This window comes from Ammodytes marinus, assembly GCF_949987685.1.
Source record: "Ammodytes marinus genome assembly, chromosome: 8".
NCBI classification, from domain to species: Eukaryota; Metazoa; Chordata; class Actinopteri; order Uranoscopiformes; family Ammodytidae; genus Ammodytes; species Ammodytes marinus.
This window is the reverse complement of record NC_137212.1, coordinates 10,696,781-10,818,676: the sequence shown is the minus strand read 5'-3', so window position 1 is coordinate 10,818,676 and position 121,896 is coordinate 10,696,781. Positions and strand designations below refer to the sequence as shown.

At 40.1% G+C, this 121,896-nt stretch overlaps 7 protein-coding genes and 1 pseudogene across 10 annotated transcripts in view; 2 read left to right on the top strand and 6 right to left on the bottom strand.

Moving 5' to 3' along the window:
• Positions 1 to 343: 343 nt before the first annotated feature.
• LOC307254683 (N-acetyllactosaminide beta-1,3-N-acetylglucosaminyltransferase 3-like) lies at positions 344 to 1,955 on the top strand. Its single transcript, XM_080033160.1, has one exon. It carries the CDS (start codon positions 455 to 457, stop codon positions 1,463 to 1,465), a length of 1,011 nt encoding a protein of 336 aa, XP_079889286.1. The 5' UTR covers positions 344 to 454; the 3' UTR covers positions 1,466 to 1,955.
• Positions 1,956 to 11,102: 9,147 nt separating this feature from the next.
• On the bottom strand, positions 11,103 to 20,318 carry LOC307254839 (alanine aminotransferase 2-like). 2 transcript variants are annotated; one of them, XM_080033357.1, is made up of 11 exons: positions 20,208 to 20,318; positions 17,978 to 18,067; positions 17,761 to 17,869; positions 17,527 to 17,663; positions 14,836 to 15,079; positions 14,680 to 14,759; positions 14,444 to 14,580; positions 14,056 to 14,227; positions 12,600 to 12,755; positions 11,834 to 11,946; positions 11,103 to 11,306 (listed from the first exon to the last, which is right to left on the bottom strand). In XM_080033357.1, the coding sequence occupies exons 1-11, from the start codon at positions 20,304 to 20,306 to the stop codon at positions 11,216 to 11,218; spliced, it is 1,428 nt and encodes a 475-aa protein (XP_079889483.1). In that variant the 5' UTR covers positions 20,307 to 20,318; the 3' UTR covers positions 11,103 to 11,215. The 2 variants fall into 2 exon arrangements, with proteins under 2 accessions (XP_079889483.1, XP_079889484.1); XM_080033358.1 differs by lacking the exon at positions 12,600 to 12,755.
• Positions 20,319 to 22,255: 1,937 nt separating this feature from the next.
• Positions 22,256 to 25,293, bottom strand: LOC307253991 (alanine aminotransferase 2-like; annotated as a pseudogene). The gene is made up of 7 exons (XR_013845608.1): positions 25,034 to 25,293; positions 24,766 to 24,845; positions 24,523 to 24,659; positions 23,435 to 23,609; positions 23,151 to 23,306; positions 22,456 to 22,568; positions 22,256 to 22,367 (listed from the first exon to the last, which is right to left on the bottom strand). The product of XR_013845608.1 is annotated as an alanine aminotransferase 2-like (transcript).
• Positions 25,294 to 30,280: 4,987 nt separating this feature from the next.
• Positions 30,281 to 47,369, top strand: LOC307253990 (low-density lipoprotein receptor-like; the record flags this gene model as incomplete). Its single annotated transcript, XM_080032214.1, is given in 15 exon segments — positions 30,281 to 30,299; positions 31,034 to 31,168; positions 32,150 to 32,448; positions 33,660 to 33,744; positions 35,150 to 35,269; positions 35,861 to 35,986; positions 37,092 to 37,263; positions 37,984 to 38,058; positions 38,060 to 38,191; positions 38,606 to 38,724; positions 38,994 to 39,133; positions 44,971 to 45,112; positions 45,328 to 45,471; positions 46,621 to 46,781; positions 46,996 to 47,369. Coding segments are annotated over 15 exon segments (1,905 nt in total). The 3' UTR covers positions 47,032 to 47,369.
• Positions 47,370 to 65,982: 18,613 nt separating this feature from the next.
• Positions 65,983 to 71,865, bottom strand: LOC307254503 (N-acetyllactosaminide beta-1,3-N-acetylglucosaminyltransferase 3-like). Its single transcript, XM_080032909.1, has 2 exons — positions 71,755 to 71,865; positions 65,983 to 71,128 (listed from the first exon to the last, which is right to left on the bottom strand). Exon 2 carries the CDS (start codon positions 71,122 to 71,124, stop codon positions 69,955 to 69,957), a length of 1,170 nt encoding a protein of 389 aa, XP_079889035.1. The 5' UTR covers positions 71,125 to 71,128; positions 71,755 to 71,865; the 3' UTR covers positions 65,983 to 69,954.
• Positions 71,866 to 75,870: 4,005 nt separating this feature from the next.
• LOC307253989 (alanine aminotransferase 2-like) lies at positions 75,871 to 80,905 on the bottom strand (the record flags this gene model as incomplete). The annotated part of the gene is made up of 11 exons (XM_080032213.1): positions 75,871 to 75,982; positions 76,071 to 76,183; positions 76,766 to 76,921; positions 77,050 to 77,224; positions 78,143 to 78,279; positions 78,386 to 78,465; positions 78,654 to 78,897; positions 79,533 to 79,666; positions 79,763 to 79,871; positions 79,967 to 80,056; positions 80,834 to 80,905. The coding sequence occupies 11 exons, from the start codon at positions 80,903 to 80,905 to the stop codon at positions 75,871 to 75,873; spliced, it is 1,422 nt and encodes a 473-aa protein (XP_079888339.1).
• Positions 80,906 to 81,233: 328 nt separating this feature from the next.
• On the bottom strand, positions 81,234 to 108,571 carry LOC307254522 (1-phosphatidylinositol 4,5-bisphosphate phosphodiesterase gamma-1-like). Of its 2 annotated transcripts, none has more exons than XM_080032937.1 (32): positions 107,373 to 108,571; positions 99,764 to 99,913; positions 98,952 to 99,045; positions 97,812 to 97,859; positions 96,372 to 96,456; positions 96,180 to 96,260; positions 95,469 to 95,503; positions 94,860 to 94,932; positions 94,671 to 94,766; positions 94,473 to 94,591; positions 94,197 to 94,282; positions 93,873 to 93,993; positions 93,486 to 93,654; positions 92,622 to 92,741; positions 92,397 to 92,513; positions 92,090 to 92,274; positions 91,678 to 91,878; positions 91,441 to 91,560; positions 90,954 to 91,137; positions 90,471 to 90,548; positions 89,735 to 89,838; positions 89,212 to 89,308; positions 89,048 to 89,138; positions 88,667 to 88,833; positions 88,388 to 88,484; positions 88,068 to 88,292; positions 87,661 to 87,806; positions 87,444 to 87,558; positions 85,259 to 85,420; positions 85,018 to 85,106; positions 84,392 to 84,576; positions 81,234 to 83,308 (listed from the first exon to the last, which is right to left on the bottom strand). In XM_080032937.1, exons 1-32 carry the CDS (start codon positions 107,668 to 107,670, stop codon positions 83,248 to 83,250), a joined length of 3,999 nt encoding a protein of 1,332 aa, XP_079889063.1. In that variant the 5' UTR covers positions 107,671 to 108,571; the 3' UTR covers positions 81,234 to 83,247. The 2 variants fall into 2 exon arrangements, with proteins under 2 accessions (XP_079889063.1, XP_079889064.1); XM_080032938.1 differs by having other exon boundaries at positions 92,400 to 92,513.
• A 4,694-nt stretch (positions 108,572 to 113,265) lies between these two features.
• The window catches only part of naprt (nicotinate phosphoribosyltransferase), a 10,329-nt gene continuing 1,698 nt past the window's right edge, over positions 113,266 to 121,896 (bottom strand). The window contains exons 2-13 of the mRNA XM_080032939.1: positions 120,947 to 121,074; positions 120,782 to 120,864; positions 120,002 to 120,132; positions 117,801 to 117,916; positions 117,056 to 117,252; positions 116,481 to 116,621; positions 116,248 to 116,332; positions 116,060 to 116,140; positions 115,312 to 115,414; positions 114,513 to 114,670; positions 113,914 to 114,021; positions 113,266 to 113,795 (exon numbers count right to left, since the gene is read on the bottom strand). Coding sequence (XP_079889065.1) covers positions 113,709 to 113,795; positions 113,914 to 114,021; positions 114,513 to 114,670; positions 115,312 to 115,414; positions 116,060 to 116,140; positions 116,248 to 116,332; positions 116,481 to 116,621; positions 117,056 to 117,252; positions 117,801 to 117,916; positions 120,002 to 120,132; positions 120,782 to 120,864; positions 120,947 to 121,074 — 1,418 coding nt within the window. The 3' untranslated portion in view covers positions 113,266 to 113,708. The remainder of the gene's footprint in view (positions 113,796 to 113,913; positions 114,022 to 114,512; positions 114,671 to 115,311; positions 115,415 to 116,059; positions 116,141 to 116,247; positions 116,333 to 116,480; positions 116,622 to 117,055; positions 117,253 to 117,800; positions 117,917 to 120,001; positions 120,133 to 120,781; positions 120,865 to 120,946; positions 121,075 to 121,896) is intronic.

The following is a 121,896-nucleotide window of genomic DNA, read 5'->3' as shown; positions in this document are numbered from 1 at the left end:
AGAGCTTTGAATGGAAAACCCATTGCTTTGTTTGACTATTTCATTTAAATGTAGAAGATTGGTTTTGAAACCATTCCATATAGGCTAAGTTGAAATGTAGTTCATTTTAATAAGGGTTGAAAGGATTATTTGAACTGCTCCAAACTAAACACCAACAACCCATAATACCACATCATCTTATCATGTATGTTTCTTCACCAGCAGTTGTATGTATCTGAGATTTTTTTTAAATAATTAATACTTTTTTAAAAATAATTAATAATAATGATAATAATAATTATTATTATGAAAATAATTGTTTTGTTTTTGTCTCTGCAGAGTTTCAAGGAGGAGAAACATCAACTCTTTCTTGGTGGTGATAACTCTTGGTCTGTTGGTGCTCCATCTCTTTAAAGAATATTTTGGCCATAAAACTTTCCCGCCCGCAATAACTGTCAACGATGCTAACAGTCAAATGATTAACCAAACCACCACTAAGAACTCCTATGTATACTCCTGGCCAAGATGTGAACAAAACGTATCTGCTGCTAATGTCACAGGCTTCAGCTCTCTTCCTCAGCACATTCAAGACTTTCTCTACCATAAACACTGTCGCCATTTCCCCATGCTACTGGACCTTCCCGACAAATGTGGAGGAGCTGATAAGTCAGCAGAAGTCTTCCTACTGCTGGTCATTAAAAGTTCCCCAGGGAACTATGACCGCCGAGAGGTGCTGCGCACAACCTGGGCCAAAGAGAGGCTTCATAACGGTGTGTGGATCAGAAGGATCTTCATCTCAGGAACCACAGGTTCTGGTTTTGAGAAAGAGAGATCGAACGAATTACTTGAGGTGGAGCAACGTGAGTACAACGACATCCTCCAATGGGACTTTAAGGACACATTGTACAACCTCACCATGAAGCAGATTCTCTTCCTGGAATGGATGGAAAGAAACTGTCCGAACGCTCGCTTCCTGCTAAACGGTGACGATGACGTCTTTGCCCACACAGACAACATGGTGGAGTATCTCCAAAACCTCAAAGATAATGATGGAAGCAAGCACCTTTTTACTGGCCACCTGATCCAGTGGGTGGGGCCTATCAGAGATAAAGGGAGCAAGTATTATATCCCTGTTCAGGTTCATGAATCAAACTCGTACCCTCCCTACTGTGGTGGTGGGGGCTTCCTCTTGTCTGGCTATTCAGCTATGGTCACATACAACATGTCCCAGTCCATTACCATTCTCCCCATTGACGATGTTTACATAGGAATGTGTATGGCCAAAGCAGAACTTGGTCCTATACACCATATGGGAGTTATGACGGCAGGACTGCATGTTCCCTCCAAAAAACTGGATGGCTACGATCCATGCTTTTATAAAGACGTTTTACTGGTGCACAGATTTCTTTCAGCTGATCTGTATCTTATGTGGCACAGAGTACATGACCCCAATCTGCAATGTGGGGAAAGCAGCACCAAACTGTAACATACAGGTGGCGACAGAGCTTGTTGACACTTTGTTTCCTGTACCTGCTCTTAGGTTGAGAGTTCAGGTATGACTTTCTTGTTTTTTGAAAGTGCTCTGCATCAGGCTTTGGCTAGATCCAATGGATCTTTGCTTCTTATTCTTGTTCAACCAAAAACAGTAGGGATAATCAGCTTTACCTGACATGTTTGTTTACCTCAGGGTTTCTTAAGACTAAAGATTTTACATTAATGTAAAAATAATGTATGTTTTGGTTCCAGAGAGAGACAGAAAGAGAGAGAAAGAGAGTGAATAAAAAGAACAAAATAAATCTAATTGAGAAATAAGCTGTGACACTGCTTACAGAAAAAGGTTTGTAAACTTTTCAAGTAAAAAGACGTAGACTGGCCTCCACCTCAAGATGTAATTGGTCCAGAAGCTGTGGATGAATTTCTTTTGTTGGTGTAATGTAATTTCATGAGGGATGGGCTTAATGGAATGACGTGAATAAATATACATTAATCAAATAATGAATTCATTACAGTTTTTTTTATCACTAACCCACAGTGGGCACAACTGTAGCTCAATGTGCAAAACTCTAACTACAGTCTGCACTACCAACACTCACTGGAGCTGAACAGTTCACTTCACCTGCAAAATAGGCTCAGTGCAGCAAACACTATAAAGCGTCATTGAGATAACACACACTGTCACTCAGAACACACTCAGAGTATATACACTAGCATCAAACCCAATACACAAATTACAAACTTTTAATCTTTACAGTTTTGAATAATTTTAGTTACTTCACACAAATAACGTTATATTTTCTTTGAGGAAAAAGTGAAATTAGTTCACATGAAATTGTTTATTTTATAACATACCAGTTATGTTTAGGTAAACAAAAATAAATGAAAATCAGAAGTTTGCTACAATAGATACATCTTTTTATTTTATATTTTATTGATGACATTTCCAAATGTATTTATCTGTGTTAATATTCTATAATTGTAATACAGAAATCAATTCCTGTAATGCTGTCATTTACTGTAAAGGTTGCAACTCTTACGTTTTTGTTTGCTGGAAAATACGTATTACAGATGCAACTTTAGATCTTGCAGATTGTGTTGCACCCTCAACCCTGCCTCTCTCAATGAGAGACCATGATTCACAACAGGGTCTATCAGTGTTGCCCTTACTGTATTTCATCAGAAATTACAGTTCAATGTATTCTTACAGTTTTTTTTGATTGCTAAACCACAGTGGGCACAACTGGAGCGACATGTGCAAAACTATAACAACAGTATGCAGAGCAGCGGTTCATTCGGGCCAAACTCTAGCTCGTTTTTCATTGATTAAACACAATTTTCAAAACTCTACACACCTATCTCATGGCTTAACCACAACCTGCACATCACTGTGGATTTCCAGCACTTTTTTTCAAACGCTAACACACTACTGCCACAACTGTAAACCACACATTCAAAACAGAATGAATGCCTAGTGCATTTCAAACACTGCAGATTGCAATTTCAACTGAAACAATAAGAAGGTGTCTTGTTTTAGACTTGTTAGTGAACATATAGGGGAGAACGGGGTAATCTGAGCCACTTTTTACATTTTCTCCCCTCTAAGCAAGCTAAAAAGATTTATCACTCAAATTTACACATTTCCAATGTGCCCATTTCTCAGGATGTTTCCTAGAAATGGGCATTAGCAGAATTTTTTCAAGACAAAGGGCAGTGAAAATATGATTGTTTTAAAAAAAGTTGTCATGTGGCTCACTTTACCCCAGCTGTGGGGTAAACTGATCCACTTACTTTTTCCACTCTGAAACTACCATAACAACACATATTGTAACAGTAAGAATCCTGAAAGCTAGCCACACATTCCATAACTAATGTCAGACTAGTAAAAGAATGATGGGGTTTGGTCAATTAAGCAAAGCAAATTTACTAAACACTTGAAAGTAACTCTGAACAAAATCAAATTCAACATACTATAATTCAAATGGTTTTAATAAGATTCAAATGAAAGATAGAACCAGTTAGATTAGAACACAGTCTGGGGGTCAGAAGACAGGACCCTTAGAGCCAGCTAGTGTCTGGGGGTCAAAGCATAGGAAAATCAGAGCCAGCGAGAACAGCCTGGGACTCAGAACACAGGAGAAGACCCAATTGGATTATAACATCAGCCTGTCATACTCTACAACAAGGCCTACTCTACATTCTAGCCCTGAAGGTTACAGGGAAAGATGAGAAGGTGCTCTTTCCGTGTGGTTGCCCTGGGTCGTCTTCCTGGTGTATTTCCTTGGCATGATGGCTTTTCTACAATGTGTATGACATTAAAATAAAACATATGTCATGTAATATTACATTAAAATATATTTAAGACTAAACTTAACTTGTGCCTCATGGTGGGGGAAAGTGAGACAGTGGCTCACTCTCCCCCACAGCATTTGGCTCACTTTCCCCCACCACCACAATTTCAGAAAAAACTACCTCTCTTAGCATTTCAGGCTAATCTTCAGTTATCAGCATCACATGGTTTCATATGTTGGTAGTTCATCAACACGTATGATAGAAGTTTTTCTACGTGAATACATTTGCTTTGGCACAACAGATGATTAAGTTGACAGCAAGAACATTTACTTTTACATGCAAAATACCAAAAAACATGCTTTCCACAGCACCATGAGGTCCTCTCTTTCAGCGCCATGGGGAAATGAGAGGGGCTTGAAAACATATATCTCACATGACCACAAATGTTTTCCGTTGCCTAGATACAGGGGGTGGCTCACATTACCCGATGCCTCAGATTCCCCCATTCTCCCCTACAGTATAAAGGGAAAGCTCAACAATATATATTTTTTTTGTAAATGGACCAATGAAGACAGGAGGGAGAAGAGTGGCAGTGAGAATGTGGATGTGTGGAGGAAGACAGAGCTGTAATGTCTGATGAAATACAGTAAGGCTACACTGAAGTTGCATCTGTAATAATCTTAGAGTTGCATCCTTACAGTAAATGACAACATTACAGGAATTGATTTCTGTATTACAATTATAGAATATTTACACAGATAAATATTAAATTTGGAAATGTTTTCAATAAAATATACAAAATGTGTATCTATTGAAGCAAACTTCTGATTTTAATTTCTTTTCGTTTTCCTAAAAAAACATGTGAAAGAATTTCACCCTTTCATCAAACTGTTCAGCTCCAGTGACTGTTGGTAGTGCAGACTAGAGTTTTGCACATTGAGCTACAGTTGTGCCCACTGTGGTTTAGCAATCGAAAAAATCCACACATCCACACTTCCTTTATCCATTTCCAAAAAAAAAGTATTTTTGAGCTTTCCCTATACTGTATATACAGTATGTTCACTAACAAGCCTAAAACAAGAAACCTTCTTAGCATTTCAGTTGAAATTGCAATCAGCAGTGTTTGAAATGTAGGGGGTTTTTATCGACCTAAAGAAGGCTTTCGACACAATTGACCATGGTTTACTCTTAAAGAAAATGGAAAGATATGGTGTAAGAGGCATTGCTCACAACTGGCTTAAAAGTTACCTTGACGATAGAGATCAGTATGTACATATGTATAATGTCGACTCTGACTTGCAAAAAGTAACGCATGGGGTCCCACAAGGCTCTTTGCTGGGCCCTAAACTATTTATTATGTACATTAAAGAGGACCTATGATACTTTTGGACTTTTATGACCTATAAACGTTGTTATAATGATTTATAGTCATGTTTAACCATACTAGAGTATCAAATAATTACGTACATGCATTTCGACGTATTCCCTGCTGACCGTCTGGGGTGGCTATGCAGAGCACTAAAAACTATGGCAGCCGGTCGAGCCGAACTTGTTCAAATTTCCGGGTTTTCTCTGTCACGCTCGGGTCGTTTCTGTCAAGTTTCCATGTATGGTAATGCTGCCGCTCAGGCAAGCTCCGGCTGCATGCCCCCACCTTCCTGGAAATTTCCCTCTGCTGGAAGGAAGGTAACCAATCACAACGGAGTGGGGTTTGCAGCAGGGGGGGAGGGGCGGAGAAGCTCAAAGCAGTGTGTAGAGAGAGACTGCTGTGCTCGCTAGGGTAAGAGCCTGAGGAAGAGTGTCCCGAAAATCTACATAGTTTTTTGTGATGTGATTCGTGCCAGGTTGCTCTATAGCAGTTTTTAACAAGAAATTAAGACCAGAAAAGTAGTATAATAGGATCTCTTTAATGATTTATGTGATATCTCGAAATTACTAAAGTGTGTTTTGTTTGCTGATGACACCAGTTTGTACTGCTCTGGAAAAGACATAGAGCAGCTCCTGAATGCAGTGGAAAACAAATGAACAATTCTAAAGAAGTGGTTTGACATTAATAAGCTGTCTTTGAACCTAAAAAAAACAAAATTTATTATCTTTGGCAATAAGAAAATTAACAAACAGTCTAAACTCAAGATCAATGATGTTGAAATTGAGCGTGTCAATGAAAATACATTTTTGGGAACCATAATTGATCATAAACTTAAAGCTCACATATTATGCACTTTGCTGTCAATTTTATATGGTCTAAGTAGTCCCTAATACTTATTTTTTTAGATGTTTGCTGAAAAACCCGTTCAGATAATTTATTGTAGCAAGCCTCTATACCCTGATTGTCCTCTGGTCTCAGGATGACCTATATTTGTGCGATCTGGCTGGCCCCTCCCACCTCTCTGCCGGGCTTTCTTTATATGTCCATGGGGCTCTCCCACCGTCTCTGCCGTGCTCTCGCGATACTAGAGAGACACTGCGTGACTGCGAACACAGTGTTTACCCGGCCAGAGCTAAGCCATACTTTGAACAGTTTGACATGACCTGACATGATTAAAACCAGTGAAAACAGTAGCTTCAAAGTTTGATTTCTACAGGAATATCTTCCCATCCTTTGTCATGTTAAAAACGAGTCATTTTCAGACTGCTGTGGGGAATATAAACAGTGTGTTATGAGCAAAACTTGGTGCTACAACCGAAGCTACATGGGCGATAACGCTAAAAATAAGACTCAGACGATAAAATAAACTAAAAATACCACTAAAATCAGCGAAAAAAATATCTTCAAAGTTGACTTCCACACTATTAAGTTCCAATCCTTTGTCCTGTTAAAAACGAGGCATTTCCAGACTGGTGTGGGTAATAGAATTATGTTTTTATGAGCAAAAGCTGAATGCTTGTCTCGAAGCTAGCTCGGAAGCTACCGGCTAAAAATACCACACAAATCAGTGAAAAAAATATCTTCAAATTTGACTTCCACACTATTAAGTTCCAATCCTTTGTCCTGTTAAAAACGAGGCATTTCCAGACTGGTGTGGGTAATAGAATTATGTTTTTATGAGCAAAAGCTGAATGCTTGTCCCAAAGCTAAATAGCTATACACCAGTCAGGCAAAAATACCAATACAAACATTTCTTTCAGTTTCACTGTTTGAAAAAAACCCACAAGTAGCTTCCTATCCGTTGTGTTATTAAAAACGAGGCATAGACTGCTGTGGTTAAGATAAATTAGTGGAGTATGAGCAAAAGCATTCTGTGTTGGTGTATGTAACATTCAGGCTGTAGGCTACTATGGGCATCTTGTCGCTTAGCGGGGAAAGCAACATGGCTGTCGCTCGGAAATTTTTCTAGAGGATCTCGGGGCCGTGGACCAATAAGAAATGGGGGGGTGGGGTTATCATAGACTACTGCACGGTGGACATTTCTGGTTACTAATGTGGGGGGTAAGCATGGACATATAAAGAAAATATGGGGATGTGGCTGTGCAGTTTATGACGTCATAAACCGTGAGAATTATGAACGGAGTATATTGGGGGGGGGGGGGGGGGGGGTTTCAGAAAGGGGGAGAGTGAGAAAAGGAGAGATTGTTATTTTTTTTGATATTTTGGCAGTCTCTAGGCACACCGTGGACCCATGGATATGTTGGAACACATTTAAAAAGTGCATTTAGCATAATATGTGACCTTTAACTGGAAACCACAGATAAATAATATAAAATCAAAAATATCAAAAACCACTGCAATATTGTATAAAATGAAAAATGTTTTAAATCAGAACTCACTATATATCATATTGCTCCCTCATTCTTCCTTACTTTACTTACTGTGTTGAGGTATGGGGTAACGCATATAAAACAAACATCAACCAAATTTTCTTAATGCAAAAAAAGCCATAAGAATTGTAAATCATGCTAACTATTATGCAACAACAAATCCTCTTTTCATTAAACTCCACGCCTTGAAATTAGAAGATCTAGCTGTCCTCAGAACGGCAGTTGTAATGTACAAGGCACATCACAGAGCACTTCTGCACTGCATCCAGGAGCTGTTTGGGGCTAAAGAGGTTCATTACAAATTAAGAGGTTCACATATGTTTAAAAGTACAAGGGCAAGAACAAACACCAAAAGCAGGTGCATTTCCGTTAAAGGTATCAACCTATGGAACCAATTAGACTGCGAACTAAAAACGTGCAGCTCTACTAAAAAAAATAATAATAATTCAAAACCAAGATAATATATAAAACATTATTATGACATCAATACTAGGAGCAATACCAATATTGCTGCTGTGAATCTGACAGCTGTGTACATGCTTTTTTATGTATGGAGGAAACGTCTATATATACTTATATTTTTAATTTTAATTTATCCCTTTTTTTTGCTTCCTTTTGTTTTTGTTTATTTGTTGTTGTTTTTCTTTTCTTCTTCTTCTTCTTTTTTATCAATAACTCTAAACGTAATAATACTAACTAACTATAATCAAACTAACTGTGGAAATCAATACAAGGAAATGTATTGCACTCGCATATAGAGGGAGCCCACAGTAAAATGTTGATATATATTTATATGGTAACACTGTGCACTATGAAATATGGAATAGAATCTATGGAAAGTATATAGTAATGCATAAGTATAATCAGTGGCGTGCACAGACATTTTGGGGGGCAGGTGCTCAGTGCAAAAAAAAAAGGGCACAATATATTCTATCGATGAATGACCAAATAATTTTAAGGGTACTTGTACAAAATCCCCCCCTGGCCTAATTACTTTTAATACCCGGCCACACATACAGTGTTTCTCAAAGGAATTTGGGAGACTGTGTTTGGACCCTGGACCTTCTAGGGGGGTCCGGGGGAATTTTCCCCCGGAAGAAAAATGTTAACCTTTTAAAGTAAAATTCATCAATCTGGTGCACTTTGAGAAGAAAGCTAAGGCTAAATCACCTGTGTCAATGTGGGCTATTCAGTACTATTTTCTGGAATAATTTGGAGACACAGAATTACCAAAAAGCAGAAAGAAAATATTTACATGTTACAGCTTCGGATTTTTTAAAATAATCCCTTATCCCGAATTCTCTCTTTGAAGTCTTCGTTAGGCCCCTGATCTCCGTACTAATAATATCCTATTAAGGTAAATACAAGATTACTGCAAGTCTTGTAACATAGAAATAACTTATGGTTGGGACAACATAATATAATTAGCTTATATAGCTGCATGACTGATTTAGTCCCACCAACCCACTTTGCGTAGTTAAAATAAGATGTGTGGACAGCTAAAGATATTTCAATAACATTTGAGGAACAGTTCAACATTGAAATCTGAGCTTTAAAATGCCCTGAACAGTTAACATGACTCTGGTCTTGACTCTGACCTTTCATCTTCATCTTCCTCCTTGCTGCTGGTGGATGCTTTCATCCAGAAGAGCAGAGAGCTGCTCCCCTGTGCTGCCTGCTGTAGATCCCTTTCTTTTTCCTTTTTTAATCTCTCCTTTCTAGGCATTATACTGCAATTTGTAAATAAAAAGAGACCAACCAACCATATGAATAAGACTGCTTGGTTACATTACAACAAGGCACAAGGCTACTTTTTCTGCAGGCAATTGGGAATTGGGAATTGCCTGTTTGTCATTTAGCAAATAAATTACTGCAAGTGAAGTGTTAATTATATAGCCTAAAGTAAACCTAAACAACACTAAATATTCAGCATACTGATAGATTCACATGCTGTACCAATGACAAACTCCGCCGACATTAGTTGTGTTCATCACGTCATATCTATTTTTTTTTTGGGCTAGCTTGTTAAGCAGGACAGTCGGCTAATTTATGCTCAGCTGTGTGGCGCTGGATGATAGAGGCTACTTTATAACAGAGACAAATAAATGCAAGTTATAGCTTGGCAACTGAGGCTTAGGGGGCAAACAATACACTCTTGACTCCATAATGTATGTGTTACCTCGCTGGTGGGGCAGGGCAGGCCGGGGAGTAGGTGTGTGTGTGTGCAGTAGCTGTGAACTGCTGCGGCAACGCGCCTCCGTTTGTGTCCACTCTGCACGTTCACGTTGACAAAGGAAGTGTGTGCGGAGGAGGAGGGGGGCATATTTATTGGGGCATTATTGTCAAAGTTTTTAATCGTTGAGCATTTATAGATGATAATTTCGGCATGGGCCACATACACTGTAAAAAAAAAAAAAGAACTTTCAGATTTTTATTTTTATTTTTTTCAAAAGGGCACTTGATTGGGCCAGGGGAAAAGGGCAGGTGCTTCAGCACCACTTCAGGTCTACCTGTGCACGCCACTGAGTATAATCAAACTATAACTGTGAAATTCATTATAATAACTTAATTACAACTAAACTATAAGTTGCATTGTTTTATATTTTTAGGCTATTGCTTTTTTTTTTGTTTTGCTTTTTTTCAAATATTATATTGTATTATGTTATAGTATATTATATTGCATTGTATTGTATTATGTTATATTATATTATAGTATAGTATAGTATATTGTGTTGAATTGTATTATATTGTATTGATTGTATTATGTTTGTGTTATGTTGTATTGTATTGTATTGTATTATGTTATGTTATGTTATATTTTGTTTTTGTGATACATTGTACATTTTATAGCAGTATGTAAAGAGGGTAGGCATAATAAGCCTCGGCTTCGTCCTATAACCTTTTTCGGCCATTGATGCTTTTAAGGAAATTTGTTTATCTTGTTTGTGTTGTGTCTTGTGGTCATGGACCGAAAATAAAAAATAATTACTACTGCTACTACTAAATGTACTAGGCTGATATCCATTCTGTTTTGAATGTGTGGTTTACAGTTGTGAAATCAGTGTGTTAGCATTTAAACCAAGTGCTAGAAATCCACAGTGTTGTGCAGGCTGTGGTTAGGCCATGAGATAAGTGTGTAGAGTTTTGAAATTTGTGTTTAAGCAATGAAAAACGAGATAGAGTTTGGTCCACATGAACCGCTGCTGTGCATAGTGTTGTTAGAGTTTGCACATGTCGCTCCAGTTGGGCCCACAGTGGTTTAGTGATCGAAAAAAACTGTAATTCATAGACATACACATTTTTCTTCCATTTCTTCTTTGAACCATTTTGAAAGTTTTTAGTGTTACAATGAATTGAGCCCAACACTGCGACTCAACTAATTTATTCTCATTTATATAGAATATTTCTGACACCAAGTCATTATAAAATAAAAATAATTATAAAAAAAAGTTTTTCACTTCAGGCTTTTTGAGATTCCCCCACTAATTTGGGCCCTGGGAAGTCAGTAACACTTTTCGCCCAACTGCTATGCACATGTTTACAGGATCAACATATAAAGGATTAATTTTATTGACAGAATTAGTTTAGAACATTTGCAGTAAAAAGAAAGAAGAAAAACAAACACTGTTAAAGAGAAAACCATGTTATTGTTGGTATTTTTCCAGAAACTCTGGGTCCTTGACAATTTCTCTCAGGGAAAAGTGTCTAGAAGGCGCTGGTTGAAAGAACAAAGCTGTGTCAAGACCTCATCCAGGGTGGCAGGAGGAGCCAAAACACACAGCCTGCGAGGGAAATGAAACACAGCATTTACATGTACATATGTCTGCACCTGAGCTTTTAGACAAATTACCTGACACTTTACTTTGCTTTTGTGATGCTTTGCTTTTGTGATGTGCTAAATAGTGGTCAACAGGTATATTACACATTGACTCGTGCTCAGGCAGGAGCTGAGGGGACTCATAGTACACAAACATGAAATGAATAACGCCTTTAAGATAAAAAGTACTAAACAATATCTTTATTTGGCAAGAATTTGGTCCTGTGCAGAGGAATTACAGTAATACTATAAAAATAGCATTATCTTCATTAATGGTTTCGTTTGCTGTTACAGGTCATTTGTGATCATCAGAGGAAATATTTGACTGTTCAGACATATTTAAAAACATAGGTGGTTTGAGTTTGCACAAAAATTTCCAAAAATGGCCATTTTTACCCCAAACATCCCCCTTTTCAGAAATGTCCCGTATTTTCAATAATGTCCTCGCTGAACTTCTAAAACTCAACTCACACATCCAGCGTTGTTTCTTACCTGACGTGATAGTTTTGATCCTCTTGTCCATTCTCACAGCCGGCTCCCAAACATAGACCTTCCTCTTCCACTAACCTCTGACAGTAGAGCACATCTGCCTCCACACCCAGCCCCTGAAATCAATGCCAGCAGCTCTAATCAGTTGTGGATACCTCAACTGTGACCTAAGGGCCAACCCTAACCTTAACAACAGTCAGCAAATTGTTTAAAAATAAGGACTGAAAAAAAGACGAAATCATTTTGATTTCTAACCAATACATAATTAATTTACCATATAATGGAGTTTAACTTGAAAAATAATAATTGAGTGCCTTTATTACCTGATCACAGTGTGTGTGTGTGTGTGTGTGTGTGTGTGTGTGTGTGTGTGTGTGTGTGTGTGTGTGTGTGTGTGAATAAATATGTTGTTGACCTCATTAAAAACACATACTATATTCACATTTATAGCTGAGGATTTGGACCTATGGACGAAAAATAAAATTGTTTTTTTTAAGATATTTTTTGGCATTTTTTATGCTTTATTGATAGTGAGAAGAGACAGAGGTGAAATGGGGCAGAGAGGGGAGTGACTAAGCTAAGGGCTTAGTTGGTATGTGTTTTTCTTAATTGGCTGCAACTGAAGATATGCACTTTTTCCTTTTGGTTTATAACCATTTTTGATTAAAACAACATGAGAAAATAATAATAGCAAAAAATGAAACCCTAACTCTAGTAGAACCTCGGGACTTCAGGTCCAATTGAGATTTTTTCTCCACAATTTTCTGACCTTCGCTTCCTCTATCATCTGAGTTGGTAAATGCAGACATGGATAAAGAAAGATCCCTGCCGCTCCTGGTTGACAGCTCATGCCTGGTACATTGTTCAGGAACTCACAAGCACGCAGGGCATTGTGGGACAGAGTAGTCAGAGTGTGACGAATCTCCTTTTGATTGAGAACAAAGGACAAACAAGTATACCACTTTACTGTAAAAACTTGTAAAAAATATATATCTTATGCAGGCCTTTTGGAATAACCATATGACTGAGCAGCTTTTGTTGTTGTTGTTGTTGTTATTTTTGTTCAAACTGAAACAGTGCGAAATGTTAAGTACATTGCAAGGTTAGATATGTGAATATGATTATTATTTTTTAACTTTCCTAAAAAATATATTTTTTTTACATTGATTAATTAACTGATCATGATTTGAGAAAAAATAAGTTCACATTTTGCTATGACGGTTGTTTCTTCCAGTAGTTTTAGGTTAGTGCAACTTTAAGTAATGTTGCTATTTTTCAGACAATCATTTAAGTTCTGTAACTTTAAGATACTGCCATCAGATTTCTTTTTCTTTTTTAAATTTTTTTTTACAACAGTTATAACATTATGGAATCAAAAATGTGTCAAAACTATAACTTATAAGCATGTGAAGAAAAAAAGCACAAGTATGGTTCAGAATTCAACATCAAAATACAATGTATTAGAATTATTCTACAAAGAGAATTTTATTGTCTTCCAGCAAAAAGGTTGGACTATTCTATTTATTAGTTTAATTGAATTGTTATTAATTGTAAATGTTAAGGATTTGATTCAAAATACAAACAATAATAGACAACAATGGATTAAGTATGTCAGATATATATATATATATATATATATATATATATATATATATATATATATATATATATACACTCAACAAAAATATAAACGCAACACTTTTGTTTTTGCTCCCATTTTTCATGAGATGGACTTAAAGATCTAAAATTCATTCCAGATACACAATATTACCATTTCTCTCAAACATTTTTCACAAATCTGTCTAAATGTGTGATAGTGAGCACTTCTGCTTTGCGTTTATATTTTTGTTGAGTGTATATATATTTAATGTATTGGAAGTTGAACAATTTATGGGAAAGTAGTAAAAAAAAACATCTTGAGCAAAAATTCCCCCCCAAATCTTTTATTCCAAACCATTATATATATAGTATATATTTCCAAATATGTCAAAATAAATCATTATTAATACAGTAACAAAATCTGGTTAACCGTTTTTCAATTATCCTCCTGACTCTTTTAAAGCTGTAATCTTGAACTTTTGAGTTACGCTGTTGTTTAAAATGGCCGTAAATGTAATTGTAGGCGCTTCTGGACCAGAGTTTCTTTCAAAGCTGACCATTATTGACTATATTAAGTCAGTAGACAATGACAATCGCCCAGGCCCACCAACTGATAAGTAGTTTACCTGTGAGTATGTTTCATAGGAAGGATCTCCCAGTGTGGGTGGATTAACCATGACATCCAAAGCGAGCTGTGGTAGAATCGTAGGGCTGGACGTGGCCTGTAATTGTTTTAAATGCTGAAACACTGCTGGATCCATGTTGATTACCTCCATGTATCCTCCTCTCAGACCACATCTAAACACAAGTTGAGCGCAGAGTACAATGAGTCGAGCACACAGTGTCTGTTTGTGTTATAGCTTGGTATATCTTTTTTACCTTACGAAAAGGTACAAGATATGTAATTATCTTTCATGTTTGTGTGAGCTCAGTGCTTTCAAAGCCAGATAAATTGTAAGTTCAGCTTCATAAAATGTGTCATTATAGGGCAGCAATAGCTCATGTGATACTCACTCTCCCATGCAGGGGCTGGATATAGAGTGGAAGGAGACCAACTCCACTGTCTCTGAGAAGCTTTTGTCCATCTCAAACAGGACTTTCTTATAGGAAATAAACTCTCTGTCCCCTCCATACACGCTGTCCTGGTAGACCTGGATGGTGCAAGACAACACTTAAAATATATTTTTGATTTGAAAATTGATGAGAGCAAATGTCATTGAGATGTCCCTTTACTTATAGCTTGTACTAACCTCTTCAGCCAAAAGGACGAGGCCTTCGGTCGCAGCAAAACAAATCACTTCCTTCATTGTCTTCCTGTCTTGCACATGACCTGAGGAGAAATAAAAGTGGATAAGAAGATGAGCAAATGTAGTGACTGCATGTTTTTATTTATTTATTTATTTTACCTGTGGGGTTTCCTGGATTGCTTATATAAATGGCCATGGGCTCACAGCGCCCCCTGGCACTGTTCAAAGCTCGGTGCAGCTCGTCCAGGTCTACAGCCCAGCCGCGGTCCTCCTTCAGTTGGTACGGCACCAGCGTCAGCCCGGACATATCCAGCAGTGGGGGAAGCGTGTGTGGGCAGGGCATCGGGGTCAACACACCTCTCTGAGTCTTTCCCTCCACATCGGCCATCAGATTGAAAACCATCTTAACATATATACATATATATGTATGTGAGGTCACACTCAGAAAGGTGTGACCTCACATATACAGGTCCTTCTCATATAATTAGCATATTGTGATAAAATTGATTATTTTCCATAATGTAATGATAATAATTGAACTTTCATATATTTTAGATTCATTGCACACCAACTGAAATATTTCAGGTCTTTTGTTGTTTTAATACTGATGATTTTGGCATACAGCTCATGAAAACCCCAAATTCCTATCTAAAAAAATTAGCATATCATGAAAAGGTACTCTAAACGAGCTCTTAACCTAATCATCTGTATCAACTAATTAACTCTAAACACCTGCAAAAGATTCCTGAGGCTTTTAAAAACTCCCAGCCTGGTTCATTACTCAAAACCGCAATCATGGGTCAGACTGCCGACCTGACTGCTGTCCAGAAGGCCATCATTGACACCCTCAAGCAAGAGGGTAAGACACAGAAAGACATTTCTGAGCGAATAGGCTGTTCCCAGAGTGCTGTATCAAGGCACCTCAGTGGGAAGTCTGTGGGAAGGAAAAAGTATGGCAGAAAACGCTGCACAACCAGAAGAGGTGACCGGACCCTGAGGAGGATTGTGGAGAAGGGCCGATTCCAGACCTTGGGGGACCTGCGGAAGCAGTGGACTGAGTCTGGAGTAGAAACATCCAGAGCCACCGTGCACAGGCGTGTGCAGGAAATGGGCTACAGGTGTCGCATTCCCCAGGTCAAGCCACTTTTGAACCAGAAACAGCGGCAGAATCGCCTGACCTGGGCTACAGAGAAGCAGCACTGGACTGTTGCTCAGTGGTCCAAAGTACTTTTTTCGGATGAAAGCAAATTTTGCATGTCATTCGGAAATCAAGGTGCCAGAGTCTGGAGGAAGACTGGGGAGAAGGAAATGCCAAAATGCCTGAAGTCCAGTGTCAAGTACCCACAGTCAGTGATGGTCTGGGGTGCCATGTCAGCTGCTGGTGTTGGTCCACTGTGTTTTATCAGAGGCAGGGTCAATGCAGCTAGCTATCAGGAGATTTTGGAGCACTTCATGCTTCCATCTGCTGAAAAGCTTTATGGAGATGAAGATTTAATTTTTCAACAAGACCTGGCACCTGCTCACAGTGCCAAAACCACTGGTAAATGGTTTACTGACCATGGTATTACTGTGCTCAATTGGCCTGCCAACTCTCCTGACCTGAACCCCATAGAGAATCTGTGGGATATTGTGAAGAGGAAGTTGAGAGACACCAGACCCAACACTGTGGATGAGCTTAAGGCCGCTATCGAAGCATCCTGGGCCTCCATAACACCTCAGCAGTGCCACAGGCTGATTGCCTCCATGCCACGCCGCATTGAAGCAGTTATTTCTGCGAAAGGATTCCCGACCAAGTATTGAGTGCATAACTGAACATAATTATTTGAAGGTTGACTTTTTTTGTATTAAAAACACTTTTCTTTTATTGGTCGGATGAAATATGCTAATTTTTTGAGATAGGGATTTTTGGTTTTTCTTTACTTTTTTGCCAAAATCATCAATATTAAAACAATAAAAGGCTTGAACTACTTCAGTTGTGTGTAATGAATCTAAAATATATGAAAGTCTAATGTTTATCAGTACATTACAGAAAATATTGAACTTTATCACAATATGCTAATTATATGAGAAGGACCTGTATAGACACAGGATAGTATTGACGTTCCCGTTCACATGGGAAGAAAAATAAAAACACACACTTCATGCAAAGCGCAGCGTGAACCTGTTGTCACTGTGCGGGAGACGCTCCCCTCTCCTTCATCTGATCACTGAACATATCAGCATGTTTGTGCGTCTCTATCAAATGTAATATAGGCCTATTCGCTCGGGGCTCCCGGTCAAACGACAACTAATCTTCCTAACAATGGCGACAACAACACTTTCCCATAATGTGAAGCTGACAGCGGTTTTATTAAAAAAGAAAAGAAAGAAAAGGCACAGTGCTTCCTGCAATTGGGTCGGATCGAGTCCGGCCGAATTCACACCACAAACAAACTGCAGCAGAATGCGTTTGGAAGCGCACCGAGACCAGCTCTTCAAGTGAGTCTCGGAACGCTTGTTTGCTCCGCCCCAGAGTGTGATTGCTGTATTCACACCTACCTGCAAGATGCGCACCAAAGGCGGAAGTGCACCTGAGTTCGTTTCAACCGATCTAAACACGGCAGGTGTGAATACACCCTAACGGCCTCTACCTCTTGAGCGCGTCGCCTTCCGTTACTGCTGCCTCTCTCACGCTTTTTTCGGCCACACATGGAACGTCTCAGCAGCTGCAGCTGCTGCAGCGCTGCTTCTAAAGGCCCTATCTTTTGGGACAGGATGTGTGTGGAGGCCGTACATGTTGCTGTGATTTAAGTTGGTTAGATGATGTTCATTCATAAAGGATAATTACTGTACACCTAATAATGCTCCTACCTCCAACGTCTTCTGGGATCCACTACTGAAGATGATGTTTTCTGAGTGTGACTTCACTCCACCATCTCGCCCCGTGATGAACTCAGCAATGCTTTTGATGACATGAGGTATACCATAGGGGGTTGCAGAGTACGAACCTGTCAATTACAAGAGGTGCCAGTCAAATGGATTATAGGATTTATATATTAAGCCAAATGTTTCCAAATGTGTGAAAAAGGAAAAATTCATTCTAACCCACACTCCCTCCAAGACAGGCCCCCAGAAGCTCCCGTGCCCTCTGCCTGACGTCCAGGGGAAGGCTGTTTTCTTTGATGATCTCAGGGTACAGGCATGCTGCCAAGACCTGAGAAAACCACAGGGTCAGTATGTACCTTTCACATTGTTCACAGGGGCGCAGAAATACAGTAAAGCAGATAGATAAACACACAAACACTAAATATACAACACCAACCTGGCGAACAAATGAGATGGGGGCCATTTCTGCCCTGTGGGGATCGTTTGAGCTGAGATCAATCACCCTCTTGAATGGTTTAAGCGTTCCCTGAGAAAAAACACAGTCTGGGTTACAGTCTTGTTTTATATGATTCCTACAGAGCCTCTGGTTTCAATGATAGTCTGAAAAGGTTTTTCTTCTATTGTATAAATTAGTTCCGGTTAGGTTTGGTTCCACAGTGTAGTTCTGCGAGTGCACTGCTAGAAGTCCCCAAGGCTGACACACTGCGATCAAGTAATCTAGGGTTCCCACGGTAAAACCTGGCCATTTCCACCACTGATCATGGCAGCATCAACTTCAATCACAATACTGGAGACTATAGTTCAAATGCTCCAAGTGAACCTCCTCATTATATCGTCCTCTCATGTCTTCTCTCTTTCATCATCTCCAAAAATACATTGAAAGTGTCTGCATTTTGAAGATTTCTTTCCAGCTGACTTTTTATCACATTGTCTGACCATATGTCTGATCCTCACCCATGTGCTACACAGTTTTTGCTTTTTTCCCCTCTCCTGTTTGTAGGCTTATCCCATCTCTCTACCCTAAAACCTCTTAGCTGTCCTGCAGTCTGACACACCTTTCTGCATTTCATATCTAGTCCAACTGCATTTCACATGTAGTCCAACTAACAAGTGTTCTTAAAAGTGTTACAAAGTACTTCAACAAAGGAAAACAAAACCAAACCAGTTTCCTATAAGAAAACAAGTAGACAAAGGCTAAGCACAGACGTTATATAAACAGGAAAATATAGTATATAAGATAAAAGAATAAATAACAAAAAAAGATAATATATCAAAATGTATTGAATAAATACAAATTTTACAAATAAAAAGTTTTAAGAAGCAAATAAAAAGTTTTAAGAAACAATTTAAAATAATCTATGGATTTATGACATATATGAGTAAGTGATATGAACTCAGATCACCTTTTTCACTCGCACTGACCTCGGGATAACCAGCAGGGCTCCATCTGCAGATCTTGATTGTCAAATTGGTTATAAGCGTTCAAATTAAGCAATAAAATGTTGAATTATTTTTAAAAGTAAATGGGAGCTAGTGTAGGGTGGCATGCACAGGGAGAATGTGCTCATGCATCTTTGTGTTGGTAAGTCAAGCAGCAGCATTTCTGACCAACTGGAGATGATGGAGGGAGCCCTTGCTGATAGCCCTGGATACCCGAGTAAAGTATTTTACAGTAACCGAGATGAGAAAAGATAAAGCATGTAAAACTTTATGGAGATCAACAGTTGTTTAAATGTTCTGATTTTGAAGATTATCGCAATCTGGTAAAAACAAGATTTAGCAACATTTTTTGATGCTTTTCGAGAAACCTCGATATGCTCCCCGATAGAAACCAATATATTATGGCATGTAAACACCTGATCCACCCTTTGATCATCCTTTGATACATAACATAGTGGCTGAGATGTTGAGCAATCCAGACCCACGTGCTTTCAGATCATCAGAAATCTAAATACTTTAGTGATATTGTAAACAGAGATATGAATTACCGGGTTTTGTATGTTCCATGTTAAAACAAGGATAGGCCCACTAGTGCACATGCAAACTCAAAGAGTGACTGTGCCAGTTCTAACCTGCTGGTCCTAGCGATTATTTTTTTAAATTGTAGAATTGGTTCTTTTATTCGAGTATAGGACCTGAATAGGATGGGTGGTAGGATGGCCTAGAGGAAAAGGTGGCCGACCAGTAACCATGAGGTCGCTGGTTCGATCCCCGGCACCGGACAGGAGGGTGTTAGTTGTAAAACTAGCAGAGGCTGGTATTGCGTCTACGGTGCCCACCATCTCTACCATTGTGTCCTTGAGCAAGACACTTAACCCCAAAACTGCTCCAGGGGCGCTGTACTGCGGCTGACCCTGCGCTCTGACCCCCTCCGAAGTGTGGTAACTTGAGAGGGGATATGCGAAAAGACAAATTTCAATGTGCCTCGTGTACAACTGACAAATAAAGATAACTTAACTTAACTTAATACGTCTTCAGTCACTGCTAATAGCTTCAGAGAAACAGCTTCAGAACAATCTTTGTCATGAAGGATCATTTCTTTTATAGACCATCTCATAATAATCGGCAGTCATCTTGTCCTAATAACTCCTCCTTAACTCAAACAGTTATACAGAATCACATAAAGCTCAGATTAGTTCAGGTGTATTATTGCACCTGCGCCTCACCTGTTTGATCTCCTCTGTGATTCGTGCAGCCAGGGCCTGCAGACCGGATGGGGCTCTGATCCCCAGCACCCTGGAGTTCACTTTCTGCACACAACTCATCTCGGCCTTTCTTCTGTCAATCTGTTCTACTTTGAATCACACCAACGCATGACATTGGCTCTAAAACCTGCTTGACGAGTTTAGAAAACCTGTTTGCAGTGTTGTGATTTTTCTTGCCGGGAAACACTTTACAATGACGTAAAGAAAAATTGTAGTAGGGTAGAACGGGGTTAGTTGTCACACGGGTTGGTTGTCACATCCGTTATATCTCGGGACCAGAAGGCGCTGTCTCTGAAATGTTGGTATGGAAATGTCCAGAATTGGGATCAGAGATCAACTACATAGTCCTGTTTGGAGTAAGACAGCTGAATTTGAGGTGAGGACTTTTTGTGTTTTTCAAGTCAAATTGTAAATATTTAGGTCCTCAGTATTTTTCTTCTAGGCTTTTACACAGTGGGTTATAACAAATCACTTGTTACCCTTGAAAAGTGTGAAGGGAAAGCTATAGTTTAGATTGTTGTTGACTAGCTTAAGAGTTGTTAGATGGTTGCAAGCCTTGATGCTAGCAAGACATTCCAGTTGGGGTTGGTCATCTCATTCTCTTTGGGTTCGGTTGTCACATGTTATCCAAAGGCTATATATTCCAGTGTCGACAGAGGATCTTTTCCCAGAATCTTCACGTGAAAACACAAGGATACTGAGTGACTTGGAACTCTAGCAGTCATCCAGGATTCACTCTACTTCATATTTCATCTTTACTGAACCCCAGAGGCGGCGCTTTAAGCATGCTGGATGACCTATACCAACAAGATCACAAAGAATCCAAGCACCCACCCAAAAAAGAAAAGTATGTAGTAGGAAACACCAAAAAAAAACTTATGTAGTAGAGAACACTAAAAAAAACCTATATAGTATGTAACACACACACACAAAAACGTATGTAGTAAGTAACACAAACAACCTATGTAGTAGGTAACACACACAAAAAAACTTATGTAGATACTAAAATTGTTTTTTTTGTGTAAATTTGTGTAAATTTGTGTACCTTATTGTAAAGTGTTAGGCAGATAATTATCAAACATTCACTTGCAAACCTCATTACTACATCAGTTCAACTGCAGAATAGAATTCAGTTTTAGCCAACATCAAGGTGAAACTAATATAGTGAGCTAGGAACAGGATAGATAAAAAAAGTGAGCCGGGAATTAAATCTTCAAGGAAAAGGGGAGTTTCAAGGGTAGATAACATTCTACAACAAGTGGCTGAGCTCATCTACTGAACTCCTAGTGAACTATAGGCCTTAAAAGTAATGCTTCCATTAAAGCAGTTTGAAACTGAAATGTTTACACCAGAAAGAGTGATTTCGTAATGCTTAATCTATTAATCATTGAGGGTTCATGCCCGAAGGTTGAGTTTGTGCAGGTCTATTATTCACCTTCCGAACTTTGAAAAATCACATGCAATTGCTTGCACATTTTACAGAGCTTAAACTTTATGAAAACTGTCTATATGTCCCCAAGTTTTCTATTTCTATTTAATCAGCTATTTAATCTATGTTCACCAAAACATTACAATCTTGACAACTACCTGAACCCAACACATGTTGTGTTGTTGTTGCTGTGTTGCTGCAGCCCTTTGCCTTGCTGGTTGCTTGGTTTCAAATTTCAACCACATTCACATGAATTAAAATGCTGATGTAAGAAAACAGTGAAGTGGTCCCTTAATTTTTTTTCCAGAGCTGTGCATTTCTTTTTTGCACACGTTATGCCTAAATAGGAATGAATCTGTGAAGTACAACGGTTGTCGGGGAAGACAAACTGTGTAGCAGCTGACCTAAGTATTACCTAATCTGCAGGTTGAAACTTTAGAGACATGAATGTTTATTTAATCAACAGAAGTCATGGAACTCGTCTGACCTGATGGGCTTCTTCCCATTGTGGCAGTTGCATAAATGCTGCTCAACCAATCAACTTCAAAGCAATGTCCCTTTAATGCACAAACATTCTCTTCTAAGTATGATTGTTCCTATGAAGAAGAGGTTTGTCCAGGAGACGAAGGTGAAAGGACCCGAGGCGAATCAGGACCCCATCCAGGGTGTTAGGGGGAACAAGGATACATAGCCTAAGCGAAGAGAAAGAACACTCAGTGCAGTCTCTCTATTTTTAAGTACAAAGCAACCTATGAGAGATGTGGAAAACTTGTCTCTCACCTCAGACGGTGTTGGCCAGTTGTTTCACCGTGCTCACATCCTGCTCCTACAAACACACCTTCTTCTTCCAGCAGCATCTGACAATAGAGAACATCTGCCTCCATCTGTAACATCTGAAAACAGAGATGTGTAATATTTCAGTAATTTATTATTGATTTGACTGGCATGATTACTCGACCCATGTCCCTTCTGTCAACTGTTTGCATCTGGTAACAAACGTTTACACCTGTTCGTACTGTGACATGTGTTTTTAATGTAATGTTCACACCTTCTTATAACTTATGATTTACATCCGGACATATTGCATCTTAACTATTGGTCCAATGTGCTAGAACAACCCCATTCTTCCAGTTCTATTGAAAGTAAAGCAGTTCAAGTAAAGTGCATGAGCTGAAATGGAACAAAGATAAGCAGTAAACTTTGGGTAACCAAAAATGTAAAAAAATAATGTAAATTTTGTATATTTTTAAATATTTCCATATTACAGTATTATCTTATTTACATTTACTTTTTCTAAAGTCAATTTCATATAACCTTTACTTTATCTCTACAGGTCTTTTTGTTGTTGTTGTTGCACTATATCTATTTTGGTCTCAGATTCCTTGATTTGTGCGTGTCTCTTTTATACATTTTCTTTTCATTGTTTTTCTTGATGTGATATTGTTGGTTGGAAGGTTTTGGTGATATTTCCCCACCTCTGCCTGCTCTGTAATTTCAGTTGGTAAATGCACATGTGGATAAAGGCAGATTCCACCCATCGCTGGCTGACAGCTCATCCCTGGTAGATCATTCAGAAACTCCTGAACACGCCGAGCATTGTGGGACAAAGTGGCCCGAGTGAGAAGAACCTCCTTTAAAAAAGAAATCAAATAACAGCAGAGATATGACTTTTAGGTTAATACAACATTTGACGGGGACATGTACTGCCCAGACATTCTGATATACATGTGTCCAAAATAGCATGGCAGACGTTTGTGACCTGTGTGTAAGTATCGTAGGAGGCGTCTCCAGACTTGGGTGGGTTGACCATGATGTCCAGAGCGAGTTGTCCTGTCACTGGAGTGCTGATATAGGTATCCAGCAAGATGTCAATGAAATGCATCACCTCTGGGTCCATGTTAATCAACTCCATGTATCCTGCCCTTAGGCCACACCTGGAGCACAGATACAGATGTTTCAGGGTTACAGTCACATCTACTGGTTCAGGTTTGCTGTTGATTACACACACAAGCACACACAAACACTCTCGCACACACACACGCACGCACGCACGCACGCACAAACACACACACACACACACACACACACACACACACACACACACACACACACACACACACACACACACACACACACACACACACAGGTATATCTCATGTTGTGGGGACATTATTCATTTCCTGGAGACTTGCCCTAACCATAACCACTCCTTGCCTAACCCTTACCATAACCGTTACCCTAACCTTAACCTAAACCAAGGTCTACCCTTACCTTAAAGCAAGTCTTCAACCTAGAATGTCATGTTATTGTTGGGACTTCCATTTTGTCCCCAAAAGGAAGGTACAGTACGTCCCCATAATATCACTGTGTAAACAGAAAAATGTCCCCACAACATGAGGAATACACTCCCACATTCATAGGCTTTAGGCCACTACGAAAAGAAACAGATACAAAAAAATATTAAAAAAACAAGAGGAGAAAATAATAAATTCTTAAAATGCTGCCAAAATTAACACGGATGCAAGCTCACACAATGTTGTTGGATAAGTTCGAGGCTGTAGACATGAACATCGGGGAATCCAAATTTTCTAGATATCTTAGTGATGATAGTGGATTGATTAGCACTTGAAAATTGGCCCATTTTCCCCAAACCGATTTGACTACACATAAACCTACACTGTGCCCTACACTCTATAGTAGAGTGTAATGCTAAAACTGATAGTACTAATGATGGTGGCTGGTGAAGTGGAGGTACATTTTTTGGGGAAATGGAATAGGGTGGGGGATGTGTGTGCCCCCAAAACATTATAATTACAACCTTGGGTGAGTAAAAGATGCAAGACTCACTCTCCCATGCAGGGGCTGGATATAGAGTGGAAGGAGACCAATTCCACTGTCTCTGAGAAGCTTTTGTCCATCTCAAACAGGACTTTCTTATAGGAAATAAACTCTCTGTCCCCTCCATACACGCTGTCCTGGTAGACCTGGAGCACACAGGAAAGGAGTGGATCAATAATGAAAGAGTGTGAGAGCAAAAAGGCCCTCAGTTACTGAATCAAATCCTGATCTGGAGATATAGTTTGTGATCACCTCATCGACCAACAGTACGAGTCTCTCTGCTGCTGCAAACTCAATCACTTCCTCTATGGATTTCCTATCCTGCACATGACCTGAGGAGGACAAACAGCCGCATACAGCAAGTGATGACACCAGGGACTTTCCAACGGGTGACTATTACCTTTTGATACCATGGTTGTTTCTTCCTGTAGTCCGTCGGTAAAACCCATGTATGTTAAATATGTTGGTATGTAGGTTAATGTAATTACATGTTTTTTTAATTACTATTTTAATTTTTTACCTGTGGGGTTTCCTGGATTGCTTATATAAATGGCCATGGGCTCACAGCGCCCCCTGGCACTGTTCAAAGCTCGGTGCAGCTCGTCCAGGTCTACAGCCCAGCCGCTTCAGTTGGTACGGCACCAGCATCAGCCCGGACATATCCAGCAGTGGGGGAAGCGTGTGTGGGCAGGGCATTGGGGTCAACACGCCTCTCTGAGTCTTTCCCTCCACACCGGCCATCAGATGGAATATCACCTCAACACACAGAACGTAATCCATAATTTCACATTTTAAAACAATTATTCTAGTTCATTATAGCTTGCGTCCCATTTTGGGAAGTTTTGGACAATATTTCTACTTGATTACATTTTACACATTCAAATCTCAGTGATATTACTAAACACAAGCAGTTAGATGATCAGACAGGTTTTGTTATGAGGAAACTATGGTGAACAGTAAAAAACTGTCTTTTTCAAACATCCATCACAGTGTAGACTCATTTCCTGGTTCCTTATACAGTATTTGCTACCTATATGTCACAATTGTAAGGTAAATTATACAATCAAGTGTATTAGGCCTACTACCATTCACACTGACTTAAAGCATATATTCTTGTCTTTTGAAAAAAACATGTATTGTACATATTTGTATTGTACATTTCTATTTCTATTTTACATTTGCATTCTTTGTAATTTGTCCTATTTTGCATATTTTCACTGTTCTGCACCACAAACACCAACGCAAAAACCTTTGACTAAATAGATTTTGATTCTGCAAAAAATTACCCTTTCACGTCCATATGCCTGTAATACAATCATATGAAAAAGTTTGGGAACCCCTCTCAGCCGGCATTATAATTGACTCTGCTTTCACAAAAAAAATATAAAAGTGGTATGTCTTTAATTTACCAGGAACAGCTAAGTACTGGGATGTTTTCCAAACAAAGATTTTTTGAAAAGCAGTATTTGGTTGTATGAAATAAAATAAAATGTGAAAAACTGGCTGTGCAAAAATATGGGTACCCTTGTGGTTTTGTTGATTTTAATGCCTGTAACAGCATGTAAAACTGATGAATTTAAACACAAAGTTGGTTGGATTATGTTGTTAAGCCTTGAACCTCATAGAAATGTCTGATTAATCATGAGAAAATGTATGTTAGGTGCCTAAATGCAAGTTGCACTTCTCTTTGACTCTCTGCTGAAGTGAGACAGAATGGGATCATCACAACTGCTCCCAAAAGATCTGAAAAACAAAGATTATTCATTATCATGGTTTAGGGGAAGGCTACAAGAAGCTTTCCCAAAGGTTTCAATTGTCAATTTCTACTGTAAGGAACGTTGTCAGGGAATGGAAGGACACAGGCACAGTTGCAGTTAAACCCAGGTCTAGCAGACCAAGAAAAGTACAAGAGCGGCATATGCGGCGGATTGCGAGAATGGTTGCACACAACCCAAAGATCACCTCCAAAGACCTGCAAGAACATCTGGCCGCAGATTGTGTATCTGTACATGGTTCAACAATTCAGTGCAATTTGCACCATGTACCACGTATCAGATGTAGTATGTAGAATAGAAAAAAGAAAGAGTATGCGATTCGGAACGCAACCTGTCACTGCACATTGGCTGACTGGAGTCAGTGAGTGTCCGGCACCATGTGTGTTGCAGTTTAGCGCTGTCTGGTGGATGGGAGGATTAGCTGCGCTTTACTGACACCTGCTGCCTCAGTCTTTCCCTCCTCTTCTTCTCCACCAGCCTGGAGAAGACAAAACAAAAATAATTAATCTTTATTAAATGTTTATTTTTATGTGTCCATGTTTCACACATGGCCTCAGCAGGGCTGCCACTGAAGAGTATTGATAATCAGGCCCGGTTCTAGACAGTCAGATTAGGGTGGGCCTGTAGAAATTTTAGGTGCACACTGGGCAGAGAGACCGAAGATGCGAGCGCGCACAGAGCCGAAATTTTTTGCCCTTGTAAGATCTCTGCGTCTGATTTTTGGCACATTTACTGTGAATTGTGTAGAACACAATGTGCAAATAAACTTTGAGTGTTGCTGTGTGGGAGATTTGATTCTTGCATGTTTTTTTTCTCCAAAATGTTTAAGAATAACATATAATATACATTCAGGGCTGTACAGTGCGACAGTTTTGATCGCATTTGCTACTGAAATTGATCACGTGCGATGATGAATACAAATCCATTCGCACTCGTGCGACAGGTTGTGAGGAGAGGCTGTCTTTGAAACACAGAGGAGAGATGCACAACACTGCTTAGAGGGCTCTACATTAACACTGCGGGTAAATGAGTCTTAGGAAAGTAAGTTATTGAGTCCACCCTCCACTTTGGCTGGTTAAAGATATGTGTCCTGATCTGTGCTCGTGCAGCGATTCTAGGTATAAGAACGTCACCAACGGCAATTACCGGAAGGAGACGGCACATTACCGCAGTTAAGTTAGCGCGTGTACAAAGAACATTTCCTGTGTGCCTTCACATTAAAAGCCTGTTACTAGCCAAACGTGAGTTGACTTTTATTTTGAAGCCGGTAAGAACAGGAAGTTCGCGCTTTTTTCTAGCTTGAAAGGCAACTCCTTCAGCTGCAGCGAGCAGTCAACAGTAGCCTAGTCTATTTAAACAAAGTTTTAAATAAGCCACTGAAAAGCTACTCCCAACACATTCACAACAACCTATTTAATTTATCCTAAATTGTACCAATATGTATACTTATTTATTTAATAGGCTATGTTTAATGTTTTAAAGTTTGGTTTTAATTAACAGAAGGACATTATAATAATAATTCTGAATCAGCAAAAAATTGCAATTGGCAGGTTAGATAATTTTTTCTAAATTGCAATCAGTGCACCCCTATTAATTTTTCCATAATTATTACTGCACACACTAGGATATAATATTAATTGAGAATCTCAAATGAGACCAAGATGACATGCTCAAAGATAATTAGAGCGAAATGCAAGGGTTAAGGTTATGCAAGTTTTCGATCATACTTTATGTGCTATAATGAGGACATTCGTTGGCTGTATCCCATTACAGAGACCGCCTCCTTGGTAGGACGCGGTCTCGCGGTCTATGAAGGCTATAGCCTGTGAAGGCTGATTGGAAGGCCGAACGAGCGTTGTTAAACGGGACGGTCTCCGCAGGTCTCCGTTTACGAGCATTTCCGGTTTGCGTAACAAGCCGTTACCTTGCGTGACGACTCGCCGCTCCTGTGCTGCCTAGCAACCCTGATAGCTGCCAACGGAAACAGCCTTGTCAATGGAGGAAAAAAGAAAAAGAAGTTGCCTACCAGACGAAAAGAAAAAAAAGTACAAGAAAAAAAGAAAGGAAGAGAAAAGTTAAGAAGATGGAGCAACACGTTGCTGTTTTGTTATTTTTTATTTTATTGTATGCCGTCTCTGAAAAAAAAGCAATGAATCATGGGATATGTTGGGCTGCGAAGGATACATCTGATGCAGCCTTCAAAACCGTGAAACGAAGGCAGCCTTCGGAGACCGCAACCCCTGAATCGAGATACAGCCGTTGAGTATGGGACACCTTGGAGGGTTATTTCTTTTGATTGCAACTCTGAAGTGTTGCTGTGTTTGGGGTAAGATGTTTGAATTGTTTTTGCGTGGGGTTGTATTGAGAGAGCTGCTCGTTTTAAAACGTTATCAGAACACCGAGGAGCAGAGAGCCCCCGGTCGGTTTGAATGAAGTCTGTTTACCATGCAAACAGCAGCGAATTTGCTCTTTGACTTGTTTATGTTTTTCTTGCTTTACTGTTGGTTAACACATATATAGGCTAACGTTGCGGGAAGCTGAGTTGCATCAGATACATTGAATAATTATACTGAAATGACAGAAAACTAGAAAAATAAAAACACATGGATGTCATTTGACTCCTCCTCCTTTGCGGTTCATACTGAGCAAGGTGAATAATACACTTGCTTGAATTGAATATAGTAAAACAATAAACACCGCTTTGGTTTGATGGGAATGCATTTTGATTGTATGCAGTTTTCGTCGTTTTATGACATATAATATGCTGGGGAAAAGTTCGTTTGGTCCATTTATGGAAAAGTTGTATGCTTTATCAGACCTGCAAACTCATAGGAGGTGAAAAAGGTGACAAACACCCGTCCCTTCTAGGGGGATCGGGTGTTTTTCGCTGTCCAAACGATTGGCTATTGTTAAATATCATTCACACAACCAGAGTTCTCCACTATTGCCTCCAATGTCCAGCTGGGTGAAAATAATAGCCAGCTGAGATCCTGACCCTCCTAGGGAGGTCCGGGGGTATGCCCCCCCGGGAGATTTTTTTTAAACTTTTTAAAGTGAAATGCATGAATCTGGTGCACTTTGAGAGGGAAATTAAGAGGCTAGATCTGAGGAATTTTGTGTGAACAAATAATTTGGAGACACTGGGTCGGATGAATTAGAAGCTTCTTGGATTTTCCATTAAAATGTTAATTTAAAATAAAATATTATGCAGGGTCCTCTGGGTTGGGCTTGGTGCTCTTTTTCTTTTATGGGACATATTTCTCTGTAATATAATGAATACATTTAAATGCAGTGAGAGGAATGAAGCAGAAGAACTCTGTTGTCCAGCTATCTTTTTTTCCACAGATGAGGCTGAAATAGGTTATACAATGCATGGGCATCTGAGCCCCATTTCCAAATGTTTTTAAATAAACTCAATACACACTGGACGTGAACGTGACGTGATCAGTTAAACTTGGATTACCTCCCAGATGAACTGATTAAATTATTGGGCTATTAACTAGGCTATCTAGATCAAAACATTGTATTATTTTTTTTGTATGATATAATAATATGATGTTAATATCAAACACACAAACTAAAAAATAAAAATAAAAATAAATTGGGGGGGGGGGGGGGGGCTGTCGGTCGGCTCTGATTGTGAGCGCACTGCAGACACTTCATTTCTGCAATGTGCGCTCATTAAACTGTCAGCTTCACTAAAGAGTCCTGTGTGGGTCAACAGTGCAGTGCAAACTATGCAGCATAAAGTTATAACATTCGTCTACAACCGTGATGTTAAATCACCTTCACATAAAGTCTCCGCCCCAGCAAAGCAGCGAGTCGATCGCTGTGACGGTGAAAATCACCGGGACCCGGGAGACCCAGTGAGCGAGTGAGACGCCGCTCAGAAAAAACTCTGTGGTTTGATGGATGAAATCAGTCGGGGATATCCTGGTCTACGGGAACGGCTTCCGCGATCTTTTTCTATGTCTCGAGTCTAACAGAGAGCCATGTCGGCAAACGGACAGCGTGACTAAATACAGTGAGCTGCGTCCCTCCGTATAGTTTCTGTTTCAGTAGGCTGTTACATTAACCTCTGAAGCATTGACAGTGTTTAATCAAAGCCTCTAATTTTTTATTATCAAAAGGGTTTTGATTGAGACTTTTAGCCAATTCTAAAGTCTGAACACAGCGGCAGCAGTGATGCTTGTGCCCGATCTTAACGCTGATTGGACAATACTCATGACGTCTACCAAAGATGTTTTATTGCCAAGATAACGATATTCCCTTGTCTCACACTACGGTAACTCGCCCACACAGTCCAGTCTGGGAAGCGCTGGCTGACTTCTCTGGCAGCTGCCGCTACCCCCCCCCCCTCCCAAAAACAAAAACTCTTCGGATCTATACGATTCACGTGGGTCATATATTTTGATTCTAAACGGCGATTTTCGCCGAAAAGCGACGAGTTTGCAGGTATGTTTATGTCATCAAATGACATAGCATAGTGTAGTTTACAAAATAACTCTGACAAAAAACTGAGAAGATGAAAGTTTTGCTGTAAGAATTTTTATTTTTAAATAATTAGCTTGTTTGGCATATGCTATGTGTTTAAATAGAATAATCAGTGTTCACAATAATCTATAGTATCCCCCCATCCCTATTGATGACATGATAGTATTTAGTCCTCTATTATGATTTTGACTTGTCATCTCACCTCACTGACATTATGCACAATGATTGTAAACTGTCTGCATTTGTTTCAGGTGCTGCAGGTCACTCTCTGCCCGCCTGCCACGAGCCGCTGGAGTTCAGGTGTGGCGACGGCTCATGCATCCCAAGACTGAGTGTGTGCGATGGACACACACACTGTGAGGACGGATCAGATGAACACCGCTGTGGTGAGTGCAGTGTGTAGACAGCAGGATCCCCATCCCAAACGATACACATGCACGCTGGCTTTAGGCTTTCTTTTGGGCAACATACACCTCTAAAACAGTGCACTATATCCACATACAAAGCCAAATCCATGCTGGCTGTGGCTTTAACAACACATTGGATGTCAACGGGTTCAGTTAATAACTGTGTTTAATACCTATGCCCGTTTACTTACACTTGTTGTTCAACATACAATCAGCTGATTATAACTGGCTTTAAAAGCAAAGTTATTTTTATTCCACCTTTTTTTGCACTGGTAAATGTGAAACTTCCTAACAAAGCCTTGATTTGATTAAACTAATGTCAATCTTTATGCGCCGCCTCAAAATCCACTCATTATCTTGCACTGTGCATGAGAATTACCACTTCAGAGTATTATTTCATAATTCTTATTAGAGACTGTAAATTCCAGAGGGATTTGGTGGTTCAGCATGTCCCACAATCTGCATACTGTTTTGCATTGGAAATAAACCTAGAGGCCGAAGTATTTTAAAAGGATTGAAAGTGATTAAACATTAACATTGATGTTGGGACTGGGAGTAATGCCAGCTGGTTTGAATATTGACAGTGTTGCTTAGAGGTTAGAGACACATGAGAAGCTCTGGTTTTACTGTGGGACAAATGGCAATAGAGCAAGTGGATCAAATAAAGGAGGAAATGATGCAATGAAATTTCAGCCAGGTTGACTAATTGAAAAAAACTCAAAAGACCAACAAAAGTTAAATATTTTGTAACGTCACAAACTATTAAACTTTTTTTGTTGCTCTTATGAGTTTCTCTGAAACATCACATATACCGGTATTACAAACTGAAACCTGAATTATTTGCCGTAAACATTCTTATGTCGAAGCCCTTCATATTATCTTTGTGGTGGCGCCTCCTAACTCCAAGACTCTTAACAGGCTTAATTATTGCTGATATTGTGATTCTTCTCCCATTCACAGATGGCCAGTGGTGTGAGAAAGGTGAATTTGCCTGCCGCTGTAGACGCTGCTTATCCCTGCATTTGCTATGCGACGGCGTGGACGACTGTGGCGACGGCAGCGACGAGTCTCCCTGCCTGAACTGCAGCGCGGCGGGGTTGTTCTCCTGCGGGCCGCCGGACGCCTGTCTGTCCAGGGAGAGGCTGTGTGACGGACAGGCAGACTGCAGAGACAGGAGGGACGAGTCTGAGGAGTTGTGGCCTGCCTCGCCCACGCCCGCACACTTCTCCCACAGGGTTCTCAACGCTCACGCAATGAGAGTGAGACACACGCATTTCAGGCAATTCACACGCTCCACGCCACACCTTGCATTTCTCACGCAAATTATAACTCCAAACATTTTTTTTTACATAGCTTCGATAAATCCTGACCGTCACCTAGTGTTGCCACCCTTCCCGTTTTTCCCAGAATTGTTCTCTTTTTTCACCAGCTGTCTCGGGAAAAAATAATTCTCGGCCGGGACACAATTTGTCCCGTTTTATGGGGGTAAATGCCAAAACCTCATTTGATTTTCCTTCGTTCAGTAGTTAAGGCCGTTTCACACGGGCCATGGCGTTTGTTGCGCCAACTAATGCATTCAATGGAGAGGCGAGCGGGGCCGGGCAGAGAGAAGGCGCAGCAAGCGGGCAGGGGCGGTCTCAACGATGTCGGGGCCCGTTTCAAGACCCAGTGTGGGGCCCCCCACTTTTTTTGTATATATATTAATAATGCTTGTGCATGCTCCCCACGAAAATAAAAAAAAGATTGTGGAAACCATTTGGTGCATAGACGGATTATGAGATAATTGGCCCATGGGCCCAGACTCTTAAAGTCCCCCCCCCCCCACTCCTCCTTATCCCTATTCAACAGATAAAGGGTGGACAGCTACTATTTATGAACAGTATAGAATTTACACATAGAAAGCTTATTACTGTATGTGTGAGGGGGCCTTCAAGGCCCCCTCATGAAGCCCCTAAGACAGAGCTAACAATGCTTTTGTTTTGCTCTTGCTTTTCTATTTTTCACCTACTAGTTGAGGGGCCATGATGATTTCTTTCCTTATTTTAGGTGATTCCTTTTTGGACCCTGTTATTGACATGAGTGACTGAGCTTAGGGCCCCCCTGAGCCCTTGGGCCCTGGGCCTGGTTGCATGCAATTTTCTTCTCAAAGTGCACCAGATTGATGAATTTTACTTTAAAAGGTTGCATTTTTTTCTTCCGGGGGAGCATTCCCCCGGACCCCCCTACAAGGTCCAGGGTTCCCACCTCAGTCTCCTTATATATCCTACTGTAAAAAGCACTGTAGGTGTTTATGGTTATTATAGGTCATTGCACTGGTCCATTTAAACCATTATTATGCTTTAAATTAATAAACAAACACAAAAAAATATTTCGCTCGCGCGCTCGCATGGGAAATCCGCTTCTGTCTCACTCTAAACAATTTCCAAAAGTTGAGAACCCTGCTCCCACATGTGCCATGTCTGAATTTCAGTGTGGAGACGGGCAGTGCGTCCGTCAGACCTGGAGGTGTGACGGCTCCACAGACTGCTCCGATGCCAGTGACAAGGAGAACTGTGGTGAGTGATGCGATGTGCCCTTGAAAGAAGACATTTCGAGAAAAATCAGTGGAGTGCACCGGCAAGTATAGCAGACGCTGTCCACATGCCTTTGGTCTAAGGTTGTCCCGAATAAAGTACATTTTAATTCTACAGCACATAAACCCCTCCGACCTTGTTGCAACAGTTTAGGGGAAAGGGCTTTTCTGTTTCATCATGACAATGAATGGCCACATTAAAGGGCTTTAATACTGAGGTTTTACTCACCAGCCAGCAGAGGGCTGTAAAGCCACTATGGAGAAGTGCCTTTACAGGCCTCTGCTGCAAAGTCTTTCTGGCATCTTGGTACACAGACCCTCAGGCTTCTTCTATCTGTGTGCCAGGGTCATCAACTAATGTGCGTCCTCTATCATTTGCCACTGCCATTTAAACTGAGAAGTTTTCTAATAAATCTATGTACAGGTGCTGCTCAATAAATTAGAATATGACCAAATAGTTGATTTATTTCAGTAATTTCATTCAAAAAGTGAAAGTTCCATATATTCTAGATGTATTAGACATAGTGATATATTTCAGGCATTTTTCCGGCTTACAGCTCATGAAGATCAAAAATCTAGCATCTCAAAATATTAGAATATTCCATAAGGCCAATCAAAAAATTCATTCATTCATCTCCTATATAGTTGGTCTGGGGTCTTATTATTATGCAGGAATTATTGCATTAATGCGGCATAGCATGGTGACGATCAGCCTGTGGCACTGCTGAGGTGTTATGAAGCCCAGGTTGCTTTGATAGAGGCCTTCAGCTCATCTGTAGTGTTGGGTCTGGTGTGTCTCATCTTCCTCTTGACAATAACCCATAGATTCTCTATGGAGTTCAGGTCAGGAGAGTTGCGTAGTCAATCCAGTAGAGTAATACAATGGTCAGTCAACCAGCTACTAGTGGTTTCTGGCACTGTGGGCAGGTGCCAAGTCTTGCTGGAAAAGGAAATCCGCATTTCCATAAATCTTGTCAGCAGACAGAAGCATGAAGTGCTCTAAAATCTTCTGTTAGATGGCTGTGGTGACTTTGGACTTGTTAACACAGTGGACCAACAGCAACAAATTACTTGATACCTCAAATCATCACTGATCCAAATAAAATGTTGCTTTTCATTTGGAAATCAAGGTCCCACAGTCTAGAGGAAGAGTGGAGAGGCACAAAATCCAAGTTGCTTGAAGAGCACTGTCAAGTTTCAATAGTCAGTGTTGATTTGGGGCACCGTGTCATCTGCTGGTGTTGGTCCACTGTCAAGAGGAAGATGAGACCAGACCCAACAATACAGAGGAGCTGAAGGCCTCTATCAAAGCAACCTGGGCTTCCATAACACCTGAACTGCTTCATTACCTGCCTGTCTTCGCCCACTGCTAATGTTTGTTTTTGCAGGTCAGAACGAGTGTCTGGTCAACAATGGAGGCTGCTCTCACACGTGTGTGGACCATCAGCAAGGTTTTCTCTGTGTCTGCCCTGACAACATGAGGCTGGTGTATGACAGCCAGTGTGAGGGTGAGTGGCAGCCTGACGGAGCAGCTCCAACCCTGCTAACAGCTTCTGCATTTGAGTTTTACATCACCGGTTATAAAAGCTTTGTCCACTCCTGACCGATCACACAAAACGCCCTCACTGTATGTGATGGAGGATTTTTGGGTTGGCTATTAAACGGGTTGGTTTAATTTCCACACATCAAAACTCCGCAGCCTTGGCGACGGAGCTTTCTCCAGGGCAGGAACAGCCTCCCCCAACATATCCGTGACTCTGAGTCCCTCACCATCTTCCAGTCCCACCTCAAGACCCATCTCTTCTCCTCTGCCTACCCCTAGTTCACCCACCAACCCAAGCCCCATCAAATCTACATGTTCTTTTTGTTTGTTTATTGTTGTGTTTTGTAAAGCGCTCTGAGTGAGAGAAAAGCGCTATATAAATAAAATGTATTATTATTATTATCTTGCATCATATTTACGCATCAAATAGACCGTAAACCATGTTTGCTATATATAAACAGCAGCTGGGCTTACATGTGCACTATTTTCGAACACATTCCTATTATGTTCCATTGAAAACTACTCTTCACCTATGCGTGCGTCCTTATAATCTTAGATGTGGACATGTGCCTGGAGAGTGATGTGTGTGATCAGCTGTGCGTTCACACAAACAACAGCCTCACCTGCGACTGCCACAAAGACTACCAGATGAATCCAGTAACAGGAGAGTGCCAGGCCAATGGTGAGCAAAATAAAACATCTATGTATCTAGTAACCAGCCGCTGACAACATAGATGTTTTAGATGGTGTTTAACTTCACCACATAGATCCTCGGTGTGATCCCAGACTTCCTGCTTTTTATTTTTTGTATTTGTATTTGTATTTGTATTTGTAGGGCATAAGGATAACATTCATATCACAGTTTTTGGGCCAGAGACTACAGGAACATTTCTGTTGACACATACAGTATGTCTAAAAAAAATGGATAACTGCCCTGTTTTTGTTCAAAACAAAAACATTCCCAAAATAATAAACTTCAACTACATGCAATTTCTCCTGGGTAAAACCTCTGTCCAGCTTATGATAAACATTAACTTGGATACCAGACTGGGACTGATTGAGCTGTTTGTCTCCATGTCCCCAACTTGATAAACGGATCAACACGTCAGTTTCTTGTCTGACTTTTTCTATTATCACTGAAGTTACTAGTTACAGTGTGGGTTTGGAGCTATTGGAAGGAGTTACGCAATACCTGCCATGCCATTCATGCCATGACATTCCAGTGCACTGCACCCATTTCTGTTGTCTAATTCTATGTGACGCAGGATGGGCAGGTACCAAATATTTCATATTTCATATTTATAATGGCATTACATTTCTCTTCGTGCTTCAGGTCACTCTGCACTCTATGCGAACGCTTTATGGTGGGAACAGTATCGCTTGTTGATCAAGCCTTTGTTTAAATTTGATTGTGAATTGATATGGGTGTTGTCCTTCCCATTGTATAAGCAAATAATTGTATGTTGGGTATCATTGGATTTTTCTATGTAAAACTGATATGATACCTGACTTTTGGTACAGGTTCCAAATAAATATGTCCACTTCCACTGATAACCCCCCCTGTTTTACATTAGCCTTGCCTTGGCTGACAGGTTCGGCAGCTTCCATTTGCCAAAATAACATGTATCATTGTCACTTGATGCATGTGAAAACAAGCATGGAGAAATATGTCCAAAACAATCTTTGAGTGTGTCAGGGTTAAATATTTGTACCTCTGATGCTATCCCACGTATGTGTGTAATGCGTCATTTTATAATTTTTATAATAATGAAATTCTGTTTTCCCAGGAATTGTGGCTCAACTGGTTTTCACCTCTTCTAAAGGACTGCAACGATTGAGCATCTTTGGTAATGAGTACAGTGAACTAGCTCAACATTTCTCAGGGCCAGGACAAGTGGCAGTACTGGCCACTAACCGCACACTGTACTGGGCTCGGCAAGGACGAGGCTCCATATACAGGTAACTTGTCCACTTCTGCAGACAACAACCCACAGTGTTAATAGAACACCGTACACGTCTCAAATCCATGATGGTGTCTGTGTTTGGATATGTCAGGGTTTTGAAGTTATACTCCACAATTTAGTGTAGTATTAATAACACTGTCGGACAGTTTAATTAATTATTTTTTATTTAGAGAAATCATCTTTTTTTATTATTTAACTTTTTTTTAAAGGTCAAAACCTGGTGGCTACATTACCCACAATGCACAATGTTCTTGGAGTGTTATGCAAGTAATATCAGACGCTCCTTTAGCTTCATGCCCTTTTCATCTGTATTCCTGAGAGCATGTTATGCACAAGATAACATTTACGGAAAGTGAAAAATAGGAATAATTTTTTTGTCCAAATTAACATATGAACAGCTTTCAGGTATTGTGTCTATCAGTTTGAAAATATAAGATAAAACCATCAGGAATTCTAGTTTCCACCTTCTGCCAATTTTTTATTGATAATTTCGAGGGTGGATGGTAATCCCGGTGCCATTTTTTAAGTAATGTTTTTGTTTTTGTCCTTACCGTGCACCATTGTTTTGTTTTGTAATGATTTGATTTGATGTGCTCCATGCCATGTGCTATGGCCGTGAGCCGTAAATAAATAAATGAAATTAAATGTTATGTTAACATCCACAAATCCCCACCTTTTTATTATTCCTTTTCCTTTCCACCTGCATATTTGTCAGGGTCTCCATGGATGGAAGTCCACACCATTGGGTTTTGGTGCTGAAAGTGGAAGGTTCAGTGTCAGGCCTGGCTGACACTGAAGCTCCTCTACTGGACTAGTATGGAGAGTGGTTCTGTTAGCGTCGGCCTGCTGGACGGTTCGGCACAGCGTCCGCTTATCACCAGACTGGACCAACCATCTGCAGTAGCTGTTGATCCACTTCAAGGGTAAGAGGGCCCAGGTGTTTACCACACCTATTAGATTAATGGTTAACAGCATCGTCAAAGAGGTTTATTGTACTCACGTCAGCAGGTCTTGCAAAGAAATTTAGAAATTATGATATATTGTTACCTCCTTCTCTTCAAATGACAGATCCTGCAGGTTTGTATGAGATAACTCGATTACACTTACAGTGAGAACTTTATTTATAGCTGGCAGCTGCTCAATGAAGAGAGCTATTTTATTTTTAATTAAATTTTTTTTAATCAACTCAAATACATGTCAACCTAAAGTCAAATGCATGTGGGCTGGGGCCTATTCATTTCACATATCTGTTTATTTGTAAAAGCAAAGCAAAAGCAACCTTTGTTTTGACATCTTGAAGATAATAAAAAGCACACTCTGAATAACTGTTTTCTCAGGCTTCTCTTTTGGGCTCAGTGTGGCAGCGCCACAAAGATTGAGAGGTCTAGTTTGGACGGTCGGAACAGGACGGCTCTGGTCACCAGCTCAATACGCCACCCTGTCGGCCTCTCTCTGGGTATGTTCTGATATATATATCTGATATATATAGTAGATGGATAAGTAATTAATGAGAGAGTTCAAGATCTCTGTTGAACTTGCAGAAGGTATTTCAAATCGGCATGATCTTTCGAAATTCTTAAGTTTAGTTTCAAAATGTGGAAAACCCCTTGGCTCCCTTAAAAAAAAAATAACGCATGTATCTTTTGCCCTTCCAGCAGAAGTAAAGTGGCCTCAGTGTTGCTGTACATAATGCAGGTCTTGTTTTGGTGTGATTTTCCCCCCTAGATATGCCAAGCCAGCTGCTGTACTGGGCTGACCAGGGAACGAGAAGTATCTCCAGAGTAGATCTAGACGGCCGTCATCGTAAAGCAGTGGTAGAGTCTAACGGCTACCTGGACCGGCCCTTCGGACTGGCTCTGTTTGAGGTAAAACAACCGTTTCACAGCTCTATGACGAAACACTTTAGACTGCTGTACCCAATCCTGTCACCCAGTGCTTTGTTAATAAGGCTTTTAGTACATTTTTGCTGGAATTAACAGTTTTTTTAAATGGTTGTTTGATACTCTATACCATTATTAACAAAGCAAAGACCTCAACTACCAGAAAGTATTCTAAGAATTTTATAAATGCAAATGAACACAGTATACTGTTAAATCTGGAAACCCAGTTTAGAGCTTTCAACCCTGTGTTTGTGTGAGTGCCGCTTTCTTCCCTTAGGAAGAACAGGTTGTCAGCTTTGAAGAATTTAAAAAAGATATCGCTGCTGAAAGCAAAACTATTGCTGCATAATAAGGCAAGAGTCAAGTGCTGTCAGACAATTGCTAAATTATTACATTATTTTGCCACTCACTCTCCCTTACGGATTTAAACACTAAATATACAGTATATTATACTTTGTTTAAACAATAGTCCTACTCAGAATTTGCATTTAGGTCTGACACTGTCCCATAAAGATACGTGGGAATAACTTTTTGGGCTACATGAAAGTGGAACAGATTTTATTGATTTGAATTGTATCTGTGATAAATAGCAATAGATTCATTAATTACAAAGTCTGGGCCGTTTATATATCAGATAAATGTTAATGTGCAGCGGGTTTAGTGAACCTACAACAACATATACTTCACATGACCTGTCACCTGACAGGAATGAGCCCTATCTAGTTTACCTTTTACATGGTTGCTTTGAAAGACTTTCGATCGTCACGGTACGCTGTGTTCAGTTTATTGGAACGTGGTGATGGACCGCACCCAGAGACTCTAAAGATTTTTTGGCTTACACATCCAAGTAAACGTCATGCAAATACATTATAGACCATTGTTAACAAAGGTGTTGTGTAATAGTATATGGGTGTGATCTACTTACTACACCTTCAAAAAGAATTTGAAGTTTATTTGAAATTTAAAATGTAATGCCTGCTACATTTCATATCAAATTAAATAAGTTTTTATTTTTATATACTGTATATTCACACACACACACACACTCACACACTCTCTAACCGGCCACTATATTAGGTAGAGCGGTTAAATTTCTTGTTAACACATATAACTTATCAGCCAATCACATGGCAGCAACTCAATGCATTTAGCCATGTAGACCTGGAGAGGAACACTTATTGAAGTTAAAATCGAGCAACAGAATGGGGAAGAAAGGGTGTTTAAGTGACATTGAACATTGCAATGTCGAGGGTGCCAGACAGGCTGGTGTGAGTATTTCAGAAACTGCTGATTTACTGGGATTTTCACTCAACCATCTATAGGGTTTTCAGAGAATGGTCCGAAAAAGAAAAAATATCCAGTGAGCGGCAGTTGTGTAGTTGAAAATGCCTTGTTGATGTCAGAGGAAGATGTGCAGGCTGGTTTGAGATGATAGAAAGGTAAAGTAACTCAAATAACCACTCGTTACAACCAGGGTATGCAGAATACCATCTCTGAACGCACAACACGACCAACCTTGAAGCAGATGGGCTACAGCAGCAGAAGACCCCACCGGGTGCCACTCCTGTCAGCTAAGAACAAGAAACTGAGGCTACAATTCACACAGGCTCACCAAAATTGGACAATAGAAAATTGGAAAAATCTTGCCTGGTCTGATGAGCCTCGATTTCAGTTGCCAAGTTCAGATGGTAGGGTCAGAATTTCGCATAAACAACATGAAAGCATGGATACATCCTGCCGTTGACCATCAACCATGCTATGTTCAAAGTCACTTAAACCCCCTTTCTTCCCCATTTTAGCTATTGTGTATAAATTATAAATGTAATAAAAAAAAAAGTTCACTAGTTCAGTTAGAGCAAGAACACCTGAAATTGATATTGACATTTACATCAAAATGTCTGTTCAAATTCAAGGGACAATAATGTTTCTTTTGATTTCCAGATATTTCACTGATTAACAGTTTATAATAGTAAATTATAAAATATCGTCACCCTCTTAAAATAATGGCCTAAATCATATTTTCAAGTTGTTCAGAAAACAGAAAAAACTGAACCATATATAGAGTATATGATATTTATGAATCATTTCAAACAAAAAGGTTATGACAATAGATGACTATTGATATACAAATAAGGATGTCAGTCAATTGTGTAACATGAAAGGATAAAATGACTTAGGCCAATTTATGAACATGCCTTTGCGATTTACACAATTTTGAACCTGACTTGGGCCAAATTAATTCTGGGATAAGTAAGGCAAAACAGTGCATTTCTTTTTTTCCCCAACGACTGTAACATACCATGAGGAAGGGTATGCAACAAACATTTGAATATGCTAGTGGAGTACACATAAACTCATGAGACAGAGGGAAGTTTGGCTGTGAATGGCACCATTAATCCACTCTACCGACACAAGACTACAGACTCGGCACCCCACAACTCTCATGATAATCAACAGAGACTTCAATCATGCCTCCCTCTCCAAAACACTGACCAGCTTCACACAGTATGTGAAATGTAAAACCAGAGGAAATAAAATCCTGGACTTGCTTTATGCCAATGGGAGGGAGGCATACAGCTCCTCTCCCCTCACACCCCTCGGCCAGTCTGACCACAACCTGATACACCTTACACCTGTGTACAAGCCTGTAGTAAGCAAGCAGCCGGCTACCACCAGGACTGTGAAGGTGTGGTCTAGAGAGGCTGTGGAGGCCCTGCAGGACTGCTGCCAGAGAACAGACTGGGATCTGTTCCTGGAGGACCACGCAGAGGACATTGAATGACTCTCCCATTGCATTACAGATAACATCAGGTTCTGTGAGGACAGCGTTGTACCCATCAAGAAGGTCCGCTGTTTTCCTAACAACAAACCCTGGATCATTAAAAACCTACTCAACAGGAAGAAGAGGGCTTTCATGGCAGGAGACAGAGAGGGGGTAAAATCAGTTCAGAAGGAACTGAGAAGGGAACTAAGGGCGGCCAAAAACAGCTATAGGGAGAGGCTGGAGGGCAAGCTCCAAATTAACAGTGCCAAGGAGGTTGGGATGGGATGAAGAAGATCACGGGACACAAACTGCCAGGTCCAGCTGTGGCGGGCGGACATGAACGTGCTAATGAGCTGAACCTATTTTTCAACAGGTTTGACTCAACCCCTGCCCCAGTCAGCTCAGCAGGTCAGTCTGTGCCCCCCTTCCTCCACCTCCCCTCCCTCCCCTACTTCCCCTCCCTCTCCCCCTCCCTTTTCCCCTCCTCCCCCCCTAGTTACCAGTCTTGTCATCACATCAAGCCAGGTGAGGCGGGAGCTATCAAAGCTCCAGAGGAATAAGGCAATGGGTCCGGACAACATCAATCTCAAGGTGCTTAAAGCGTGTGCCGGACAGCTTGCTGGAGTGTTCCAAAACCTCTTCAACCTTTCCCTGAGGCTGAAGAAGGTGCCCCAGTTGTGGAAGCCCTCCTGCATTGTTCCGGTGATAGCTCGCCCCAGCTCTCCCAACGATTACAGGCCAGTGGTGCTGATCTCACACATAATGAAGACCTTCGAAAGACTCACCTTAAGCCCCAGATGTATGACTCCATGGACCCACTGCAGTTTGCGTACCAGGCCCAACTCAGCGTGGCCGGCGCCATCATTTACCTGCTGCACAGGGCTTACTCACACCTGGAGAAGCCGGGGAGCTCAGTGAGAGTCATGTTCTTCGACTTCTCCAGTGCGTTCAATACCATCCAGCCTACCCTGCTTGAGAAGAAGCTCTCAGCAATGCAGGTACACCCCGACATGGTTGCTTGGATTGGTGACTACCTTTCCAGCAGGCCACAGTACGTGTGGCTGCAGAGCGGCCTGTCAGATGTTGTGATGAGCAACACTGGCGCACCCCAAGGAACAATACTTTCACCCTTCCTCTTTACCATCTACACCTCTGACTTCAGCTTCAACTCTGGAACTTGCCATCTCCAGAAATTCTCAGACGACTCCTCCATCGTGGGCTGCATCAGTGAGGACAGGGAGGACGAGTACAGAGGTGTGGTGGACGACTTTGTCAGATGGTCAGAGGAGAATCACCTCCAACTCAACATCGGCAAGACCAGGGGGCTGGTGGTGGACTTCCGCCGGAAGAGGAAGCCCCCAACCCCTATTACCATCCAGGGGGTTGAAATAGAGACGGTGGATTCGTATAAATTCCTTGGAGTACACATCAACAATAAGCTGGACTGGTCAGACAACACAGAGGCCCTCTACCGGAAGAGTCAGAGCAGACTCTTCTTCCTCAGGAGGCTCAGGTCGTTTGACGTGTGTGGCAGGCTACCAAGGACATTGTATCTGTCTGTGTCCTTCCACTGCTGCTGGGCTGTTTTTGCAACAAACAAATTTCTCCTACAGGGATTAATAAAGTTGTATCTTATCTTATCTTATCTTTTCTTATCAATGCACACAATAAGGGTTCAATGGTTATTTAATGCTTAATAAGCATTAATCAATGGTTATTTAAAGCTTAATAAGCATTAATTAATGGTTATTTAATGCTTAATAAGCATTAATAAATGCTAAGTTAATGTTTTATAAGCATGAACTTAGCATTAAAGGTGGGTTAAGCGGATCGTCTTTGTTAAAATTCCCTAGCCTAGGCTGTGTATTAACAAGATTTTTGTCAGTGCTCACACAGTATGGACCGATAGCAGATTGGGAGGAGATATTCACTGATGTTGACAAAAAGCGATTTGTCAACAAACATTCTGAATAATCATTTACCACACCTTTAAATTAACTGATTAACTAAGATATTAAGCATGAACTAAGCATTACGTGAATAATCATGGTAATTAAACATAAACTTACTGTTAATGCTGATTAACCCCCTAACCCTAAACCTTATTGTAAATGTTTACCATATTTGGTTATAATTTCATATAAAATATGTTTTTTTACAAACCACCGCCATTTTGAAACGCTTATAAAATTGCCACTCCGTCTAGTGACTTAGGCTGAATAAAATGGCCTAATTCACACTCTTGACATAGGCCATTACACTAAAAGGGTGGTATCACATGATCTGTTCAACTGAGGATGCTGAGAGTTTTACCAGAGGTGGCCAGCATCACAAGGAGCTGATTTAGGCAAGAAAATCATTTTTGCAAAAAAGTGACTTAGGCCATTATTTTAAGAGGGTGACGATATCAATATAGATAGATAGATAGATAGATAGATAGATAGATAGATAGATAGATAGATAGATAGATAGATAGATAGATAGATAGATAGATAGATAGATAGATAGATAGATAGATAGATAGATCCTTTAATAATCCTTTACAGGAAATTACAGTGTCACAAACAGCGTATGGACAAATAACAAACACATTCCCTCATAAAATACTTAAAAAAAAGATAAAAAACAATAAATACAATAATAAATACTACAAAGTGCAAAGTTATTTTTGTGCATTATAAAATCGTATGGCAGCTGGTAAACAGGACTTCCTGTAGCGCTCCGTTTTGCACATTGGTGCAATTAGTCTCTGACTGAAGGTGCTGCTCTTGATCACCTTCAGGGCGTGGAGTGGGTGAGTGGGGTTAGTCATTATTGAGGCCAGTTTGTTGAGGATTCTGGCCTCTGCCACCTGCTGGACCTTGAGCTGCTCAGCCCCGACCACTGAGCTGGCCTTCCTGATCAGCTTGTTCAGCCTGTTTTTGTCCGCTGTGCGAGCACCTTCTCCCCAACATGCCACAGCAGAAAAAAAAAAAATAGAACAAAGATAGAACAATCAATCCTGTATCTGCAGTGAAAGGAATGAAGTGCAAACTCCGTTCTGTCCGTTCTGCTTCAGGGTTTTGTGTACTGGAGCGAGGAAGTGACACACTCCATCTGCCGAGCTGACAAACACAACGGCAGCAACCTCAAAGTACTGCTGTCAAACGTCACCTCACCGGGTGGTTTGGTCATCGTTCAGCCTGTTCTTCAACCAAACGGTATGAGCAGTCAAATGAATTCAACATGTCATGTGTCCTTTTTTTTGTTTATGTTAAGCCCTCAAAAGTTTGTGAGGAGGTCAGAGGTTCAGCAGCTCATTCAAGTATAGATCAAGAGAGGACAACAGGACACTGTTGGTGATGCTGACCTTTTGAGACACAGTAATGCAGTCACTGATTCCTCTCAACTGATTGTGCATTTCCCTGGTTCTTAGAGCCGTCTGAATGCGGACATAACATGAAGATGTGCCAGCACAAGTGCGTTGTCGACCTGCTGTGCAAGGTTCCTGCCATTTCTCGAACAGTTCCTGCGTCGACTTTATCTGATCCTACATATGCTGGAATCCTCTCCCTTATCAGTAAGAATATTTATATGTCCTGTTTGTCCGGGGAGGAGGGGGGGACAAATCCTCATCTCATGCCTGGAAAAACCTACTGCGCTTAAAGCCCATGTAAAGTTTAAACCCAAATCCACAAAATCCTTCTAGTTATGTCATTTAGTAGCATAATGGTAAGAATCTGAAAAGAGTTCAGCCGAGTCGTATATTGTTTTTACCCGTACAGAACTTGTGTTGTTGCTGACAATCGGACCGTACACTGTGAGCACATACATCGTGAGTCTATAGATCGTATGCCTACAGTGAGAGCTGGAATTAAACAACAAGAGGTAGAGCTGCAACGATTAATCGACGAATCGATTATTAATCGATTACTAAAATAAACGCCAACTATTTTGATAATCGATTAATCATTTCAAGTAATTTTTTAATAAAACATTTCCAAATTCTCTGATTTCAGCTTCTCAAATGTGAATATTTTCTGGTTTCTTTTATCCTATTATGACAGTAAACTGAAATATCTGTGTGTTTTGGACATAACAATACATTTGAGGACGTCAACACATGGGCTTTGGAAAATTGATAAAAAAATTTCACCATTTTCTGACATTTTACGGACAAACACTAATCGATTAATCGAGAAAATAATCGACAGATTAATCGATTATCAAAATAATCGTCAGCCCTAAAGAGGTTGTACAATGTATGCACAGCTAATGACAATATCTTAAATTTGGATTGATAAATACGCCTAGTTTGATCAACTTTACAAAAAATCGGTTTAGATTAGGCGGGCTATTGATTCTTATGGTACAATAAGTATTTTGAACCAATCAGGGCAGTTCTCTGTCCAAACTTTCTTTGAAAACAATGATTGTTTCCATGGAGACGATTTGATATTGCCATGCCCTGACCGTCCGGTCACGGTCTAGATGTAAAATGTCAGTTTTATAATATACACGCAACGTTTATATCGTGTATATTGATTTTTTTCTATTTCAGACCAGGTTTGCAGAGGCTTTAACTGTATTTTGTATTGGCATAGGCAACACATTACTGTTTAAAAATAGACACTTTAACCATCACATAGGCCACATTGATGTCAATTGTGTTAACATATGACTCCAGAAGGTGATCCAATTTGTGTGTGTGTGACTGTGTATTTCCCAGTGGTTCTCAGTGTGCTGCTGGTTGGAATGGGTCTGTGGTGGTGGAGGGAGCAGTTCAGGCCGTCCAGGTCACTCACTGAGCAGAGCATCCGGCTCAAGGAGTCCCAGGACCCGCTCATCTCCCAGGGGCCACCCATGGGTTCAGGCATAAGTCTCGTCAAGGCAAGTCAGCCTTATATATTGTTACATGATGATTAAACTTACAAGTATAAGTATTATACTGGCCTCAAAAAATACAGTATCAATCGGACTCACTTTTGTGATTGAGACATCAAAAGTCCGCAAGCTTCCCAGATAAACACAGCTTGACCAGCATCACGTTTAAGGCTTATTGTATGTAGTATGTTGACATAGCTGTGTGTTTCTTCACCACCAGGACACTCTGCTCAAGCTGGACTTGGATAATGAATGAATAATGTGTGAAAGATCTGACCGGGGCTCCACGGTACGGTCCTAACCCTGCAGTGGCCTCAGGGCTGACAGGTCGACCAGACAACATACCCGGCTAATCACCCTGTTGTGTCCCTGTTCCCTTTGGAGGTTCAGGAAAATGACGCGGTGGTAAATATCAGAGTTCAGATGGGGCAAAGGCTTTCAAATAACTTCTGATTTTGAAGAAGCACTTTTTTTTACCAAGTGGCTCCAGAATTCTTCTTAGTTGTTCGATGAGGACGTTGTTGTTGCATTTTTTGCCTTATTAGTCAATGGAGAATGCAGAGTGTACGCACATTCAATTTGAGGAATACTTGATATCAGGAAATAAGCTTTTTTTCTCCTGCTCACCAATTCCTTAGATGAGAAAAGTGCTATTCATCTCATATCTGTACATCAAGAATCAAGCAAAAGCCAACTTGGACCCTGCTCCCAGCCAAGAAATAGTCCAGCGCACAACCCCTTTTACAACATGTCTACACTTTGTTTAAAGAAATTGAAAATATACTGTGTTAATTATAAGCTTTGGGGAGCCTTTTTTGGGGAAAAAAGGTTATTTTTGAACACCTTTGAAGCCATGCTAGCTTTTACCCTCTTTTCAATCTTTATGCTAAGTTAAGCTTTATGGCCGCAAGCTCTTATTTCATACCTACTATACAGATATGAGATGGGTATTAATCTTTTCCTCTAAATAAAGCAAAAATAATAATAATCATTTCAAATAAACGATTTGAACCCTAAAATTTGTTTTGTCAGATGGAGACCTGGTAGAGTTTAAACTTGAACCTTTTTCCAACCTAATTGAGTTTTGGGAACATTAACCCAGTGTGCAGGACATTGTTTTTCCTTCATTGAATATGTAATCCTGCACCTTGTTTAGAGGAAATATAGGACAGGGGTCACAGAACTACCTGTAACTTTTAAAGTATTATCTAAGCGTCATATTGATCAAGGCCGACTGCAGAATAAATGGTGTCTTTTTAAACTCCAAGAGTTTACTAGAAGTGGCCTCTCACAGTTGGTTCTGTCAGAACACATACAGGTGAAACTCGAAAAATTAGAATATCGTGCAAAAGTTCATTTATTTCAGTAATTCAACTTTAAAGGTGAAAATAATATCTTATACAGACTCATTACATGCAAAGGGAGATATGTGAAGCCTTTATTTGTTATAATTGTGATTATTATGGGTTACAGTTTATAAAACCCCCAAATTCAAAATCTCAGAAAATTAGAATATTACATAAAATCAATAAAAAAAGTTTTTTAAATACAGAAATGTCGGCCCTCTAGAAGGTATAATCATGCATATGTACTAAGTACTTGGTTTGGGCCCCTTTTACATGAATTCTTGCCTCAATGCGGCGTGGCATGGATGCTATCAGTCTGTGGCACTGCTGAGTTGTTATGGAAGCCCAGGTTGCTTTGATAGTGGCCTTCAGCTCGTCTGTATTGTTGGGTCTGGTGTGTATCATCTGCCTCTTGACAATACTCCATAGTTTCTCTAAGGAGTTCAGGTCAGGAGAGTTGTCTGGCCATTCATGCACAGTAATACCATGGTCAGTCAACCAGTTACCAGTGGTTTATGGTACTGTGGGCAGGTGCCAAGTCTAGCTAGAAATGGAAATTGTCATCACCATAAAGCTTGTCAACAGACAGAAGCATGAAGTGCTCTAAAATCTTCTGGTAGATGCTGTGGTGACTTTGGACTTGATAACACAGTGGACTAACAGCAGCAGATGACATGATACCTCAAATCATCACTGATCCAAATTAAATGTTACGTTTCATTTGGAAATCAAGGTCCCACAGTCTAGAGAAAGAGTGGAGGGGCACAAAATCCAAGGGGCTTGAAGACCACTGTCAAGTTTCAACAGTCAGTGATGATTTGAGGCAAAACCACGAGTAACTGATTGACTAACCATGGTATTACTGTGCATAAATGGCCAGACAACTCTCCTGACCTGAACCCAATAGAGAAACTATGGAGTATTGTCTAGAGGCAGATGAGACACACCAGACCCAACAATACAGACGAGCTGAAGGCCACTATCAAAGCAACCTGGGCTTCCATAACACCTCAGCAGTGCCACAGGCTGATAGCATCCATGCCACGCCGCATTTAGGCAATAATTTGTGCAAAAGGGGCCCAAACCAAGTACTTAGTACATATGCATGCAGGCCCGGCCCTGGGCATAGGCAGTATAGGCAAATGCTAGGGGCGCATCCATCCACAGGGGGCGCCGCTACAAAAAAAAAAAAAAAAAGGGCTACCAAAACTTTTTTTTTTTTTTTACTAATACTGTTAATACTATAATTTCAAAATATGAGTTAAGCTTAAAATATGACAACTACTGAGGATAGACAAACTTAAAAAAAAAATTCAAGATATCCGATAGACTCTTCCAGATTTCTGGCGATCAGCCAGGTATCTGAAAGGTAACTTCACCGGTCGGAACCGGAAGAAAAGAGCGCACACCATGTCAAAAAGACAAAAGCTCTCTTGTGCCAAGGGAAGACTGAAAAGGAAAAGAAGAGGAGGAAAAACGTGACAAAGACAAAGGTAGGCCTACAGTGACGTTAATGTGATGAATGAATAGTGTGCTGCATTGTTTTAGCCGTTGTAGGAGCAGTGTGTTAACTTGCTAGCTTACTTTTGGAAGATGGGTAAGGTTACTCCCAGCTTAAATTCATCAGAGACATTTAGAAAGATTTTTTCAGGTAGCCTACATAACTTGCCAAAGTTTGCACTGCTTGTAATGGTTATTAGAAAGCTATTCCTTTTCCACTATAATTAATGGTTGTCAACCTTGGGTGTATTGTGTTAGTTTACATCAGTGTTAAAAGTGCACAGTATAATAACTGTTAATATTGCATACCTGAGGCAAGTCAAGTTTATTTGTGAGGCACTTTTCAACACAAGGTAAATCAAAGTGCTATACATAAAGCCATGAGATACCATCAGAAGGCTTGATTCTGATTTAATAAAGAGCAGGAGCTTTTCCGTTTGATTGTACCTTACCTATAGCTTTCCATTAGTTACTGCTTCTCTTCACTCTGGTTGGATGCTAAACTGCATTTCATTTTAATGACAAGAGTTTAATCTTATCTAATTTCCATTTTAAAGCTTTTCACCATGTATTAATATAAATAATGTAACAACATGTATACTTCTCTTTTCTCTTCAGGTTTTCATTTGAAATACTTTGGGCCACCTGTCCTGCAGACATCTTCTCCACCTCAACACAGCCCAGTGATGCAGCATGAGGAATAAAGGCTTCACCAATAGACCCAAAGGCAAGAGTAGTCAGGCTGTAGCAAGGTGAGGTGAGCTTGTTGAGATATGAAGATGAGGTCTTAACATCTAAATGTAGACAGCTCTCTGTTGGAATCAAGTTAAATAGCAGTACAAACCAGAGGTCTCTGTCATTTAATTTTGTAATAAAGCTTTTGTGTGGAATTATATTCAATGCAAAGTTATGATTTATTTAAACTATACTTGTAATAGATTATAATTTCAAATTTTAACGTCTGCATTTTTCTGTGCAAATCGTAATATTGTATTAATTTTTTAATGTTATGTCACTTGTTTTGTAATATGGTTTTTATTTAGTGGGTTATTTTCTATCTAAAATAAAATGAAATGTCCAAGACAAAGCTATCCAGTTCTGTGTGAGTGTATGAACAGTGGTGGACCTGACTGCAATGCAATGGGGGGCGCCATCTGAAATCTTGCCTAGGGCGCCAAATTGGTCAAGGCCGGCCCTGTATGCATGATTATGCTTTCTAGAGGGTCGACATTTAAAATCCTTTTTGTATTGATTTTATGTAATATTCTAATTTTCTGAGATTTTGAATTTGGGGTTTTCATAAGCTGTAAGCCATAATAATCACAATGATAACAAATAAAGGCTTCACATATCTCACTTTGTAATGTAATGAGTCTGTATAAGATATTATTTTCACCATTTAGGTTGAATTACTGAAATAAATTAACTTTTGCACGATATTCTAATTTTTCGAGTTTCACCTGTACATAAACAAGTCTGGCACAGTGGCATCGTTTTGATAAAATCCTCTATAAGCTACAGATTACCTCATTGTTACACTGAAACTTTTTTTTTTTTTTTTTTACATTATTTTATGGAGCATTTTTGCTTTTATTAGGTTTTGGAGAGACAGAGTTGAAATGGGGAAGAGAGGGGAAGACATGCAGCGACTGATGCAGGCCTGGGCCCGGGGGGGGGGGGGGGGGGGGGCAACTCTCTGACCACTGCGCCAGTAGGGCCCCCTACACTGAAACGTTTAACTGAATGCTTAATAGACTACTTCTGTTTTTCTGCTCCAGCACTAACATGAATTGAGCTTAATTCATGATTTAGAAGTTTTTTTAACGTTGGAATTAATAATAATATTTGGAACAAATTATTCTAAATAATTATCTTTATTGTAGCCATTTAGTTTAGCCGAAGACTGGAAACAAGAGGAAAGAGCTAACCTTGCGCTGTCCAAAGTAAGCAACTGCCTATGAGCACCACTAAAGCTCACTACTCAACACATTTCATCTAGTCTCTCTTTTATGTTTCTTGGCTGAGAGTTACTTTCTAAAGTATTTGTTGGCTGCATTGCACAAAACATTGAGAACAAGATCCATAAGGTCACTGCACATTTACAAAAACCTGTCTGACAATAACATGCTGTCAAACAAACGCAATGTAGTTTTGACACTCCCTTTTATACAGATTAAACAAACAACATGCAATCTGTTAATTATGGAAGTAAATGAGTGTCATCGGATTTTGAAAATAAAAAGCCATTGAATTTTAAGCACTGAATATTTATGCATTGAAATAACGTATCTGAATTTTTTGCAGCATTGAAACAATGTATCTAAATGTTTGCCCGCATTGAAATAATGTATCTGAATGTTTTGCCTCTGAATTTAACTCATTACATTTTAAACAACACATTTTCACCTTTATTTTACAATGTTCTCAAATTCAAAATCTAATTTTCAACGTTAAAAAATTCAACATGCCAAATTCAACTGCAAAATCCCATGTATGAAATTCAGAGTAAAACTTTGGGGACCCAAGGAAGAGCAATCGATCATAGATAGTAGATTGCGTTCAACAAAGAGAGCAAGTGGGAAACAAACATGTTTCTATATACTGTATATGCTAGCCATTATATTCTTCCTTATATAGAAACATGTTTGTACTCACCCAAGCACCATCGTTACTTGTGTTGCCGTTTGACATGGCTAAAACCTGATTTGCCTTCCTGCATCAGTCAGGGGTATCCAAGGCAACAAGCTAATATTCCCACTGGCTCTCTTTGACCCCGTTTCCACTTGGCATTAACATCTGACTTTTGTAATCGGATCACATGAATAAAGCTTTAACTACAGGTGAAAACACTCTCAAGACGCATTGAGATCGGATCACAAAAACCACATTCGGAGGTGGTTTACGTCGCTTGTGTCCGATGTGTCCGCATTCATTTGGTAGTGGAAACACCAATGTGACTCTTGTCCACTTTAGGGACCTCCTACTCAACTGCTGCCCTCTGCCTGAGCGGAAATACGTTTAAAGTGCATCACTGGCGTTCATGCAGCTTTTATAGAAGCCTCATGAACGTTAGTTGCATCCGCCAGTATTGCAAATGACAAGCTTTCAGTCCTCTGGTTTCATTTCACTGCGTAAATCTGAAAACACGGAGAGCTGCAAGGCAACGACTTCCTGTTCTTATCCGCTTAAAAATAAAAGTCAACTCGCGTTTGGCTAGTAACAGGCTTTTAATGTGAAGGCGCACAGGAAATATTCTGTTCGCACGTAAAGTAACTTAACTGCATAAAGCCGTGTACTGGTGGTGGTGACAAGAGTGTAGCAGACGTTAGAAAAGCCGCCCGGCAAACACACATCTTTCACCAGCCAAAGTGGCGTAATAACTTACTCGCCTAAGAGTTTTTACTTTTATATACTATCTATGATATTTCCCGCATTTGGCGAGTGTTAATGTAGAGCCCTCTAAGCAGTGTAGTGCATCGCTCCTCCTTGTCTAAATGAGACAGTAGCCTATCTCTTCAACCTAGACTTGTTATTATCTTGTTTGAACCCCACCGGTTAAAAACAGCAATGCAAACGGAAATGATGTACGTGTTGATTTAAATACAGCGCGGGTAAATGGAATCGGATCACAAGTAGACAAAGAAGTCACATTTGAAAATACAAGTGGGAACACACGGATTGAGAGCTGTCCACTTGTAACCAGATTCAAAAAGTCAGATGTTAATCCCAGGTGGAAACAGGGTCTTTGTTTGAACGCGATCTAGCATCTATGATCGATTGCTCTTCCTTGGGTCCCCAAAGTTTTACTCTGAATTTCATACATGGGATTTTGCAGTTGAATTTGGCACGTTGAATTTTTTAACGTTGAATATTTAATTTTGAATTTGAGAACATTGTCAAATAAAGGTGAAAATTAGTTATTTCAAATGTAATGAGTTAAATTCAGAGGCAAAAAATTCAGATACATTATTTCAATGCCGCAAAAAATTCAGATACATTATTTCAATGCTGCAAAAAATTCAGATACGTTATTTCAGTGAATAAATATTCAGTGCTTAAAATTCAATGGCTTTTTATTTTCAAAATCCGATGACACTCATTTACTTCCATAGTTAATCCATGAGAGCTACAATTGGGCAGGTAGACCGGTTTTGGACTAAGTTAGCTGTTTTTCCCCACGTTTCCAGTCTTTATGTTATGCTAAGCTAACCGAATGTTGGCTTTGGCTTCATATCCCTGTACAGATATGGGAGCAGTGTTGCTAATTGATTTTGTCTAACCATAAGAAAGTGAATTTCTCTATAACAAGGATCAGTGTGGGTACTAATATTAGAAAAAAACTGCCTTGTCTCATTGCAATAATACTGTAACATAGTTAGGGTATTCTGTGTCAGAGCTTTTGTTTTTGGTTGCAGTTTTGGTGGTTTGATGCCTTCTGAGAAGTGGTGCTACACTTGAAGCAAATGTATTTGATTTTTGTTAAATGGCTCCTTGAGGTTTCGGTTCTTGTGTACAGAGCCTGGTTAGTGAGGTGAATGTTTGGTTGATGGACCTGCCTTGTTTTGAATTCTATTTGTGTTATTTCTATTAGTCTATTGAAGTGATTTAAATTCATCAGAGCTAATTGGGAGAACATTCTTTAATTTGTGCTCAAACTGCTAGTTGTGTAGTTGGTATTTATTTAAAAAAATGTATTTTATTTATTTCAGGGCCGCATCACAGATGAACCATTTATTAAGCTGTTATATACTGTAAATCAATCAAATAAAGTATTTTATGTTTTTTTTTCTCAAACATATTTGTTGAGTCTTTCCTGCGACACATTGACATGTGTCCGTAAGTGAAAAACCATTGTGTGCGGTACTGGTTGTATTACCCACTGGAAAAAGCAGATAATTGAGCTATTGGAATTCGAAATGTATTCACTTTATTTGGTGTATTGTAGCAGTTTTCCAAACAATATTAAAAAGTGTGTTTCAATGAAACAATGCTATGTAACAAATGGCAAATATAAAATTAAAACATAATTCTGGCAACACTTCATTATTTAGTCTACCTTAGACTTTACAAACAGAATATTTACATTAAATACATGGTTAATATCAAACTAATATATGAAATATAGTTTTAAGCATATATACATGCTTATTAATCCACAAGTCCAGCCTGATGTATAGACATCATGGGTGAAAATATAGTAAAACACAAGAATAATAATAAATATGTCTTCATATCAAGAGAATTTGTAATGGTTGACAAGTACCGCATAATAACACACTTGATATGTCCTCATATGCATACTGCTACATTATAGTGTTATCATTCTGCTTGTAAATTAAAATTATTATTGTTTCACAAAATAAATTAGCAGAATATGCTTAACCCTTTTACCCTAAGAGCAAGTTTTTTATTGCTCCCTATGACAAAAAAATTGTCAAAGGATTTTATGTATCAAATTCTTTAATCTTTTGATCTATTCCTCCAGGTTTTTTTGCTTTTTTGTTTTTATTGAAATGTTTTTAATTACATTGGTCAATCATAACTAGCTTCATTACCAACTGTAAACCCACCACTGTAATCTACAATTAACTGGACATCAAAGCGGAAGCATTGGTATAAATTCTTCTATCTATAAATCTATGCTTGGACTGCTCTACTGCCCATCTCTGTTATATGCCGACATGCTGACATGAAAATAACACAAACAATGCAGCTATGGACTTTTCTCTCAGAGTTTTATTACTCTTTATGTCACCTCAGTCTGTACAGAGTTTAATAAAAAGGCCATATCCTACTCTGCCAACTCAACCTGGAACAAGCTTCAGCAGGGACCAAAGCGGTCTACCTTGACTCCTCTATGGGATTTTAAACTTATTTAATGCATGAATTCATTCATGTAGTAGGGGAGAACGGGGTAATATGTCACACGGGTAGGTTGCCAGAATTTTTATATCTCGGAACCAGAAGGCGCTGTCTGTGAAATTTTGGTATGTAAATATCCAGAATTGGGATCAGAGGTCACCTACATAGTCTTCCTTGGAGTTAGACTGCTGAATTTGAGGTGAGAGGACTGTTTGTGTTTTTCATGTCAAATTGAAAATATTTAGCTCCGCAGCATTTTTCTTCTAGGCTTTTACACAATGGGTTTATAACAAAACACTTGTTACCCATAAAAAGTTTGAAGGGTAAACTATAGTTTAGATTGTGGTTAGCAAGCTAATTAGTTGTCAGATGGTTGTTGGCCTTGATGCTAGCAAGAAATTCAAGTCGGGGTTGGTCGTCACATTTTTTGGGGGGTTGGTTGTCACATGTTATCCAAAGGCTGCAGCCAGAAAAGGAACCCAATAACGAAAGAAATTGTCAAGCTGTATCCTCACTGACACCCCAGAGAAGGAAAGAATAGAGCAGGAAAAGGCAGCTAGCATGCAGAAGAAAAAAGGGCAACAAAATCAAAACAACCCAGTGCATCCCAAACTAGACCAGCTGCCAAGGCTACAGTAAGTTATGTAGGTGTCAACTTGACAATGCAATTAAACTTTCAAATGTAGCTCTGCTTTCTTGCCTTCTTTTTAAGATTATTCCCATTAAGATAACATTGTGACAAACAACCCCATAGTGTGTGACATCCGACCCCTTGATGGGGTTGGTTGTCACAATGTGTAAGGGTGTCTTTGATGATTAATGTCTTCTTTATTACAATAAGATAGAAAAAGTGAGGGGTACACATTTGAAGCCAACACCTTAAGCTTCAATTTAATGTAGGAATGACTATTGAAAGATGTTTAGGTGATGAGCAATTCTCACTAGAGTAAAAAGTGTGCCTACTTACCCCGTTCTCCCCTACTCCATTAAGTATCAGTATTTCACTAGGATTTATGGTATCTCATGCATGGTTTAACAGGAACAAAACATTACCAATTACCAACTAGGTATGTGATGTGATTCATCATGATATTTGAATTATTACTGATGACCTGGACAAACTTATCACCACTTTATTTGAGGGACCACAACATGATGAAATCATGAAATATTAATGCTTAGTTCCAGAGATGGGGGTAAGTCACTAATGTGCAAGTCACAAGCAAGTCTCAAGTCATAACCTTCAAGTCTCAAGCAAGTCCAAGTCACTGTGGTGAGAATCAAGCAAGTCACAAGTCAAGTCATTGCTCAGGTCAAGCAAGTCACAAGTCAAGTCATACAAAAATCATATTATCTAACCCAGTTTCTACATTTAAAAGACCTGCATTTCACAGTTCTCTTCTTCATACCGTCATCGACAACATCATCCTTGAACTACAATTGAATTATTCTTGGTCTGACCGAGGGGTCTTCAACTAAAATTGAAATGGGTCCAGTTGACAACATTTTCTTACAGCAAAGGTCCGAATCTCATAATGTCTGCATCCAATAGCGACCCCTTATCTATCACATATGATCAACACCGCACATTTCCTTTTCTTTCAACCACATTTAGGCTACTTTCAATTTTCAAGTAGCTTACTTTTAACATGGAAAACAAGAAAGGCAAATAGTAACAGATAGCCTACTACTTAGGCTACACAAAACAGACACTTAAACCTGCAGTGTGTAGAATTTGGGGTTTTATTTCCTAGCAGATTTTGTAGAAAGTAATTATAATATCCATAAGTACATTTAATTTAGTGCATAATAGCTGAAAAAAATGTTTTGAATTATTTATTTTTCTCTTAGAAAGGGTCTCATATATGTCCATATTTCTGCATATTTTGGACCAAGGCCTAGTGCCACCATCTTGAAAGTGTCATAGTTGGAATGTCATCAGGTGCATTGTTTAAAATTTAGAATTGTTCTTGTCCTTGAAGGCCACTGTAGCTTCTGTTATTATTCGAAAGGGTTGGGGTTACCCAGGGAGCGTTGCATTCTAGAACTTTCTAGAACTTTCTTGATGATGTCATATTACACACTGCACCTTTAATCCCCATAATGCATTTAGAATAAAACAGGGCAAGGATCTGCGCTATGGCAAACGTATCATATCACCTTTTATTTTATGGCAGGATCACATTTTGATTTATCCCGATTAATTAATTTTTCATACTGGGGGGCGAACTGTCATAACGGGCAGTTTGCTGTGCTGTCGGTGCGGGTGCGGCGGCTGTGAGCTGTCGGAAGGAGCCGGTGAACGTGGAAGGTTGAACTGCATCATATTAATAACCGCTGTTTTGTCTCACAGAGATGCTTATATAAAGCCTACAGTCCATGGAGGTAGGGCGCTCGATAAGGAAGCGTGCGTTATCAAGGCAGCAGCGCTGCAGGAAACGCTCGTTATTTTCGTTTTCTTTTAAGGCCAGGACACACCAGTCCGTCATGTTCCGACTACGCAAAAAATGGAGTCGGCCGTTTCAGGAAGCTCCAATCTTCCCGTCGCGGCCAAAGAACACACCGAGACGACTGTTTATTTTCCGTACACTCGCGGGACGTATGTCTCCACAACAGCAGGCGGCGCTAATCTGTATTGTGGCCCGAAAAAATACGAAAGCCGGAAATGATTGGACATCTCTCTAGAGCATAAACATAGATAGAAATACGTATTTATATTTATGGACCATAAGAGCACAATTTTTAGCAGAGTGTCGAGCATGGTGTCGAGCAGTCAACAAGGGTTGATGCATGTGAGTACTCTCAAAACGAAACGAACAAACACATTAAAACGATGGCTAGCTGTTGTTAGCTGTTTGTGCTACCCGCCTCACTTCCGGGCTTCACTGATTCGCTAGCCCTCCACCAATCAAATTGCTCCAAATGAAAGACGGTCGGCCGCCGATTGAACATGTTCAATCGGCGGCCGCCAGGCTCAAAACAAGCCCGACGACCTCTACGTCGGCCGACGTCACGGCACACACCAAACAGATTCGTCTTTTTTTTTGACGACGGCGATTATCGGGCTGGTGTGTCCTGGCCTTTACAAGACTTCCCGGGGCCGTTACAACGTGAAAAGGGAAGGGAAGAAGGCGCTACATATTTACTGTGATAAGCGTGTGGGAGGCTCACGTGAATTACTCTTGGTCTAGCCCATGGACATATAAAGAAAGGTCTAGCCGCCTCCATGACTGCTGCTCCTGTGTTGACCTGCTGACGCTGTTTGTCCGTGCAGCGCGCTGCGTGCATTGCACTGTAAAATCACCCGATCATGTTTCAAAATAAAACATAATTTCTAACGTAATCTAACTTTTAAAAATTCAAGTCATTTCGAGTCATCTGTCTCAAGTCTAAGTCAAGTCTCAAGTCATGAAGACCAAGTCAAAGTCAAGTCGAGTCTTTTATCAGTGTTAGTCAAGCAAGTCTCAAGTCCTCAAATTTGCGACTCGAGTCTGACTCGAGTCAAGTCATGTGACTCGAGTCCCCCATGTCTGCTTAGTTCATCATGACTTCAACACTTCGTATTAAAAAAACACATGTGTATTGGTGTCAGTAGAACTTGAATTCGAATTGATCGACTTGAATACGAATTGATCAACTTGCATTTGAATTATTGTTACTTGAATTCGAATTTATACACTTGAATATGAATTAATCAATTTGAATTTGAATTCATTATACTTGAATCTGAATCAATTAATATTCGAAATGACACATTCAAATAAAAGTTCTAAAATTCAAGTTTTCAAATTCAAGTAGAAAAAATTCAGATTCAAGTAGAGAATTCATGATAATTCATGTAACCAACCATTACAGTTTTTCACAATTGTTTAAAGTTTTTCACAATTGCTTAAACCCATTTCCTGATAGACTACCTCACTTTTTCAAAATCTTTAACACAAATTTCAAAACTCAAACACAAAATGCAAAATCCTTCACTTCCATTGCAAAAGCACACTTTACCCTCAAAACAGTGTTAACTCTTCACTAAATGGTGTTTTCTTTTCAAATGACCAACATCATATGACTAGACATTTCTTGCACTCATTGAGCACTGGTGTGCAGAATGGAAAACACTATAGTATAAATGCAAAACACTATATAATAATAATAATAATAATTGATAGGTTTTATATAGCGCTTTATTGCCTAGGCACTCAAAGACGCTTTACATTTCCTGGTTCAATTCGTTCACACTCAGTCATACCGGTGGTGGTAAACTACGAGAGTAGCCACAGCTGCCCTGGGGCAGACTGACGGAAGCGTGGCTGCCATTCAGCGCCTACAGCCCCTCCGACCACCACCTCAAACATACAGCAATCATACACATTCACACAGGGCAAGGTGGGTGAAGTGTCTTGCCCAAGGACACAACAACCATGACACAGGTGGCCGGGCGGGGATTGAACCGCCAACCCTTGGCCAACCCGCTTAACCACCTGAGCCACAGTCGCCCCAATGCTTTATCAGTAGAATTATGCCTTTGCATGTTCACACACTTTCATCTAGTAACAACAAATACTTTACAGTTTTTGCCTAATGCTAACACACATGGTAAATGGACTTGACTTATATAGCGTCTTCTAGCCGATTTTCTCAGCTCCAAAGCGCTTTACATATCTTACCACATTCACCCATTCATACACACAACGAAGGCAGTAGGTGCCATGCAAGGCGCTCTCTGAACCATCGGGAGCAATTTGGGGTTCAGTGTCTTGCTCAGGGACACTTCGACATGTGGCGGGGAGACGGGGGATCAAACCTCTGACCCTGCACTCCAGAGGCGATCTTCCTACCCACTTCGCCACTGCCGCCCACATGTTGCAGAATAGTTTATTTTGCCATTTCAAACAAACACAATGAATAGGTAGGACTGCAGTTCAAGCAATGCAGTGTGTCAGTATAAACTAAGAAACAATTACAGTAAAATTAGGGAACAATGGTAAAAAAAACAGCGTTGTAAGGAATTGGGTGGTTGGATTATGAATCCTTTTATGGATACCGCCTCCTATTATATTTGCATCTGGCCACATCGCCTCATCAACATCACACTCAATGGTTGCGTTCCGAATCGCATACTTTCTACTATATAGTATGTAGGAAAAAGATTTAGGATGTCCCGATTCTTGTGGCCAGATTTAGGATGGTTAGAATACCCGGATGGTCTACTTCATGCGGCCAAGATTGTTAGTGTTGAAAAGTGCATCCTATTTGGGCGATTCTGACCCACAATCCAGTGCGCACGTGAAGTGACGTAACATCGACGAAGCCTATGTCCATGTTATGAAAACAAACGGAAATAAACGGATATAAAAGCAAGAGGCAAGATCAAGGCGCAATGTTATGATGAAATAAGAGAGAAAAGTACGTCCCAATAGTATGCCTACTGCATCCTAACTAGATTCTTTTTATCGTCAGATGTAGTATGTAGAATAGAAAAAATAAAGAGTATGCGATTCGGAACGCAACCAATGTCATCCTTTGAGAAGCAACAGGGAAATGATCACCTGATATCCAGTCTAAATCTCCTAATTATGGAGCGACTCAGGTTTAGCTGCACTCTCTGTCAGGCTCCCTCATTGATTGGCCATGATCTATAACGGGGGTCACTAACAGGCGGACCGCGGTCCGGGTCCGGACCCAGACGCCGTCCTATACGGACCCGGACCTGTAGTCAATCAATTATTTAAGTATTTAAAATTTTGACGGGGCGCTTCTATTTTGACCGGCGCAGCTTTTCTAGACTTTACGGTACTGGTTTAGCGAATCAGGAAATGCTTTCGAGTTAAGCCATCCCGCCTCCTGCTACTCAGGCAGCCAATCGAATCTGTGCATTCCCGGCTCAGGCTGGCTCACAGACAAAGAGACAGTGAGCTATCATGCGAGAGATGACAGAGAGAAGTGCAAGAATTACGAGAATTTCAGCGAAATAAGTCAGATTAGAGTGAGAAAGACAGCGGGAGGAGAGTGAGAGACAGCTTTCTCTCTCGCTCGCCCGCTCGCTCACCGGCTCTGTGTGTCGCGAGCGAGTTAACGAGCGATCAACAGCTGAGTTTTTTCCTATTATTTACTATCTATGGTTTTTTCCCCTTTTGTAAGACTGGTGAAAACCGGTCAAGGTGCAATCATGTGGACTCTCTATTACCCTGATGTAGACCTATGTGTGAATGACACAGACATAAGATTGACATAATCACCAATCGCCAGCAGCACTGCATCTACTGCCCACAACAGCAACAGGAAAAACATTATTTTAAAAAAAATGTTGTATGTAGTTTCAATTATCTACATTTTAAGTTTTACATATTCTTAGTAATGGCAGAATTTATAAATACAGGTTAATTTTTTAGCAAGATATTTGGCAGTAGCCCCCACTAACATTAGCGAAAGCTAGTGGTCATCCGTCCCTCAGTCCAGTTATCTGGCTGCTAGCAAGTTATGTTGTTTTGTTAATTTTTCTATTCATCTTAACTATATTAAATGTTGACCTTTTCTTTTATTATTTGCACCAGAATGCTCCGATTACATTCTAAAAACACAAACAAAAATTACTGGGGGGGAAACCCCCAGACCCCCCTACAGGGGTTTAGTTTCTGACATGTCACTTTTTCAGAGCTTTTCAAAATTGCAAAATAAAAATCCAGTATTAGACAAAGTGGGAGATTACTATGTTAAACAAACATAGTAGGTATAGTGAAGTTTAGAAATGATACATTGAAAATATTTCTCAAAATTATTTAATTTTTCAAAAATGAATTATATATTTTATCTTTATTTTAAGATTATTATTATATTTATTTTCACCATTTTATTTTTAAATGCAGCCCTTCTTTTCTATGAAGAGATTAGTTTCAGTTGAGTCACTTAAATAATACATATATCTTCAGTATTATATATCTATAATTATTTAAAAGTGAGAATAAATATTGTTGAAATGTTTTTGAATTGTTCTTTCTATATTGATCTGACAGTCAGTTGTTAATTACATGCAGACGTTGATACAACTACTAGGCTACTTCACTATATATCACACTGAATCATAACGCAAGTTAGACATTATGATGTTCCGGACCTTTGAATTTTAGTTGAATACCCCTGATCTATAACATGGTCCACTATAGTGTTCCGGTTGTATGTGTCTCCGTCTGTTGCCTTCTTTGTCCTCGTCCTCCTGTCGCTCTCTCTCCTCCTCTTCCCCTGACTCTTTACTGTCTCAGAAAGGAGCTGAGCTCACCTGGGGTCTATTTGTCGTGCTAAGGGGTGTTTTAGCCGACACCCCTGAAGTGAATCCAGTGCAGATCAGCACGGTACATTCAGCAGTTTCCTCTACTACTTTTGTTGAGAACAAAATAGGCTAGGCCTACTTGAAGTGCAGGATAAACCTCTTGCTGTCTGTTGATGTGCAATAAATATTGAAGGTTATGTAGCCTACAAGTAGGCTTACCTGTCTGTTCTACTCATTTCAACTGACTTAAACTGAATCCAAATTCGTTGACATACAGCAACTTTTTTTTTTACAGTAGGCTAACGCAAATAGTTACTTTCCCTGGTAACTCATTACTTCTATTATAAAATAATTCAGTTACTAACTCAGTTACTTTTTGGAACAAGTAGTGCGTAACTATAACTAATTACTTTTTTCAAGTAACGTTCCCAACACTGACCATGACAGGTCTGCCTGCACTGATTCTCCCAAAAGTAAAGGACACAGTGAATAACAGGTTGGTCATCAGAAATAAAACTATATACTGGGCATTTAGGTTTTTGTGGCCTCACTAGAGTCAGACATGCATAGCCTACTCATAAGACATGAAAAAGGTGACATGTCCGAAAACACACCCCTTTAGGGGGGTCTGGGGTTTTCCCACCCAGAATTTTTTGTGATTTGAACATGTAAAATGGGCAATTTGGTGTACTCTGGTGAAGAGAATTAAAGCTCCCATATTATACACTTTTCGGTTCTATTATACACCATATTATATGGTCTTAGTGGTCCCTAATACGTTTTTCTTTAATTGTTTGCTGAAAAAAACTTTCAGATAATTTATTGTACTATGCTGATGTTCAGCTAATCTCACAATGGCCTATTTTTTAAAAAGAGCTGCAGCTCCCCTCGTAAATATACAATCTTTGAGCTCCCCCCGCCCCCTGTCCGGAAGCGAAGCCAGATACGCCTCGCCCTCTGTCTGTCAGGGCCGTGGACCAATAAGAAATAGGGGTGTGGGCTGCACAGTGCAGCTTCTGGCTTTCCAGTTTTTGAGGTCAGAAAAGGGGAGAATTCTGACTGGAGTATATTGGGGGGGAGGGGTGGGGGTTTCAGAAAGGGGGAGAGTGAGAAAAGGAGAGATTGTTATTTTTTTAAATATTTTGGCAGTCTCTAGGCACACCTTGGACCCATAGATATGTTAGAACACGTTTAAAAAGTGCATTTAGCATAATATGTGACCTTTAAAGACATTTTATTTCAGTTCAAATGAATAGTAAAATGAGCCAAACAAGTTAGTCAGCCAACCTTCTTGACTTTACCCATACAACGTGTGTAGGTATTTACTAAGAAAAATGTTAAAAAAAAAACAGCTCAGAAAAACGGTTAAAAGTTGGAAAAACCAGCTTGTTGATGAAACTTTTTTTTCAAGTGAATGAGAGAGAAAAGGCAATAAATAAGACAAAAAAACTTAGAGCCACCAATCTATCGCACCAAATCCCCGTACAATAAATTATTATATACTCTCTCTCTCTCCTGTAATACTGTATGTGTAACTTACACACTATTCAAACCGATCCTGAATTGTAATGCTTTGGGGGATTCTGAATTGTAATGCTTTGTGGTGCCCCCCCCCCCCCCCCCCCCCTTAGCCTTGTACATCATACTTAGCATTGCACAACATACTTCAAACACTATAGGCTACATGTAGGCTACATAAGCCCTGCAGCTCACCCGCAGAAAACATTTCCTCAGAAACATGTTAGTGCGTCATCAATCACACAGAAAGACAATCGTGGAACTTCCTTGGATGGAATCAGTATCGAGTATTACATTTCTGTTGGTATGTCAGTTTCCGTGTCAGAGCCATCAAGACGCTGGCCGCACATAGCTTGTGTCATTGTGGCACGTTAGCCCGCTGATTACTGTAATATAAATAATTATTTGGAACTTCAAAAATTAAAATGCACATTTTTTATATTTTCTGTTTGTCTCCTTTCCCATTTTCTTATGTAAAGGGTGACATGGAAAATAAAATATAAGAAATGGCAATCAATTCATATTTTGAATAAAAGTCAGTTTTTTATTTTTTTAAATGAAAAAAAATGTTACAGTAGTCTGTCATGTTAGTGCGTCATCAATCACACAGAAAGACAATCTACTCGAACTTCCTTGTCAAAACAGGTCAACCAGGAAACATAGGCCCCACCCCTTTCTCGCAAAATTCAGACAAAGGACTCAATTTTGTCTGGCAATGTGCCAGACTCACAATTTCAGTTGATTAAAATGTACAAATAACTAAACATGAAAAGACATGCCTCTGTAAGGAGACCTCTCTCTCTCTCTCTCTCTCTCTCTCTCTCTCTCTCTCTCTCACACACACACACAACTCAGTCGTGCGCTGGAACGGTGCAAAATATGATAGGCCTAATAGTGGGAAACAGGTGAGTGTGTTGTTTTGGCGCTGACCTGCTATAATCACTACACTACCATTCAAAAACTGTGAAAACAGCAATAGTCAAAAACTTGAGGTGACACGTTAATCTGCAGTGACAATCCACGAGTCGCGGCCGATAATCAGTGTGCATTAATCAATACAATCGGCCATATAAAACACGCAATCTTTCTCCTTCTCATTCTTCCCGTTTTCTGTTTTATGCCCCCCGAGAGCTTTCTTTTCTGCCTCTCCATCTGCAGGTCCCTGTCATCAGATGACAACACGATTCAAATGAAAGCTTTCGCGCTCCAGCGCGTGCTCGAGGGGGCGCGCACTGGAGCGCCTATAGTGTGGGGAGGAGGAGGCGAAGGAGCGGGGCGCGCCTTATCAGTGACGTGCCTCTGTTACTGATCATATCATTTACACAAACGCTGTTAAATACAGAAAAATGCTGACTCCAAATAATTTTCCCCCGATCGCTTTGGCGCCCCTCTAGTGCGGCGCCCCTATGCGCCGCATATAGTGCATACCCACTTTTTGCGCCACTGCTATTGGCCTAATATTCCAAAGCCCATTCTGTATATCTGAATCTGTGAGCTTTTGGACAAAGTGGATGGATGAAAGCAAGGACTGGCAACAGTTACGAGTCATGTTGCTGTCAAACAGGAATTTCCTTTAAATAAGCTGTACATTCTGCTGTAGAAATACTACAAAGGTCTATTGCACATACAAATGATGTTACACCTGGATTTCACATCGAATGTGTGCCCTGAAAGAGGTCTAAAAAAGAGATACGGACACCAATATTTAGCTTTTTGTTTTTATAAAATACATGTTGCAGTACACAATTTCATCCCAACAACTTTAATAATGAAATAACACAATATATAGCATATTGTAAGCAAAATAAAAACAATAGATTTGGACCCAAAAAACTAAACTTTTCAACTGAATCAAGCCTTAAAGCCAGTGCAGTCGTCTTGAATAAGATTTATTAATTTAAACCCCTTATAATGGAAACCATTTAAAACATCTATAATTCTACCAGTGGGTTCTTGTAGAGAAGACTGTGGACACCACGGTCTTACAAACCTTACAACGCTGCACTATTCTCACCTACACTGTAAGAAATGTCCCTGTAAAAAAACATTAATCAACTGGCAGCAGGGTTGCCATTTTAATACTGTTAAATTAACATTATTTTACTGTCACTAAAATTGACAGGATTATACTGTTAATGAAAAAAAGGGATGAACCTGGACTAAATGTTTGTTATGTTGCTGTTTGCACCGTGAGTGAAGGGGATGTTATATTTCATTGGGCAGATGTGTTTCATTCCATATGTAAGTTTACTATGTCCCCTATTTGTTAAAATGCTAAACATAGACAGCAGCTTCTGTTTGTTACTTCAAGACACTTGTCACAATATATCAAGTTCACTGGAATGATTAATTTCTATTGTCTTCTGAGTTGAACTAGGGATCTTGCTTAAGATTTCCACAAACCGTTTGTTATAACCAAAATTAACGGTTAGTTCACACAGAAATGTTTTATTTAAACAAAATGCATAGTGAGGTAATGGAATGAAACATCCCCTTTACTGAGGGTGCAAATAGCAACATACCAAACGTTTAGTCTAGTGCAAGTCATTGTGGAAAAGGGGGCGTCTCTACAATACACTTTGTTGTGCTTACTTGATTTATCGAAGGCAATCCGTTTCCTTCATTCTACTGAGTAAACATAACTTCAGACTAACTTGGTTTAATTACGTTAACTGCACTTTCCATTTCCAAGTAAATATAACTCAACTTTAAGTAAACTTAACCAGAGGATATAAAGTAAACAACACTTATTAGTTAAGATGTGGATGGATGAGGATTAATGAAGAAAATTGTATAAGCTTCACATGTGCAGGCAGCTCACGTCAAGCTGTCCCTTCTAAGTTTGATGGTAAATTAACAGCAAAGTTCAGTATTTTTGAAAAACATTACCGTTCCGTAACATAACAGCAAAGGACTGTCATTTAACAGACTGCCTTTTATATTAACAGTTAAATGCTGTTTTTATAAATAACAGGTTAATGCTGTTGAAATCCTGCTGTAAATTTACAGCAATTGTTTACAGTGTAGGGCTGTTTGGATACCGCAGTAAATGTGTACCAGACGTTTGCTTAAATACTTTTATAAATCATTCTTTTATATAAATAGTATGAAAAGTTTGATTTAAAAAAAAAAAAATTGACCAAACAATAAGCAAACATGTCTCAGAAGCATTTGGTGGTTGACAGATTTTTGGAACAATTATGTGCTATGGACATGATTCAGCTAGCATGATGAGAATAATAAGCATAAATACCCAGCCCCAGTTACAACACATTCCCAATGCTAAACTGATAACAATGATATAATAAATGCAAAAATATATCCAAATGACTCGTTTTTTCAGTGACTGTTAACAGTGTTTTTTTTGTCACTGGTTCATAATGCCCAACCAGTAAAGTTAAAGGTCGGTGACTTTCATAAATCAGAGCTCAGGATGAGTAAGAAGGAAGCAATTATTTTACAAGAATAATTATTTTATTGAATGACTGACTTAATAGCAAGTGTTGCAATGTCAGTAAAACAATGCTGAGGTCATTAAACATGTTAGAGACTTAAAATAAATTCAAATGAAAACTGATCATCCATACCGTTTACCATTTGTGTCTGGTTGACAGCTCAGACATGCTGAACAAGAATAAGAAGTTCCATTGGACCTCGCCGAAGCCTGACGCAGACCACTTTCAAAAGAACAAGAACAAAACTAAAGTCATACCTCAATGTAAGACCAGGGGCAGGAAGCAAAGTGTCAACAAGCTCTGTCACCACTTGTAACTTACAGTGTGGTGCTGCTAGAGGCTTTCCACACATTTCAGATTGGGGTTATGTACTCTATGCCACATAAGAAAGATACATCTGATGTGGAAGAAATATGTGTACCAGTAAGACTTCTTTATAAAAGCATGGATCGTATGCATCTAATTAGTTGGAGGGAACCCACAACCCTTCAGTCAACACCCCCATATGGGAAGTAGGACCCAGTCCTGCTTTGGCCAGACACATTCCCATGTAAACATCGTCAATGGGGAGAAGGGGAATGGACTGGGACATTTTGTATATGACCATAGCTGAATAGCCAGACAGGAGGAAGCCCCCACCACCACAGTACGGGGTAAGAGTCTGACTCCTGCACCTGAGCTGGGATATAATACTTGCTCCATGGATTTATAATAGGCCCCGTCTTCTAGAACAGGTGGCCAGCAAAGAGGTGCTTGCTTCCATCATTAGCATCTTGGCTTTGGAGATACTCCACCATGTTGTCTGTGTGGGCAAAGACGTCATCGTCACCATTTAGCAAGAAGCTGGGGTGGAGTGCACTGGGGTGCAATAGCCTTGGCAACTGGTCTAGTTTGGGATGCACTGGGTCGTTTTGATTTTGTTGCCCTTTTTCTCTTTTGCATGCTAGCTGCCTTTCCTGCTCAATTCTCTCCTTCTCTGGGGTGTCAGTGAGGATACAGCTTGACATTTTCTTTTGTTATTGGGTTCCTTTCCTGGCTGCACCCTTTGGATAACATGTGACAACCAACCCCCCCAAAAATGTGACGACCAACCCCAACTGGAATTTATTGCTAGCATCAAGGCCAACAACCACCTGACAACTAATTAGCTTGCTAAAAACAATCTAAACTATAGCTTACCCTTCACACTTTTTTAGGGTAACAAGTGTTTTGTTATAAACCCATTGTGTAAAAGCCTAGAAGAAAAATACTGAGGAGCTAAATATTTTCAATTTGACATGAAAAACACTAACAGTCCTCTCACCTTAAATCCAGCAGTCTAACTCAAAGGAAGACTATGTAGGTGACCTCTGATCCCAGTTGTGGATATTTACATACCAAAATTTAACAGACAGCGCCTTCTGGTTCCGAGATATAACGATTGTGACAACCTACCCGTGTGACAAATTACCCCGTTCTCCCCTACATGTGTAACCCAAGAGAGAATGTAACATTTAATGTTCACAGGACAGAGCAATACAAATATAAAATTCTCCCTAACCTAACTTCCAGTCTTCCCCCTTACCTGATGGAAATATACTTAATGTGTAATATATATTACAATGTTACTAACACATGGCAAGTGAAAAACAACAACTCTGCTCACTCTTTTACGGAATCACAATCATGAAATTCTTATTTTGAGGAACAACATTCTGTCACTGGTTAGACGATATGACTACATACTACAAATTATTCCTGAAGACAAAACAAAAGATTAAAGGTGAACTGCACGAGGCACTGGAAAAACAAGTTTTTAAACAAAATATATCACTGTTATATATCTGTGTGAAGGGGGTTAAATAACTGAGGAAAGTGAAAAAAAGTTTTTTTTTTTTATCAAAATGAATTGCGAAAATATAAAAAAGTATAAAAATACTTAATATGTTCCTTTCTGTATTTCTACCGTGGTAGTGTTGTTTTGAAAACATATTGTGTTTTGTATTTGATTTCATTGTAATTGATTTCCTTTTCCTTTTTTTAAAATAAAGCAAATTCGAAGCAGATGCCTTGTACATATTTAGACATGATATAATTACATTCTATGATCTCCCTGAAGCACCGATGCACATGCAATGATTTTGAATAATTATATAATCTTTCTAAGCCAGTGTAGGCCTATACCAGAATAACGTATTGGCACAGTCAAGTCAATGCAACGCTCACACCCCAATCACACGAGTCGGTAATATATCTTATTTACTGAAGTTTCTGTCTTGAGGCCTACCACATTTCAGATTAGGATCATGTATTTTATGCCACATAAAATACATTTGATCTGGCAGGAATCTGTGTACCAATAAGAGTTCTTTATAAAAACAGGGGTCATATAGATCTACTTTCTTTGAGGGGACTTGCAGTCCTACGGTCTTGAAGCCCACATGGAAAGCTGGACTGAGACCTGCTTTGACCAGACACATTCCCATGTAAACATCATCAATTGGATTGATAGTAATGGACTGGGACATGTTGTATATGACCAAAGCTGTGTAACCAGAATAGAGGTAGCCCCCACCACTACAATAGGGGGGAAACGAGTCTGACTCCTGCACCTGAACAGGGACATAGTATTTGCTCGGTGCCCACCGAGAGGGCGCCGTGTTCTTGAACACGTAGCCAGCAAAGAGGTGCTTGCTTCCATCATTAGCATCTTGGCTTTGGAGATACTCCACCATGTTGTCTGTGTTGGCAAAGACGTCATCGTCACCATTTAGCAAGAAGCGAGCGTTCGGACAGTTTCTTTCCATCCATTCCAGGAAGAGAATCTGCTTCATGGTGAGGTTATAGAATGTGTCCTTAAAGTCCCATTGGAGGATGTCGTTGTACTCGCGTTGCTCCAGCTCAAGTAGTGTGTTCAGTCTCTCTTTCTCAAAACCAGAACCGGTGGTTCCTGAGATGAAGATCCTTCTGATCCACACACCGTTGTGAAGCCTCTCTTTGGCCCAGGTTGTGCGCAGCACCTCTCGGCGGTCATAGTTCCCTGGGGAGCTTTTAATGACCAGCAGTAGGAAGACTTCTGCTGACTTATCAGCTCCTCCACATTTGTCAGGCAGGTCCAGTAGCATGGGGAAATGGCGACAGTGTCGAAAGTAGAGAAAGTCTTGAATGTGCTGAGGAAGAGAGCTGAATCCTGTGACCTTGGCAGCAGATATGTTTTGTTGACATTTTGGCCAAGAATAAACATAGTTTGTTTTGGTGGTTGGTTCCTTTTGACTGTCATCCCTTCCAGCATTTACTCGACCGATGTTGGTTGTATGTTGAGCAAAAACATCTTTCCAGAGATGGAGGACCAACAGACCAAGAGCTCCAACTATTATGAGGGTTTTCTTCACGTTTGTTCTCATCCTCCAACACATTTTTTTCATAGGTCTGACAGAAGAAAAACAATTATGACAAAAACATTGCATTGAAGCAATTTATGCAGTTACTTGTTGTGTACATTATTTTAAGCACTGAAATAACAAACACAATTCTGCAAATAATTACTGATAAACTAGTGAGAAAGAAATCAGTGAGTTCCTGAAAAAACATCAGTCAAAGACTCTTTAGCCAATGTAGCCTACTGATAAGTTACCTGAGCACGTATTTGAAAGATGCAATAAATCAGTCGTTAATAATTAATCCATCCTTAGATGCCTGTGAATCTACACTCTACTTTATTGAATAGCTCTATTTATTATGTTTACATGAAAGTGGATCAAAATCAGAAAAGAATGGAAAATATACATATTTATTTGTTTGTATAGCAAAGATAAGAGTTAAAAAAATGCCTGTAAATAAAGACTGTATTTAAATACTTTACTACTTTATTCACTATAAATCATAAAATATATTTAAAAATAAAGCCACAGATATCACCACTTTTTTAAAGGCTTTCCGGTGCAACTTCTTAAAAGTATTAACCATTTATTCAACACATTTATTTAGATTTTGTCTGTCTCCTCATTGATCAATTTTTTTAAAAACTATTTTTAAAAATGGAATGTTGTACAAACCTAAATGTGTTGAGTTCTGGTGCGATCTGAAGTATCTGCCGGTGCTGTTAAAAAAGAAGTTAATCAAATTGTGTATGTCCCATGTCCCATGAAGTGTGTGGTCTACTGGAGGGTGTTCGCATTCTGCTTTACTGCATGTGATTTCTGGTACAAGAGTTTCCTGTGTGGCCTGTTCCACATGTTTTCCATAAACTATGATAAGCTTCCTGCTTAGGCCTGCCTCGTACCTTAATACTGTATGTATCTCTACCTATGGAAATGAACAATAATGCAAACATTGAATTGGAAAGGTTTCCAGCTTTCTGGGAACAACAAATCCCCACTATTGTTCTTTTAAAAAAAATTCTATTATTTTATCATTTGTCCCTCAAATACTTAACTATAAAGGTAGTCAAGGGCTTGAGAAAATGAATGAATTTACCTACCCAATAACATCTCTGATCCTTTCCAAATTAAGAGTAGAACATATATTGCCTTTCTAGTACTGACCATTGTACAAATTTGGTATCCATTTCCCTTTTTTTGGGACAGCCTTTGCCAATTGCTGGTGTTGGGGAGGAAATGACAGCCTTAGAAAAACAACTACATTTACATTTTTCCCAAAGTCTGCACTACAAGCCGAACAACTTTTGTAGGTTGAACAGTTGGTGGAAATTTGTAACCTTTTACATAAGGTAGCCTTAATAATAAAAATGTATTTTCATGGCACCCTTCTAGATCAAAGTAGCCTACAAAATAAAAGAGATGTAGGGGGTCAAACCTATGGACAACTCTGTGCCGCCATCATGTGGCCGAAACACTGCGGTGCGCCCTCACCTTTGTATAAAAGCGCCCCCACGCTGCTTCCTCTCTCTCTCTGGTTCGGCTCTCAGGTTCGGCTCTCAGCTGACTTAAGGGTCCTGTGTTCTGACCCCCAGTCTGTGTTCTAATCTAACTGGTTCTATCTTTCATTTGAATCTTATTAAAACCTTTTGAATTATAATATGTTGTATTTCGATTTTGTTCACAGTTACTTTCAAGTGTTTAGAAAATTTGCTTTGCAAACCCCATCATTCTTTTAGTCCGACATTAGTTCTGGAATGTGTGGCTAGCTTTCAGGATTCTAACTGTTACACTATGTGTTGTTATGGTAGTTTCAGAGTGGAAAAGGTAAGTGGATCAGTTTACCCCTAGCTGGTTCACTTTACCCCCTTGATTTTTCTGGTCTGTCTCAGTTTACCCCACAGCTGGGGTAAAGTGAGCCACATGACAACGTTTTTTAAAACAATCATATTTTCACTGCCCTTTGTAGCCTATTGAAACAATTCTGCTAATGCCCATTTCTAGGAAACATCCTGAATTAAAGCCACTACGAGTAAGTCGGCACGTTGGCGACACCTTTGAACAAAAGCGGTAGTATTAGGCTATTACGACGCCAGCTGTCGTGAAGCTGTTTTCTAGCTCGTGCAGGGCGTTCAGATTCAAATAATCAGGAAGCAATATGGTGCGTGTCCGTGTGTTGAAAGCAAAGTGTGAGGGCACCGGACTCTTTTCGGCTCCGTGAGTCTATGGGTGACAGCATCAACTAATGCCAGTAAGTGCTAAACACACCTGATTGCAATGAGTTGATGCATTGTCACCTCTCACGGAGCTGAACGAGTCCTGTCCCCACACAAAGCGAATGAACGAGAGATGGCAGTTAGTTAGTATGGATCACGATGAGGTAATGTGTTTATGTTGTAAATAATGACTATTTCAGATGAATAATGGTCATCTGATGATGCTGGTGAGGCAAAGTAAACTTTGTTTTAGTAGGCTACCGCCGTGAAATTGTGTATACGTTGCTTGGCAACGCCCTCCCGCCCGACTATCACTCTCCCTTTTCGCTTTTCTTCATTGCATTTTCTTTTTTTTCTTTTATGGTTCAGCCCCGTTATCAGTCATTATGACGACAAACAACTGTCTCAAACAAGGCTCCCGCTCCCCTTCCCTCACCTGGAGGGATAGGCTTCTCAAATCGCGTAACTGCGCCACACTGAAATCTGTGACCAATACGGATATGTGACCATAGAGCATGCACGCGTGAACCGAAAATCGGACTGGGTGTACGACCAGATCAAATGCAGTAATAAAAACTATATAAAAACGTCTTTCTTTGCACTGATGGTCTCGTTTGCTGTTAAAGGTAATTTATGATTATGAGAGGAAACATGAGGCTGTTTAAAAGATATTTAAAAGTTACTCGTTGCCGCTTTAATGGGAAATGTGTAAATTTGAGTGATAAATCATTTTAGCTCGCTTAGAGGGGAGCAAATGTAAAAAGTGGCTCAGATTACCCCGTTCTCCCCTATATTTTTTATATTGATTAATTAACTGATCATTATTTGAGAAAAAATAAGTTCACATTTTGCTATGACGGTTGTTTCTTCCAGTAGTTTTAGGTTAGTGCAACTTTAATGTTAGTGCAACTTTAAAGTTACAGAACTTAAATGTTTGTCTGAAAAATAGCAAAATTACTTAAGATAATGCCATCAGATTTCTTTTTTTTCTTAATTTTTTTTACAACAGTTATAACATGGAATCAAAAATGTGTCAAAATTATAACTTATAAGCATGTGAAGTATGTTTCAGAATTCAACATCAAAATACAATGTATTTAATTGAATTGTTATTAATTGTAAATGTTATGGATTTGATTCAAAATACAAACAATAATAGACAACAATTGATTAAGTATGTCAGATATACTGTATATGTCAGATATATATGTCATATATATATATATATACACTGTATATATATATATACTGAGTGACTTGGATATACTGAGATACTGAGTGACTTGGAACTCTAGCAGTCATCCAGGATTCACTCTACTTTCTATTTCATCTTTACTGAACCCCAGAGGCGGCGCTTTAAGCACTGGATGACCTATACCAACAAGATCACAAAGAATCCAAGCACCCACCCAAAAAAGAAAAGTATGTAGTAGGAAACACCAAAAAAAAACTGATGTAGTAGATAACACTAAAAAAAACTATATAGTAGGTAACACACACACACAAAAACGTATGTAGTAGGTAACACAAACAACCTATGTAGTAGGTAACACACACAAAAAATCTTATGTAGATACTAAAAAAAAAAATTTGTGTAAATTTGTGTACCTTATTGTAAAGTGTTAGGCAGATAATTATCAAACATTCACTTGCAAACCTCATTACTACATCAGTTCAACTGCAGAATAGAATTCAGTTTTAGCCAACATCAAGGTGAAACTAATATAGTGAGCTAGGAACAGGATAGATAAAAAAAGGGAGCCGGGAATTAAATCTTCAAGGAAAAGGGGAGTTTCAAGGGTAGATAACATTCTACAACAAGTGGCTGAGCTCATCTACTGAACTCCTAGTGAACTATTGTATAGGCCTTAAAAGTAATGCTTCCATTAAAGCAGTTTGAAACTGAAATGTTTACACCAGAAAGAGTGATTTCGTAATGCTTAATCTATTAATCATTGAGGGTTCATGCCCGAAGGTTGAGTTTGTGCAGGTCTATTATTCACCTTCCGAACTTTGAAAAATCACATGCAATTGCTTGCACATTTTACAGAGCTTAAACTTTATGAAAACTGTCTATATGTCCCCAAGTTTTCTATTTCTATTTAATCAGCTATTTAATCTATGTTCACCAAAACATTACAATCTTGACAACTACCTGAACCCAACACATGTTGTGTTGTTGTTGCTGTGTTGCTGCAGCCCTTTGCCTTGCTGGTTGCTTGGTTTCAAATTTCAACCACATTCACATGAATTAAAATGCTGATGTAAGAAAACAGTAAAGTGGTCCCTTCATTTTTTTTTCCAGAGCTGTGTATTTCTTTTTTGCACACGTTATGCCTAAATAGGAATGAATCTGTGAAGTACAACGGTTGTCGGGGAAGACAAACTGTGTAGCAGCTGACCTAAGTATTACCTAATCTGCAGGTTGAAACTTTAGAGACATGAATGTTTATTTAATCAACAGAAGTCATGGAACTCGTCTGACCTGATGGGCTTCTTCCCATTGTGGCAGTTGCATAAATGCTGCTCAACCAATCAACTTCAAAGCACTGTCCCTTTAATGCACAAACTTTCTCTTCTAAGTATGATTCTTCCTATGAAGAAGAGGTTTGTCCAGGAGACGAAGGTGAAAGGACCCGAGGCGAGTCAGGACCCCATCCAGGGTGTTAGGGGGAACAAGGATACATAGCCTAAGCGAAGAGAAAGAACACTCAGTGCAGTCTCTCTATTTTTAAGTACAAAGCAACCTATGAGAGATGTGGAAAACTTGTCTCTCACCTCAGACGGTGTTGGCCAGTTGTTTCACCGTGCTCACATCCTGCTCCTACAAACACACCTTCTTCTTCCAGCAGCATCTGACAATAGAGAACATCTGCCTCCATCTGTAACATCTGAAAACAGAGATGTGTAATATTTCAGTAATTTATTATTGATTTGACTGGCATGATTACTCGACCCATGTCCCTTCTGTCAACTGTTTGCATCTGGTAACAAACGTTTACACCTGTTCGTACTGTGACATGTGTTTTTAATGTAATGTTCACACCTTCTTATAACTTATGATTTAAATCCGGACATATTGCATCTTAACTATTGGTCCAATGTGCTAGAACAACCCCATTCTTCCAGTTCTATTGAAAGTAAAGCAGTTCAAGTAAAGTGCATGAGCTGAAATGGAACAAAGATAAGCAGTAAACTTTGGGTAACCAAAAATGTAAAAAAATAATGTAAATTTTGTATATTTTTAAATATTTCCATATTACAGTATTATCTTATTTACATTTACTTTTTCTAAAGTCAATTTCATATAACCTTTACTTTATCTCTACAGGTCTTTTTGTTGTTGTTGTTGCACTATATCTATTTTGGTCTCAGATTCCTTGATTTGTGCGTGTCTCTTTTATACATTTTCTTTTCATTGTTTTTCTTGATGTGATATTGTTGGTTGGAAGGTTTTGGTGATATTTCCCCACCTCTGCCTGCTCTGTAATTTCAGTTGGTAAATGCACATGTGGATAAAGGTAGATTCCACCCATCGCTGGCTGACAGCTCATCCCTGGTAGATCATTCAGAAACTCCTGAACACGCCGAGCATTGTGGGACAAAGTGGCCCGAGTGAGAAGAACCTCCTTTAAAAAAGAAATCAAATAACAGCAGAGATATGACTTTTAGGTTAATACAACATTTGACGGGGACATGTACTGCCCAGACATTCTGATATACATGTGTCCAAAATAGCATGGCAGACGTTTGTGACCTGTGTGTAAGTATCGTAGGAGGCGTCTCCAGGCTTGGGTGGGTTGACCATGATGTCTAGAGCGAGTTGTCCTGTCACTGGAGTGCTGATATAGGTATCCAGCAAGATGTCAATGAAATGCATCACCTCTGGGTCCATGTTAATCAACTCCATGTATCCTGCCCTTAGGCCACACCTGGAGCACAGATACAGATGTTTCAGGGTTACAGTCACATCTACTGGTTCAGGTTTGCTGTTGATTACACACACAAGCACACACAAACACTTGCGCACACACACACACACACACACACACACACACACACACACACACACACACACACACACACACACACACACACACACACACACACACACACACACACACACACACACACACACACACACACAGGTATATCTCATGTTGTGGGGACATTATTCATTTCCTGGAGACTTGCCCTAACCATAACCACTCCTTGCCTAACCCTTACCATAACCGTTACCCTAACCTTAACCTAAACCAAGGTCTACCCTTACCTTAAAGCAAGTCTTCAACCTAAAATGTCATGTTATTATTGGGACTTCCATTTTGTCCCCAAAAGGAAGGTACAGTACGTCCCCATAATATCACTGTGTAAACAGAAAAATGTCCCCACAACATGAGGAATACACTCCCACATTCATAGGCTTTAGGCCACTACGAAAAGAAACAGATACAAAAAAATATTAAAAAAACAAGAGGAGAAAATAATAAATTCTTAAAATGCTGCCAAAATTAACACGGATGCAAGCTCACACAATGTTGTTGGATAAGTTCGAGGCTGTAGACATGAACATCGGGGAATCCAAATTTTCTAGATATCTTAGTGATGATAGTGGATTGATTAGCACTTGAAAATTGGCCCATTTTCCCCAAACCGATTTGACTACACATAAACCTACACTGTGCCCTACACTCTATAGTAGAGTGTAATGCTAAAACTGATAGTTCTCATGATGGTGGCTGGTGAAGTGGAGGTACATTTTTTGGGGAAATGGAATAGGGTGGGGGATGTGTGTGCCCCCAAAAACATTATAATTACAACCTTGGGTGAGTAAAAGATGCAAGACTCACTCTCCCATGCAGGGGCTGGATATAGAGTGGAAGGAGACCAATTCCACTGTCTCTGAGAAGCTTTTGTCCATCTCAAACAGGACTTTCTTATAGGAAATAAACTCTCTGTCCCCTCCATACACGCTGTCCTGGTAGACCTGGAGCACACAGGAAAGGAGTGGATCAATAATGAAAGAGTGTGAGAGCAAAAAGGCCCTCAGTTACTGAATCAAATCCTGATCTGGAGATATAGTTTGTGATCACCTCATCGACCAACAGTACGAGTCTCTCTGCTGCTGCAAACTCAATCACTTCCTCTATGGATTTCCTATCCTGCACATGACCTGAGGAGGACAAACAGCCGCATACAGCAAGTGATGACACCAGGGACTTTCCAACGGGTGACTATTACCTTTTGATACCATGGTTGTTTCTTCCTGTAGTCCGTCGGTAAAACCCATGTATGTTAAATATGTTGGTATGTAGGTTAATGTAATTACATGTTTTTTTAATTACTATTTTAATTTTTTACCTGTGGGGTTTCCTGGATTGCTTATATAAATGGCCATGGGCTCACAGCGCCCCCTGGCACTGTTCAAAGCTCGGTGCAGCTCGTCCAGGTCTACAGCCCAGCCGCGGTCCTCCTTCAGTTGGTACGGCACCAGCGTCAGCCCGGACATATCCAGCAGTGGGGGAAGCGTGTGTGGGCAGGGCATTGGGGTCAACACGCCTCTCTGAGTCTTTCCCTCCACATCGGCCATCAGATGGAATATCACCTCAACACACAGAACGTAATCCATAATTTCACATTTTAAAACAATTATTCTAGTTCATTATAGCTTGCGTCCCATTTTGGGAAGTTTTGGACAATATTTCTACTTGATTACATTTTACACACTCAAATCTCAGTGATATTACTAAACACAAGCAGTTAGATGATCAGACAGCTTTTGTTATGAGGAAACTATGGTGAACAGTAAAAAACTGTCTTTTTCAAACATCCATCACAGTGTACAGACTCATTTCCTGGTTCCTATTGTACTTATACAGTATTTGCTACCTATAGGCCTATGTCACAATTGTAAGGTAAATTATACAATCAAGTGTATTAGGCCTACTACCATTCACACTGACTTAAAGCATATATTCTTGTCTTTTGAAAAAAACATGTATTGTACATATTTGTATTGTACATTTCTATTTCTATTTTACATTTGCATTCTTTGTAATTTGTCCTATTTTGCATATTTTCACTGTTCTGCACCACAAACACCAACGCAAAAACCTTTGACTAAATAGATTTTGATTCTGCAAAAAATTACCCTTTCACGTCCATATGCCTGTAATATTTCCTCAGAATGGATATACTATGAATAATGATGATACCGTTAAAATTAAAGTGTTTTTATACCTTTAGGGCACTTTGAGAACCAGAAGAAATGAAGACGTCTTTGACATATGAAGGCACTCCTGCGTCCCGTCTGGCGATGAACTCGGCGATACTTTGCCTGACATGAGGTATGCCAGCGGATGCTGAGTAGGAACCTACGGATCAATCATTGGACGTGTTAGTCCCATACAGTCTGTAATGTTTTTAAAAGCAAAGAGTTTGGACAGAAAATACTGTTTTTCAGTCCTCACCCACACTATCTCCAGCGCAGACCCCCAGAAGCGTCTGAGCCCTCCGTCTGACATCCTCAGCAACATGTTTGTCTTTCAGCAGCTCAGGGTAAAGACATACTGCCAGGACCTGGGGCCAGATATAGGAACATAGTCAAGTTTTTGATCTGACTGAAGAAAGCCAAATCACAAAAAAATCACAAAATACAAAAGTACAAAACTAACCTGGCGAACAAATGAGATGGGTTTCATTCCTGCTCTGTGGAAATCACCAGAGCTGACATCAATCACCTCTTTGAAGGGTTTCTGCTCCCCCTGCAAAAACACACATGTTCATTTTCGAAAAGGATCATAATCGTAGACCAAAAACCACCATTACTTTTTAAAGAATCTATTAGTGGGAGTTTGTCACTCTCTAAAGATATTCATGATGATCAACATATGTATTAGGTACATAGTTATGACACATCTTCAAGTCAAATCAAATTTATTTATGTAGCAGATTTAAAAACAGCTTGACAAAGTGCTGTACCAACATCATATAAAGTTGTAACATTATATGCTTGTAGAAAAAAAGAGAAAAAAATAAAGGCATAGCAACAACCTATGATTAAAAAAAAGGATAAAATGCAAAGCAGTATAAATTAATCTTTACTTTTTCAAGAATATTAACCTGCTTTAAATCATTGGCTTTGTTGCATTTGCAGTTGCCACAAATGTCCCTTCTTCTGTCAATACATGTGGTTACACATGTGAATATCATGAAATAAAGATTTGATATTATGAAAAGCAACAGATCATCAATTTTCTTTTTGCATCTATATTGAAAGAGTCCAGACTGTCTGTGCGTCAAACATTACCGAGATGGGAAATTCCTGACCTGTTGTCCTAGAGATGTTTAATTGTGAACAAAAAACAAACAAACAAAAAGAGTTTGAATTGTTGCCTCAAAATTTGACCAATTCGAAAACGTTCAATGGATTTGATCTTACAATAACAAGTACTTTACATTCTGTAAAGGAGATTATGAAATTGCATTGTGGACATTTATGGGTTAACGTTCATACATGAAGACAGATTGCAGGTACTTACCAGTCTGATCTGGTCAGTGATGTGTGCAGCAAAACACTGCAGTCTACTTTGTGGTGACACTCTGATCCCCATCACCCTGAGACTTACATGCTGCAGGGAACTCATTGTATCCTTTACTGAAATGTCACTTATCAGACAGACACTGGGGAGACTGTGGAAAATAACACCCTGCATGCAGTACACACAGTGCAGTAAATACCTAACTCACCATCAGTGACCAATCTGAAAAGGCTCTAGTGTCTGCCTGTTATATGAGTAATCCTTCATATTTATTTCCTGCTGCACTTCAGTACAGATAGCAAACTTCTGAGTTTACCTGCGTAGGCCAACATGTGAAATTTAGTTTTCGATTTACATTTAAATAAAAACAGTGCACACTAGAATACAAGGAAGAGCTTTATTAAATGTAAACTTGCACAGGATTTGTAATGCAGAGTAAATAATACTGGAAATTTAGCATAGATACAGAGAGAAAAACAACTTGACGCAAATCACCTCGATACACAAATGGCTTTAGGCCAAGAAGACGACCTTTGCATAGACATCCCTACACAGTGAGACAGCAGCGTAGGGACAGAGATAGAGAGAAAGAGAGAGAGAGAGGGTGAGGGTGAGAGTGAGAGACGGAGAGGTTTGTGTCTATTAAAGGGAGCTCCACGTACACAATTTACATTTCTACATAAAGTTACAGTATCTTCAATCTGTAGTCCTTTATCATTCTTCCAGTATGTTCTTCTGTTAAAACAGGATCTACACCATGTTAGATAAATAAAACAAGTTATATACAATAAGAAATTGAACAGGAGGATGATGGGAGGGTGAAGAGGCCACAGAAAGGAGAAGGGAGGGGAGGGAATTTTTAGATATGAAGCCATGCGTGGATTATGAAGCTTCTTTTTGGCAGATCCCGGACCAGTTAAAGCCACATCTGTTGATTAGAGCCAGATAATGGAATCTGATCCTGGACATGGGGTTCAGGCAGGGGAAATCAGAGCCTGCAGGTAAAAGAGTGCTTCGGTTTGTTGTCTGTGGTAGCCCTTGTTTGTTGTTGTTGTTGTTGTTGTTGTGTGTGTGTGTGTGTGAGTGTGTGTGTGTGTGAGCCCCTGTGCATGTGACATCCATGGGGTTCTCATGCCTCTCTTTGAAGGTAGTACAGAAGCATTTGGAGCCCTTTTTTAAAAGAAGTATTAAAAGACCTTCTTAGTTAGGATTTGTTCCTCAGTTTGTGCTCTCCCAGGTAGAAAAGGATCTTCAGAGTTCATGTCATCACCTGAAAAGACTTGGTCTTGATGTGGAGAAACATTCTCTAAATTGTTTTTTTTTACCCATTTCATGAGTATTGGTCTAGTGAATTCCTCTTCCTCCAGTTTGTAAGTAGTTTTCCCTTAAAGGGTCCCTATTCCAGTTGAACAGAAAGCTGTCTGTTTTCTTTCATTGTTATACATTTGAGTTTTTATACTCTACAAAACACAAAGGCACATACATGATATTTACTTTTTGCTACGAATGCCCTCTGCTCCCTTTTTCTATCCACATATCAGTCTTTTCCTCTATCCATTAGTGTAACCTGAGTTTTCTTCTCCCTTTTTATATCCCGTTTCTCACTGAAGACGCTACACACAGTAAGAGTAAACTTGATCTTGAGCTTAAATTAAATTATTTCTAGTTGAGTTTCGAGGCGTGACCTAAAAAGTCCCAGTTAATAAAAGTTGACAAGAAGCAGCCTGAGCTAAATCAGACTTGATCGAAAGAGATTTTTTTCCTAGGTTTATGTGCGCTTCCCCGACCCTCTTAATTTATGGTTAGCATAGCAATAATGGTGAAATTATTTTTTTGGTTGCAGTTGGCCAGCAACAACACATTGATGATGATTGATGATAATTAAGTGTCATTTGCGACCAACTGCAAACTGAGAATTATTTTAATTATAACTGTTTGGTCAATACAATTTCAGAAAAAAAATGGCAAATGCATGTTAATTTACACTAACTATGTATGTGGCATCTTCATATTAGCCTTGTTTCTCTAAATCAAGAGTCTATAACCCACACTTTTTAAATTTACGATCACATGGACACAAATAAAATCAAAGTCAGCTCTTCTCTGTTTTGCTCTTACTGTGTTTCAGCCTCAAGTCCATGATTGTTTTTTATAGCTTAGTTTTGTGAGGTTTCTTTTAGTCCATGAGATGCTTCTGTTTGTCGATTCCTTTGCACGTCCGCCTCTTCCTGCTATAAAATCTCACGTTTTATTTTGAAAGATTTTTGTTGTTGTTGTTGTTTCCAGTTAAAGTGGATTACTGTTCATTATCCTGTTTGTTTTCCCAGGCTGTCACTGCACATTGGCTGACTGGAGGCAGTGAGTGTCCGGCACCATGTGTGTTGCAGTTCAGCGCTGTCTGGTGGATGGGAGGATTAGCTGCGCTTTACTGACACCTGCTGCCTCAGTCTCTCCCTCCTCTTCTTCTCCACCAGCCTGGAGAAAGTAAAAATAATTATTCTTTATTAAATGTTTATTTTTATGCGTCCATGTTTCATACATGTCCTCAGCAGGGCTGCCACTGAAGAGTATTGATAATACAGTATTGAATAATGTGTTGATTACAAGCCCCAACCTCAGCGATTTTTACCAGCATCCAATAAGGAAGTGACCACAACTGTAGTAACTGGAAGTGCCACTAGGGGGGTGGAAGCAGAAGACAGCCATCTCTCATTGACTCACTTGTTAAACAGGCTGTTTTCAAAGTCTTATTAAACCTATTTACAGCCTGGTCCACAAAACCATTTTAGTCTGTATGTTTAGGTCATATCTCCATGACAACACTGAGGGGGGTGTATTTTTTCGGACCACGCTAGTTTTTATTTTATCGGAGGTTAAAATGTATTGGCGCGATCTCTTGAGTGACAGCTCTCCGCCCGTTGTCCCTCACTTTGCCTCGGAGGTATACGTCAGCTATCTCCCTCCCCCTCACAAAATGGCGACGCGCACAAACCAGGATTATTGGATGCCGTGTGAATAACTGAGGTCAGCCCGGATGCTACATCCATATTATTTACTATCTATGGTTGATTATTATTAAGTTCAATCAAGTTGTATAAAATATACAGAAGTAGAGACAAAAAAGTGAATACAAATGTAACATCTACACACAGCTTGTTTTGTCTGAAACCTGATGATAAGTCAACTTACAATGTTATCACTTTTCGTTATGCTTATACAAAGATACTTTTAAGACAGGTTGGACAAAGAACATTACACTGAATAATTTATTGTTGAATAATAAAACAGCAAATCCTCACAAATCTGAAGCTGGAACCAGAAAATATTCAAATCAAATGTGTTCATTCATATTCCACTTGGATTGACAAACATACCTTCTTATAGTTTTAGCACCAATCATAAATAACAATGTAATATAATACATTAACAAAAATATGTGGAATTCAAACACATGTCTACGAAAAATCAAGAATCACAAATATATACATATCTCTCTTTTCCCACCGGTGTGTGTGTGTGTGTGTGTGTGTGTGTTTGCTGTATAAAAACAGCAGTCACCTGCGGTTCCGAGCCTCTACCAGTTGGCTGAGTTGGTCTTGAGCAGCTCTCAGCTCCTCCACACTCTGCTGGTAGCTGAGATCCCCTGAGCCCGCCCTCTCCAGCAGGGAGACCTGGGAGGACAGCTCACTGGTTCGGTCACGCAGACGCTGGATGGACATGTACAGGTTCTCATCGTCTTCCTCCTGCAGCCACAGTGCAGGAGCAGAGAAACAGCAAGGTTATAGTGTGAGCTGCAGTTTATACAGTAGATGGATTTAAGTGTGAGCGATTGACTTTGAGCTTTTTAAAAAGGCAAACTCAACACCGCTATAGTTTTGCTTTCGATTGAAAAATTCATTATCTAATCTTCTTTATATTTAATTTTATTTAATTGAATTGAATTTATAATTTGTATCTATTAATTAATTTACATATATTTGTCTCTTTTTCCCTTTCGATTTAACAGTATATCCTTTATATTTGTATTTTACTTAGGATTATAATTCAAGATTTATGTATCTACTTTCTCCAAGTGTTTTAGTTTTTTATGAATTTAGCGTACTATATAAATAAAGTTTGATTTTGATTTGGTTCAGTAGATTTTGCATATTTTACATAAAGGAAAAACCTTTAAAAAGTGACACCTTTGCATTGACGATCTCTATGTGGACCAGCAGTGATGCTAACTCCAGCTCTTCACTGTAGCTGTTTTTCAAAGGGACGCTCCTGTAGCCTGACAACACACAGCAACAGAGATTAAAAAAGGAGAAGACAAATACAGACAAATAGGAGAACACTCTACAATTCTTAGCTCTAGCTTTTGATATGGATTTTTTTTCGCGGAATTGTCAAACAAAAAATCCTCATCATTTGTTCCACATTCACCTGTCCGCAGCAGACGGACGGGGTAGGTGGCCTGTGCCAGGAAGTTGGGATCACTGAACATGTCTTCCTCGTAGACGGTGAAGCGCAGAAAGGAGAAGGTGGGGTTGTGGATGTCAAAGACAAACTCCTTCTGCACCCACACGGGATTCAGACCGTTATCAGCTGGAAAAATCAGGAGGAAGAGATGGTTAGTGCATAGCTAATGAGCACTGGATTCATAGGGAACATATCACGACATGAACGTGAACAAAGGCTGTAGGGCTTTGGAATATGGCCAAACATGTTATCAGGATGAACAATTTTAATATCATGTTTGTGGATCATTCTCAGGATAAATGTTGTCTCATTGTTTCTTTCAGGTTTTAAAGGTTGTTTCTTGTTGCTCCTGAGATTATTATATTTGTATGTATGTGCTTATATATATATAATATATATAATATATATATACTGTATATTCCTTGTGTGAGTATTCCTTATTAATTTATCCATCAACACTGCTGCAATGAACCGCAATAATGGAGAAAACATGCCATCAGTGGGTAATAAAATAAAATAAAAAATATGATCAAAGTTTAAATTACAATGATCAAACCCTAACATATAGGCTAGTGAACTGTAGTCGGCCTAAACTGATGAGGTCTGAAACAATGAAAACTAGGTTGCAAAATGTAGATAAATACAGTAGGGAGTATCTGAGGCATCGGGTAATGTGAGCCACCCCCTGTATCTAGGCAACGGAAAACATTTGTGGTCATGTGAGATATATGTTTTCAAGCCCCTCTCATTTTCCATGGCCCTGAAAGAGAGGACCTCATGGTGGTGAGCATGTTTTTTTCACCAAAATAGGTATTTTGCATGTAAAAGTAAATGTTCTTGCTGTCAACTTGATCAACTGTTGTGCCAAAGCAAATGTATTCACGTAGAAAAACTTCTATCATACGTGTTGATGAACTACCAACATATAAAAACCATGTGATGATATTAGCTAAAGATTAGCCTGAAATGCTAAAAGAGAGGTAGTTTTTTCTCAAATTGTGGTGGTGGGGGAAAGTGAGCCAAATGCTGTGGGGGAAAGTGAGACACTCTCACTTTCCCCCACCATGAGGCACAAGTTAAGTTTAGTCTTAAACATATTTTAATGTAATATTACATATCATATGTTTTATTTTAATGTCATACACATTGTAGAAAAGCCATCATGCCAAGGAAATACACCATGAAGACGACCTGGGGCAACCACACGGAAAGAGCACCTTCTCATCTTTCCCTGTAACCTTCAGGGCTGGAATGTAGAGTAGGCCTAGTTGTAGAGTATGACAGGCTGATGTTATAATCCAGTTGGGTCTTCTCCTGTGTTCTGAGTCCCAGGCTGTTCTCGCTGGTTCTGATTTTCCTATGCTTTGACCCCCAGACACAAGCTGGCTCTAAGGGTCCTGTGTTCTGACCCCCAGACTGTGTTCTAATCTAACTGGTTCTATCTTTCATTTGAATCTTATTAAAAACTTTTGAATTATAATATGTTGTATTTGATTTTGTTCAGAGTTACTTTCAAGTGTTTAGAAAATTTGCTTTGCTTAATTGACCAAACCCCATCATTCTTTTACTAGTCCGACATTAGTTCTGGAATGTGTGGCTAGCTTTCAGGATTCTAACTGTTACAATATGTGTTGTTATGGTAGTTTCAGAGTGGAAAAAGTAAGTGGATCAGTTTACCCCCAGCTGGTTCACTTTACCCCCTTGATTTTTCTGGTCTGTCTCAGTTTACCCCACAGCTGGGGTAAAGTGAGCCAAATGACAACTTTTTTTAAAACAATCATATTTTCACTGCCCTTTGTATTGAAACAATTCTGCTATTGCCCATTTCTAGGAAACATCCTGAATTAATGGGAAATGTGTAAATTTGAGTGATTTATTTGAGCTCGCTTAGAGGGGAGCAAATGTAAAAAGTGGCTCAGATTACCCCGTTCTTCCCTATATGTATTCAGTACCTTTTTACTGGCCATCAACCTGGTGTTTACACGCGTACGTCCAAAAAATAGGATAGAAGCGTAGGATAAAAAGACGCTTTCGCCTCACAGTGCTGGGGGCGGCATAGATTAACGCTAGAGCGTTTTACATGCATGAAAAAATGCCTCCTCTTTTGATGGGTTTTAGAGGTGTGGCCCTAAAGCAGCAGCTGTCTCACCTACTACGTCTGTCTTGAACTTGCAGCTGTCGTAGTCGGCTCCACAGATCTCCACCTCCACAAAGGGACAGACGATGCTGCGGCCATTTTTAGGCAGATGACGGGCTCCCAGCACCTTCATACAGCAAGAGAGGAAAAAGGTGAAAAGCAGATACAACACAGTACAAAGAAAAATGAATCTCACTACTGGTTCAGTCCAGTTGTTCATCAGTCTGACCTGTAACTGGATGGTGATTGGCTCCACATGTAATGTGTCCTTATCAAAAGGGTCAAAGGTGTCGTCCCGCATGACATCAGGCTGAGGAACGTAGCCACTGCCACCGCCAAGCATAAACAAGGCCTGATTGAGCTGCATTGGTTTATCTTTAACACACACACACACACACACACACACACACACACACACACACACACACACACACACACACACACACACACACACACACAGTGAGACATTTATTAAATATGCATGTATTTTGTGACCTAGACAAACGCTATTAATGTGATCAGGTGCTCCTAGCAAGGTCAAATATTTGAATGCTACTGAGATAAGGAAAACGAAGTACTAACGGAACGGAACACGTATTTTGTTTGCCCTTTGACATACTAACACTTAGCACTGACCTGGGGTCTGGAAATTGAGTGCGACCAGCTGTGAGCCACAGAGCCACATGGGCAGCGGGTCGTAGTTTGAAGAGTCCAGCCTCTGTCCTCTGGGATAAACCCTGGAGAGCTGGCGGCGGTTGTACTGCAGGAAGCGTTTCCCTCGGCCTCGCGTCGCTAACTTCTCTGCCTTGGTCTCAGGGAAGGAGGACATGTCGCGGTAACAAGCCCTTTCCGTCCTGATCTCTGGAAGCAGAAAGACAAATGAAAATGCAACCAGTGTTAAAAAAAGTAAGTGACACAAGAGAAAAAGAAGAGGGAGAGAGGAGTTGGATCCTTACTGTCCTCGTTGAAGGGGACAGGTCTGCAGTAAACCACCAGCTCAGACAGCTCCACCGCAATCTTCTTCCTCCTCTCCATTTGTTTCTCCTCTTGCATCTGTGAACGTGAAAATATACTGTAGCGCATCCTTTCAAATTCTGAGCGAGCAGCAATGTTCAGAAACTATGTAAGAATTTATTTTGGAATCATTCTTCTTCGTGTCTTTTAACAAAATAAATAATCTAATCTTCACTGAAATTGTGAATGATTTATTGTGCGTGACTTGTCGTCGCACTGACCCGTGCGTCAGCGTTCTGCGTTGCCTCTCTGATCTTGCTGACCCAGCAGGTCAGGTCTTCCAGAGTGTCTGCTGCCACATCCAGGGTCTGGACCGGGTGAGAGGACAGCTGCTGGGAGTGGATCGTGAACACGTGGGGCCGAGAATTCTTCCCGTCCTTATGCACCACTTGATAGAAAGATAGAGGGAGAGAGGATGGAGGAGAAGAAGAAGAAAGAGATTATTTTGTTCTCTACAGCTGGATTGTGTAAACTTTGTCTTCAATTTAATTCTGAATGGCTTTATAAAGTTGTGTTTTTTAGAAATTAAATCTAACTGCCTTAAGCTGTAGGAACCCTTAATGTAAATGCATGATATTTGCCAGTTTATTTTTGGGACTCACCTACGTGACAGGTGGGCACATCAATGAAGCCCTTGAGGAATGTTCCAAGAGGACTGTTCTCTGTGGACTGAGACGCAGAAATAACAACAAACTGAAAGAGATTTTGATTATAATTTGAAAAGCAAGACATCGACTCGGTGCTCCGTGTGATAATTCAGACTAACCGCTTGCTCCAACTCTGTGGAGGGAGAGCTGGGAACCTCCTCCACGTAGTTTGCAGGAAACCACAGCTGTTTCTTCCCTCCATAGTCTCCTCGCCACCTAAACACAACACCCAGGTTTAAGTTTTCATTTGGGATAGTTTCATGATGGTAAAATAGTACAGTGTCCCCCAAGGAAGCTAAGTAGCCTTTCTCAATATTAAATTATTAATGATCAACAACATGTTTTAGATAAAGCCAGTTAACTATATATTTATACAGTATATCAACTTTCAGAGGCCATCACTGTGAAAACTATCATTTTAATGTCTGCAAAATTATATCGTAGCTTAATTTTAGGGCCACTTGGGCATTCTAAAACTTTTGACTAGTAGTAAAAAATCAAATTATATCTTTGTTGGAGCAACGCATGCACTGATCATTTGCATGCATTTGATGCCATGGTCAAACTATGGGATAATTATAAACATATAAATAAAAATATATTCATCCCTGAAACCTCCCTACTCCCACTGGTTTGTCTCACCAGCCGCCCTCCTGCTTGTCCACACTGAGAATCAGCGCCTGTTTGGGGAAACATAGCTCGTCTTCCCTCTGAGCTCGATAATCATACAGAGCTTTGACCGTACACTGAAAACACACAGCAGCAAAGGGACACCGTCAGCATCAGGCTTCTTCAACTACTGTCTGTGTATTTTTAGATTCCATTACTGGCGGGCGACAACGTCAGATTCAAACCCTATACTGTATATGGTGGCTTTGAGTATTTTCATTTCCCCACTTTTTTCTTTCCTTCAAACATCACCTTCCTCCTTCAAAATGCATTTCCTGATTTCTTTTTTTTCAGTTTAAACTTTCATACTAATGTAATGTGAAAGCACACACATCTCCCCTAAAATAAACACATCACCCAAAGGGGCAAGAAAATTATAAAAGCCTTTCCTTTCCCTATTTCCTGGTTAAACATGGTTAAACTAGGTTCATATATAAGTATGAGACTATACATGAATGTATACACATTTCCTGGTTAAACATGGTTAAACTAGGTTCATATATAAGTATGAGACTATACATGAATGTATACACATTTCCTGGTTAAACATGGTTAAACTAGGTTCATATATAAGTATGAGACTATACATGAATACACTTGGGGAAAAGTCCAATAGGGTATAGACTTTAGGGTTTTGAATGTAATCTACTCATCATTTATTACATGGTATGATGAAGTGTAGATCCATAGTTTAAACAGTGTCACTTACCCGTGCTGATGGCATCTTATTGGCCTCCACATAGAAATGAGGAGTGCGGACCTCATACAGCGCCCCATAGTCAAGCTCCTTGGAAATAAACAACAAATACTGTTAGTAACATCTGTATAAAACTCCCATTGTTTGCTTTCCCCCCCTTTGATTTAACAATTCAAAAAAAGTTTCTGCATACGTGTATGGAGTACGATGACTTCTCATCTTTTGCAAGAGTTATTGCTGACTGTCTTAAAGCATGATTGTTTTAGCCTAGATTTAGATTCGGCAACTAGTTTCTATTCCAGTCATTTCACAGTGGTATAAAAAAAAACCTTCTGTGACATGAAACGGATTATGTCATTTCATGTATCATTTCAGATACCAACAGCTTCATTTTGGGAGGGCATATTAGGCCACTGTAGGCAGAAAATGAAATTGATGGTGCCGGGTGAACTGATAAGTGATAACTGTCCTAACTGTGATCTGTTCCTGACTGACCGTGGTGCCCATGCGGTCCAGAGTGTCCTCGTTGATGGGGTATCGGAGCCTCATTTTGCGGTACAGAGGATGTTTCTCGTAGTAGCTCACGAGGTCCACCAGACTCTCGAACTCTGCCGAGCTGCCGAGCATGAAGAGACGGCCCTCCTGCTGGATCCGGCAGTGTTTGATCTTACCCTCGGCCCTGCAAGGAGACAGACAAAAACAAGGGAAAGAAAATGAGCCCAGAATGATTATCATTATTATACCGCCAAATGTATTCCTGCATTTAACATCAAGTTGCATTGTTGAAGACATAAGAATTTCAATTATGCTCCTGTGTGAGTTGCGCATGCGACGAATAATTCAACTTGAATGTCAGATTTAGCTTGCGGTTTCACTTGTTTTTGTAGCCTATTTGGAGTTTTGGTCTTACCAAACAATCCAACTGTCTATTTATAATCATTATCTATCAATCCATCTACAGTGTGTGTGGATTTGTTTCTACCTGAAGGAGATGGCGAAGGAGTTGTGTTCGCTGCGTTTGCGCACCAGAAAAGCTCCGTCTCTGGGAACACGCATCAGCATGTGTTCAGCTTGCACACGGGACAGGCTGGAGTGGAACCACCTGGAGCACACAAAACTATTTTAAATTCATTTTTGACTTTCTTGCAGCTAATTTTTTTTTCAGACATTCAGTCACTTATTTGATGGTTGTTTCACACAAGCCCAAACGCTGGCTCACTCTCTGCTCTCGTGTGCGTTGGGCTGAGGTACGGGGCTGCCCAGCCTCATCTCAAACTCGTTGCAGCGCAGAGGCGTGTCTCTGTAGTGGCAGATGAGGCGGTATAGGCTGTCAAACACCAGGTTGTCCGTCAGGTAGAAGCGGGTGGCGCCGGACTCCTGACGGGAATGGATCCTGCAGTGCTGGACTCGACCGGAGCGCCTGGAGGGGGAACAACAGGTCTGAGTTGGTACATTGATCTCCACTAATCCATCATACTGTACACAACTTTCAATACCTTTTTATTGATATATCATTAAAACTGCAACATGAAATTTCTCTGTTTAAATTTGAAATTTGAACAATTTTCCACCGCTTAACAAAAAAAAAAGAGCAAAGGAAGAGCAGAAGGCTGGGATCACTACTGACTGACCAGAAGGAGAGGGTGTAGTCTCCCACGAAGGTCTCGCTCTCCCTGACCAGAAAGGTTCCGTCTCTGGTCCCGCCCTCACAGTATTCCTGCAGCAGTTTCTCTGCCACCTGTCGGCCGTCACGACCTCCACCCAGCTTCCCGTGGAACCAGCGCTCCGCACAGTGCTGCTCATTGTTGTTACACTCCTAAAAAAACACGAAAAAAAGAGAAAGAAACATCTTCAGCGTGATATTTTACAATATTTTCAGTACCTGATTTTGTTCTTATTAAACTCTAGTCATCATCATCATCATCATCATCTTCTCACCACCTCTTTCCCTTCCTCCTCCTCCTCCTCCTCTTCCTCAGCCGTCTGGTAGTGAGACGTCTCCTCTGAGTAATAAATCTTATTACTTGTCAGGACAAAATAGTGTGGCGTCCAAGTCTGTAAATGACAAACAAACAGGGGGTCCGTCCGTTATACCACATGCTCTGCTGACAGTATGTAGTGTGTGCACAGTCAGTCAAACCGGATGCTTTTAGACACACGCACGTGGTCGATGGGGTCCTCCAGGTAAAGGATGCCGTTCTTCAGAGAATTGCTGATGTCGTTTTCTGAGTAGCTGGCCGACGTCACCTCTTCATACAGCGTGCCTTCCACCAGTTTCTTGTGCTGTGACACAGAGGGGGAAAACCTCCAGTCACTCGGATCAATGGCAGCTTCAACGTTTGGCTTTGTGTTTAGTGTGACGATGTGGCATTCATGGAACTATTTTTTTTTTTAGCCACACTAGACGAGAGCTACATCCCGATTAAGAGCCTAATTAGGAGGGCCTGAAAGAAACCTACACTTAAGGAAACTTTAAACAGAGGCGGTACTTAAGACAGCCTGGAATGAGCTGATTTTCCAATCCAACATTTTGTTTTCAAAAATGGCTTTATGTATACTAACACAAGGAATTTGTTGTGGTCTGATGGTGAAATTAACTATGTTTATGTGTATACATAAAGATAGTGAACGGCATCTCAAAATATATAAATATAAAAATAATAATAATCATAAATATAAATATGTACAATTATCTATTTAAAAAGAGTTGTACAATTGTACACGAGGGGTCAGGATAAAAGATATGCAACAAACACAAACTGCAGTCATTTTAAGTGCAATTTTGATTAATAAATGGCGGAGGTGGAAAAGTTAGTTTATCAAGCAAAGAATAATGCGACATTGATGAGTGCATGTGAGATTAATGCTTACTCCTTCAAAATTAGCGCTGCCTTGGTTTGGAATGAAACATTTGGGATATCGAAGTTCTCAAAATTTGGTAAAAATATGTGCCACATATTTTTGTACCAATAAGAAATGTGTCTGTTTGCCTGTCTGTTATGACATGTCCACAGCCTTACTGCTTACCTTGATGAGTATCTTCCTGCGGAGCTGGTAGGGTGAGGGTAGCTCCTCTGCGTTGTTGTCCACTGGTTTGGTGAGCAGCAGATCTCCAAACACCTTCTTAAAGTGCGTGGCCATGTTCCTCTGTTGGACCACACTGCAGTGGTCCTCGATGGACAGGATCACAGGGTATCTGCACAAACACAAAGGCAGGTCTTTTGTGTTCATCTGCGGAAGAGGTAAGAAATCTGTCTTTCTAAGAAACTGTATTATGCAAGTGTTTTCCATATCTAGAAACACAAGATGGATATAGTATAATATGAAACAGATCTGAAGAATCAGAATAATGATATATTAATGAAGCAAATAAAAAAAGTTGATGGATGTTTGCAGTGACTTTGAATCACTCACTCAGACGTGACGAAGGCGTGTTCTTTGATGGTGTGCAGCACATCCAGGAATTTGATCTTGGAGGTTAAAGTGTGGCCGTGGTAGATGATCGGCAGGTCGTCAGGTCCGTCCCAGCAGTCCACTGAGAGCAGACAACACGTGATTTAGGAGTAAAAAGAAAAGAAACCTGAACACAAAACACAACAGCAACGCCATTGAACATCTAAGGGAGTGTGGCAAAGACCTTTGAAAGAGCAGCAGAATACCATCAACTTAACAGCAAGCAAGCGGTGGATTGCATGAAGCCATAATTTTTATTTTCTCATCAATGTCGGAGACTTTTACGTTCAATGCAGCGGCAGCCCATCCTCAGGCAGCGGGCGTAGGCCTCTAGAGATGATTCACTGGAAAACTGGTCACCTGTCAGGTATCTGAAGGAACCAGAACATGGAAATACAGAAGAAAAGCTGTACTAAGGAAAACTAAGAAAATGATTTCCCTAATAACAAGACCTTGTCATACATTTGAGGATTCCTGAGAAACAACTCTGTTGGTGTGTCTTTATTGAGGTTGTAAAATATGAACATTTAGCAGTATAGAGACAAAGAATCTGTGACCTACGTGTTGTGTGAAGAGGAGATCCAGTACTGAGACAGCGGCCTTTTCATATCATCAGGAACAACAGGTGAAAGTCGAGGGTCCCACAATGAATTCTCCTTAGAGAACAGGAACGTCAGGAACTGGAACAGAATAGACTGTAAAGTAGGAGAAATGACCCACAGTGTATTTTGCACACTTGTTGTCTTAACAGCATTTCACCTCATCAAGTTGTAGCATGGGCTCAGGTTGCGGGCCGCCCTTCGTGTACGCCATCAAAAACTCCTTGACCCGACTCAGATCAGATGCCCAGGAGTCCTGAGAAAAGCCAGGAAAAAGATTTTTTTTTTTTTAAACTTTTTTTTAACTTTTTTTGTAACTTTTTTGTCTGGTGCTGAATTTTCTCATTACCTTCTGGTCCATCTGTAAAAACTTCTGGAAGTCATAGAGGGATATCTGACAGAGCTCGGGTCTGTCCACATTCCTACAAACACAAGCATTATCAAGATGTTGATGAAGAAGCAGCACTGGAGTGAGGTTTCAAATTAAAGTTGCAACTTAATGTTAGTGGCAAAATTACACATTGACCCTCATTCTACATAGTGTCTGTAATGAAAAGGTCACAAATAATCTAGGCATTTAAAAAAAAGTACAAATTAGAAGGGGAACAGAAAACAATGATATGAAGTCAATAGTAATACACTGTCTGACAACGTAGTGAAAATTTGGAATGATAGAATAAAACACCTGTTAACCTCTGTAGGAAGAGGGTTACACACCTCTGTCTGCCAATTATATTAAGCCATTTTTGAAGGATATTGTCCTACAATGTTTATAGCCAAGAAAAACACAGTAAACATACAAATATACACAGAAAAATGTAACTTTCCCTAAAAGTCAAAAGCTTTCTATGGGTCATTGATTAGTTAAGTGTGTTTTAAGAGAAACTGGACAAACAGGGGGAGGACGTGAAGACGAGGGAGTGGACACTGAGGAAGAGGTGAAGGTGGAGGGACTCACCGCAGAGGGAAGGAGAGCTCCAGCTGCTCAATAATCTGGGAACAGAAGGAGCGGAGGGAGGAACCAGGTGACAGGCAGGTGGGGAGGGAGGGAGCCAGGTCAAGCGTCAACAGTAAAAGGACAAAGTGAGCCAAGTGTGGTGGAGTATAGCAATAGGCACTTTACATCAATTATGTGAAATGTATATTTTCTTCAGTGAAAAGGGTGTCAAAGTGCACAGTGCGTTATTCTGAAATCCATGCTCTTATGTTTTAGATATATGAAATCATTTTTCCCCAGTCATCCATTGTTTTGCATTCACCCTTTTTTTACATGATAATAAATACAGCTGTGAACATTGTTTTTGTTTTTTTTGCTTGGCAATGCAGTTTAACTGCAGATGGATTGCTTCGATTAAAACTGCAATGAAAACGCAAGTTTGACAGAAAGAAATGCAGAATGTATGTGTACTGTGACGTGAGGCACCATCAGACCACTCTGCCATTTGATTTGAACGCCTTACGAAAATAAATGGAAATCAATGGCTGCTGGTATAGAGGAAAAATACATTTAAAAAGTCTAAAATTACAAATCATAAATCTGAAAAGGGTTTACAGGATTTGTAATTGAGGCGACACTGATATGCTGGTATGGTCTTTTAACAGTGACTGGGAACCATCTTTAAAACAAGTTATTTTTACTGTGATCCTTGAACCTAAAACTGACACTTACAGTTTTCTGTGCGTCAAACATCAGAGTTCTGTAGAGCTGTGCGAAGTTGGGGTAGGACAGGTCGCTCCTGGCCTCCACCTCCTGAACACACACAGAGGATGAGAGTTAGTTAGTTTGACACAAAACAGAAAGGCATATGAGCTGCAGGTGAGAAAACAAAATACTTTTATCGGACATATTTTCTGCTCTGACCTGAAGCTTGTCTTTGAGGAAGCGCGTGTTGGGGACTCTGTAGTTGACCTGAGGCAGCAGAGCTTTCACATCCTTCACTGTGATGCTGACATAGGAAATAAAAGAGCAAAAAAGGTATGACGGTTAGAAATATCAAAGGAATAACAGGGCAAACAAACATGTGATTTTCACCAGGAGATGGCGCTGTGTAACAAAACTAACAGAGCTAGTGTCAATGACAGGATTGTATATTTCCAGGCCGAAAGTGAGGACTCGGAAGAGACAGGTCTCATCCTGCTGGACTTATAGGTAAAATCTCATTGTGTTGAAACATGCTACGTTTTTAGATCTTTTTACAACCAAAAGTGTAATGTCAATTTCAGAATTGCACAAAAGGCATTTTTCAGGGAACAAATAATGGGTTAACAACTTTTAGCTTTTGCAGCAATGGAAGCAAACAATTGGTACAGGAGTCCCAATCTTAGTTGATGACTTGCAAACCCTCTGTCTGGATGAAAGCAGTATTGGACGAACTGTGTTACTACACCTCTGAAGCACTATTTGGACAAAAGTATGGTGCTATTATTGTTATATCATATAGCTAGATTATTTTAATTTCAGATTATATTGGAACATTAAACTGAGTATATTGTTGGATATAAATTGGACTTTGAAACCAACAATAAGAAAACCAAACAATCAGAAAAACTGGAAAACTGAACATTACGTGACATGATGAAAAGCTGCAGGCCGGCCACTAAATGGACCTCATGCTGAGATTGTTTTTTGTCAAGTGTTAACCTTGGAATATGTTTGCACAGAAATTGTTGCAGCTGCGTCTGTGGAGTTGCTAATGTCTTTACCTCTAAATCTGAGGACAAACAGCACCTGGATAATCACTTTTACTGATTAACAAAACACATGCAAGCATCGGCCGACAGAAACAGAATGAGGAAGGAAGGAAGCGAGAGGGAGCAGGTAGGAAAAGAAAAAAAGAAAAGGAAAAAAAATCGGGATCACTGCTCTGACACGGATAGGAACTTTTTGGGGTCAACGACCGCCGTCACTGCCAGGGTCTGATTGGTCTCTCCACCCACTTCCCTCTGTCTAGCTACTGTTACTGTTACTATTTTCACAGGAGACAGGAAGTTGCCCTCTCCCAACCCAACGCATCACTTCCTGCTGCTTATCAGGCGGTGGCAGGCTGTTTGTCCTGGAGCGGCTTCCACCCAAACAGAAGCCTGGACGCATTAACATGAACAAGAGAGAGAGAGAAAAGAGAAAGTGTTGTGTGTGTGTGTGATATGTGGATGTGTGTATCAGGCTGCAGAGATTTAAGGTCAGGGGTGTGACATGGTCTTTGTTGACATCTGGTTCTGGTTCCACCTGCTGTGACAGACATCACAGACGGACGTGACCGCTACGATTGGGTGTTGATAGTGTTTATGGTGAGTCACCCACCTGCCCTCGTGGCTCCTGTCCATGACTTCAAACTGTTTCCTCAGCCACCTACAGGGGGAGAGAGACAATGATACTTGAGGCGAGACTTTTGAATAGACGCGAGAGGCTTGAATAGGGTTATTCTGAACGTATAGATTTCATCATGAAACTCTGCCAATTGATCAATTGCATAAAATAAAATAAATTGTACTACAATTTTTCAGTAATTTTTGAATAAATATGCAAATCTGGCAATAGCTAACTCATTATGTGTATATTTGCATCTTTTTAAAAACCAAAAATCTAGATGTTGGCTAAAGCAAGAGCTCAACTCTTTATTGAATGTGTTCTTAACTTGGCATCCTCTTTGTGCAGGTGTTGAAATGAAAACACAAACATTGGGAATCAGTTCTTAGGTTAGCAGCTTAAACTAATAGCTGATATCGCTAATGCTTTAAAGGCTTGAACAAAAAGGAGAAAACAACATTTCTTCATAGTATAAATAATTATGATGCCCTCTAGCGTCCCACCAAAGTGGACAGGACATGAGTTATTAAACTAGAGACTTGAAGCTTAGTAAGTTTCCATAAATATGTCTACAAACCTTCCATCCTTTCATATAAAAAGGAAAAATGATCTGCACAATAGCGGCAGTATCATTATTTCCTTACACTTTCGACCTTAGGCAATAGGTTGTATGTGGATGACTGTCCCTATTGGTCAAACATCCCATTCAGCAGATGCATCCACAAACAGTTTACACAACTGTCATAAACAGACAAAATTAGCAATTTCACTTCCTCTGACCGTTCCCAAACATATACTGCTCACATTAAATGTCAACAACACATACACTCTTCCTACACATCCTCACAGCCTCCTTCTGTTCTCCTGCTCACACCACACAAAACCAAAAACAGCCTCCGCACGTTCATCTGGAGCCAATATTTTCAGCTCAAAACAAACACTAGCCCTCTCCTCCGCCCAGTACCTCTACTTATAACGTCCAGGCTGCAACATCTTCTTATGCAAACAAACACAAAACAAACTTCTGTTTTTTTTTCATCCAAAACTCAAGGTTTACAATCACAGAAGATCGAGAAAAATCAGCAAATATGCACATGAACACACACACACACACACACACACACACAAACACACCTGTCTATCTGTTGTGGTGCGGGCGCTCTCTGAGTGTCGGTCATGAGCCAGTTAAGACCAGTGATCCACATGTTGACCTCCTCCTCACTGAAGGCTGCAAAGACACAAGAAGAAACGTCATGCAGGGAAGAAAAGACACAACATGTCCAACTTTGGCGACTAACTTATCCTTAGAACTTATTTTTTGTATACCAATTATTATTTTTTAACAAATATGCATATTTGGCTATATCTAACTCAATATGCTTACATTTGCATCTCTTCAACAAATATTTACAGGTTGTAAAAATGCATTTTCTGCAAGTTTTTAAGAAGAAAAAGTATCATAAATCAGACAATTAACAACATATGAACAAATCATTCTGTGATAACCTACAGATTCAAAATAGTGCTCGAAGTGATAATGGAAAGTTTTGGTGATGTAAGTGCTTATATATTTGGTTCAGAGAAAAAAGAAATAAAAAATATTTTGAGATAAGGGCCTTTAAAGATGGCTGTATAGGAGAAATATACAGACCCAAATAGACACAGTTTAGTAAAGAAAAAAAATATATACATGTTGGACCTTTCATTCATACTAGTATGAAATATGATGTTTTGGCCTGCCGTGTCTCACCTTATGTAAACTTAAAAGTATTTTGAGGCGAGAGAGAGACATAAAGAGACAAGCGGCGAAAGGTCAAACTCATAAGATAATCAGATAAGATGTGGGTCAAATGAAATAGGGATGTATGTAGTGTGACATATAACCTCTAGTACTGACTGTGAGAGTACAGTAGCCTACATACAGTGCAGTATTGATACACACTGACCGGCCACGCTGAGTGTCCGGAGGCGAAACTCCAGGCCGTACAGCACGATGAAGCAGTGGGTGGCGTCCAGTTTACGGGCCTCCTCAGGGTAACGCTCAAAATCACGGGAGCCCTTCCCCGACCGCAGCTCCCGGATCTCTCGCATGTCGACTGGAGGAGGGAGGGAGGAAGGAAGGAAGGAAGGAAGGATAGTGTTGCATGAACACAAATATGCACAACCATAAATCACAGTTCAGGCACGTTGTTGCTTTCCCTGCCAAAAACACACCGAAATCTGCTGCCGGAGAACTCAACAAATGTGCATTGTGTGTGTGTGTGTGTGTGTGTGTGTGTGTGTGTGTGTGTGTGTGTGTGTGTGTGTGTGTGTGTGTGTGTGTGTGTGTGTGTGTGTGTGTGAGAAACTCCGCAGAGTCCAAAAAACAGACACAGACACACAAACATTTCAGCTGTCAGTGGCAGGATGCTCCGAAAAGTCTTAACAGCTTTTTCAGCTTTTTCAGCAGCAGCGGCCAAACAAATGTTTGACTTTCAGTAACTTTTCCTTAACATTCATCAGGAGGAAGAATCCCTGAACCTCACAGCTGAGAAGCCTCTTAAACCTGTTCACGGAATAAGTCACTTTAAGTGGTATAACAGCTGACTGTGACCCTTAGAAGACTGTTGAAAACTGTTGCTAAAGCTAACTCAGTCCCACTCTAGCATTTCAAGGATTTAATGAATGAATAATGACAACGTTTACCACAGTTATAAAAGTTTTTTCCACAATCCCCAAATACTCTTTCATCAAACATTTGTCGCCCAAGCATTAAATGTAGGGATTAACCAGAAGGAGAGGATATTTTGGGTGTAGGCCTTTGTGTGAAGATTGTATTGATTATAAGATGCTTTTTATATTTTAAAGAAGGTTTGATTGGGTTATTTAACACTAGTTTTACATTATGGTTGAAGCTCTGAAACAGTGTTTCTACAAATTCTGCACCTGTTAAAATGTAGCATAGAATATACTGTAGTTATTGTAAGTAAAGAATGTAAAGAATATACAGCAGATTAAGATTAAGGTAGTACCCTACAATTCTTGATTAAGGAACATTTATCAGATGGATTAGGGTTGGTGTTTTTTTAACACATAATTGCAGCAGAAATTCAGCTCTTATTTAATTTTTGTAAAAACTTTATTGTCTTATTATTGGAAAAAAGATTAAAAACATTTTAAATCTGCGCATATCACCATTTCAATTCTACATAAAACACGTAATCCATATAAATTTCCATTTAAAAAAATAAGCTTAGGTTAAACCATAGATAGTATATAAAGGGGTTTAAACAGAGTCAGGCCACTGACCACAGAGTATGATGCAAACTCTGGATTCCACTGTGACACTTGCAGCGGTCGACACACCCACGGAGAAAAAGCCAGGCTTATTGACACAGCATATGTCTTGTGCAAACACACACGAACATGCAGTCTCCCACAGGCCTACTAAAGAAGACGGACAGACAGACACACACACACACGCACGCACGCACGCGCACACACACACACACACACACACACACACACACACACACACACACACACGGTATGAATATCACTCTTGTAACCCTGGATAATAATAAATTACGTTTATTCCATTTTTATATAACCAGACTAACAGGAAGAAGGTAGGAACTATCTAAACCTGCTGCTGGTCTTTATCGGGGCCAAAGTGATACGTCCTCAGCAGCTTGTATATGATCCTGAATCAAACGGCCGACACAGAGGGGGAATCTGGTTCCTATCTGAGTCTCCTGCACGTGAAGAAGACAGGGAGCACCTTTGGCATGAGATAAGTAGAAAGAAGTCTATTATCCTCAGATGGAAATGTGTTCTTGCCCACAGATGATCTGCTCTATTTAAAAAAAGAGAGAAGGTTTTTAAAGGGAGAATTCTGCAATAATTCCTGCAAACACAGCACCTTCCTGCTGCCCTGCACAACTACCAGATGAATTAAAACACACGTTTTATGCATAGATAGTATATAAAAGGTTTTATGATGTTCTTTATTTTTCTAATTGTGAGTGCACAGTGACAATCTGATCTAGGCCTATATTCGTCCTCTGAGCATACACTGTTGTTTATTATTTGGACTCTATTTTGAGCCCCACAAACACCGTCCTGCTGCCCCCAATAGGCCTACTTACTACAACAACCACATGCATTCATTGCCACTGAAAATAGTCCCTGACAATTACACCATTCCCTCCTGTATGAGTAACCTAAAGTGACCAGCTATTTTAGGAGCTTTTAAGGATGAAACTATTTTCTCTGTAACCTTTTTCTTAAGATTTCTGTCTTCAGTAGCAACGGACGGGTATGAGGGGGAGAGAAGTGGGGAGAGAAGTGAGAGGGTATTGAGAGGCGGATTAACTCATTGTGGGTTTGAGTCTTTCCTCAGCAATAATACAAATATAAAATAACACCAGGCTTATTATCCTTTCATTCCTCCCATGGAAAAATATGTTCAGCAGAGCATCTGGACCAAAGTCCATCCAACTTATTACCATTCACAATCACAAACAACTAGCAGCCGTTCTAAGAATTTGCAGACGCTACAGTGGCTTTCAACAATAAACAGCTAGTTACTAGCTTCTAAAGATTGCATCATCCACCACTGCCTCAAGACCTTCCACAATATCAAGTGATGAAGTAAAGATGTATTTTATTTCTATAGGACTTCTTCATCTTCCAACAGGCGCATTTCCCCAGGATGCCAACTATATATAAAGTGGAATTGGACTGTTAAGTTTGTCAGTTCTGTGTTACTGTAGAAACCTGAAGGTGCAACATGGCGGCGCGCTTCGTTCAGTATATAGTGTGTACAGTGTATATATTGTACAAGGTTCTTAATAATGTAAATAAATTACCAACACCTTTTATTTTCAAGCGATGATACACTAATTAAAACATACTTATGAATATTATATTCCATTTCTACAAAGTCTGTTCTGAACAAATGCCTATTCCCTTTACACACTGCACCAATGACGACTCTACTGACATGTACAAATTCCAGCCAACAAGATAGATCTTTCAAAAACTGGAAACCCAAATGTTTTTATTTTTCATTAATGGCTCATAAGGCGTTGGTAAGAGGTGTATTAGCCATTATAGAGTAGAGTAGTTTAGCAAGCGGAAGTGTTCAAAACTTTTCAATTACTAAAATCTACATCAAATGATTGGTCAGATTATTTCTCTACTCATTTTGATTCAATTGAACTGCATGTGAGTTATTTCTTCAGGTAGCTGTATTGGAGTTGTTTAATGGCTTATTTTTGTCGGACAAAGAGGCATTTGAAACGTATTGTTAAGGAAAAGAAAAAAGTATTTTTAGAAAACCATTTCCTAATCAGTACTGAAACGCAGGTATCGACACTGGCATCAAACTAAATATCGAGCCATAATAAAGCTTTTAGCAATGTTCTTGCGAAGTGCCGCACAGTCCAAAGCTGACTAATCTTTCCTCCCATACTTTGATTCAACTTACCCTGAAACCTGGTATTTGTTTTTCCTCTGGTCTCTCCCTTTATTACTTCCTGCCATTTAGTCTGGACGCCGGACAATAAGGCAAACAGATGCACAAGCTCGCCCTGTGTAACACTTAACTCACCGTTACTGTGTTAACAAATATATACTAACACACAAACTACCTGTCTCACTCAACAACACAAAGATACTGATAATGAGAACACACACACACACACACACACACACACACACACACACACACACACAAATATGAACCTCCCACTGCAGCCTTTAATCCTGATCCAGGCAATAAATGTGTTAGTGATAGAGAAGTGACACACAAATCCTTTGGAGAATGGTCTGATTTAAACTCTAAAGAACGTTAACAGGAGAGAGAGGAAAGGTTAGGCCAACTGGAGACACATCAGAGAATAAGACACTACACAGTTAAACAAACTCAGAAAATATGAAACTGCAAAGAAGCTGGAGAGCTAAACGTCTTTCTTTTTGCAGTGCCCGATGGTCTGGGCTCGGACTGAATGAGGGTTCCTGAACGCACCGTGAGCTGTGTGCACTGCCGGCCCAAAACCACCAGCCGTTGATAATTGCAGTGCACTTCCAGCGAAACAAACTGTTCCTGGTACAGCTGGTGACATCACCCCCTATACCAGATGGCAGAAGTCTGCTCGCGGATCATAAATCGCAGGGAAGCCAAGGGTGGTGAAGCAAAAGCTAAAAGGCCCGGGTTAAAACTGGGTAACTCAACGGAGGGATGGGAAAAGTGGTAAAGTGTTGGAGCTAAGAGTATTAGGGCCACGAGAAGGAGAAAAATAAGAGGAGGAAAACAAAATGTCATTATGCACTTTGAGAAAAAAAAAGTCGAAATGTCGAAATTAAAGTTGAGAGGTCAACAGTTTGTAAAGTTGAAAAGATGTTGACAGATTCGAACTCCCAGGATCAATAACTCATAAGAAAACATTATTAAAGGACAAATGCATCTTTTCTACCGTTTTAACTTGCAGACAATAGGCTACAATCTCATTGTGTACCGAAACTAGACGTCCTCTATGCTCGACTAATAACATCGCTCTCTATGTGCAGCGGGCTGTGAGACTAGCGTGGCGAAGGTCTGCAAATGGCAACGCAGAAGAGATAAATATTCAATACCTTCATAATACAGTGCAATGCAGTTATTAGTCATGCTCAGAGGACGTCTTGTTTCTGTAAAAATAAGGTTGTAGCCCATTGTTTGCCTAACAACGGTATGAAAGATTGTGTTTGAGTAACATTTTGCATGTTAATCCCTGAAGTTTGAAGCCGTCAATATCTTTCCCATCCCAGCTTTACCACATTCTTGAACTGCAGCGCACCATGGCCCTAATATCCTTCCATAGAGTTGTCTTAGTCTGGATTAATGTTGCCACAATTATCGCCTTATTCGTGGTTCCTGCAGAAGATGCTGGGCCTTTTGTTTTTCCTGAAGCCAGCTAGACCTTCAATCTGAGACAGGAAGTGAGACACTCCCTGATAACCCCACACTTCCCTTGCCTCTGGATTTAATACCTCCACTCTGTGCCAAGGCGCTCATACACTGAATTGTGACTGAGGTGTGTGTGTGTGTGTGTGTGTGTGTGTGTGTGTGTGTGTGTGTGTGCGTGTGTGTGTAGTGAAGCTGAAGGAGAAACACAGAAAAGGAAGGAAAGCAGGAGAGAAGGGGAGAGGGTAACTTAGATAAATATGAGTTAGATTTCTGAAAACAAAAGACCAAAGTATCAGATGAATGACCCTGAAATTCAAACAGAAAGTGAAAGAAAACAGAGAAAGTTAAAATGGGAGGGCAGAGTAAATCTTGAGAATGAGGAGCTTGTTTAAGGTGGGGGAGTGTGTGTGTGTGTGTGTGGGGGGGGGGGATTAGGAAAAGACAGCTGGGGGAGGAAAACAGAGAGGCGAGGGAGAGAGAGAGGGGGGAGAGAGAGTGAGAATAGGTGGGTAGCTGAGAGATAGAGCTGTGGGAGATAATGTGAAGGAGAGACCCGCCGAGTTCCTGGAATGTGCTGCAGCGTTTGTCCAGAGGGGAGGTTGTTTGTAAAGGGGGCGTTTGTGGTTTATGAAAGTGTGTGTGTGTGTGTGTGTGTGTGTGTGTGTGTTTTCATCTGTGAGGGATCACGTAGATTTGCTCTGATTGAGCGGTGCAACTGTTCACTCAGTCTCTCAGTCTCATAGTCGTTGTTCCATTGGATTTAGCGAAGGCGCCTTTTCATGCGGTTCATGATTATGAATAAATAATCAAGAAGGCTCCCATAGAACAAACAACGCCTACATGTGTGCAGCGGCCATTAGTCTCTGGGCTTTAGGAGAATGGCTGTGGGGATGAGGTGGGTCTCGAGAAACATGCAATGAGAACTTTAGCTTTGATTGGACAAAACATGCAAGAACGTGCTGCTAGTGCCGTGGAGTAGGGATGGGACGATATGAGAATGAATCACAAATTGTGCGAACAAACACTGTTAATGTGTTGATTGTGGTGAATTTCCATTATCATGATCGTGAATATTTTTTTACAGGAGTGACTTAAATAGTCATGTAGCACGCAGTGTAACGTAAAGTCCTACATTGATTTCCTGGTTTATTTTGAATTGCCTCAAAAGGAGCATTGATGTTTTCCAGTCTTTCCTAAATCCTAAACTATGCTTGAAGGCTCGTCTTGGCCATTTTGAATAGCTTAAGTTTTTCACAGAAAGAAGGATGCGTCAAATTATGAAAGTGTTTCTCAATTTGTCCACGTTTTATTTCTTTGTGTTTTTATATGAATGCTGTGGGTTTATCTGTTGTCACATTTCTCCAGATGTTTTCTTCTCTTTGCAGGACGAGAATTCTTTACTTCAGTGAGGTGATGATGGAAAACCAAACCTGAAAGATTGCTCGAAATAACCTATAGTTCCATCTCATAGGGGAGGAGGTTTTTGTTTTGTTTGTTGTTTTTTTACAGCGTGCTACCGTAAAGAGTCTGGGAGTTAGAATAACACATGGTAGACAGAAGGAAACTCTATCATGCCAGTTGTGAATGCCATAAGTTTTCGTGGCGCAAACAGACACTGTAACAAATCCTGCCCCAGGCCACAAAATCCAGGGCGCAGACAATAGCCTCCACACCCCCAGACAGGCAGCACTGTGCTGCAAAAAGAACAGCATGCCGCTTCATAAGGAGACCACTCGCCCCTTGACTCCCCTCGAACATGCTGGCTTCAGCGCCTCAACCCACAGTCAGGCAGACAGACAGACAGACAGACAGACAGACAGACAGGAAGCTTAGGGCTGGGAGGGATTCAGGACCAATGCGAGGGCATCTGGAGAGTTACTGGGAGACTGACACAGAGGTCAAAGGGTTGTGATGCTTCTGACAACTCAACTGCAAGTTCGGGTCAGGATGGATGGATGGTTGGGGGGGGGGGGTAGTCTAACAAAGCAATATGTCACATCATACTGATACTCATTCCTGGAGCTTCACAGCAGGCAAATCACGAGGATAGGCGATAATAAAGACCAAAACAACCAAAAAATGCTGTAAGATTTGGTGAAATTGTGCAACTGCTATTTTAGTGGACAATATTGCGATTTGCAATGAAATCGATATATAATATATTGAGCCTACTTGCTTATTTTTTAGACTATTTATAGTTTTTAAATAGGTATTAATCACTTTATAACGTAAAAAATATTAAAGGTGTTCACAAAAAGTGTTCAACAACTTCGGAATCACTGCTGACTCCACCTTTAAGTTGCATTGAAATTAAAAAATTAACTCTCCTAGTCTTCTTCTGATACTGAATCTGTGACGGCTGACACTAAACACGATGTTAAGAGGGACTGAGACATTGACACAGAAGGGGTGTCATCATGTCCTGTGTTCGCTTGTCAAACACTCCCAGACCCCTTTCCTACACAGGAGATAAAAAAAACAGAGACTGACAGAGGGAAGTCCTGTCATCCTGTACCTATGAGTTTGCTTTGTGTGAAGCAGAGGCTCCCAAGGGGTCAAGAGGTCACAATCACTGACGCAGTTAAATCAATCCATGCTTTAACGCCGCCCGCCAAAATACTCACTCTCTCCTTCTATCTTGTCCGGATTCCGGTTCCACATTATCTGTCGCATGTCCTGCCTGATCTGGAAGGTTCTCCTCTCGGGCCGCTGGGACTTCTTCTGGTAGTAGACGGTCATCACCGTGCCCATCTCTAGGCTGTGGAGGATACGGGGACCGGTCTCCGTCCAGTCCAGCATCCTGGAGGCTGGGACCGGACCAGAAGCCCCCGCTGCCGAGGCACCAACACCACTACCGGCGGCGGCAGTGGTGGACTCCTCAGCACAGCCATTGAGGCAGCCGCTGAACCTGGCTGCACACATCCTCACTGCATAGCTACGGGGGAAAAACCTCGCAGGAATCTGGGAGAAGATATCCTCTATGTCCTTTTTTAAACCACTTTATTGAATGAAGCAGTTATCCAACATGTCCAAACCAAATGGTGCAAAGAGGAAAAAATGTTGTTATGAACCCAGGGGGTTTAAAAAGTGCCAGAGTGATTCAAACACATTTTCACATTAAAGCATTGATGTAAACGCTGAAACGTGAATGAGATGGGAATAGGCTACTTCCTCTGGAGTAGGAGGACTGGATCCCTGTCTTATCCTTTCCAGATGCTTCTGGCTGCACACCAGCGAAATCCTCCTCGGAGTGAGTGAGCTCCCATCACCGCTGGACTCAGGTTTCCACCCATGTACTATGTGTGTGTGTTTGGTTTCCCCCTGACAGTCCCTCAGTCCACGACAGCAAAAGGCAGCACAGTCCGCCTCTAGATCCAGTTCTAACCACCGTACCCTCGTCTCCAGTTGAACGAGATGTGGCTCCTGTTTCTTTGGGGAAAACCAAGTCAGTGAAAGCGATAAAGACGCCGAGTTATGTAATGCCGAGACGGACCATTACCCAGAGGTGGTGGGTGCAATGGAGAGGAGAAGGGGCACCGGCGGGCGCTCTGTGGCGGCTTCACGGAGGCGGAGAGACGCGCGGAGCGGACCGTGCAGTGCGCTCCCACCAGCCGAACCATTCTGCTGCTCTCCCCCTCACTCACTCACTCACTCACTCACTCACTCCTCCTTTCAGGACACATTACACCGCCGACAGGATGCATTCTCTGGCTGTAATCGTGCAGAGGCGTGCGGGGTAGAGGTGGAGGTGGAGGTGGTACGCGTTAATTGACCCAGTTCCTTCTCGCTGCTCCTCGCCCTCTCGCTCTTTCTGCCCGCCTATAGTCCAATATCTGCTCCAACGCCTGGGGTCTTTGAGAGGAAATTAAAGGCTACTAGACCGGAAAAGCTTGACCAGAATCTCTCTCTCTCTCTCTCTCTCTCTCTCTCTCTCTCTCTCTCTCTCTCTCTCTCTCTCTCTCTCTCTCTCTCTCTCTCTCTCTCTCTCTCTCTCTCTCTCTCTCTCTCTCTCTCTCTCTCTCTCTCTCTCTCTCTCTCTCTCTCTCTCTCTCTCTCTCTCTCTCTCTCTCTCTCTCTCTCTCTCTCTCTCTCTCTCTCTCTCTCTGTGCCTCTTTCTTTCGGTGCTGTACGTGTATCTGAGGGAGGCTGAGACGAGTTGAGGGAGAGTCGTAGCGGAGAGTTAAAGAATGAGAGCAGGCAGAGAGCAGAGCGACCTCCGCGGGTCTCCAGGAGATCTGCATCCCGGAGCAAGGGAAAAGGAAAATACTGGATATCAGGCTTTTTATTTTTTGATTGATTTAAAAAATATATATATATACTTTGTAGAAGTAAGTAGAATGACTTATGCAGAAAATAAAAATGATAGCCAACTCAAACAATACAGTACAAATATAAGACATGTAGCCTACTTAAAAGGATAAACCATAAACTATGAGAAGTATAATAGGATGAATGAAAAAAATAACACAATGCAATTTAAAAAAAACATTTTACATTGTTTTCTTAAAGGCAAATGTATATTTGAGAATGTAAAACTTTGCTACCAGTAGCCTAATGAGGTTCATTAGTAAAATAAAATAAAAACTCTTTCTCATGCATTGTGTTGAACCTTACAAGACCAAAGAAAACATTTGGCATTAAAAGTCCAAAATAATGTTGACATAATGTTATCCCAAATAAATCTACAGACATATTTCCATACTTTACGGGTATGGGCCTTTACATTTCCAGAATGCATGGACAATAGTTTCAGAGCCGGCCCGAGGCATAAGCGAACTAAGCGGCCGCTTAGGGCCCCCGACTGCCTGGGGGGCCCCCTAAAAAAAAAAAAAAATTTTTTTTTTTTTTAGTTTGTGTGTTTGATATTAACATCATACTATGCAAATGTGAGTTATCATACAAAAAAAGGAATACAATGTTTTGGTCTAGATAATTAATAGCCTAAAAATGTAATTAGTTCATCTCGGAGGAAATCCGAAATTATCTGATCATGTCAGGTTCACATCTATGCACAGTGTGTATTGAGTTTATTTAAAAGCAATTGGAAATGGGGCTGCCCTCAGTTGCCCATGCACTGTGTATAGTCTATAGCCTATGTCAGCCTTGTCTGTGGAAAAAAAGATACAGTAGCTGGATAACAGAGTTCTTCTGCTTCGTTCCTCACACTGCATTTAAATGCATTAATTATATTACACAGAAATATGTCCCGTAAAAGAAAAAGAGCTCCAAGCCCAACCCATAATATTTTATTTTATATTAATATTTTTATGGAAAATCCATGTGTCCTTCTTCAATAGCTTCTAATTCATCTGACCCAGTGTCTCCAAATTATTTGTTCTCAGATTTAGCCTCTTAATTTTCCTCTCAAAGTGCACCAGATTCATGCATTTCACTTTAAAAAGGTTAAAAAAATCTCCCGGGGGGGCATACCCCCGGACCCCCCTAAGAGGGTCTGAATCTCGGCTGTCTAATACTTTTGCACAGCCGCACAGTGGAGGCACTAGCGGAAAACACTGGGTGTGTGAATGATATTTAACAAAGATCTATAGTTTCAGCAGTGCTAACATTGGAGAGGGGCCCCCTAATCATATTTCGCTTAGGGCCCCCTGAAGGCTTGGGCCGGCTCTGTGTGAATCACATAGGGCATGATATCATTTTTTGAATTTACATTGAATAATTATTTTAAATGAGAATTCTAAAACGTATTTACTGAGAATAATTTTCTGGTAGAGCCCAAACTCCTTTCCAGCACAGCCTATAATGTCTTTCTCCAGCGCTGAAACGATAGATTGTATACAAAAGACTGAAACACATGTTTAACTCCGCAGGTGACCAGTGGTGTGAAAAGGTCAAGTGTAGTTCAGATTGTAAAGGTCACTGACAATAAATCAATCAATCCTGCAGTGATTTAATGTGGGGAGAAACAATTTCCTTATTTTTCTTTTGTGGGAAGAAAAATGTGAAGCTGACATAGATATATATAAGAATATGTCTTGAATAATTAAGACATATTTTTTCAAAAACGTCAATAATCCCAGAAGATCATGCTGTTTTTATATGAACTTCCTGGAGGTGGAAATCACTCCACGAGTATCGTCACTTCATCATTTAAAGATCTCTAGATCGAAATCTGGAAAAGATGTAAACAATATGATACACAGTTACATTTAGTCAAAATATGATATCCTTTCCGCCTCCTCTAGAATGAGGTTTTGCAGTTTGTCAAATGTTCAAATTACTGTATATTTAATACTTTTGAGGTTTTGAACTTTTGTTCAAATACATTATGGAATTTAAAGATGGTATATTGGTTCTGGGAACTTGTAATGGACATTTTAAAGACTTTTTTTTTTTTTTTTTACATTTTATAGACTAAAAAATATATTTATCCATAAACGTTAACGATAGTGTAAGAGATTATCATTAAAATATTTAAATCGTTAGTGTCCCTTTTTTAAAGTAAAAACTATACACATTGTATTGAATGTTTACTTTGCAGATAAGGATTAGATGCATCCTAAAACTATATTACTGCTGCAATAAGCTCTTTTTATTTTCCTTTTGTAAAACACAATATGTTGTAGTTGTATATGGATATTGGATTGGAAGCTATTTATGAAATGTATTTTGTCTTATAATTCCGTGTGGGATGGGCCAATTAGTATTTCAATTCAAAATTAGGAAGGGAGGACTTTTCACAGTAATTGTTTGTGTTTACATTGTGTGACTGCTGCTTTTTCCAGGTTAAAGTTCTTAAATTATTCTCAAAACACTAATGACGAATATCAGCTCTGGGTGTGAGATTCCCCCAGAGCGCTGACAAACTTGGTGAGAAGAGATGAGCCTCTCTCCGTGTCTAACCAGCTCCATATGTCTAATGTCTGGGTGTATATCTGCATTTCTACTACCACTGGTCAAACAGGGAGCCAATCAGAATCCAAGAAAAATACTGCTCGCACATGTCCTGCAGCAGAAAAAGAGAGTAGAGAGAGTAGCACCAGAGTTTTCCTAGGAGAGGAGACTTTAACTCAATCAGGGAGAACCCTCCTCAGATGGATTTTAACTCTAAACTAAGTCAAAACACAAACAGGAAAAGAGCAAATATCACAAACAGGGAACAACTGCGCTCAATCAGGATGTTTTGTCTCCTGCAGTTTCCCTTCAAAACTCAGAATATCGCCTTCAGATGAACAGCGGAAGAGTTTGAAATGCACTGGGGAGTGAATGATAGTGTAATGTGACCATTCATTTAAAGCCTTTTGAAGTTTAAGATTACATTTTTCATTTTCTTTAATCCCAAATTATGGGACAGTTATTCCTGCACCACTGGAGGGCACCAAAATTGGAACGTTTCAAATTGTAGACATAGTGGCTTTATTACAAACACCAACTGAAAACTTCATAAAGAAAAGATTGTGATAAACTTTAATAGTAGTAATATTTCAGACGGTTTTATTAAATAATTCAAAATTTAGTTTAAATTAGTCAAAATATAGGATACTGAGGAGAGGCTACATGAATACACTTCTTGGAAAAACACAGGGATGAAATATATTGAAGTTGTTCTGTTTTTTTTGTTAGCAAACAAAACTAGCAACAACTACATTATCATCCAGTTGAAGTCATGTTTGTCTAATATTCCCTCTGTTTTTGGTCTCCACTAACTCCTGAGTGAAATATGTGTCTTTTTAGCTGCCAAATGCACTATGTTCAACAGATGGTCTCTGTCTGTAAAGTGGGTTTAGTGTGTTTGATGCAACTCAAATGATCCAAATGGACATTTTGGGGACAAAGGTTAAATATGAGTCTGAAAGATTGAAAACAAAGGCTGCATGTTTAGGATCAAACTTCCATGTCAAAGAAGCACTTCATTTGCTGGGACACGTGGTGGAAATGTCCTTAAAAAGCTACTAGCTGTACCTTAAGTTAAAGGTGAAGTAAGAGGTTTATTTATGTTAATATAAGTGTTAAATCGCTCTTTATTCATACAGTGATCACTTTCATAATGTGCGCGTTTCATAAAGCCGATTTCTCAGTCAGCTGCTCTGCATGTAATCGACGGGGATCCCGAAATTAATATCCAATCACAAGAGAGAACGCTACAAACCGACAACCGTCTCAATCATGATCTCACTGCCGGTGCACGCCAGTGCAACAGATGGGTGAATGTTTATGCGCCTACAATGGCGGAGCAGGTAAAAATCCTTCCCAATATCTGTTTTGATGGTTTTTATCCTGTTTTATCACACTTATGGATCTGAGATGATGCTAGATAACTCGCTGCTTGAAGACCGCAGTGCATTAATGTGGTGACGTAGGGACGAGCGAGGGGACTGCTAACTGCAGTAACTGACAGGAAGTTAGCTAAAAGAACCATTCCGCTTACAGCACCTTTAAGATTTATTTATGGTATTAGTCAAACTATTGTTCCTGAGGTCAAGTATGAAGTTTTTCTCCCAGTACTGATGCAAACAAACCTTCTACAGCACTCGGAAACAATTACAGACTTGGCTTTAATTAGTATTAATTTATTTTATTAGAGAATTAACAGGCTGAATTTTAGATTTTTAGCAGAAAAGCATCTGGTTCACAGGACGGAGGTCAGGCCTCCACGTCGACCTGTTGGTGTGGACAGTGTGACTGAAGTGTTACATTGATCCTTTGTTTGGTAGTTTGTTGTGGGAACCATCAAAACCACAGTTTCCAGCATAAGAAGAAAAATCCATTAATTTAAGACAGAGTCTCTGTTTCCATTTGCTTCCGTTTGTTCCTGCACAGCTCTTTGTCAAGCTCTGCTCATTTTAACACTGTCTCAACAACATTAACTTTGACTGACACGTGTGAGTTCATGTATTTGGAGAGATTGGTGTGTTAACACTGTACCTCTGCACATGTACATATCACTGTGAGGTACTTTAAAAAAGAGTGTTAAGAAAAAGACACAAAATAACAGTTATCTTTTAGTTGGCTAAGAGAAAGTTGCTGTTGTTGGAGCTTCCTTTTCTAATCTCTGTCACCAGGCTGTGGAGTTTCTCTGACAGTGCCACCTGGTGGGAGAGAACACAATATTTGAGAAAACAATGTATAGTTATTCTGTGAGATTTCATTGTGTTATATCATGTTTTAAGGACACATTTAAATGCAGGTTCTGTGTCTGAAGCTCACTGTGTAACAGTCTGGCTCCTGCAGCCTCTTGTGTCGAGGGTGCAGAGTCTGCAGGGAGCCCTGGACCTTTGCTCTACTTTCTGCAGCGCTGCACAAAGGGTGTGTGACCTAGAAAGAAAGAGTGTGAGACACATTCATGAAGACTAGACTCCTACACAGTCCAGCAATATTATCTTGCTGTGAACCTTTCTTTTTTGTTTGTAGCTGGGTAGAGCACTGTGTATGTGTATTCCCCCTACATCTCCCTCAATACCTTTCTGAAACTCCCCAACACTCCCACACAAAATCCTTGAAATGGCATTTTCAGTTGTGGTTTATGGTATACACAGTAAGTGTAGAGGGAGACAGAGGATGAATCCAAATAGCAGACTTCATGGGTGTGTCCTCCCCACGAAATCCAGAGTGCTGTCTTATACTGTATATATTGTCCACAAAAGGTGATGATGCACGCCCATGTGTAGGAATAATCAGACTTTACTCTGATGATAACAGAAGAATGAACAGACGTATGGATGGGAGGATCTAAAAAAGAAACTATTGAGTAATTTGGGTTATGTCGAGACGATTTTAATCTTCGAACAGTAACAGTGCATTCTCACCTGTCCTTTGGAAAACACATCCAGGCGCAGACAGGTGACTTGAGCTGGGGTGACTGACACAGAGGAGGCCTTACAGCCCAGAGGGAAGCAGCTGAGCGGGACTCCTGCCTCTGGAGGAGGCTCAACAGCCAGACTCACCAGGTCCAGGAATGGATGACCTGAGAAGGACAAAACACAGAGGGATGCTGGGTAAAAGTTACAGGCGCACAAGCGTCCCAGAGAGACTGGAGGTTCATTATACACTGTACTCTTAAGGTTGAATGAGTTGTGGTGGCAGAAGGAGGGACATTGTGCTACCTAAATCAAAAGGGTTTATTTCCTGTGCTTAACTTCTTCCGCCCCCATGAGGAATTCTGAGTGATTACAACAACACTGACCTGTACGTCCAGGTTTTTTCTTAGCAGTAGAATCAACAACTGAAACATTTATTGGACGCTTCTTGAGATTTTTCTGGGGGGGGGGCTCTTATAACTACACAACGAGTGCCCCCAACCCACATTCATTTATGAATTAGGGTTGGTGAAAGGGACAAAATCTTTTGTAACAATATATACGTTATTTTGTCTCCCAATATATTAAACTCCTGACTACTGAAAACTGCTTATGGATCAAATAAGCAATTATAACTTCTATAACGTTTTTGGGGTGATTCTGCATTATTATATTCCAGTAAAATCAATGAACCTCATCTTATCGATCTTACCTTATCATACCTGCTCATTGTATTGCAACATTAAATACATATTACCATTGTGTCACGTGTATAATGATAAAACAGATAGTGAAGATGAATTCTCACCCTCAGAGTCCACTAGCCTGTACACAGATTTCCTCCCAGGGACAGTGCTCTTCTCTGGGTCCTCACTGATCTTCATCCTGGGCTGCCCCCTCACTTCCACCAGCTTAAACACATAAAGAAAGGCAGTGGTGGACAAGATAAAAGCATTTACTCAAGAACTGAACTTAAGCAAAAATGCACAGTGCTTGTACTTAACTTGAGTTTTTTCATTTTCTACAACTTTATACTTCTACTCCACAACATCTCAAAAGCAAATATTGTCCTTTTTACACAACTAGTTTTTTTTAAGATTACAATTTTCAATCCCTTCCTGTTCAGAGAAAACAACATATATTCATATGTAAGGAGTGAGAAAATATCCCCCTGCTTGGAAAATGCATTATCACAAAGCTATTATCAGCTGTTTAAAAGATACAACAATACAACCCCGCTACAAACAAACGTATATTGATCTGACAGAATATGATGCATTGCTGTTGATTAAACTAGCCAACCGTACATTAAGGAGTTCAAATGAGCCACACCTTTAACATTTATAGCAGGAAAATGCAACATACATGGATGGAAGATTCATCCACAGACATTTATTGAAGTAAGTTCTGAGTGCAGGACTTTCACATGTAGTGGAGTATTTTCACAATGTGGTATGACGTGTCTGAATACACCATACAAATATTAACATGGTAGGAGGAGTGAGTTAAGAGCAGTTGGAGAGACAAATAAGTGTGTGTGTGTGTTAACATTTTACCTTATACACACAGCCCAGAGAGGGCTGTTTTGTGCAGGTGACCAGATGTGTTCCTACACCAACCACATTGATCTCATTCTCCTGAAACAAAAATAATACAAGGAACATCAGGGGGGATAGCCTGAATGCAGTTAAGATGACAGTCAGTAAATGTTGCTTCTTGTTCAGTACATTTTCAGTTAATTTACTTTTTTGTTAAGCTCAACCATGCTCTCCTCTGAGATGTTATTGGTTCCAACGATGATCAGCGAGTCAAAGGCGGAGATGGAGAAACTGTGGAGAAGAAGCAAACCGAAAGGAAAAGATGAATTTAAATGAACAATGGATTACGAGCAGTCACGAGGAGGTGTATATCTTTTCAGTTAAGTTTTGTTTTTCAAAGACAAACGGATGCACACATACAGCATGGTGTATCACTCACTGCTCGCTGCAGAGTCTGAAGACGCGACGCACATCAACCGACTGCCTGCAGAGGTCCCCGCTGTCCAGACGAACTCCCACAGGCCTGTAGCCCAGTTCACACAACGCCAAGGCCACGGCACAGAAGTTCAGCAGACCACTACTGAAATCATACACACACACTATGATTTTCTGCTATTTTTTGTATGATTCTTAAATGATCAACAGATGAATCCATACTAAAGGTTATTGTTAACTGCAGCCTTCAGTGAAGTTCACAGTGCGTAAGTGAGTGTCGTACAGTTACCAGTAGTGAGTGAGACAATTAAAATGTATGCCTCCATGACACCTACTTGTGAAAATAATGTGCAGCAAACTCTTTCCAAATTCTTAACTTAAATCTACAATGATTCCATAGTCCAAAAAGGTTAATTTAGGATAAATAACTTGGTAATTCACTTAAATGTTATTGTAAACAGACTAATAAAAAGGTTGCAAAAAAAGAAGCCAAAACTGTGTCAATTTTCCAACCCGAAACGTATAAGTGAGACTTTGTCAGTATTCACAGGATAAATAAAACTGGTCAGTATTAGTTACCAGCCAACGCTATAGCTGTCAATCACAGGGAGGAAGTTCTGAGGGTAGGCGATGGCGTAGGACAAAAAGGCGGCCAGCTCACCCTCGCGGATCTTCCCTGATTCCGCCCCCAGAATCTCACACACACGACTCAACAAGCCCTTTGTCAGTGAAATAAAGTCCACTGGGTCAGGGTCCCCGTTCACTGGCACCAGAGTCTGAGTGGGTACAGGAAACAGAGACATGTTGCTTAAATAAGGTCAAAAGTCAAATATAATAACACGTGAGCAGAAAAATATCAGATATCAGTCGACCTTTGAATGCACCAACAGTAAGATTGTATACTAAACTGTAGCATTTAATGATAATACATTTACTTTCCCCCCATTTTACTGCTCAATATTCAAACAGATTCCTAATCTGAACACCACTGTCATCATACCTACATTAGACTATGTATAGCTACATTTTCTACACCTTGACACTTTGCTCAAATTTGAATGTGTCCTATGCCTTGACTCTTTACCATATATGCCATTTGGTAAATGGTGAAGAGACAACAACTTTTTTCCACCTTTTTGAAAGTACAGTTGCTGCCCATGAGGTATGACTGTACGGAACCAAATCAACCTCACTTCTCCAACAATAACATACAGTGATATTAACATGAGTGATAAATATAAAACAGTAAAATATTATTGCTGGTGGTGGAGAACGCACGAACGCTCGCTCACTCACTCACTCACTCACTCACTCACTCACTCACCTTTGGCGAAACCTCATCCAAAGAGGCAAAGGAAGTGACATATGAGTGCGCCATGGTTCCAGCTACGGGGATCCCGAAGAGGAAACCAGCCTGAACGTTACTGGTGAGGTCAAACCCTGGAAGACAGATTCTAGTGTCAGACAGTGGGAGTGTCAACATTATCAGGAGGCAACACAGCTGTCAAAAATATAATAAAGTTATTTTTAAGAAAAACTATTTACTCAAGTCAATCTCTTTTGGTGTAGAGAAACAGATATGAAATGGGGTATAGAGGGGAATGACATGCAGAGAACAACCACATGTCGGATTTGAACCGGCTCTGCTGCGAGAAGGACTGAGCCTTGAGAGGACCCTCTAACCACTACACCACGAGCGCCCCCGACTTGAGCTTTTTTCAGGGTGTTTTCTTTATACAGTCCCCTCCAATAGTATTGGAACGGTGAGGCCAATTCCTTTATTTTTGCTGTAGACTGGAAACATTTGGGTTTGACACCAAACGATGAATATGAGACAATAGCTCAACATTTCAGCTTTCATTTCCAGGTATTAACATCTGGATCCGATACACAACTTAGAAGATCGCATTTTTTGAAAAGGAACGCCAAATTTTTAGGAAAGCAAAAGTATTGGAGCAGATAGACTTTAAACAAATTAAAGTGAATAAAATGTAATATTTTGTCGCAGATACTTTGCTTGCAATAACTGCATCAAGCCTGTGACCCATTGACATCACTAAACTTTTGGATTCTTCTTTTGTGATGCTTTTCCAGGCTTTCACCCCAGCCTCATTCAGTTGCTGTTTGTTTTGGGGGGTTACTTCCTTCGGTCTCCTTTTTAGCAGGTAACATGCATGCTCTATAGCGTTTAAGTCTGGAGATTGACTTGGCCAGTCTAAAACCTTCCACTTGATGAGCTCCTTTGTTGTTTTTGCAGTTTTTTTGGATCATTATCTTGCTGCATGATGAAGGATCTTCCAATCAGTTAGGTTGCATCTTTCCTTAAATTGGCAGACAAAATGTTCCTGTAGACTTCTGAGTTCATTTTGCCATCATGTGTTACTGTGTTGTTGTCAAGATGCACCTTTACCAAAGTGATGGAAAGGCTAAAGTTTAGAGAAAGAAAGAATCTGCTCATGATCCCAAACATACAAGCTCATCTGTGAAACACGGTGGAGGCAATGTCATGGCTTGGGCTTGCATGGCTTCTTCTCCGATGGGCTCATTAATCTTCATTGATGATGTAACACATGATGGCAACAGCAAAATGAACTCTAAGTCTGCAGAAACATTTTGTCTGCCAATTTAAGGAAAGATGCAACCACACTAATTGGAAGATCCTCTATCATGCAGCAAGATAATGACCCAAAACACAACAAAGGAGTTAATCGGGGGCAAGAAGTGGAAGGTTATAGACTGGCCAAGTCAATCTCCAGACTTAAACCCTAGAGCATGCATTTTAACTGCCAAAGAGGAGACTTAAGAGAGTAACCCTCTAGCACAAACAGCAACTGAATGAGGCTGCGTTGAAAGCCTGGAAAAGCACCACAAAAGGAAAATGCAAAAGTTTGGTGATGTCAATGGGTCACAGGCTTGATGCGGTTATTGCAAGCAAAGGATTTGCGACAAAATATTAAGTTTTATTCACTTCAATTTATTTAAAGTCTATCTGTTCCAATACTTCTGCTCACCTGAAAATGTGGTGTTCCTTTTCAAAAAATGCTATCTTCTAAGTTGTGTATCGGATCCAGATGTTAATACCTGGAAATGAAAGCTGAAATGTTGATCTATTGTCTTATATTCATATTTTGGTGTCAAACCCAAATGTTTCCAGTCTGCAGCAAAAATAAAGGGATTGGCCTCACGGTTCCAATACTATTGGAGGGGACTGTACATGTCCACTGTTTGTTGTCCTCCAAATGTCTCGGTGAAGATGAATTAAGGTACAGTTTATAAACCTTTATTTAAAGGAATTACTTTTAAAGGATCCCCGGTCTCAGCGATAAAACATATATGTGCGTTTTGTTGAATTGTGAGAGTGCTGGTTGCTGTAATCCGACCTCAGAGAGAAAAGGCCTGGGCAACAACAAGAAAAGAACTGAGTAAAATAAGTATAAGAGTTAAGATAGATAGTTGTACTCTAACAAAAGCACACATTTTGAGAGTGAACTATATATCATTTTTGACAGACCACTTGGCGTTCACCTCCAATGTGTGTGTATCGTGAGGCGGTGAGTCCTCCATCTGGTCCTTGAGCCCTCCTGAGGCCCATCTCCAGCAGCTTTCTGCCGGGGCCGGCCGCCAGGCGGAAACGGGCAGCGTTACTGCACACCAGACTGACGACGCAGAGGAATAAGGCAGAACAGAAAGGGGCTGTTTTATGTTGTATGGTGGAGCCAAACTATTTATGTGGTGTTAATAAATGCACAGTTTGGTACAGAAAGTTGCATTTGCCTGAGTCAAGACTGATGCCAATGTGAAGTACAGCTTTAACTTTATGATTGATTTTAGTGTGTGAGGCTTTACATGCTGTTTGCATCTGTGTCTAAGAAACTTAATTGAGGCTAAAGCACAGATACTACTCACATTGAGTTCAACGCAGCTTCTGACACTAGAGGATTGGCTGCAACTGTCTGTTTAATATCATTGTAAATTAATATCTTAGTTTTTTCTTTTTTTTAAAGCTTTTTCTATGGCATGGACAGCAGAGAGACAATGAATACTGATGGCCCCAGACCTCAATCAAACATGAAATGTCATAATTCTGTATACAAAACTAGGTTTGAACAATAAATCAAAGAAGACCAATACATCAATCAATAGTTAAATAGATGTACTGGTTGAAGCCCAAGAAGTATGGTTTTAAGGTTTACTGTTTATATGTCGAGCAAAAGGCACCAATAACACATTCAGGTACATCCATTCAAATCGTATGGATTTTCTATGTACTGTATAGAGTATTCATATGTGTGTGTGTATTGTTACCTGGCGTAGTTGACCAGACACAGTAAGCTGGTCTCCAGCAGTTGAACCACAGCCAGTGGACCTGCCACCTCTATCAAAGGCACCTGCAAACATGTGGCACAAGTTACTCCCTGTGGACTGTAAATACATGACCTTTGACCTTTACTTTTCACCCCTGCGGCTCACCCTGGCGAACACCACGGTGCCCTCTGGGACGGAGCGCAGTGTGACCCCGGAGCAGTCCAGGCCTCGCAGGAACGTGAAGAAGGCGGGGTCTGTGGCCGGGGGCAGGACAGAGCGCAGGAACTCCACATCTGGATCCACAAAAAAAAGAAAAGAAAAACACACACACTAATATAGTGACCACAACAGCTGGAACAGTGGGCATTCTTCAACCTAAAACACATGTGCACGCCTCTTACACAATCACGTGTGCCTCATGTGACCCCCTCCCGGCCTCACATGTCCTGTCTCAACACACTCACATAGAATTACAATGATAGAGCTAAATCTAATGACGTTATGCACAACTAATCTAATCCCGGATCCACAGACCTAAGGAACTGTGCTGAGGTTTAACGTAGTACATTTCGGATATTTTTTTGCTGTGTTTTTACTTTACTGTTGGAAAGGTATCAATATCCCTAAAAAAGGGAAAAGTACAAGTAAGTGTATATAGCAAGTCAAAATATTCCCTTCCTGCTAATGTCCTACTAAATCCTACTGAAGAAGAGAGGGATCCCTTACTCTGTTGACTCTCCCTGAGATTTCTTCGATTTTTTTTTATTCCCGGTAAAGGGTTTTTACTGGGAGTTTTTTCTCAGCCGAGCTAAGGGTGTAAGGGCAGGGTGTCATATTGTATGAAATGTAAAGCCCACTGAGACAAATGTATTTGTGATTTTGGGCTATACAAATAAAACTGATTTGATTTGATTTGAAGAAAAAGTGCTTAAAGTATCAAAGATACTCCAGAAAGTGTCATTCCCACTGCATATAACATTCTGAACTCTGAATGCTGAGGATTAAACATGGCCCTTATGTATAATATATGTAATGTGTCTGTCTCTATGTATATTTATGTTGAATGCAATGTTGAAAATCCATGTGTCCTTCTTCAATAGCTTTTAATTCATCTG

What these genes read in the sequence shown, in the direction of transcription:
- LOC307254522 (XM_080032937.1), bottom strand. Translation starts at nt 107,670, where the DNA reads ATGTGTGCAGCCAGGTTCAGCGGCTGCCTCAATGGCTGTGCTGAGGAG. An exon ending in TGTTTGACGCACAGAAAACT is followed by an intron (nt 95,504 to 96,179) that starts GTAAGTGTCAGT and finishes TTCTGTTCCCAG; the next exon opens with ATTATTGAGCAGCTGGAGCT. An exon ending in ACTCAATTTCCAGACCCCAG is followed by an intron (nt 87,807 to 88,067) that starts GTCAGTGCTAAG and finishes TGTGTGTTAAAG; the next exon opens with ATAAACCAATGCAGCTCAAT.
- LOC307254683 (XM_080033160.1), top strand. Translation starts at nt 455, where the DNA reads ATGATTAACCAAACCACCACTAAGAACTCCTATGTATACTCCTGGCCA.
- LOC307254839 (XM_080033357.1), bottom strand. Translation starts at nt 20,306, where the DNA reads ATGAGTTGTGTGCAGAAAGTGAACTCCAGGGTGCTGGGGATCAGAGCC. An exon ending in TCACAGAGGAGATCAAACAG is followed by an intron (nt 18,068 to 20,207) that starts GTGAGGCGCAGG and finishes GTTTTTTCTCAG; the next exon opens with GGAACGCTTAAACCATTCAA. An exon ending in CTGTCTTGGAGGGAGTGTGG is followed by an intron (nt 17,664 to 17,760) that starts GTTAGAATGAAT and finishes TGTAATTGACAG; the next exon opens with GTTCGTACTCTGCAACCCCC.
- LOC307254503 (XM_080032909.1), bottom strand. Translation starts at nt 71,124, where the DNA reads ATGAAAAAAATGTGTTGGAGGATGAGAACAAACGTGAAGAAAACCCTC.